Source organism: Paramacrobiotus metropolitanus, unplaced genomic scaffold (assembly GCF_019649055.1).
Source record: "Paramacrobiotus metropolitanus isolate TYO unplaced genomic scaffold, Prichtersi_v1.0 Parri_scaffold0000201, whole genome shotgun sequence".
Taxonomy (NCBI): domain Eukaryota; kingdom Metazoa; phylum Tardigrada; class Eutardigrada; order Parachela; family Macrobiotidae; genus Paramacrobiotus; species Paramacrobiotus metropolitanus.
Window position 1 is genome coordinate 5,028 of NW_026570421.1, and position 142,616 is coordinate 147,643.

Genomic DNA, 142,616 nt, shown 5'->3' on the forward strand with positions numbered 1-142,616 from the left:
GACCGAACTCGTTGAGCCGGCCGAGTTTGGCTCGTCTGGTTCAGAACCGCTCTGTTTGGCCCTGCGGAAACCGTATGTTCCCGGTGGGTCGCGTGTAGCGTAGTTCTTCCCCAGTTGCTTTTTGTATTCGTTGGGTTGGCGCCCGTCCATTGGACTGAGCAATCTCCGTTGGAGTTGCTCATGGCTGGTGTATGGCATCACCTTGGCCAAGGCGCTTTCAGTTTGGCCCATGGTATTTGGGACTTAGGAGATTTCTTTGGTCTTGGTCCGGACCGGAACGGGTTGGATCGCTGTCGCTGGTTGGTGCTGGTCAGGTACGCTAGAGCTCAGGTTTAGCGTTAGCTTCCTATGGCCCTATGTTACGTTACTGACCAGTGTGACGTCACGTACGAAATGGTCTTGCAAAAAGCTCTACGTCACGAGTAGCGTGCCGTGAGCAAAAAATGCAAAAAAGTATGAGTCACTACGACTGCTATAACACGGGGAAGTTTCCACGCGTTCTGATTGGTCAGAAATTTATGGAAAGTTACCACTCTGACGTCACGCGACTTTTTCGCGAAAATTCCGGCTGGACAAAATGGCGGTTGTTTTTCGCCGATAATTCGTTAAAATTCACAGAAAATTTTCTCGAGAGTTCTGTTCTATTTTTCTAGGACAGAATTTTACGAGGAATCCAAAAATGCCAATTTTAAGCAAATCGGATGAGCGGTTAAAAAGTTATGAGGGGTTTTAGTTAGGTTCTACGCAGAAACCTCGAATTTTCAAAAAGTTCTACGAAAACCTACGCGTCACAGCAGGTCTTACCGGCGGTTATTCGCTCCAGACAATGCTGCTCCGTCGTTCCCCTTCACCCTTTTTCAACCGTAAGGGCCGCAGCGCACCCGATAGGGCGTAATGGTGTAACAGGACCGTACCGAGCGCAGTTTTTGCGCCGGGAGCCAAAGCTGCGGGAGGCCTACTTTTAGGCGCTGACCCGTATCAACGCAACCCGGTAGGGCGCTTAATTGGACAACTGGGACGTACCGAACGCAGTTTTTGCGCCGGGAGCCAAAGCTGCGGGGGACCTACTTTTAGGCGCCGACCCGTATGTAATCCGTCGCGCTGCAGACTTCCAGTGAAGTCTGTATGATGCAGGAGATGATGGTCGCGGGTTTGCTGGCCTACTTATAGGCGATCAGCGTAGTTCGACCGATGCCTTCACTGGGGATCAGAGGCCTCGTCGGAAAGAAAACCGAACGATGCTGCTACCATGTCAGATCAGACACAGAAGCAGGAAGAAATGGGGCAAATACAGCCTTTATTGTGATAACAATAAAGCAACAACACAAAAACCAACAGAAAACCCAATGCGGGAAAAGCTGGAAAAAGTGCCTGCAGTGCGCTGGTGAGGAATCGTGATTAATGATTCCGCGTGCTGCGGGTATGCAACTGCTGATGCTGCAAAGCATGGAATCGCCCGTAGGCGCAGGGCTCCACCCCCAAGAGTGCAGAGAAATGCGCTGATTGGTCAGCGTAGACAAAGTGTACGCTGAGTAAGCAGCGTAATAGCGCGGCACGAATGGAGTAGCCATGTGCGGGCGGGCGACAGAGCAAAGCCACAAGAGGTGTCTACCGCCTCGAGTGAGCGGTCTCTGACAATTCTCCAGTTATACGCTATAATACTATTGGATCCTTACATTTTATTTATTTTTTTCTATTTCCAAATATAACGCGGATCGTATGTATAGTACGAGTACTTTTGCAAAAGTAAAAAAGAACAGTTTTTAACTTTGCTTCGCGCTGGCACACCACCGATGCCTTTGCGGCTTAATTTGACACAAAAACAACGCTTAACAATTGTAAGATGCCAAACATAAAAAGACTGTGGCTTAAAAAAAGGCTGACGGCGTCAGTGTACGGACGGACATTTACGACTGGTATTATTTGCACTTGCAGCCTCCGGAGAATGGACGACGGGATATTGCAGTTTTATATTCGCTTATTGTTAATTTACTACTACACGTTACATTACGTCATGCACTTTAGGTTTCAGTCTGCATCCGTTGATCGTTAAAAATCAACAAAAAATTATTGTGCACAACTGCAAACATTTTACAAATCTAACTCTGGTAGTCGGCCTGAGGTGGACAAGTTATATGAATCAGAAGTACAGCCGGTGATCTTCTTAGTTAGCGCGCAATTTTCGCCCCACAACAACACAGAATCAAAGAAAGCCCTGCGAAACTCCGTGAAGCTACATGAAGCAAACTGTAGAGGCATTACCGGTGGTTTGTCGATGGATGCCATTTACTCGTGCACCGCGATTTACCCTGAAAATCGTTGTCATGAATTCGGTACCGTTCTCCTCCTAACAGCAATCACAAAACATGCGAAATCGATAGCGGTTTACCCGGCTAGCAAAGTACCGGTAGGCCGAGTCGGTAGCAATACGATTATGCTACAAGCCCGTTTTCAAACCTGTAGACCGCTGTAAGCGGGATATTTGAAAAACGTGGGCTTGAGCCATTCAAGGTGCTTCGGCACGTCACGGCGTATTGGTCATTAACGCCACTGCGGTGTGAGGGGTGTGTGAGAGAGACAAGTATGAGATAGACTGAGTGCCTCTACGACAGTGTAGAGTAGATAAAATCTAGCCTTTAACTGTGCGCTTATTATTCACTGCGTCGCGCTTACAGCGGTCTACAGGTTTGAAAACGGGCTTGTATATCTGTTCATTCCTGTGTCTTCTGTCGTACATGTGTGAAATGCAACCGGCAAATGCCAAACTACAGCGATAGAAGTGCTTACAAAAATTTACTACTGCTTGGATCGATGGCAGTGGCAGTGTCTTGATAGAACAACGCCACTATATGCTATATAACGAGCTAACTGGAGAAACCCGTCGCTACTCTAGATTAGACCCTGCAGTTCTCGGTTCTAATCGGTGGATTTATCTGTTTGTACTGCAATAAAACTTCTGGTTTTTAGGTTTCTACAACTGTTGCCACCATGGCGAGGTTCTACAGGACCATTCAGTGCCTCCTCAGTCGAAATCTCGACTGGGCCTACCAGGAAACCCTGATCGAAGCGTGCGTTGTCATCTTCTTTGCATTCCACTCCGGCCTGATTTTGGGTTTCCGGGCCTTCCCAGAAAAGCAGATCCTCACGGGAATGTGACTATGCTCAAGCCACTTAATATTACATCTCAGCAATCTGTCATTGTGAGTAATTTTTGTGCGTATATTTGACTCGATCTACCTTGGGCTCTTTCATGATTTTACTAAGAGAAACACCAATAATTTTTTATTCTGTAATTAATAGTATGCCGAGTTTCTGATTTCTTAGGAATTTCTTGGCTTGCAAATTAAAAAGCATATTCGTTATTATTTTTTTAAAACAAGTACCCCGCTACACAAAGTATAAAGAGCACCAACTGTAGTTATGTGGTCCTTTTGGAACTTTCTGATAAAAACTGGATTGTCCGACACAATAATTGACTATGTATGTTCGCTTTTAAAAATTTTTATGCCAACGTTGTGATAGGTCGTCCGTCACACTTGGCTGAGCGTGCCCAACCCATACTGTCCCATTTCCTCACGGGGACGGAAAAGGGACAATATATTAAAGGTTGACCGGCCTAACTACATAGCCATTTAGAAAACTTTACTTTTCTTGGTTCTTCAGTACAAAGCAGACTAACAAGCAATGCACTGTACCGTGAATGTATGTACAAGCCCATCCAACAATTCTTTGACCGCTGTAAGCGGGAATTTAAAGAAACGTGGGCTTGAGCCATTTAATGTGCTTCGACACGTCACGCCACATGGGTCTGCGTATTCTGCGTAAATAAGCACCAAATCTGCATGTGTTGCAGTTACTGTATCTGTGATATACAATGTAATATGTTTAGCATTATTTATTGCCATCATAATTTATATTAATTTTATGCTTTTGTAACAGTATTATCTTTGCTTTGCAATACAATATCGCGGTGGTACTTAATATCCATATTACTTTCAAATTACTGATTGCAACATGCCCGGGCTAAAGATGATTGATTCCACGTTGGTCTAATAATGGTCTATTAATTGTGGTCTAATATATTGGTTGAATATTTATAAATATATCTGCCACTACACTACGATGCGTATTTGCATTACTATGCGCGATTTATATGCGCTGCGCTTACAGCGGTCAAAGAATTGTTGGATGGGCTTGTAATACAGCTTCAATGTCGCATGATACACAGTAGCTCAAATTTTTTTATATTTTACTCACTTTAAGTGGCACAACCGACAATTTGCTAGCAATACGGTTTATGCAAAAAAATCGACGTAACTTTCCTGCAGTTCTTCAGTTTCCCTCCCAGAGTTTCGCGTCACAGCTGGACATAGGGTCTATCAGTCATGTGGTGCATTTACCTTGTTATACAATGCCTGGTACATTTTTCTCAGGCGCTAAACGAATCTTCCCCGGATCGGATCAATTCATCCGGAACGCCACTGTTCAACATTTCTCAGGAGCCGTTCCACCCGATAAGCACGAACTCCATGCAACCGGCACCAGCAACCCCACTGAATCGCCGTTCCGCTGCCTACACCGTTGGGCTGGCCACCATCTTGTTTGTTTCGCTGGCCAGTTCGCTCGTGGTCAACCGACACTGGCGCTACTCCATCGGCCAGCAACATCTGCGATACTGCCGCACGATCACGAAATTCTTCGGTTACCGTGATAATGCGGAGAATGTACTGGATTTCCTCAACGCCTCGTATCATCCGCTACGAACGGCGCTGAACGCGGTATTACTGGGGACTATGTGGCTAATATCCGTGATAGCAAGCTTAGTCGTTGCGGTGGCGCCTCTCATCGTCGCCGATTTCCTTTTGCCGGTGATCATGAGTATTCACGGTCACGAAAGCGAGTTCCCGTATCGCCTCCGCTTCTTCTGCGGTCTGTGCATTCATTCGACAGGCAGGATTTTGGGATTGTGGTCGTCTAAGACTTGTTTCTCGTACATTGCTAACGACATCCAGTAAGCGCTACCCAGCAAAGGGCCAGTACTGCTGATTGCAGATATGGTTTATTGGTTTTCGAGTCAATCAATGTAGATAATTAATTCCAGTAATCACAAATGGTATATCGTATACTATTGTTGTAGTCAACTTTTGGGTTGGAAAATCTTGATTGCCGAACGTAAGAAGCGTAGTTCCCTTGAAGTACCGTCATCGTTCCAAAAGAAACCCCGCATTCGGCATTTGCATGGACATACTATTTCGAAGATTCGCCGGGTGGCAGCGTTTTTTCTCTGTATTTCTGTTTCATGAAGGCGTGGCCAATATGCGCCAAGTTCCTCATTGTCAGACATTGGAGTAGCGGAACGAATTTGGAGAGCTTTGCCCATTCCTTTACTCTTACCGAGAAACCAGATGCCAAATCTGTCGGGATACTTTCGAAAGTCCAACGGTAAGACTAATCAAGTTTCTCGAGAGGTTTGAAAATTATTACGAAGCCTAAATCTCAAGCCTAAACGAGCCAAGATATCTACACTGACTTTAGAAATTTGTGTGCGCAAAGAACCCTGAAAAGCAAAGGACATAAACAGTTCTTAAAAACCCCAAACTTATAACAAACGCTGAGAAATCACTGTGAAAACTTTTGTACTTTAAAGTATTACAGCAATCAATATCATCCCAAGCGGTGACATTTATCTTTCAGGAGTACAAACCAGGCACCGCCATGCTGTCGTACTGGCCGTGCCGAGCATCGGAGAACCTGGCCGCCCAGCATGTGAACAGTTCTGATTCCCGGCTCTACTCCCTGCTGATAGCTACATACTCCGTTGGATGGCCGTTGGCCTGGAGCGGGGTGTTATTGATCCTTGCTTGCTTACCTCTGGTGGCGGTGGCATTCCAGCCCCCCGATTGCGGTGCTATGCCACTGGAGATGGGCCTCGATCACCTTGCAAAATTCTGCACTCGAGCGCTTGCGGCCGCCGTTCAGTCAGATACGAATCGGGAAGAAAACGAAGCAGAGTACGCCCTGTGCTTCCGCTAGCTTCGCTAAACAACAATAATCTCGTTGTGGTATTCACTAGGGTGGAGTTTTGTAGGCCTAAATTTATCTGCTATACAATAAATGTCTTCGTGAGAATGTAATCGTTTAGTGGGTGCGCTGATAATTATAGTGACCGTGCGAACGCCAGACCGACAAAAGAGTCCTCGAACCGGGCGTTCAACACCTTTTGGGATGGCCTCTGCCCGGAAGCCATTGAATGGATGGGGTGTCAGTTTAAGTCCCTGGATAAGCACCGTGCCAGCATGCCAGAAGAAACCTACATTTCCAAGGTGCTCGAAATATTTACGGGAACCCGCGCTATCAGCTGCGAATTGGAGTTTTGCGTATGCGCATCGTGGGCGCACTTGGTTCTGGCGCCGCTGATGGCCTTTGCTCCCTACTTGTGGTGCTCCGTTCTGCCGACGCCGTTGGTGGAACTGTTCCTGCCGGAGCGTCTTCAACTGCCCGGCTTACTGCTGCTGCTAACCGGTATCATAGTGTGGGCGTACGGAATATTTATTCGGTCGGTGCGGACGCGTTGTGCATGCGGGGAACATGCGTCACTGGAAAACCACGACGCGGCTAATGAAGAGGACTGACCTTTGACGTGCACCATCGGGGAACCGCTACACCGCCGGCAGTGGTTCAGAAAGTAACTGCTCCCTCTTAAGGAGAAACCAAATTATCTCTTTTCCCATTTTTTATCTCAAGATAATGATTTTGGTCTTTATTTTATTTTTATCTGCCATGGCACTGCGTCGAGATTGGCAATTTTGTCATCCATTTTCTAAGCCAAATGCAAAGATGGCTAATTTAAGCGGTCAGGTACTTTCCATCCGGTAATTAATTTCATAAGTAATACCTAGTTTGGCTGGCTTCATATTCTAACCTTTAACCAAACCGATGACGTGCTGGTTTGGTCGTCGTATGTCTTGATGTCCTTACAGTGCTTTTAAAGTACTGTAGCCGCTAGATGAAGTGGCTCCACAGAGTTGGTGTACGGGAAAATAGCACCTGCAAATGTGTGTACTGGATGTATTCACAAATGCACAGGCAATATACACATTTGCAAGTGCGAATTTCCCGTACACCAACTCTGTGGAGCCACTTCATCTAGCGGCTACAGTAATATGCACAGATTTTACACATGATTGTGACTGTAATAAGACAATAAGCTGATTTTCTGACTGCATACCAGCTGATACAGTACAAATACAGTCAAAACACCGACATACCGGATAGTTATGTACGAGTATAAATGACGACCGACGCGCCGCTTACATTGCAATACCGCTTTCGATTTGCATCATCTCGCAAACACATGTTTCAGATGAAGATTGCCAACTCCCTGAAGCAGTGAAAAATAGTCGTTGCATTTCACATAAACAACAGACGAAATTTCAACAGCATAACTTCACAGTTCAGCCAGCCTACCGCTCTAACGCGTGCAAACAGTGCCGCATACAGCAGTAATTAAGTGCTCCGCGTGCTGACAACAGCAGCGTTTAGAGATTTTGTATGACAAAAACAATGTCAACCCAACCACCCGCTTCCATCATGACTAACCGGGATGGAGTTGATGATAGGAATGTCGACCACAGTGTGGTGCAGTCGTCTCTTCCATTTCCTGTCGCTATTAAAGACAGCGATAAACCGACTACTGCGGGAAGCAATGCGATTTTACGTCATCTTATTCAAAAGTATGGATGTGTAGTATTCGACGTATTGTCTGGCAAGACACGGGAATTGTTTGGTGCAAAGGTCACGGGAAAAGAGAACACAGACCAGTTTAATGCCGATCCTGTCCCAACAACATGTGCAGCCCATCGACAGTTCCCATACCGAAAATCCGGTCTTAAAAAAGCCGTTTGGATCCGCATTGGGCTTATGATATACGCGGGATTGATATTGGTGCAGCTGGTTTTGGGTGCCTGGACCCTTGCAATGGTCGACAAACACTGTAAGGCACATAAAACGGACGTTTCTAAACATTTTGCAGTCATAATATACGGTGTAGCTTCGCTTCGGTTTTAGAACGCTATCCTAAAGCGGTGCACTTCCCTACTAGTACTATTGAATACGTCTTTGACATTCCAGGCAGGCCAGACGAGAACGGCTTCATAACCGTCGGAAACGTCACTATTGTGATGCCTCTGAATGGTGCTCCCGCTGCACCATGGGTCGGAAATGTGAGCATGGACGCGGCGGTGTACTACTGGGAATATCCGGTGGAGTCCGATCCGCCGGATATTTTACTCGTAAAACTCTGTTTTGGAGTTTCTTGCACAGGTGCGATGACTTCATATTGCTGTGAAAAAAAACGCTAAGATCTCAAAACAATGAACACCTAGTCGATTTTGCTGTCTTACTGTGCTCTGCGCTAACGAAATACCAGATTCAACAAATTCTGGAATACTAGTTACATCCTCTAAAGCATTATAAACACTTATGAAAAGTAAGTAATTTGGTTCTAATTAATTTTAGTTCGCAACGGCGTAACCGTGTAGTAGTGGTTGCAAGATCATGACCACGCTGTATGTTTGACTGTTTTCGGATTTTCGCTTTATTGTTTTTATAACATTTTATAACTGATAATATGTCAACCGGTTGTTTGCTTTGACGACGAAATGTACCCCTGCTGCTTTTACAGAGAACTGCACGCGGTCGCAAGTGACGGTAACAGGCAGAGTATCTCACGCGAAAGTTTATGCCATAGTAGGTGTAGTATTTGGAATACTTCAACTGGTGGGCCTGGTAACGATGTCGTGTCTCATGTTATGCAATTCTCGGGATTGCATGTTGGTTTGCCTTTTTGGTTGTCTTTTTTGGATTGTGGGTTTTTGTGGCAGTGCGTATTTATTTTTCATAATAATTATTTACGTGCATCCCTTTGTGCGCTTTGTCAGCTAACTTTTAGTGTTACTCTACGTATACACTGGGGTCACTGGCTACTGAATAACATCTTCATCAACATCAGAATTTATTGTTTCTACAAACCGATGGCACGCTCGTTCAGGTATGCAAGAACAACAACACTGCCGGTTTGAATAGTCTTTTGTATCGTTATCTGTTTTGTACACTGAACGATACATCCATGCGGATATTCCCTGTAAAACCAATCAGTCACCTGCAACCACACAGATTTGATGACCTTCGCGCTGTTCCCTTTGCGACACAGTAAGTCTAATGTATACTGTAAATACAGCACCGCATGCTAAAGTGTATCAACATTCTTCTGTCTTCACTCAGAAAGTAAAATAATAGCATTTACAGACAGATTACAGTATTAATTTGGATTCCTTATAATTTGGATTCCTTATTATGGCGCGTAGTAGTGTTGTATTGTACTTACTTCGGTTTCTTACATTTCCCTAACCAACACCAATTTTACTCGTTGGTGCGGTACTAGGTCACATGTTACACTAAAATCGTTGCGTTATTAAGGATTGGGTAAATTAATGTCAAGTACGTACTGCATCACAAAAAACAGAACATTGTCGGTTCGCATCGTTTGTTGCTTCCATGTGACTGTATAATTGTACACTATGCACCGTACAGAGCATCGGCATGAAAATTTGTCATAAACAGATTCAAACGCCTGTAGCCATAATTACCAATATGGCTGCCATATTACCACATCGATTCGGATTACTGACCGATTTTTTCATCGCCACACAAAACGTTCCATATCACTGCAATTGTAGTGCGTACTGCCAAGTACCGCATGCTGCCATGTACCATTTTTACCAACATACTCCTGTGTTTGACTAGAATTCGCAATAAAGCACTCAGCAACATTCATGAACATTTTATGGAGACAAAATGGCGACACCTACTCCCACCACGAAACTGACTGTCAGCGGGCGCATAAGTGATACAGATAGCAATGTCGATACCAGTGCGGAACAGCCGTCTCATACGTTTCCTGTTGCCAAAAATTCCTGCGGCACACGGGTTGCAGGGGAGGGCATTAACTTGTACCAACTTGCCAAGGATTATGGCTGTACGCTTTTTAACGTGATGACTTGGAAGACATAGGAATTTTTCGGTATGAAATCAAGCAAAGTTGGTAGCAACAATCCGCAAAATCATGACACCATCCACACAGCTCCCACAGCCTATCAGCGTTCGGCAGGCGGAAAATCAGTTTCGGAAAAATTATCTGTTTAAGTACTTGCTTGTTGGTATATCCTGGGTTAATCTTTGCACAGCTGATACTGGGCGCTTGGACCATTGCCGCAATCGATCGAACTTGTAAGTAGTTACGTACGTCAAATGCTCATGATCATATAGCCGAATATTCCGTACTCGAAGTTTTTACCTCCGGTTAAAATGGCATTTGGAATATTATGGAGATTTAGTATTCGCAATTTCGCATACTTTGACGTTTCTCTATAATATCTGGACAAAAATGCTCTAGCATACTGTACCGGTAATATTCTGCCAAACGCAGCGGTAATTAATGGTAATTATTCAGGCGTACTGAGAGATAACAGAAGCAGTTCCAGAGATGCTTTGAATGTTCCAGGCAAACCTAATACCAACGGCTATATAACCTACCGGAATGCCACGATTCTTATGCCTCCCAATTATGATTATTATTTTGTACGGTGGGTGGGTGATGCAACAACTGATACAACAATATACTTTTGGGAACTTGCCTACACAACCAATCCGCAGGACATTTTACTCTTAAAACTGTGCTACAAACTGTACTGCTCAGAAACAGGTATTATCTGCATTTCGTACCACGATCAACTAATCAACCGATTTTGCAATGCAGAAGCTTTTAAAATTTTGCAGATTTCCATTCGTGCATGCGTTAGGAAGTGAAGATATCGAGCCGAGTATCTGCGGTGAGAAAAATGGCCGGTCTAGCTGTAGCATTTGCCGTTGTTCAGCTGGTGGGTCTTATACAGATAGCAACGTGCATAAGCGGTTGTTCGAATGTACGAGCATCCGGTAGCGAATCTTATCTGGCGTGTTTCACTGGGTTGTGTCTCTGGGTTGTTGGAGTCGCAGTAAGTCTAGTATCGTTTCTGTGGTTAATTATTGCCGTGCATGATTGCATCCGTATGCATCCTTTGTCATTGGAGGATAGTAGAGTTGTACTGCGGATAATAAAATCTCAGTGACGCTTTACATGCTTACCTTCCGCTGGCCTCTCTGTTTAAGAAATGGATGAGCGGGCGTTGCAGCCAATAAACTACTCGGTATTAATCGTAAGGAACTGAAAAGAGGTCTTTGTAATAATTCATTTAATTTCCGATCAAATGAAACAATTTTCAACTAACGACTGCTTAGCAATTCCTAACCGTTCCGTTCCAGACCGACCGCAGCCAGATTTACTTGGGAAGCGAAGAGCAATTGTCGGCGCTGCACTTGAGACTGTTGCTCGATGCCGGCAGGGTACTTTGAAGCCTTTAGCATCTTCTCGTATTGCTTCGCCGTATTATTCAAATTTCCTGGCTACCGAACAAAAAAACTGTCCAGGATCTAGAAAATGTTATGTGAAAATTGAGAAGGTTACATTTCGAATACTACACCGCTGTTGTTTCAAAAGGCTACACGATTGTGTGAATATGCAACCGGATGACTGCATGGTCACCCACCATAAAAGAAAAATTTCCCTCCCACCGCGGATAAGCAGAAGATCGATCAAGGCATAATTTTGTCGCGAGTTCAGAAAACGACAAACATGCATTCATTAAAGTGCAATTAATGGATTTCCTAATTTGTATCATCCAAGACCTTCACTATGTTATGACGTTAAAACTGCACGCAAGCAAAACTGGAATACTTATTTTGGAACGACGATTTTCAATAAAAGTGCTATTCACACACGCTGTAAGACTATAACCGATAACTAGCACTGCCTTTAACAAGTCTTTGAACGGTTTAATGGTTACGTATACGACTGCGCGTAAAGATATCTAGTATCTCGTAAAGCTATGCAATGTAAAGGTAAAATTTTGCAGCAGTACTTAACTGCAATAGGGCAGTTGTTAATCTTCTGGGTCTCCGGTACAGTTATAACGGTATGTGGAAGACTGCTGAGGAAGCTGCTGACCGGAAATGCAACGCCGTTGCGTGAATGCGAATGTGTTGGACACCTCAGATTGCTCCAGCCGCACAGAAAACCACTCCCTCTTGATTCCTTACAACTTGCCAGCAAAAACTATTAAAGACGAAACAGTACAAAATAGAACGAAACAGTATAAATGCGTGCGGGAGAACAAAATCAGCTATGCTCTTGCGTAAAAACTGAGGAAATACGCAGCACAGACACCTGGATGAGTGATACGGAAGCTGCCTAAACGGCGGTATTTGTACGAGTAATTTCATTGTATTTCAGTCTGATATACGGCAATATCTGGATTTACGTTTTGTTGTTTTATTGTCTGCAAATTAAACTGTTTTCTCACGCGCTCCGGGACGTCACCTCTTAATTTTGTCGATATAATACCACGTACAAGCTTTTTTTAGATTGTTGTATTACCCGTATTTTCATGCTCCATGTTGTGTTACTAACTGGACATGCGTATGCGTGATGACTTCTGATCCTCTCTAATAGTACAAAGTAGATACCCTATACAGTACTTTATTTATCCTCGTTTTGTATAGCAGCCCACATTTGTCTTAAATTCGTTCTTTTCTTTCTGCACTTGTCTTCTAATATTCGCTCTTTGTGCACCATTACTAATACTGAAAATTTATCTGTAAAACATTCCCAGTGTGACCTTTGATCGCTCTGATTCAGAAGTTCCGTAACATCATTACAGTACAAATGTGTTTGTACTTTGTAAAGTACATATACGTATATTAGTCTGTTCGTTCTTTTGAAAACCATGATATATTCGTGATCAAATATTATTTTATCTCGGGTCGAATAGCAAAAACGAGTCTGCACAAGGCACGGAGTCAAATACAGCGCTGCACAGTCTGTATTTCGAATCATACTAACTGCATCCCTGCACAGGTCAATTGGTCAACACTTGGCAAAGTTCAAGCTTTTATCAGATGTTCACCGTATTTTTACAATATTTTCATGACAACTGTGCTTCTAGAACTCGACGGCCGATTTCCTGAAAGCGTTCCCTGAGCCTCACTTTCTTCCCTTTCTGCGCTAGACCCAGCAACAACAAAACATCGGGTTCTTGCGGTGACAAGCGTAGGATTTGTAGAAAATCCTGCTCCGCCTCACGATACAGGGTCAGTCCAAGGCACGCCTGTAACACAGAGAAATGAGAAGCTTGGGTACCTAGTTCTCAAAAAATCTTCTAAGGGGAATTATTATTTGACCCTAACGAGAGCAGAAATTTTGTACATTAAAACAGCAAACTTGAGACGTACCGCGCCTCTTTTAAACAAGGCTGTGACATTATCCGGATCGATACCAAGTGCCTTGGTAGCCGACTGCTTAGCTGCGGCTAAGTCATACCGTTCCAGATGAACCGCAGCCAGATTCACGTGGGATGCAGCGAGCAACTGCCGGCGCTGCACTTCCGCTTGTTCTTCGATACCCGTGTAGTACTTCAGTAACTTCTGCATCTTCTCGTATTGCTCCACTGCATTATCCAAATTTCCTTGCTAACAAAAAAAGAAGATTGCACAAAATCTGCGCGAAAGCACCTCGAGTTTGCAATTGTTGTTAGGAAAAATGTGGAGCCGGTGTATATCTCTTTGATCACATACCATAAAACAGGCATTTCCTTTTTCTTTGGCTCGCAACGCTCTTTGCAGTGAGTTGTCGATATTTTCGCGACCCATTTTCTGAAAAATCAGCCGACGCAAGCTGTGCCGCTGTGATGGCGCTGCCGATAGCGATTTTTTTAAAGCTGGAGTACTTGTCGGGTGAAAAGATGCAGCGCTCTCCTCGAATCTCTTGGATGCATGTCTACGTCTTACCTCTCCTAAAACATCCTCCTTTTCGGCAAATTCGATTATGTGCCGGCTGTCAATGATTGTTGAGTGGATAACGATTTTCGATGCAACCGGCGAAGACGGCGGTAACGATGGCTTCTGACCCTTTTCGTCTGAAAAATGGGGCGTGGAAAAAGATCTAGGATTGACTGCTTCGTGAACGGCTTTATTCTCATTTATTGCAACAGAATTGTTATGGACTAACGGTGAAGGTACTTCGGCCATCGAATTCTCTACAACTGGAATCGAAGGCTCCTTTGATGCTACCGCCGTACTCCTCTGCTCAGGTAGCGAAAAAGGGCGTTGCTTAGCGTTCAGGTCAGTGCTGTCGGTACGCTGCAAACCGGAATTTACACACAAGTTGTCTTCTGTTAGCGCCTTTCTCATTCCAGACAATTCCTGCTTTCGACGCGTGCCGGTCGAGCTTTCACTGGACATTCGCTTAAATCGGCTCACCATCGGAACGTCACTGTCCGCATTCTCTGACAAAACATCCACGCCGATGGGCCACAGTATTAAATGACCCGACGTATTCTGGATCACCACCGGCCATGTTGCGTTCAGATCCTGATCGAACCGGCAACAATAACCAAATTTCCCGTGTGACCGTTGTGGATACGCAGTCAGGGTAACGACACTCTGAAACCCATGTGACTGCAGTAAGTCCTTAAAAGACGACTGTTCCAAATTCTCCAATCCGGTTTCTGCGATGAGCTGTGGAATATCAGTTCCTTGAAGAGTTTCATATAACCTGCGATCCAAATAAGCAATTTCCTCCTCGCGAATCCAGAAAACCGTCACCGTTCTCCCATTTGAACGTAATCGTGATTTTCCCTTTACGACCATCACGCCAAAGAGTTTTCCGCTACAGACCACTTCCGAGCTGGGGAAATCGTTTGATGCCATTGACCTCTGGAAAAACAGGTCCTCCGCGAAACTCTCCGAATGCGTCACGCTGGTGTGGTTTGGTGGACCGTCATCCGTAATGACCACCGCCCAGACGAACCACGGATACTGTTTCTTCAGCTTTGATGTTAATGTATGTGCGTAAAACTCGTTGCCAATGCCCGGTCCCCGTTCGATATCTTTCATAAAATCCATCACGTATTTCTGCAGCTCGGATTCCGTGTCGCCTGTGTCGGTTGGTTGTGGTTCGAAAATCTTCGCTCGTGACTGGATCTTTGCCAAAGCTAAAGCGTCGGCTATTTCCAAGATTTGGTCAGCTGCGATTCCTAATTTTCTCTGGTCAAAGGCAGGAGCATCTGATGGTTCTCCAAGAATGTCGCAAGCATACATACAGATAAAAACGTTCAGCGGTTGGAGGAGAATATAATCGCACCACTGCTCAAACAGAGGGTATTCGCAACTGTTAATTACGCGTGCGAGACAGTCCATGACATCTTCATAAGTCGCCATGAGGAGTGCCAAGGGATTAACTGAGCGGCACAGTTCGATGAATACGGATCGGTCCGATGCTTGCGATTTCGTTGCGTCTTCCAGTTCTTCGCATAACCAGAGAATATCGCCATTTAGTTTTTTGTATAATAAACGGGCAGTAAATTTATTGGTTAAGGCGGAATCCAGTTTGTTGATTTGCTCGTTAATGAGCAAAGGCAGTTTTAAAATTTCCACATCGGTTGTGTATACTAATATCGATCTGGACTGCTTTGAAAGCCCTGTGGATGCTTGATCCAATATATTGCACACTAACTTAAATTCTTCCATGATTTTGGGACTTCCTATAACCTAAAAACCATTAACAAACCGAGATGCATTGCTGCAGCTATTAAATTGTTTACATACTTAGAAATCAAAAAGCCATAGTGTTGTTCGTGAACCAGTCATTAATTTCGGCTCTTCCATTTAGCATCATGTTTATTGCGCTCAATACGACAATGCTGCACGTTCAGATGCACACCGGCCGTTTTGGCTGCCAGCATAATTACGCGTCTGTCATGCTCAAAATACTGTCCGATCGTTAAATGTACCATACATGAGAAGAACGAGTTTTCAGTTAAAAGAAACGTGAAAATTAATCGAAGCTGACGGTAGCGATCTCACAATTAGGCTGTTCATGAACATGTCGCGTTTCCGATCGACACGTTCATCTCACCGCATCGACCGCGGTAAAAATAAAATCCACAAATGCCGCGCAGCAATGTAATACAATAGATGCCGCAGCGTTGCAGTACAAAATTCGTACAAGCATTTTGACAGTAAGCGATGGTAATTTGTTCGCCGGTAATGAAAGTTTAAAGCGCTAATAAAATTCTGATATGTTGTAATGTGTCGTGAATTGCATTTACCGGCATTTACTTAGTGCTATGTTAATCCACATTGACAATATGTTAACGAGGCCGAACGACGCCCGCGGCGGTAGACATCTGCAGACTGCAGCATCGACTGCAAGACTAACGGTCGCGGTGGGCTTTTTTATGTGTTTTTGATGCACCGCATTCTGTATAATTATCACGCTCGCCAGTACCTAAACAGTACACATGAACCGTTATTGTTGTTAGACGATGTATCCAAAAGCATACAGATACTTACAGTACTGTATATGCAATTACGCATAGTGTGCAATGTGCACAACATCGGCTTGTGATTTTCTGAAAACTTTTTTTACTACAGAGTACGAACACATTAATTTTCCATGCCTACCGAGCAGATTCCAGTGAGTAATCTGCGAGCAATATTGTGCTTGGGTGTTCTGCAGACCGTCTCTGGAATGTTTGCCATCGCCTATGCTATTATTGGTAAAACTCAGTGCGAGTACTTAGTGAATTTACATTTCCACCAGCGTCAAACTCTGTAGAGTTACTTACTTTTTGTGTCTGTTTCTTATTTCCTGTTTGCTTACAGTTTAGTTCTTCCCCAAATATAAATAATCTACAATGTATTGAAAATATAATAAAATCGAAAACCTTATTTATTATTTTTTGTACTTAAATCTATCAATTGAATCATTGCATTTGGACTTTTCTATTACATTAATTTTGTTTGTATCTCGAGCATTTATCCCTGCAATGCGAGCGATTGCACCGATGTCAGCAGTACTAATAAATACTAGAAATTATCTTATCGCTGATTTAAATTAAATAATAAGATGGGAAAAAAATTACTTTGAAGATGCTGTGCAACGTTTGTGTTACGTTTTTCAACATATATCAGTCTAGGTGTCGCTGTGCAGCAGTTAGCCGTTGTACTACAATTGACAACCATTAAAACACTAGCTACCGTAGCTTGATCTGACAGTCTTTTTAAAATGCCGAATATACAGAGTATATGTGCAAAGTATGTATTTCCAATCCGACTCATTGATGCTCCGGCGGCCGGCTTAACGTTATTACAACATTAATTTAGTTTTTTTTAGAAAAATCTGAAGAAGTAAAAAGTATCTAATACCTATGTAGAATAAAATTTTAAAAGTTAATAGAAGCCGGTTAGCTGCAGCCTGCAGTTATGTAACCCTTCTTTCCATTACAGTATTGTCCTCGGTTTCACCCTCGGATGAAATTTCTAAACCGGTCCTGTACGGATCCCAGCTGACCATGGGCATTCTCTTCGTAATCGCCGGAACGTTCGGCGTGGTCACTGGACGCAAAGATATCGATGCCCCACCGCTACGCACACACGGTAACCAGCTGTCCGTCATCCTGCTGCTGAGCATCGTCGGATTGCTATCGTCCATCGCCCTGGTCATCGCTGCGCTCAGCGTTCCCGTGTTCGTTGACGGTATAACCTTCACCGTGTTTTCCATTGCGGCGCTGGTACATCTCGGACAGATTGTGGCCAGCAGTATTACACTACGAAATTTACGGCGAAAGAATGAAAATGCGGTGCCGGTTGCACAGCCGCTGCTAATGTCCAGGAACGGTCTGGTTGCAAGTGCACCGTTAATAAATAAATCGGAAGATCTGCAGCATTTTCAGCTAACGCTACCTAACACCTTACTATAATTTTTGTAATAATTGGCGTGTATTTGTTGTTAATTGTTGTGTTTGATGAGTATTGACATCATCTTATAATGTATCCATCAGCTATGAAGATACTATATTGTAATCGCGGCGTTGCATCGGTTTCTCAGAGCAATCGTGGCATTTCCATATTGTTTGATATTATTCCCTAATAGCATAGAATCATAATATCATAATGTGTGGTCACGCGTTGCACTGCACTGAACTGACACACGCTATCTTACATAACAAATGACTAAGAAATTATTTCCCGCATAATTATCATAGTCGTATCATTTCGCGAAACCTTTTAACTTGTGCTGTTGTTGTGCATCACGCACAATTAACTAGAAAGACAGTCGACGGATGCACAGTATTCATGAAGTGTGCAAACTTTATCATTTCCGCTTATTTTAATTTCTTCGATGACGGAAGGAACCCCCCTCTGCAAACTGAATATGGATTGGCACCTGACGGTGTACATCCGGTCAAACGATAGCTAATTCCCGCAGCATCACAAAAACACCGGTAGTTATGCCAATCTTGACGTGGAAGATTATGTAAGTATTGGCACATGTACCGGGTGTTTATGGCCACATCTACATAAACTACCACATTTTCCTGTTAAACATTGGGTAATCTAATCACACTGTGGATCCCGATGGCAGGCGGATGTGCTAATCGGCTGGGAAGCACTCGACCTATCCCGCACGCGCGCTGATTGCCGCAACACCTACAAGTGCCGGTTACATAAACATCCTATTAACCGTGGTATATGTATGCGCAGCACCGTCATAAACACTGTGCATTAGCGCCGCCTGAGTGGAGGTATCTTGTTCATTCATGAAAAAACGCCAGCGGATCCTGATTGCCATAACACGCACCTATCGTGATCAACGGAGTTTATATCAAATCCCGCCAAACCGAGATCAAAGAGGAAATCCTATTTTAGGCGCTAACCAGTTACATAAGACACTCATTTCAGGTTAATAGTGAGAGATCAACGCATCGCTGCAAAAACACTGCACTCCGCAACAACACAAAGGAGACCAACAGCGTGGCATCCATATTGCGATTACGGCGTCATCGTATACGTTTAAACTAAGGATTTCTGATGCTTCGCGAATTTTAATCTGTAGGAAATTATTAGTATCGAAAAATAATCCAGGATTATGTTAATGATTAATCCAGGCAATCCTGTAATTTTTGCCACTGATGCCTTTAATTCCACGCTTGCGTTTAATACCTGCGTGCCTTCGTCTGCAAACGCGAGCAATAACAGATATGATGCGGTTAATCATCATTGGAGCTTTCCGTCCATTGGCCAGCTGGTCTTTACTGTCCTCACGCTGCTGACCAACCTCTTTGTGTTGCATCTCTTCATCCGCTATCCGCATCTGCGCACGCCGTTCACCGTTTATTTGATCAATCTGCTCTTGGCGAATCTGGTGCATTGTCTGGCCAATCCACTGCGTATCGTGGACGTCTTGGCCATACCCTGGTAGAATGACAAAATCCGCAGTATTTGTTTTTGTTTTGGGATAATCTAAGGTGTCTGTAACCGTCGACCAAGACGTCCGGCAGACGTTTTGGTCGTCCGGAAGTTTTGGTCGGTTACAAGTGTCCCTTTTAAAAAACCCCTCAAGCTAGACATCTTATTTGCTAACATACAGTATATAAGAATTGTAAAATGCAAAGCTAAACATACTAATTGTTGAAATACTGTATATATGTACAACACATAAATGTAAACTGTAGATGCTCACGAACGTAAATGTAAACGGTAAAAACGCTTACAGAATGTAAATTGTAAATGTTTGTACATACATGTAAACTGTAAATGCTCACGTAATTGTAAACTATAAAAACGCTTACAGAATGTAAAACTGTAAATGCTCACGTAATTGTAAACTATAAAAACGCTTACAGAATGTAAAACTGTAAATGCTCAAAGATATTTTTATGTAAGGTACTGTGCACTCACGCACGCATACGTAATACGGAGTCCGATGCATTCGCGATTTAAATCAACCTTTTTTAATTCAGACTGGCAGTAGAAAAGTCACCAGTTTTCTATAAAAGAAAAGATTACGATTGTACACCTCATACCGTACTTTACAAATGTCCTTCAAGTTTCAACTGCTTCTAGTGCAGACAGTGCAGTTACCATAAAAAAAATTTATCAAATTTAGCAGCTAATGCAATTCAGATAAAGGCTCATGCGATAAAAGTATACTGGTAGAATTCGAGCAACTGCTCTGTTTTGATCAGTAAGTACCTGGTTAATGTTAGCATATTACTAATATATTCATTCGCTGGTTTTCGCGGTTGTTCAGCAGCTTATCATTATGATGACATTATCATTCAACTGGATGCAACCCATGCATGTATTGTACGCACGTACAATACGCCATATGCAACTGTATTGATTGATTATTACTATATGTACCGGTGCATGCACGGCATTCGTTTAGTTGTATAAAAAAGGTCAAGGTCACTTGGCACCATACATAGTAGCGCGCTTTATTGTAGGTACGCACAATCAGCATGGTGCTACGTGCAGATGTACAGCGACTGGGTCTCCACCGCTGTCACCCTACACGCCCACTTCCTTGTCACGGTCAACCGCATCTGGGCGCTGTTCGCGCCGGTCTCCTATAAGAACCACCACTCCAAGCGTTTTGCTAAACTGACCTGCTTATTCCAGTGGATCTACGCGCACCTTCTCCCGGGTCCGCTGCTCATCCTCGACGGGCTCTTTTACCACCGCACATTGGAAGCCAGTCTGGGCTGCGTCCCGCACATTATGGGGACCCAACTGGTCTACGCTCAGGTCTTGGAGGTGCTGGTGTACGTCCTCCCGGTCATCGTCATCGTGGTGTGCTATCCGTTCCTCTGTTGGAAACGCAATAAGTACCGGGTACGCCAGCTGCAGTTGGCGGTCAACCAGGTATCACAGACAATACCGAAGCATAAGACGTTAAATATTTCACTGTAAAGCGTAATGCTACGTAAGGGCTTCCAGCTCAAACAGCAGCAGAAGCCGTAACCGCATGCGGTCGGAATTAAGACGCGGAAACCGAAAGTCGTGCTCATTTTTTTGCTCCGAAAACCTGGAACGTTTGCTGAGTACCGCTTTTCCCTTGATTGCGACTAGTTTCTTTGCAGGTACCGATGAGTGATATGAAGAAGGTGCTGGAGAATACGTACAATTCGATGCTGACGGGGAATTCGCTAGTGGCGCCCTGTAAGGCCGAGCGCGACCACTCCTACGGGTTTGCCGTGCTGACCGCCATGACGGTTAGTATTGTGGTATGCTGGACTCCGTCCAAGGTCTACGGGATGATACAGACATTCGGGCATGTGGAACTGACGGGGTTGAGTCACGTGGGCGATGTTCTGTATGCGCTGCAGGCCATCCTGGATCCGCTGCTGTTTGCCTGCTCACTGCGGATGCTGCGTCGTGCCGCAGTGGACAGCTTACGCTGTAAATAAGATTCTGCTGGTGATTTCTGTATAGTGTAATGTTTCGGTGGTTGTATTCCGCTTTGGTAAAAAATGCGAGAAGAAATTAGTGCAAAATGCACTATAGGGTGTGAGTCGTGTGATCGAATGATGATGGGTCGAGTACAAAATACAACTGCACAAACTATGTACAGGACAGTACGAGTACGTACATACTTGCATGGTATTAATAAAATATTAATTTAATGGAAGGTTTGGTACAATCATACCATACAACAACTGCCTGAAGTGATCGGTACAAAGTTCGGCTAGTAAACAGTACAAAAAAACCACATATAATAGTGATAACTGATAAGTGATAAGTAAATAATTATACGCTTGCAGAATCTAGAGAACAGTAGGCAGAACATTGCGGAACCCTTTTCGCGGACATATGATCACGTGTACATTCTGCAACAAATTTTCAGAAAATAAAGCGCAAACTGGCTAACGTGAAACGAAACGTTCGTATATTATGGAAAATGAATGTTCATATATTCATGCGTACATTATAGAATTATTCTAATAATCTCATTATCGTGTTATTTACAAATTACACGAACGGTGCTCAATTTATAAGGTACAAATATTGAAGAATATCGTAGTTTGCTAATTGCTGGCTGGTTGCCTACCATCAATTGATTCAATGAGAATTCCACAACAATTTAATGAGAGCTGCATGTTTGAAGTAAATTTGCCGTTTGGATTGTCCGGACTGAAGTTGTACGCAGTTGTTTTAATTCAGATGCTGTAGTGCTTGCTTTGTTATTCTCAACTAATTCTCGGGATAAACCGTTATGTAGCTGTAGCATTCAGTTTTTATCGGCGATCCTGAGTGAAACAAAGGTTTTACACTGTTAATCTTGGATATTTTTGTTGTATTGCTGATTCGTTATTCATTGAAAAAATTAGAAATTTGTCCTGATAACTGCGTTAGCATTTTCGTGCCGTGTGAATGAGTCTCAGATGGTGCAGTATCAAATCTGCAGTTTCGTCTGCTGGAAGTCTGGGAAAAGAACTGTCTGGATCTCTTTCCGATAGAAAAGGTCGTCTGCCTAAAACCCAGCGCACTCTGTGGGAATTCAACGACGTCGATAATACCTTTCGTCATCGGGCCCATCGTGGACCGGTCCCGGTCCAGACCAGTGACCTTTGCCAAAGTTAAACGCGAACGAATGCGGAAGACCGCGCTCTCCAAGCGGTTTTCGTTGTGTTTGCTTAATTGTTTAGTTACAGAAAGTTTCCATTGAAATTTCGAAATGCAATCAATTTAAACTGTGAATGGGTGGTAAGTAATTACCTTGTAAATCATAGTCAATGAAAATGAATCAGAAGTCAGTTAGTCAATAGTACGAATCATCGTCATTCTCAAGTGGCAGTGCGGTAACATTCTGTCATCTTCAGCATTCAGCCAGTCAATAGAAGAATTGTGTAAGCATATCGTAGTGCGCTGGCTAAATTTATGAGCGTTGTCGATGAATTAGCAAAACTCTTCAAATTATTGTTTGGTGTTTCCGCTTTTTTTATTTATTACATGCGAATTTTTGTTCAGTTATTTCTTGTTTGCGGCTGAAACTGTAAATAAGCAGAGTACTTTAGTAATCGTTGCGCTAAAGTTGGCGCGTGCAGCTGCCCGACCATTTCGGCATGAGGCATGTCGTCATGGACGCATTATCGATACTGTTTCGCAATTAAATTTAATTTTGTGTGTAGTTCATTGAAATCGCTTCATGGGAATGTCTTTAAGAAGAGATCATATAACCGATTTCCACCTTTTTCGAGTATTCTCACTGGCACAATGCGTGCGCTGGTAACTGCACATCTGACCTAACACTGTGACATTTTCAACACATACAAATACATTGAAAGTCTGAAATCGGTTAGGCTACGTATTTAAAATGCAAAAGTTACTGATCAAATGCCGTTCTTTTCCGGAAGCAATAACAGTCCAAGCAGATTTTTGAAATTGTTCCTTCAAGCGCCGCGATGTGCTCTGCTAAAATGACTAAAGTTCTCTGGAGCGTTTTTTCCAAAAGCTCAACCATTCTTGAAAAAAACAAACTTTTTAACACCCAAAGTAACTTTTTTTTATTTTTTACAGAATACATAAAATATTTTTTACAAAAACGCTCCAGTTCTTCTCGAAAATGATTTTTCTTAAATCTGATCAAATGAAATTATGTCAGAAATTTTTGAGATCTTTGCAAATTGTTATTGAGTTTAGAAATAATTTTTGGAAAAATTTTCAGAACGTGGCGAAGAACCTTCTTTTGTTCTGCGATTTTGCTGGTTTTACCACTTTTACGCCTGCAGTGCCACCGCACCAGTTGTGACCACTGGTCGGCGCTGTGTAGAAGGCTAGAAGCGCGCGGTCACTAAAAGGTGCGATTACGGTCCCAGCTATTGATCGCGGCTTTTATTGCGCCAATTAGGCGAGGTCAAACACAACATTCCATTCGGACAATGAGAAATGCAAATGTACGAGTACACATCGTAGGGAAAGCTGTCATAAGCCCACTGTCATAAGCCTTACCCACTTTTGTCTTTCTTCGCTTACTGGGAACAGACGTTCTTTCGGCCGCTTCTATTCAAGCCGTCTTGCACTGCACTCCGTTCTTCTTCCTTCCGTCTTGCACTCCGAGATGCGCATTTTGTCGCATTCTTTCGTTTTGAGAATCTGTCCGGAGAGCAATTAAAAAACTTGGATTACTTTTTTTGTTGATGGCAAATGTTGGCTGACTTTCGTCCATTAATACATGTGATCTTATTACGACTGTAGAATTTCGAAAATCTTATTTTTGATCTTGCTGCCATAGTATAACTTCTCCTTAAACACTGCTCATAATGTTTTGACCATTTCAAATTAACGGTAGTGCACCCAAAATTTTGATGATCAATGCGACACACTGTACTGAATATGAGTACTTACAACTGTACAAGTACACGTACATATGCAGTCGGCAACGTCATAAAAAATGTGTTATACGAGTAAAACCTAAGAATATCAAATGAAAAATCTGACCAAATTTTGTGCGTGAGGATAAGCGTTGTCAATAATGAACCTCACCTGACCAAATCTGTACACTTGGACGCTCAAACAAAAACGATGAAGCTGATAGGCAGATACTGTATATATTGGGCACATATGTATAATTATATAATTATACACACTGTTTTAGAATTGAAGCCGATGGTGTGCCGTTTCAAGACAATCTGGACTGCGGCGGCTCTCAAATCGCTACAAATCAGCGATAGCTGCTAAACGTTTAATTCTATTCCGAGCCATATTCGCGAAATATAGATATTTTACGGACAATATTTGAATTTGCTGTCGCTTGCACTTTGACAAGAAACGCTTAATGAAGCTCTCGAAATATGTGCTGGTGATCGCATTTAATTCCTACTGATGAAATGTGTGGATTGCTGGGTTTTATTGCCTGTGCCCTTTGTTTTCGAGCGCGCTTTGGCGGTTACATCAAATGTTGTGGTGCTGGTGTGGTAATTGCTTGCAATGTGTTTTCGCAAGGCACTTTCACAAACCGACACTAATTAAGGCAGCCTTTTTCTTACCACTCAGATCAGATCAACAGCAGCCAGCTGCAATGCAAACATGATACATCTGAGAGCCGCCGCAGTCCAGATATTATGCATGCCAAAGGCTGGAGATGTGACGCTTATACGGCATATCTGTACAGTACATCATTGTTCCGGATAATTACAGTACATCTGTATATTGGACAGTGGACACTTAAACCGTACAGTAGTTAAGCTTAATTGCGCTGCGGGCTTGCCGGCTTGGGCAGCAGCAGCATCGCAACACCGAGCCAAAAGACTGGCATGCGAAAGCACCTGGGCAATGACATCTGAAAGCTTCCCGTTCTTGTAGTTGTAGAATAATACCTACTTTTTCCATAGTTTACATTTAATTATTCGAAATTTGACCTGTTTAATGAATATTCGAATTTAATTTCTGATACGTGCTGTGTGCACCGGAAACGGAAGTGGCGGCATTGTGAAGTAGCTGCAGCCGTGAGCGGCGGACCACATGACAGCCACCTTGCACTCAAAGTGAAAATATTTCAGCAGTGCGTCGCAGTTCTGAACTCAGACCAGACCGTATTTGTATTTGATAGACGGTTCTTGATTTCAGTTTTGCAGAACAAGCTCTGCAAACACCGATCGTATCCTCTGGTGCAAGTGCACTACTTGTAAAGGGATTGTTAATAATATTTCCCGTCTGCGGATAATTCAAAGAACCAGGTAAGAGTCCCCAAGATGGCGCGGACATCAGGAGAACGAAAACGCATGCGTTTCCTAAGGATTCAGGAACGCTTTAAGTTTTGTGTAGTGTGTATAAGTTTATTTTGTTGTTCGACATGGCGTTGCACTGTCTGATTAGGAATTTAGGGAAGCCATCACTTCGGAGAGGATTCCAGTGGGTCTTCGATCTGCGCAAAAGTACGTTGAAGACAGCATGGTATCATGACCAGGGAAGGACGAAGCTCTTCGTTGTTTGCTCCGGTGAGATTTGCTTTGGATTGTGCTGCGTTGAACGCTTAACTGCGAACCTGCTCGTGTCAGTTTTCATTTTAGCTGTGTATTTTACTTGATTTTCTTACTTATATACCACAGAATAATTTTTTTTCAGCAGAACTATGGATTCAAAAATTTAGGTTGTTTCGTTTTTACCAAGTTATGAATATGCGCAGTTTCATGATTATTGTGTGCGTACATATTTCAAACTGATATTTTGAATATTCAAGCTATAATTTGCTTGCTTTGTTTATTTAAAGCGAATAAGTTACTTTCAAATTCAGTAGAACTTTCACCTGCCAAATTTAACATGAAAAAACAGATTTTACCAAAAATAATTAAATAGGTAAATAAATAAATTGTAAATGCGCATAATTTTTCAAATATGTACATGTAATTTTATTTTTATTTTTTCGGATTTGTACTTGTCATCCGTGTGGGGGGTTTCTGGATTTTATACGATTTTTGTTCTTCTTGCGTTTTTTCTTGTAATTTGGTTTAAAATTTTTTTAAATGTTTCATAATTTTTTAGTGCTGTTTCGGGCACAGGTTGGTTTGGTACTTTACATGATTATTTTTCGAGACCCATCCTAATGGAAAACTGTACTGTGGCAACAGGAAAAACGGCAAATTGCCCTTACATCACTTGTAGTGGTGTGTTATGTCGGGTGTTTAAACTTTAAAGTTCGATTGCGCATCGTCACGTAATCGATGGCCTACTTTCGGGCAAGTTTGATTTTGCTGGTGAAAACCAGAAAACGGACGACGGAGGCCGTCGTGAAAGGGGATCCCTGTGACTCTGTATGTGTGCGTGTATTTGTGTAGCGTGTGGATGTTGCGTGTTTGCCGATCGATGGATAAATTCCACTTTGCTCCGACGTTTTTTTCGGCACTCGAGTTATTGAATTCTGTGGCTAAATGCCTGTCACAGGCATTAGTGGAAGATTATCTAAGCGCTCTTGTTTGTGTCCATGGTTTTAGAAACTGTCATATCCCGCCCGAAATCACCTGAAAAATTATGATAAATATTTTTAATTCGAAGAAAATATCAGCAATAACTATTCCAGACTAACAAATTTTATTCGTACTAAATTACAATTAAAATTCGTAGGCTATTGCTACACATATATTTTTTTGTATGAAACTTGGGTTTTTTTCGTTAATTTTTACGTATGAGTAATCTTATTTGGTGTCTGATTTTTTTGTCCTGGCTTTGGTTTTATTACAGTAGTTGTTTTTGTTGCTGCATAAATTTTTTTGTTATAATAGATTATTCCGCTTTTAGTCAGTTTTATTGTCAACATTAATTTAGTGCCGGCGCGTTTATTTGGTGTGATGCGAGTATTTTATTTAAATAAAGTCAAAATTTTTTTGGATTCCTTTGGCAACAGTTAATCACTCAGAACAAAAGCTGCTAAATGTCAATAATGAAATAAAATGAATTTTGGCTTGGTAAATTTTCAAAATTAAAGGGAATAATGTAGGAGCGGCGGAGCACTACAGTTTATACGAGCGTGAAGTACTGGTGATTTTTTTCGGATATTGGATAATGCATAATACTCGTTTCATGACTTTTGGATTTGTTAGTATTTTCTTTAAATAAAAATTCTCAGTAATGGGATACTTATCTTAATTATCTTACCTGGCGATTTGTTGTGTCGTTATTTTTGCGCGTGTTGGATACATTTTCCGCACTGAAGTGACTACACAAACATATAACCGTACAAATTCGGGAACTGTTTAAGTTTTTACATAAGACCATCTCATCGGTACGTAGCCGTAGCGCGCAAAGACGACGCGCGGTGCACTTTCGCTCATGTGATGCCCAATTATCAGTGATTGTTTTTGCCGCGCGGCGAAAGGTATTAACTGTAAGCGCGGTGCTGCATTGCGTAAGGGGGGCCGTGTTGCCCGGTGGGAGTGATCCTGCTGGCACCCGTGTCGCTGGCAACATGCACGCGCTCGTCTACCTGCTGTGACGATGAACGGTTGCACATGCGGCAGCGATACTCTTGTCGCTGTGGGCTTTTTTCTCCTAAAGGACGACAGTGTAGGTTACCGTGTAGAACGGGGAAATACTATACTGTATAGTGTATACCCATCCCCGGCAAATCCCTCTGCATCCCACTGGCTTTTTTTCTCAGCGTCTCTTACGCGGTTAGTCAGGCTTAACGGGATTGCTCGGAAATCGATCCCGGCTTTCCCGTTTTGGAGAAGAATGGACCAGTCGTTGCGTTCTTTTGTTTCAAGAGCTATTGTAACCGGCATCTGCATTACGATTTAACCGGCATCTGCATTACGATTTATGTTTTCATAAATGATAGTGAAATCGCTAATTTATTTAGCAAGTTCTCGTAGAAAAACGACTGGCATTTTTATAAACGATTTGTTTTTTCATAAATAACAATAAATTTGCTGATTTATTTGGCAGGTTCTCATAGTATCAAAAACCGGTATTTGTAGTATGCTTTGTTCGCTCTGTAAAATGTAAATGACAGTAAAATGATTTTTTCTTTTAATAATTATTTTTGTTATTTTCCTTAGGTGTTTTAGCTGCAGAGTTGTGGCGTCTTTTAACAGCTGCAATTTTTATGAGAGAAAAAACTATATGTTTTCGTAATCGTTATTATCGTTCGTTAATCGTGATTATCATCGAATAATAAGATTTAAATATTTTTATTGTGTGCTGCAGTGAAAACCTGCCACCTTATGCAGCCACTAGTCTACGATGAATCCTGATATCTGGAAAAATTTGCATACCCGTGATATGTACTTGTATTAATAGTTATTTATTACACATGCACATACTGAATACACATGGTATGTCACCATTAGTTCTATGAAATTTTGCATTAATGTGGCAAAAAATCGACGTTTTGTGCGATACGGTTGTACATTTAATTATGTAAAAAATGGTTGCAGATGTGTTTTGCTTATTTTTGATCTTCATTTTCTGGCGCTGTTGTTTTCCATCAAATCGGTGATAAATGCATCGCATGCCCGCACAGATGATTAGACGATAAACGCAGTGCGTAAAGTGCTGGAAATTGTGGGAAAATGATTACATCCCGTTCCTCGGTGGAAAAAAAATGTTGGTGATGATGGAGGGCGGAGAGGGACGGGGCACAGCACGGTCCCTGCGCCAGCGTCTAATCTGGCTTGATCCAGCCGGAACAGAGTACGTACAGCAGCCGACCGTGATTAGGCGCCGGTACACACGCTCCGCCGCTCCGGCTGCGCTTTGCGCCGTGCACTGCGTAAAACATAACTTTGATTCCAATTTGCATGTCAAGAAAAGGAAGATTTATCGACTCAGCTGATAGGCCACCGCTCATCCAAGCCGCGCGCACTGCCATGATCGGCGTAATTTTAAACTAGTTTAGAAAAAATCGTCGGCAGAATATTTGGCCTATTTTCTCTAATTAGGGTGGAGCGCGGATTTAAAAGACGGCGGGAATATTTTCAGAAAATATTTTCGTTAAATATTTTGTCCGGATTATTTTGCAGACTATTGCCGTGAACTAAAATTTTTTTGTTTTATTGGATGCTTTTCTATTAGTTTTTAGATTAAAAAATACTTTGTAAGTGCTCTGTATTTTGACTGATTTGAATTAAGTACCTAAAATATTGTAATGAAATGCTTTACCAGAAAATAAAAGCAGTAGATTTGCTCATGACTTGGTAAATAATTTTGCCGGAATTTACATAATACTGCTAGCCAGATTATTTCGAATTATGTAAATTGGAAATTATGTAACAGTAAAGTAACAATAAATCGGTATTAAAAGTTAATCAAATTAATATAGGAAATTATCAAAAAGAAATCAGAAATAATACAAACTGGAAATATTTTTTCTGACAATAATGTTTCATTTGAAATGAGATAAAAAGGTGAAAACTTAATAAAATAAAATACTGTTAAAAATACATCAAGTTAATGTGGGAACACGAAATTGTAAATTCATGAAAATAATTTTAAAAAAAATGTGGAAAAATTCCGTCTTATGGTGACCGGCTGTTTGCCAAGTTCGATCATCGGCAGATAAACTTCTTTTATTACCGCGACTTTAAAAACTTTACACAGCGGAAACGCGCCGTTCGATTGGCGCGCGGGCGCACACACGGTAGCAGTTGCCGGCGCTGATCGCCCGCCGTTTATTGGCTTTGCCGGTCACGTGGTATCGACGTTTTTCACATCATCAAACGGTTGGCGGACAAAATTTCGCATTACGCCTGTTCATCGCGTATATACACACATATACAGTCTGAGCAACACACAGAAACATTTCGCTGATAGGAAAACGTAATAGAAGTCGCTTGTTCTCGGTGTGTACATGTTATATACGAGAATGAAAATAGTAGAGTGACAAATTGCCATGGTTGCTGGATGAAGGAGTTGTGCAGTTTGCGTGTTAGACCCAGTTTTGCTGCTCCATGTGCGTTTATTATCCAGCTGCTCCCAGTTTCTGCTGATGCCGTAGTATGCGGGTGTGTGTACTCCCTTTTTGCATAAAATAATATATGTGCCTGTCAGCTGCAGGCTGCTTGCCCAGCGCAAATAACGCCGCAGCTATCTGCCTCATTATTCGCCTGTTGACATCCGACAAACAGATCTGTTTGTTTTTTTTTGCCCGTGATTTTTTGGCCAAAGGTGAGGGCGCGACAAGCGGCGACATTCAGCGCGCACTGGTTTGTCTGCGTTGTGGGCAGAATTATCAAGCGATGCGCTTTTTGTGATTTGGAAAAATGCGATTATAACGTCGTGTTCCAGAAGCATAGTCTTATCCTTCTGAAATTTTTTTTAAAACAGTTATTGCAAAATAAACTGGATTTTTAAAAATTTTTATTTTATTTTTGCCTTGGAACATTTTGCATTTTAAAGCCAATTTTCCGAATTTTTGACTTCGTTTTCTTTGATTTTTTTATGAACGTTCTGAATTATTTAGTAATTTTTTTAAATCGTTTTGGCAGTCAGAAGTTTTGCGTTATAACGGCAGTTAGTTTGTGTTGTTGAACGTAGTGCAGTGGCGAGTTTGTAAGCCGCTTTAAGCCTAATCAGTTCACGGACGTAAATAGCTAAAATTATTTTGCCATGTAGTCATTCTTTTTATTGATGTTGATCTACTGCTCGCATATTGTCGGGCATTGTTAAATTTATTGACATATTTTTCCGCTGGCTGAACAGTTACACTTACGTGTATGCTGTTTTTTTACCACTGGTTTACCTTTTTGGAAAGTGGCCTTTGTGGCTTAAATGGACTAATTACTCTGACACTGTCACACTCTGAATGGATACTTCGTCAGGTGCATTTGGCATCTTAATTGATACGGCTGATTTCCTAACGTGGCTGTCTGGAGGGAATTTGTACAAATGCTTATTCAGCCGGAAACGTAACTTAATGTCATGGAATATCTTTGAATAATTTTTACGAGAATTTATTTTTTAAAATTTTTGGTATTAAAGACATATCTTGTATTAAAGTATTGTATTGGTATTAAAGACATATCTCGATTTTATATCTTGTTACTTGAATAATTTTGATTATTCATTTCCTTAATTTTTTAAATAATTTTTGAGCTGGTGAATTGGTTGCGAAATTTTCATACGAAACAAAAAAGAAGTCGAGTCACGAAAAAATTTCCACTATGCGGAGTTGTAGTTATGAAGAAGCCGTGTGTGCGGAAATAGAATGGCATGCCTGAGAGCGGCGCGCTGGTAACGATTAATTAATTTTTTGCTGCCAACCCCTTGATTGTGGTGATTTTGGCAGCGGGAAAATGTGTGTACCGTTTATCTGATTAATCTGCCATGTGATTATTAATTCATCGGGCAAGAGGATATCAAATGCTGCCATCTCCTCCAATGGTGCTCCGGTTATTTACACGATTACATTATTTTTGTATTGCTGTTGGCTTTACTAATTTGATTTTCCCATTTTAATCTTGAATTTTTCCTTTTTTTTGGTTGATTTTGTTTTTCTACTGGGTGTGCAGTACGTTGTTCTATAATGTGGGATTATTTCTCATTTCATAAGATCCTTGCGACAGTCGAAATTCTTTATGATTTCAAGAGAGATCGTAGAACGGTGGCTACTATGTCTTGGACTAAATATTACGAGCTTGTATGTTTTCTTTGGCGTTCCTTCGCTGGAAGAAATTTGCAGAATAATTATGACGTTAGTAAAAAACCGCTGCGCTTTACCATCGAGCAGCTTTATATATTTTCTATGTGTAATTTTGCGTGCTGATTATTCAGTCTATGCCATTTTTTTTGAGCAATTTACTGGAATAATTGTAATTTGTAAGTAACTTTTGCAAAAAACTTTCAACATTTCCATCGAAAATTTTCTAATTTGGTTCTCGTTCCTCTATCCGTTTCCAGATCCAGAGCTTATCGACGGGCTTAAACTACTCCCTAATAATTGTTTTCAAACTGCGTGATTTCTCGCGAATATTTCTGTAGCTAGGTTTTGTTTCCCATTTTTCTTTTGGAAGAAATTCCAAGAAAAATGCTGCGACTGGCAAAAACCGTCGGGAAATTTTCTAATCTGATTTTTGTCGTCTGCCCTGCTTGTCCGCATCCGGCACCGGTCGCCGAGTGAAGGGCTGTTGAGGCGGTTCGGGGAAGAAAAAGGGGGAAGTGGCCGGTGTGTTTCACGTCTGGTTGAGCTTCGGCCAACGCGCAACACACGCGCACGATGAGAATCATCCGTCTACGAGAGCGCGCGCTGGCATTCCCTGGCACCGGAAAGGGAGAGAGTGCGGAGCGTTGGCTGGGCGAAAAAGGGGATTATTATTGATCGGAGTGTCCGTGTACCGAAGAGAGAGAGAGACACAGAGCCGGGTGTGTGGCACATGTGCGTCTTTGGTGGTCCTTAGGACTGTATCGTGTAATGCCAATTGGCAGCCTCACTACAAGTACAGTGTGGGGAGAAAATGTGTGTGTATGTGCACAGACGTGCGCGAGATGAGATGCTACTTCACAGCCGTGAGATTAGCTTCTGGCACGCAATCGACGGGCAACTAACTCTCCTACTGTAAGCTCTCGTCTCGTTTTGCGGAGCAGTTTTGGATTTTTCAGGAGCTCGGGTATTTTTTTCTCAGGACACGTGGTGGTTGGGAACGATTTTTGCGGATTGTTTGATGATGATTGTTATGATTATTATTAACCCCGACTGACTGCCGTGTAACTTTGTAAGTGGGTGCCTGGGCTTGTTTGTCCGCCTGTGTAAACAGCACGGGTCTCTCGACGGTGACGCGCGCGTCGCGGTTAGAAGCGTGTACGTGCACGGGAACCGGGACCGTATGGTGGTGTGTGGGGCGCGGGAGAGGCGGTTGGTGGATTTTTCCGCGCGGTGGTGGGTGGGTGTCCTGCAGGGTGGAACGTGTTTTTGATCAGGACATGTATTGCGTTTTAATAGACTTTTTTAAAAATTTATTCCATATTTAATTGCGTCTCGCTGCATGCCGGTAAAATATTTGTGATAGTTTTAAAATGATTGCTATTTATTTTTTTATTTTATTTGCAGAGTTTTTTCCCATACTTGTATCTGTATTTTGGGAATTTATAAAATTATAATACATATGTAATTCCGTCTCGAATAAGTTTTTGATTATTTGAATGTTGCTCTGATCCGGTTAATACTTCCTTGAATTTCTCAAATATGTCGATTAATTCTGTCGGATATTTCTTGCCAAAAACTTTGCCATGTATTCCGTGAATTTTAAAAACAAGGTTTAGTTCGAGCCGATTTCTTGATATTTCTTGATACTCTTACTGCAGTAAATACTTTTTCGACTATTTTAAAATTATTTCAGTTGAATCTTCAGAATGTTTCTGCAGAAGAGTTTGCCGTACATATATTCTGTGTATTTAAAAAATATTGCCTGGTGTGTTTTGAATATGATTAATCGTTTAATTTTGGTTGGTTTCGCTAAATTTTTATTTTTATATTCTTCTCAAATTTTCGGATCGTAAGTGGCATATTTATTTCGGTTGGAAAAAGATTCAAAAAAAGTAGAGTAACGAATAATAACCAAATAAAAAATTGAGAAAAAAATCTTGTAGCAGTCGGGTTTCTTGCCATATTAAGAATGGCGGATCATAAATTAAACCGTCATTTTCGTTACGTTTCCGCGTCGTAAAAACTTTTTGAATGGACGTCGGAACGAACGGTGAGCGGGCTGGCGCTGCGCCGCGGCGGCGCTCATTAGCGCTGTAGTACAGCGCGTAACGCGGGTGCGTATTTATGTGTGTATATATATGCGGCGAGCGATGTATATATGTGCTGGGGGTGATGGAATGAGAGCTATGGAATAAATTAATGACAAATGGCATCTTCTACGGTTATTTATGGTATTGTATCCGCACCGGTGACATGCTAGGCACCGCCGAGCAACGCTAACTGCTCCCCTACATTCCGGTCGGGGAGTTGGTGAAAAAACACGGCCAGCGACACACACACCGACGACAGAGCGAATGCGGTAGAGAACGAGAGAGAGAGACTGTAACAGAATAGTTTTGGGCCACGGCGACGGTTCCGGTGCGAGTAAATGATTTTTGCCGCTGATGTTTTACTGCCGCAGCGTTTTCATCAGTGTGTTCGCGCCCACCGATTTGTGTGGCCGTTTGGGCTTCCCTGCCGTTTGCGTTAATCATATTTATGCGCGGACGGTTTTTTTATGCAAGATTGTCCGGTTTGCAAGAGGTATTTTGCCCATAAATAATTTGGAATTTATTTTTACTAATAAATTTAGTATTATTTATTTTAAAAAAATTATTCTGATTTTTTAGTAGTATTTTTCGCAATAGAAGAATTCCGATTTTGTCGTTCTGATGAAAGATTGCATGGAAAAAGAGTAAACTGAAGAGTTGAGCATTTTCAAATGATTTTCTATTTTTTTGGCGTTTTTCGGGAGTTTTTGCAATAAAAAAATCTTAATTTTTTATTTTCCGGTTTTACAGATTCATTTGAAATTTTTGACTTTGTCGTTCTTGTGAAGATTGCCTGAAAAAAAAGTGTAGATAGAACAGTGAAGAATTTTTCGATGGTTTTGAGGATTTTTTTGTGTCTGTGAATACAGGAATTTTTATTTTCGAATATGTGCGGATTCACCGCAATTTTCTTCCCAACAGCGAGTACACAATTATCATGGAAATTTAATTGAAAAATCCATAGGATAAAAATAGCAGAATTACCGCTTGGGTGGAGTCGCTGTGTGTATAGAGGGAGGAAAAATCATGGATAAATCTGCCGGCTGCCAGCGTGATTTGGGCGCAGTCATGTGGAAGTGGGACTGTTGTGTGTGTATGTCGTGCAGGTAGTGGACGAGGTACTTGAGGCAAAGTGGTAACTTGAGCGCTCCTGACACACGAGCTGCTGACTGCGTCGCGCTGATTGTGTCCCGTCCACTCGTGGCTGGAGGAAATGTAATGGAACTAATAAGAAAGTGAAGCGTCTTGTGTGCCTCACTGCGCATCCCGCTGTATAGCCACAGTAGCGGGACTATTCCCCGGGATATACCATCCGGGAACGCCGGTTGGGTGGGGGCTGCGATGTGTGCGGCGTTTCTCTCCCGTTTCCGCCGAGTTTGACCGGTTTCTGTCTGCGTCGCAGAAAATTACTGTATTTTTTTATCTACGAGACTATGACCAAGAAATTTGTTTTTCTTGATTTTTTTTTATTTATTGAAAGTTTATTCTTCTGGTATCTGAAACTATGACTAAGAAAATTTAGTTTTCTTGATGAACACGGTATCTAAAATTTTTGTAGCTTTTTCTTCAAATTTTGTTTAATGACAAAAATTTGATAAAATTTTTTTGGTTTTTTGTAATGGACGATTCTTAACCAACGGTTGTTATGTTTCTGAGAAAATAGCCGTTGTTGTTCCAGAAAATTATGCTTTATAAATAACAGGTCCATGTTCCTGTTCTAATTTAAATGTGTATTATTAAAGGAATTTTTGTCACAATTTTGAGCATATACCGACAGTAAACGTGCTGGATGAATTTTGCAGACGGTATTTGCTGGCTAGTTTTCTGGAAATTTATCAACGATAAAATCGCTTAATGAACTTCGTAAAGCGTGCCTGCATAATTTTTCTTATCATTTATCGACAGTAGAGTTGCTGAATAAGTATTTACAAAGCGTAATATAATTCTACAATTGCGTTATGCGAGTTACGTAGTGTATGGGCCTAGTGCTGCGGTTCCGGTCTTGTTGACCCCACAAATTACAAAATTTATTTGTTGAATGTAAAACAAATTTTTTTGTTTTGCAGATTAGTTTCTGCTGGACGTGATGCCGTTGCGAGCGCTGCATTTAGCCGTGTCATTGGAGCGTATGTTGGACCGATAATGCAGGGAAATGGTGGAGTGATGAGCCCGTGGTTGTCTGGTTGTTGTTCGGTTGTGGATGGTGTATGTTAACGGAGGGATCTTGGTTGTTGATGGTGGATGCGGAGTGCGGTAGCGGGTGCCCCCGGACCCCCAGATGATTCCCTTCACCACCAGTGTGTGCTGGCCGCCGGCGCGAAAGGCCCCGCGGGAGGGACAGCCGCCGCCGCCGGCTCACTGGCGATCTCAAGACGTCCTTGCTCACGCCCCAACGCCCAACTCCGCTCAGGCCACAGCGGACAGCCAAGTACGCGACGTGTCGTGTTTGTGTAATTTTTCTTAACATTTCACCCGGCGACACTCGGTTGTCAGGTGATTTCCAGATTTTTTTCTTCTATACTTTTCATTGGATATTTTGGTCTTCCTGGTACCTATTTTGCATCGTGTGCTAGGTTTGATTTTTGGTGATTTAATTTCTGGTACATTTTGTTTCAGAAAAATTCATTTGGTACATTTGTTTCATTTGTTCATGGTCTCCAGGTTTTTTTGTTCTAAATTTTTCGTTGAGTAATTTAGTTTTCTGGTACATGTTTTGTACATAGTGCTGGGTTTGATTTTTCTGATTTAATTTCTGGTACATTTGTATCAAAAAATATTCTTCGTGGTCTCCAGGTTTTTTCGAAAATTTTCATGGGTTATTTTGCTTTTCCGGTATTTTTTACTGGGTGCTGTGATTGATTTTTCGGAATCAGTTTTCGGTACGTTCTATGGGATATAATTTTTCTGGGCCGGATGGATTTTTTTTTATAATAATGGATGAATTTTTTACGGCTGTAGGATTGTAGAACCTTGGGTTTTCATCCGGGAGTAGCATCAAATTTGGTTATAAATGATTGTTTTTCACGCAACTGCCGCGCTGATTTTGGATTATTTAGGTTGCTGTTTGTTACATTTTTACGCTTTCCATTAATTATTAATGAGCGCATGCGCGAGTCGTGCGTAATATGTGTTGGCCGGTTGCGTATTCAGTGTGTATTTGTATTACAGCGAAATAGTGATTTGTTGATTAATTTATGTTATGGGGCCCGGTGAAGTGTGCTGGCCGGGGTAGATTATTGCCGCTGGTTAGCCGACTTAATGGGAGCGCGCGGTGACGTCAAGCCGACGGATATTGGTTGTCATCCAGGTTGCCGGCGTTTACGGACGCGCGGCTTTTCATTTCCCCGCGATCCAACGGATCTCCATTTGTCTAATGCACCTTGCCGGCTAATCTCGGGCGTGAGCCGTATCATCCGCTCGCCACTCGCTGGCAGATGCGTAGGCGCGCGTAACAAAAGCAGCGTTTCCCCGTAATTTACCATGTACATGGCGGTCGGATTAAGTTCCTCGTAAGAAAAATAATAACGCAGAAAGCGGGCTGTATTTCTGCAGTGAATCCTCTTTTTTATTTTGAAATACATCCGTTATATTTTCGTTTGCCGACTATCTGGTTCCAGTACCGATTTCTTTAATTTGAAATTTTTTTAAATTTGTTTTCAGAAAATAATGGCATAGAAGGCTGAGAATATTTTCGGCTGTGAAAATTTTAAAAAAAATTCTCGTAGTTTTAATTTTTTTTATCCGCTGTTGTAATCTTATAAGAAATTCGTTCAATTTTTTTGCCGACAATCACCGTAGAACAGTACTGTATTGAATTCTTCGACTTAGGACGTGGTTTACGTTTTTACGAAGTATAAAAATTTTGGTCGCGAAAATGCGTAGTAATTATTATTTTAACATCAGCAGGTAGCCAATGAATTTGTCAATTTTGTTATAAAAAAATTTATATATAAAATACTGAAGCCTGGAAGGTGAAAAAATAATGTGAAAATTTAGAAGGATTACATGTGTTTTGATCTTGTCGAAACTGGGAAGTGGTGGCCTTCGGTTTTCTTCGCATTTTTACAATAAAATCCCGGTCTTGTTGTTAAGGAACCGAAGGTTACGGTAATACTATTTTTACTGTTTTACGAAAATGATTAAGTAACACGTATTTTCTACGAGGTAGCAGTTTATTGATGCGTTTTGCGAATGTAATCCTGATCCGTCCCTGGAGCGGCAGGCGATAAGAGAGACATTCCTCGGTATTCCGGATGATGGACAATATTAATAAATTTTTAACAAAATGGCACGTTACTCATACGAACAGCGGGAATAAAACCGAACTTTCTGTGAAATATACATAACCGTAAAATTATTACCAGAATTACTCCACGTGAACATTCCAAAATGGTAAAATCATCGGCGATAATCGACAGCGCCGCGTATAAAACTGCCGGAAAAATAGGCATGAAAATGCCGGCACATGCAGTGGCCGTAAATGCGAGGAGCCATAAAATAATTTGCGTTTTTTTACGAGCCGGGGTAGAGCCCTGGACGGCGTATATGTGGCGCGTGGGGTCTGGTTTTATGGAGTTCCGATGGTGGTGATGATAAAAAGCCGGGCGCGATCGATGGGGAGCTGCAGCGCGTGTCTATGCTGTATATAAGCGGGATATACACGGAAGACACGGGCGTCCCTGGCGCCATCAATTGGCACTCAACGGCCGGGGACGTGCCGGCTGCTGCTGCTCTTCCCCGCATTTCGCTCCACGCCGACATTTTCCCGCGTTCTGACAGGCGTCGCGCTAAGCGAGCCGCCGATGGATGCGGGCGATGTGTGCGCCGGTGCCATTTGACAAGTTTTTCCGTTGTGTTTTGCCTGAGAAACTTTTCAATGGTGAATGGCTGTAATGGCGTTTTTTATGGTATTTTTTGTCAATCTATAACAGCGAATAATTCGATTAAGTAAAGATTTTTTAATTTTTTTGTGAAAATATTAAACGTTACCGTTCTTGCTGGAAATTGTCCTTGGTGAGTAGGAGTAATTGTAGTGCAATGGCTAACTATAAAAGATATGGGCACCAAGTCTGATTGGGAATTGCCTAACGGTAACTGGTGTAAAAATGCTTTGCCAAAATATTTTTTGCAGATTTTTGACGTGAATTTCTGAATTTTATCTCATATTAAAATCTCATACCAGAATCTCATTTCAGAGGAATCAGTGGCGAGAGCCGTTCTTTAAATTTTTTTTAGTTAGACGGCTCGCGGAAAAAAACTGCAACATTACAGAACGAGACCGATGTATTTGGAAAAGAATTTATAGATTTCGCTGCTCACAGTGCGATGCACAACTGTACCTGGTTATTTCAAATTTGCCCAGTACTTACGACTTTCCGTTTTTTTGCAACATTTTTTCTGCCTGTTTTGCTGCAGTTTCCACAGTACTTTTCTGGTTGCTGCAGTCTATTGTTGTCAGGAGTTTTCAAAATTTAAAAGTGGGGTGTTCGCCAAAGCTGCAACAGCAGTAATATTTTTTTTTTGGGAATTCGGTATCGATTTGCAGATGCGTAGTTTATTGAAGAAATTAGGACGGGTGATGGGTATCCATCCTTGTTTAATAAATCAGTCCAGCGGCGATAGAAAAAAACTGTGCAAATAAATCTCGATCATGTTGATAGCTGTTGTGTGTGCTCAGCATTTTGCCGGGCATCGAACTTTATTAACCACGATGCCGGCCGTGGACGGAATGTCGGTCGAGTGTGTGGTATCGTCCAAAAAAATGTGCTGATTTAGCTGACGCGTTACGGAACAGTTGCGCTGCTTCCGCTACGTTGTGCAATCTGTCACGGTGGTGTTTTAATTGGGAATTTTGATTTATCTCGGGTCAAACATTTCGTCATCGTTTTTTTTCGCAGCACGATAAATCAGAAATATTTGCAGCGTGGAATAAATCGCCGTTTTCAATTCCTACACCGCAAAAGATTTTTTTTATTATGGTATTTCGCAATTTCGCCATCGAAATTTGTGCAACAGATTTTGAAAATTGCCCAACCTTTTTTTTTTAAATTGTTGCATGTCAGTTTTCGATTTGGATCAAAAATTATTGATATTATTTTTTCCTGTATGTTTTCTATTTTTCTGCATTTTTTTCATCTTAACCACCGTTGTGCTTATTTTGTTTGTGTTTGTGCAATTTTTGTGTAAAAGTGTATTTGGTAAAAAAATTTTTCAAGCGCATTAATATTTTTAAAATTTATTTTACTTTGTTGTTGTATTTTTCATCAGCAATTTTTTTAATGGTTTCTTCATTTTCATGAATTTGAAGTGAAAGTTGTTCAACTTGATACTGTGACTTAGTGTTCGCCAGCGAAATCGCGCTTCGAAGCCCTGTTTTTCCGGTAGAAAATACGGCGCGATCGTTGTCGTCTGGTTTATCGGTTTTTATGGTTTTTGTGGTGGTGTTAAAAATTGTAATACACCTTTTTTAGTGCGTTAACAGAGTGATAATGACCGGGTGCGCAGCGCACTCCCGGCAAAATAAAACGGAATAATGCCGGCTTTTATCGGTGATCAGGGGACGGTGAAAACGTGACGACTTCCCTGTGTGCTGGTAAAATGCATCACTTTACAACCTTTGTGAAAAAATAAAAAAGATGCATCTGCCGGCGTAGAAAAATTGATGTGCAATTGTGCATCGAGCGGCAAAGATGGATTTTTGGGAATAATAATCTGGGAAAATGCACTGGCGTTTATCTATGCTGTCTGTGCTGATGCAAAGGCAGTCGAAAAGACGCCACAGTGACTATCTTCGAGCGGAATGAACGGTTTTTGGTATAACTGGTCAAAAACACTAAATAGAATATTTTTTTAGTGTTTTTCGGCCTTTAGAAGCTAACTTGAACTTCAAGAGTCGAGCCGTAATATTTCGTCGTCTGTATTTCGTTCTTTTGTGAAATTTATTTGGTTTGTAGTAAAGAAATTGTTGTCGTGTGGCGCATGCTTCAACTGCTTCATCCAAGAAGACGTGTTTCTTATTACCGTGTACTCATACTGTATTAACTTAACTGATTTTCGAGCATAGGTACAATAATTTAAATTAAATATACACTATTTATACACTATTTATATAAATATACACTCGTAAATATGCAAGTTTTTTTAATTCCGCCCAATACAAAATATACACAACATTTCTTACATACACAATATTTTGTAAATATTCTATACAAAATATACAGTATTTTTTTTAAAATACGCAGTATTACTTGACAGTTGACAGTATTTTTTTGTATTGGCCAAGATCAGTAATTTTAGCTAAAATTCGTTGCAGTTGTAAACTTGTAGTGCTTAGCGTGATGAGAGCTATACCGTGACTGCTGGAATTTCATTTTTCTCTTGCTGGCTGGATTCCAAAATTTTGTGCAGTTTATCTGGTGCTAATAATCATTTTTATGAAATTTTTATCTACACTGTGGGGCGTGTTATGGTGGGAAACAATGGGAGCAGCCCAGGAATCCACGGATTCCCCTCGATCGAATGTTTATTGTCGCGATACCGCGTTCCAGTTTGTCTGTCACCGTTTCGGCCTTTCTGGGATGAGGCCGGTGGGCTCTCTCGCAGGTTGTGTATCTAATGTATTGGGTCGGGGGACTGTGGCAGTTGGCCTTGTTCACCGGTTGGCATATATGCCTGTTTTCCCAGCTGTCCTGACTATCCTAGTTTCTAATTTTTATAAGGTTTAGTGTGTTACTGTCATTGTGCAGACGGTGGAACTGCTCACAGAAAAATGTAAAAATCAGGACAAAATTTGCATTACGATTTATTTGAGGAATTCTGGTTTGCGGTGCTGGAAATAATTAATTATCCGATTTTTTCCGGTCCGATGGCGAGTAGGAAGGGTGTCTATCTGGACAGGGTGTGCTGGCGAAAATCGCTGATTATTTACGTTTTAAAAATTATAGTAATGTAATCGAGCAGTGTGAATTCTAAAAAAAAAACAAATTTAAATTACAGTACTAAATTTTTGCTCTGGCTGTAACAAACTAAGTAAATACAGCACAGTATCAGCGCTTTTTTTCTGCGTAAAATAAAGGTTTGAAGAAGATGCACTGCGCCGTCGCAGTTGGGACGTAGAACGGTGGCTGTGGCAGCGACTCGCTGACTAGTTAAGCGTCTGAAAAAAATATACCGCAGGATTTCTATGTGCGGTAAAAGTTTCACTTTCGCTGGTGTAATTGTGCATTAGAATAAAATTTTTCGCGACTTTTCTAGGGAACTCTGGGGACAATTTTTTTTGGGATTATAAACCGGCTTCGCTTGTGCTTAATAGGTTCATTACGAAATTACTTGAAATTTTTTCTAAAAAGAGTGCAAAAATGTTATTAGCAGCGCAAAATGTTTTCAGTTGCATCCTGACTCAGATTTCCTGTTATACATGGAGAATCCTTGTGACAACAGGCCAATTAAAAATAATACTGCCACCAGATCGATCAGTGTCCCTGATATTTTAAATAAACAGCGCGCGACACGAAACTCCCGGTGGACCATTTGCGGGGCACTTAAAAAATCAGCGTACCATGAAGACGCGCGCACAGCCGTGGTGTTAAAGCGCGGAGAAGGAAGAAGCCCATGGGCTGTACGCAATCAGCCCACAAGGGGGACAATTGGCCGGGACGCCGGGTTGAAGGGACGCTTTGTGTGTTGTGGCAATATCTAAGCAATATGCTGCAGTATAACAGCGGATGGGGTGTGAAATGGGGCTAATCTAGAGCAGGACGGAAATGGATTTGTTCGCGCTGGCACCGGGCACTGTATAGGCAGAAAAATGAGACGATGTGTGGCATATAAAGTAAAGGAGGTCAAAGAAACATGGGGCTGCAGGGAGAAATTGGGAGCATCCAAACACTGTGTGACATTTGGCTGTAGTTAGGGTAGTCAGTGGGTCTAACCGGCTTTTAAAGACCTGCTGGTGTGTGTGGTCGAGTTAGAGTGGTTTTTCTCGCGTTAGGAAGTTGTTGGTCGATTTCCGTGGGTTCTCGTTGCATCGGGATTTTTTTTCTTGGTTTATTGTAAATTACTGCATTTCGCTTGAGACTTCGGTGAGGTGTGCTTACTTGTGAGCGGTTATTTTTGTACATTTAACAATTGTGATCGCGTTTCATTTGGGAATTTTTTTTAAATTTATTTGAATTGCTCCTGGTTTTTTTAACAATGATGGTTGCTTCTTTCCGTCGAGAAATTCATTTGTACATGGACTTTATTGATGGAATTGTTTTGTTTTCTTTACAGACGATGTTCAGACCAAATTCGCTCATCAAAAGGAATTCACAAGGGATTCTGGAAATTCGCATACGAAGTAAGTTACGATTTGATTTACTGTAATCTAAATCCGTCTTCTTGACGCTCCAGCATAAGAATGTAACTTCCGAAAGCATTTAGTTTCTTCATATTTAAAATTTTCAATGATATTTTAAATTAAATTGTGAAGGATTTTTAATGAATATTGCGAAGATTCGAATGCTTCCTCGTGAGATGTATTACTTCCCGAAAGGAATTAACATCATGCATAATTACTGGAATATTAGACTAAATATCCCTTGTTCACAGCGAGTAAATATTCCGAACTCGTAAATATTTTTTCCGTGAAAGTGTAGTACAAGGGCTCTGAAACACTAACATCCAGAACATTGCAGAGCGGTTACCATAATCTTTATCGGGTCGTTTAAAATTGCTAAGATTTTTTTGTTTCCTTTTGCGGAAAATATTTCTGGAGCTCATTTTGTCCCCCTTTTGTATGGAGCTATGGATTTGCTGAAAGAAACTGGAATTATTTGTGTTTGAATAGTTATCATTGCCGCTGTATTTAAGATTTAATTAAGGGATTTGGCCCGGTACATAGCACCAAATTCGTGTACATACACGGGAATGTTCGCTTTCGCGCACTTCCAATCACTTTTTTGGGTTGCTTTTTGACAATGTGTAGACAAATGATTTGTATACATAGGAGTGAAATCCGTTTTCGCGCGCAACATCCGGTTGCCGAGTTATGAGGGTAACAAAATTCCAAAAAGTTTAAATGCATTCAGGTGTACCAAAAGTCTCATTATGGACCGATCCCTTTCAAATTTTGCACGTAAATGCACATAACCATGAAGATCGTTCTTACACGGATCCAGACTTCCACGATTTTTTTCGAATTTTAAAATGAATTTTAAAATTTTTGAAATTCATTTTAAAATTTGAAAAGCATGCTAGAACAGTGGATCGGTGTAAGAACGATCTTCATGGTTATGCATCTACAAAATTTGAAAGGATCGATCCATATGAACTTTTTACCTGAATGCATTTAAACTTTCGAATTTTAACTCCCGAACCGGATGTTGCGCGGAAAACGGATTTCATGCCTATACAAATCTTTTACAAAATATAAAGCAATGCAAAAACGTGTTTGGTAGTACGCGACAGCGAAAGTTCCCGTGTATGTACACGAATTTGGTGCTATGTACCGGACCAAATCCCTTAACCGGTTTTTTCTTAATAATTCCCGGTACAGATATATTTGCCGCGTGGGCGGCTGACGATATGCAGGCAGTTTCAGCTTTCAATTCACACAAATATTTTTTTCTATAATATTTCGGTTAAACGAATTTTATTCTCGTTAATTAATTCGTTTTTTGCAGTGCTCAATACTAGTGGATTAATAGAGTAGGCAAGCGCTTTCAGTTCCGGTATTTTTTTCTAGTGATTAGCAAAATATTATTATTAAAAATATAATAAGCGTTAATTGTGATTGTTGTTTACACGTGGACGATTTGCCAATCGAGAAATTCACTTATGGTTAAATTACTGAAAATGTCTATGGAAGATTGTACGCGTATTAGGTAAGACGCAACAATCCTGTCGCGTTGATTAGCGTGATAAATAATTAATTGTAATGGGTGAGACAACGTGACCGGCTGCGGTGATAAGCGTGGCCGATATTATGTTTTGTTGCGGCGGCGTTTATACAGCACGTGAGGGGAAATTGATAGGCCCGACAAACATCCCGTGCTGCTTATTATTGGGCTAATATACCGGCTTAGATGAGGTTGACTTAAAGGGGGTTTTTGTAAAGGGACGTGGGCTGAAATGGGAGGGGTGGATTAGGGGGACGGGGCATTTAGGATAAGCTCTTAATTGAGGAGATTGCGGCCCCGGCGATTATGGCGGTGTCGCCGTGAAGCAGTGGAGGAGTGATTGTTATTATTTTTGGGAAACTGGGTTCACGGAGGGAACAGCAAGCGGATTAGCGGTATTATGGCTGTAGGCGTTCTGCGCGGATTATTTGATAGTTTCGCGCGAATTGCCGCTTTCCGAATATCACTTTATGGAGAAATGTAAACGTAAATCAGGCGCGATTTTCTGATAATTTTTCGAGTTTTAAAATTCAATAAAAAGACGCTTTCGAAAATAAACCGGCTTAAGTAATCGTCGCTTAGACGAATTTCCGCAAGCTGCGTTGTTTTTTAATGCAAAAAGCCAAAAACGTACTAGGAAATCAGATATTTGCTTTATTTTGTAATTGTTTTTGCCAATATGAAATTATTTTAACATGTATGTGTTTATCTTATGTTACCGCCATATTCGAAAATTTGTTTCAACAGGTTTTAGTTTTGTTTGCAGTTTATTTGATCAGATATAAAAATTTTCTGTTGTAGGAAACTGTGACGCATATTTTTTAAATTATTAAAGGCGGGTGATTTTATTGCCTGTTGCGATTTGGGAAAATTTTTTATCGTTGGAATGGAACTTTAAAATGAGAAAAAAAATTATTTCGACATACCGGGAGTGTATAACATAAGTATGTATCTGTATTGTACAGGCATACAGAACGTTGTGTGGGTCTACTATAATTACGATGTTTTGATGAAATGTTATCGGATGTGTATGCGCGTATACAATTGTTGGCATCCGATCGGAATTACGTAAATTTGTGCTGGGCCGAGATGATGTATGGTGGGCCAGATGATAAAGTGTCTGCTCCGTGAAAAGACGCTCTTCATCACGATCAAAGAGGTTAATGAGCTGGCATATCCAACCGTCGTTGGGGAAAACTCTCTTTCGCAATCACGACTCCATTTTATCGGTGAATTACGTTCTTACTCATTTCCGTGATAAACCGGTTGGAATACGGTTAATTATACGAACATATCTTTCTTCATTCAAACCGTAACAGCTCCTGCTTTTTTTTACCACCGTAAAAACTAAAATATAAACATTAACATTAATAGGTTTTCAAAATATACCGATGTAAAATTGAAATGAAAATTGATTTTTTTTCTAATTTTTGTAATGGAAAAAAACAGGTTGAGTACTTGTTGCCTGTGCAATATGCCTGCTACTGCAGTGAGAGATTGTAGTACAAGGCCTACTGAGATACTAGTCGTCTGGAAAATCGACCATGCTTGAAGTTCTATACAATATTAATCGAAATTTGCAACTATTTTTCGCTGTTTTCTTTGTGACTTGAAATGGTATGATGTCGTATTATCATTATTTAAATTTTTTGGCAGTTTGTAGCTCAGTGTGAATTCTTGTTGTACTAAGAATTCCCTATTTCTGTCGTATTTTTATGGTGTTTGAAAAATTGCTAGTGTTCACTGTAATTTATAATTGAAGATTTGAAGTTCAAGCTTAATTCCTTTATTCGGAAAACTCGTGCATGAAGAGAGTCCATATAGATACTGCAGTAAAAATTGTGAATTGTACAAGAAATAAAGTGGACGCATGACGGAGCATCTGGGACGGCGCTGGCAGGTGTTTCCGGGGGATTTGCTGGATGATGCGCCGACCGGACCGGCGTCAGGTCCGCTCTGTTTCACGTGCCGCTTGTGTTCTCCTGTTCACTATTCTTCCGACCAGGGCTGACATGCAAATTGGCTGTCATTTTGCTCGAGAAAAAATGCCTGGATGCAAACACGGGGGATCATCTGGCCGGCGTAATGAGGCCTCTTCAGATGGGAGAGGAGATTTCCGTCGGTGCGCCTAAACAGATGGCCGGCGCTTACGTAGCGGTCCCGGTCATCCTATATGAAAATTAGCCGTCTTCGCAATTATACGTAAATACAGCATGTGACCATATCGTGATCATTATGTATACAGTAATTTTGCATTTTTATTTTATAAATGTTTTTATTTATTTTCCCTTTCCGAAATATTGAACTGAAAGAAAGTGACGGCTACTGTAGCAATGACGGAGAAGCAACGATTGATTTCAAATCGATCGATCACGTAAAAACGTTTATTTCCCTGCTTGTTATTTTCTTTGATGTTTTTTGTATTAAAATTTTTAAATATAATTTTGTTTAATTTTTTTTTAAATATAATTTTTAACATTTGCAAAACATTTACTGCAAGTGTTTTAAATAATGTATTGTATGCATGAACTTTTTTTTTTGGTTTGTATTGGTACATAATTTTACCCATACCTTTTTACTTGAATTTGTTAAAAATTAGCGCGAATGTTGTCAATTATTTGTAAACCTTTTTTTATTAGGAACTCTAGGTGCTTTGATACATAAATTTCATAACTAAAAACGTAAATACGTTTAATTTGAACACAATTCATTTATGGAAATTCTCTCCCGTTAATTTACAATAAATGTTTTATTACATTTTAAATTGTTCGTTAGGGGAAAATATTGATTTGGGGTTTTATATAAGCATTCTTCAAGATCAACTGGCATCCCTAGAAAATCGGGATCCCTTGTTGTTTGCCGAAATGGGGCCTTGATCGCCTTACGTCAGTGTCACACCAACCGGCAGACATTAGTGTAAATAATATGAAATTTGATCGCTGTTTACGCTGATGTGTGCCGCGTACAGATGATGTCAAATTCGGCCCGGTTATGAAACGGGTTTTTTTCCCTTGGCCGTCTAACATTTATTTTACGACTTATTTAAACATGAGGACAATATGCCACGGTGATTTAAGTGCCGGCCCCGGCCCGACCACCACCATGCGATCCGCGTTTCGTAAGCGACATTTGCGATCATTTGACAATGATGCAACCGACCGCGGTTGTTAAGGATCACTCCAAATTTTGGATTGCCGCGATTTTACGTAAAGCATTGATCCATACAAAAATATACAGAGTTCGGTTAAAATAAAAACAAATAAAAAATAAAATATGAAATCTCGGTTGTATACTTTTAAATAATTTCCGACAATGCAAAAATATTATTTTTAATGAATAAAAAAATTTAAAACTAAATTATAAAGAAATAAAACAAAATATAATATGAACAGATAAAATATAAACTTTCGGTTGAAAAATTATATTTTATTGAATTTTGTTTTTGTTTTAGTGTAAATTTTATTTTTAAATCAAAATTTAATCCAGTTTTATTCAAAATTATCTAGATTGTACAGACAAAAACGAAACTCCGTGAAATAAAAACAAACTTAAAAGACGAGTGAAAAATTCGCGTAAACTGAATTGATTTGTGGTTTGTTGGTATCGCACTATTTAACACAGATCGATTTTGCGAAACGCTAATTTTGACATTCATAAAAGAAGATGAATTAGTGCGTGCTTGTTGAATTATTTGACTTTTTGGCACAGTTTGGTAATCGGTCACTGGGCGTTGCCACTAGAGAATTCGCCACTAACACCAGTATGAATTGTGTGGAAACGTAGTGCAGTGGCGTTTAAATATACCCGCTGGAATCGAGAGAAAACACGCGCTTATTTATCGCATAGCGTTCGTTTCGTTGCCGATTGAAAGTTTTTTTTATCAGAATCGTTGGAATATTAGATTTTTTTCAAATTCGGAATTTTTAGCGATTGTTTATTCCATCTTTGAGTACTTGTGTGTGGAGGCGGAACCACTCCGCACCACAACCAATGACAACGCGAGCTGATTATGCAATGCTACCGCAGAGTCAATAGACGGTCGAATCAATACCGTTCCGCTGGTATTTCGCCTGCTAGCTTATAAAAACCGCTTTTTGGCCAACAGACTCGTCTGTACCACAGTTCATTCTACATACGAAAAATCTCGTGAGAACACACTCGCTGTTTCACCGGGTTGCGTTCAGCATTTGTCAGTCGGTCTGGCGAATGAATCAGCCGCTATGAATCTTCGCAGCAGTTTAAACTAACTATTTATTCGATTAATTTATTGTCGGTATTTTTGCGGGAATTTTTGATTAATTTCGGCGCGTGTTGAATGGGCGTGAGGATGGTTTACCTGGAAGTGTTTTCAGGGGATGTCGTGCCCTTCGGCTCACCGCGGGATGATGTCCCCCTGGCCCAGCTGGCCTCCGTGGCCGAGGAGAAGATCCTCCAGCCGCAGGCCAGTCTCATCGAGGAAGTCGAACATGCCGGTAAGTTTATCCATTTGTTTTCTCCGAATTATTCATTTATTGGCAATTTTTTCTTGGTTTTTAATTTTTATTTTAATGGATTTTTTCTAGTAAATATGCAGAGACAGGTTGCTACAAAATCGTTCCACTTCCGTTGAGCAAAATCTCATTTTGCAAATTAAAGTTACAGAATTTAACTAAATGACCGAGTTTAGCGTCGTGAAATGCATATAGTTGCAAGGACATCTTCGAGCATTTTTACATGTGTTTTTATCGATTATTGTAGTGCAGTGGTTATGCGGATTGTACGTTATGTATTCTCCCTGTAGTTTATCGATAACCGGTTCGTTTTGGGATGCATAATTGATTATTGAGATTTTTTAATTTTTTTAAGTTTCCTTATTACGCATTTGTATTGTCATATAAAATTAAAATGTTATATCTTTCGTTTATCGTTTTTCGTTTATTGTCCGCATATACTGTATATTTCTTATAGGTGGCATTTATATTTTTCATTATTTTAGAGTTTTTTATTTTTTTATGACACGTCTTAGTGCAGGGTCATTTTTATCCTATCCTATAATGTGACCAGGCGGTCGGATGATTTTTATAATAGTCTATAAAAGAAACTCTGTGCCAGTTCAGGAGAATGCCGCAATACGGGTGTGTATTGCGGCATGCAGTGTGACAAGCGAAAGCCGTCGCGTGACAAATGACCGCTACGCGAGATTATACAAAAAAGTTCCAAAAACTGGTTCTCCTTGAACCGTGTAATTGCGCTTATTCACCACCGTATTCGTGTGTGTACCGCTATAAATCGGCTTTTCCGCGCGCCAACAACCGCCGTTGGGGTCCTGGCGATTAATCCCCCCCGGTTGGCCGCTGAAATGTTGGCTGCGGGTTATTTTTTTATTTGTTGATGGTAGCTGGAAAAATGGCCAGTTAATTCGGGCCTATTTACAATTATCTGTCGTGGCGCTGAAAAATATACGTTTTTGGCCGGATGAAAGGAAAACGATGACGTGAAATTCCTACTGCGAAATTGTCGGCCATTTTCCGGGCCATTGATGAAGCGGCGCGCGCTAGTCGGTTGGATCAATTTGTCGGATTTTGATTAGGGCATATTTTTGGCGAATGAGGGCTGGATTGAGTTAGCCGGAAGTAAATGCACAGTAAACTGTAAAATAATTAAAATTGAAATTATTGAGTAGCGACTTAAATTTATTTTCTGAAATAATTTTTCGTAATTACAAAATGTAGTATTTTTAATTAAATAAGAAGCCACGACTAAATAAAATGCCACTACTAATATTTTTAATTCAATAAAATGCCAGGACTGTATACAAAAAAATTTCGAAATTAAATGACGTTTATTATTTAGCGAGATTGTGAGGAATAATTTAGCATATTACGTCAGGATCACGCATTGCCATCGTTCTACGCTTAACTACGAACATTGGAAACCGCAAATTAATATTTTTAAAAATCCTATTCTATGTATATTCTGGATTCTATTGTGTAGATGTAGGTTTCGGTTAGCACTTATCAGACAGAAAAATCCCCGATAATCACCTCGCGAGATGCGCTGATTAGGTCGAAAGCGATTCTTTGCAGTTTGAACCCATTTTGGGGCTGCAACGGCGATAAGATTTACCGGGCGAAGAATGTGCCGTGGTAAACGTTTCAACGATACACTTGACGGCGTGTAATAAAATACACGCACACACATCATACAGTTTATGCTGCAATAAAACGCCGATTAGTAATCATGTGCGGCGGCGATAACCTTGGCCGGTGACCTTCCACGCACGCGTTAATGGTGTCGCGTGATGGCCCGGCGGGTCGGCATACGGGGCGCGCTGATTAATAAGCAGGATCTGGATGGTTGCAATATCTAGGATTGAATAGCGGAGGGGATCGTGGTTGAGTGGATGTTTCATTTAGAAAGGGCACCGCGGTCGGGCTTTTCATCGCGGGATGGATATATATGCGTACATGCGAATGATCTTTTTGTTGTTCGATTAGCGAGCCATACAGCATGGGCACGTGCAGGTTTTAGGCAACAATTGTAGTGTAGAGGCAGCAGCAGTGATTATCTTAAAGGTGTGAACTCTGTCAAATTATCAAGATCATCAATAAAAAATTAACTGCTAATCTTTTTTACTTAATACTACAGAATAAATAAATTATTGTTTTAAGGTTTCAAGGGTTTTTTATTTCTTAAATTGACCATCACACGGGTTTGTAGAAAGGAATCAAAACTGTGGAAAAGTATGGAATATTCAATTAGTGTGCATCGTTAATTAAGCGTTACGGAGCAACGTTCGTAAGAATTATTTTCTAAAAATTTTGGCAGATTCGAAATACCGAAATTACGAGGATAAAAACAATTCAGAGTCAAGTGTATAATGGACTGTCAAGTGTCCTCGGGATTTTACGGTTGACTTGGCGCTTCGGGCGAATAAGCTTATTTACTCAGTTTTCAGTTAGTAAGTCGCTCGCAGTAAATTTTATTATAGGAATTCCTTAACGTTTTCTGATCTCTTTTCGTATTTACAGCCGTTTTATAACATCTTTCTTCCATAAACTTCAAGCTCGATTTTTTTATGGCGGTTTAACCTACAAGTGGCCTTTTAGCCGCGGATAGATTAGCAAATGTTAATTGGCTGTAGAAAAAGGTTTTGGTGTCGGTTTGCGTCTGCGTTATTTTTAATTGGCGCCGGCGCGCGCACAAACACTTTTTGCCGGCATTTGAAATATATGCGTTACAAATGTGGTGTGCCGAATGATTGAAAGAAGGTCATTCTTATTACGATATACAGATCGGCTTCCACAAAAAAAATATCAGTCGGCTGTCAGTCAAAATCGTAACTAGTTTTTGAATAAATAAAAAATTACGCACATTTTACAGATAAATATACGAGTAATTAAATACGCAAGAAAATTATTTCATTTATAATATACCTCTAATAAAATAAATAACTAATTTTGTAGTTATTTTATTCGTTTGATTTCTTTGTATGTTGGTTTGTATGTAGCTTTGAATATTCCGGCGAATCGGCTTTGAGGGAATATGGGAAATTTAGTAGTGACTTTTCGAGGGAAAAATGTCGAAAAAAAATGTAAGCTGATGCGTGCCGGCACACAATAAGCGGATGCTATCGACTGGCATCACTTCCCGGCAGCGTGGAGCGGGAAGAAAACGAGGTCCCCTTTTGTCCGAACATGTGCCGGTGACGCAGGACCGGTACGGCGAATTATGAGCCTTTTTAGTCGATATATACATATACACAGATATCCCAACTGCGCCGCGGGAAGTTTTTTAACCGGAAACATTATCCCAGCGCTGGCTTGGTGATCCCTCGCTGCGTTAAGAGGAAATTATTGATCTGTTTTTCACATCCCGCGTTTATTACCTCACCAACCGTATAGAGGCATCACAAGGTGTTTTCGTCGTTTGACGATATTAATATTCCCATGGTTAAGTGCAGAATTCCCTTCCAGCAAGATTTTTCCGGAAAAGCACTTTAAATAATCCTTGAATAAACGTCATTGAAAATACATTTCCTAATGAAGAAGCTCGTGATTTTTATCCAGTGTACCGCGCATTTTCGCCGTAATATTTGCCCATCCAGTTATTTATTTATACGCGTTGTATGGTAAATTTCTATCTGCCGCGGCGCACGAAATTCAAGAAAAACAGGAGATCGCGGTATTTCAATTGCCAGCTGCTTTCATTGACATTTTTAAAAATTTTGTACAATTCTTCTGCTATTTCTAAAAAATTATTTAAGTGATGTTTTTAATTATAAATGTGAAATTAAGGTTATTTCGTATTTATTTGTGTTTGCGAAAGTACAGTAGCAATTTAAAATATCTCCATACTTGCAAATTAAATGCGAAGAAAAATCATTTGCTGTGCAAAACATGACGCAGATAATTTATTTCAGGAGAAAGGGGGAAAATAAAATTATTGCTTATAGTTTCACATGCGTCACAATTCATTCTGATCTTTGTGAATGATTGAATGAGGTCTGCTGCCACGCGTAGGCGTCATTTGACAAAACAACATAATACATAAAATCCATAATAAATGAGGAGAAATAATTTGTTTTGAAAGCCGCGTTAAACGGTGTGTTTACGAGGGATTTATGGGCACTCCCTCACGTGTGACCACGAATTAAATGCCAGTAATTCATGCCGGCAGAACGCTGATTAATTAACGCCAATGAATATCAGTTCCGGCTCGAAAAATAGCATATTGCGTCGCCACGGGATGGGACGGTCATGAGTTGTATAAATTTCATATTTAATGAAGGGTAATTTGTTGAATAAATGCTACCCGCTGAAGGTCACCGTTGGTGTGGAGTTGATCCGCCCCCTGAACGGGAAATTCGTGGAAAATGAGTAGAATTAATTGGACGCGAACGTGAACGTGATTTCGGGGTGCAAATGTGAGCAGACGTATTATTATTATTATACAATTAATTGGAAAATCGCACGGGTGACGCAAAGCTTATCCGGTGGTTAATGGGCTGATAAAACGGGTTATCGGCTGATTTTGGGGAAATAATGCTGAGTTTGTGGTTGATTACGATGCTGTCATAAACAATAATTATTCCGTTGATTAATGATAATCGTTAGGAGAGGTCACACTCACGCGGAAGCCAGTTACGAATTTTCAGCAATTTTCTAAATTATTTCTGAGTCAGCTGATTTTATAGCGCTGCTTAATGCGCCAATAAAAAATTTGTTTTCCAGTTTTCCGTGGGTTGATTATTTTATTGGAGATGTGTTAATTTGATTTTATTTTTTGTGTAAGTAGATCCTTTTTTTTTCGGATCAAGGCTGTTTGTAAAAATTTCGCTAGCCGAAAAACATTTTAATTTCGTCACGTGGAAAAATTGAAAAGAGGTTTTTATAATTGAACATGGAAATACATTCATGCCGGAAAACTGTTACAAGAAAAATGATAACCAGATAATCTGACGGCACGTTTTTTGTATCAGAACCGACAAATATTTTTTTTGCCGGGAAATTATTACAGGAAAACTGGATAATTAGAAAAATTCCCGAGGCATGTTTTAATGAATATTCAAATGAGTTTTGCCGGGAAAATTGTTACAAGAAAAATAATAATCCAAAAAATTGGTGAGACATTGGTCTAACTGAACCGGCAACGAATTTTTCCGGGGAAAATTGTTACGTGAAAAATGTTAAATAAATCTCCGGGAATCCGGTAAATCCAGCACCCATCCTCCCTCCTTGGAAAAATCATTAGAAACGTTTTGAAAAGCCGGTACATGTTGACAATTACACACTGAACACAAAACCCGCACCGTGCTGAAAGTGGCCAAGAAAATACCCTCTCGCAAAGTAGACCCAATTATCCTGATCAATACCCGCCGTACACGAATTGTCAGAGCGTGAATAGAGTTTCGGCCGTGTGATTGGCAGGAGGAGCTTAAAGAACAGTCTGACATAAACACGAGCACGCGTTATAATGTATAGAGTAGCGGGAAAGACCGTATACACGTAATCAAGCAGCAGCCTTATCAGCGCGTATTTCCGGCTGCAACCGTCGTCTTAAGGAAGATGCTAGTAACGGTTAGTTCGTGGCTAAAATTGGCTGTGGGCGATGCTGATTAGCTGGTTTGTTCGCTGTACGACCAGAGCACATGGTACGGATGTTTACCAAGTTTTCCGCGGTGGTAGTTGCTGCTTGGCTCGTGATGGAATTGTGGTGGTTGGTGTGTATTAAAAAGCCCACAGATGAATAGATTAAGTAGTCACGATTTATACACCGCACTTTTACACACTGATGGTTATGCAATGATTAATTATACGGAGAATTTTCGGGGTTTGTTGTGGTCTGGGTTGGAGAAACGATTAGGACCGCACACACATGTGAGGACGAACTGTACCTGCTGATGTTGTGTTGACGGGAAATGGGATGATTAATAAATTCGCTGTACTGGAGTTGTTTATTTATTTGAACTGATTGTATCGTTTTTTTTTATTTGGCTTCCGTTGAACGATTCTGTGAAGTGCTGCACACGCACAGTCGCGCACTATGGAAGCAATGGATGACGGTAAATACTGAATAGTAATAGTGTTTTCGTAGTGTAGTGGCTTACAACGTTTACTAACATTGCGAAATTGAAGCGTTCGCTACACAATTATTTGGCATATATGAAGTTCAACTTCAACTTTTGAAGTTAAACACTGATTTTTTTGGAAGGACTCAGTATTAATAATTTTCTTATTTACGAGTACAGAAATTGTTCTGGTTGAGCTCATAGTTCTGAATTGCGCAAAGAATTGTTATGCGAAATAAGAGAAGTATTTTGCTCAGTATTTATTGGGCCTTTTAATTTATTTTGCATAAACGAAGACGTGGAAGTGTGCTAAAAAGCCAGTTGTTTTTTTCAGTCCTATAGTTTTTGTATTGGCTAAGTAGAGTGTAAACACACCAGCCCGTGTCTCAAGGCCGGCGTCGTTTTGATCGGGTGTATTTATGCACGAAACAATATACGCCTTTTCAATCTTTCAATCACGCTTTAATCGAGCCGGTCAAGGTGAACGAGCACAAGGTGTTTTACCGGAAACGGCGGGAATCTTTTGTTAATCGTCGTACTGTTATCAATTTAGGTTGGATCAACAATGCAAATATCGTAGAAATTGTGTCAGGAAGTGACGAAAGAAAATATCAGTGAAAATTCTGAGAATAAAATAATTTTGGTAAAAATTATTAATTATTTAGGAAATGTTCAGCTGTGTAATTGGCGAATCCTGCGTCTTTATTGATTAAACATTATAATTTTAACAAAATTTCTGGTATGGAGTCAGTGTTTATTATAAGTTTATTTTTTAGTATTTATTCGTGTATACTGAGGTATTTTTAATTTATTTTACATTAAAAAATGGGCATATACTGGTATTTAACGGGTGACTGGTTGATTGGTAGGTCGCGCTGTGATCTCAGGACGGTTCTTCAGTCTGCACAAGAACTACCAGCGGCGACGGTCGCGGTTCAAGTTCACCCGGCCGGAGAACGGCGTGCTGGTGGACGAGACGTACCAGGGTCCGGCCAGCTGTTTGTTGCAGCACGTGGCCTGCTGGAACTTCAACACCTTCACCCTGGACCACCTGACCAACGGGCGGGCGCTCTTCCACCTCGGCGTGCACCTCTTCGAGGAGTACGGCCTCGTCGAGCACTTCCGGCTGGACCATCTCAAACTCATGAAGTGCTTCGGTAGGCATCGTTCGACATTTCTTGATCAGGATAATTTACTCAGTTTACACTTTATACTGCCTAACTTGTTTGTAATGTGAACATTTTGCATGGCCACCCAGTGCTGGATATGTTATGGTAATCGTAGTGTAATGGCACACTCGTTTGGGCTAACTTTCATTCGGACGGTGGTGCAGACGCTTTCCGTACTTCCCTAAATGACAAAGTTTGCTTTTCATACGACATTGTTTTCGGCTGTGTTTTTGTTCCATAATGGATTCCCTTATGCCCTTTTCCACTGAAATTCTCTATTATTTTTAGAAGTATAAGATTTAATCAGATCAAACCCCTGCTGTTTCGTTTGTCTGCGTAGAAAACAGAAACAGACATTGGAAGAAAATCAAAGCAGGAAATCTCGTGAAAAACTTTACAAAGTTTAGATGGAAAAACATTTCATTTTTTAATTTCAGATTTTTAACTGCATTAGGAAATTTTGCGCTTACAAGACTGTTAGGGAAATAGAATTTTTTTCGTGTATTGTGTTTTACGAGTGTAAATTCTAATTACGATTGTCCAATAATACGGCTGACGGGAATAAATTAACTGGATTCATTCCATTTTACATGTAATATTATCCGTTTAAATGAAAATCTTATTTTATTTTCTTGTTTTTTATCGGAATGTATTTGTGTGAAGGTTTGCTGGAAGCCAGCTACCACAGCACCAACCCCTTCCACAACTCCATCCATGCCGCCGACGTGACGCAGGCGCTGCACTGCGTCGTGCAGCAGAGCGGCATCCACCGGCATCTGACCAAAATGGAGACGATGGGCGCGCTGTTGGCCGCGGCCGGCCACGACGTGGATCATCCCGGCGTCAACCAGCCCTTCCTCGTCGGGACGCGCAACTACCTGGCGCAGCTGTACAACAACAAATCGGTCCTGGAGAACCACCACTGGCGCACCTCCATCTGCCTGATCCGCCAGTCCGGGCTGGTGGACCACTTTGCCCCCGCCGAGCAGAAGGAGCTGGAGGATATCATGCGCACCATGATCCTGGCCACCGACATCACCCGCCAGCCCGATCTCATCGCCCGGTTCAAGCAGCTGAATGATTGCCGGCGGCCGGAGGAGGTGCTGACCGACCGGGATGAACGGCTGTTTGTCATGCAAATTGGTACGGAATTTTCTTTCATTTTTCTGCAGGCTTTCCGCCCGGATTTAGCTGGGTTGTTGCAGAATTTACAATTCAGCGAAAAAATGTTTTCGTTTGCTTTTTTAGTTTTCGCAATAAATTCAGAGAATTTCATTAATTTTTAATTTATTTAAATTCAAATTTTTCATTAATTTGGCGTTCCAATATTTGAAAGAGATTTTCTCTGTGGTAAAAAAAGACGGCTAGGTGATTTAATTAATTAGGAATATTTTTATTTGTTGAAATTAATTCTGAATGATTCTAAATACATCTTCTGTAAAAATGCAGCGATTCCGCAAAAAAAAATACGCTCCATTTAAAAAAGGAAGCAGTTTTGAATTCAAAAATGCAGTGCATTTATGAATAGATTTAATAGGCTGGGTGGATTACATTTCATTTTGTTTTTATCGCTCACTACGTGTACGCCACTGTACGGTCGCCGGTCGCGGTAGTGCTTACAGAGATATTGTAGTGTAGCGGCTTAAAATGACCTTTTCTGCCTTTAAAACATGGCAGTGAACCGTGTACGGTCCAGTGAGTCGAAGTTGAACGATCTGAAAAGCAATGTTTTTGAATAATTAAAAGTCAGTTGCAATTATTTCGGTAAATATGTCGCATTTTTTCCGGGGAGCACTTGTTGCTAGTTTATATAAAATAAGTGTTATTTAAAATAAATTGAATTTTTCAAAATAAGCTGGATGAATGTTTGAGCGATATCCAGTTTATTTTTGTTGGTTACTATTAACAAAGGCACACACTTGGAATAAATAGTAAAGGAAGGTAGTGCAAGGGATGATCTGTGGGTGGCTGAACCGACGAGCAGTGGTCGTCTTGAAAAAATCAAAAAAATGAAGCACCTAGCTAAGTGCAGGTGCGCTGAGTGCATCAGCCGTATCTGGTCGCAACCTTCAAGCAGGGCGACCGTGAGCGCCGTCTCAACCTGCCCGTGACGGCCATCTGCGACCGCAAAACCAACAACCTCCCCCGCATCCAGGTCGGCTTCATCGAGTACGTGGTGGCCCCCCTGTTTCGCGAGTGGGGCCGCTTCAATCCCGGCAGCGACCTGACCACCACCATGCTGCGCAATCTCGAGGTGAATCTCGTCAAATGGCAGCAACTGGCCAAGGAGTACGCCGAACGGCAGGCCGCCGAGGGCCCGGCCGGGCGGGAGGATGCCGGCGCGCAGGTGACGGTGGCCGCGGTAGCGCACAAGACGCCGGTGGTGCAGATTGTGGCCACGCCCCAGCCGGAAGATATCAAGGGCTGGACGTCGGAGCTGCCGGCCGCGACGTTGCCGTTGGTGCGGTCGACCAGTCGCAAGAGTATCGGGGCTGGTGGCGGGATGGCCAACAAGCGCCGGCATAGTCTGCCGCCCACGCTGCACGATAAACGTCCCAGGTAAATATTTATATAAAAATTTAAAATATTTTTTTTCGAAAAGTAAATTTACTGCGACTTTAATTTTATTTTTCTCTTGGTTGATTTTGCAAGCATGAACAGTTTTGCGAATAAACAGTAATTAATTCAGAAATGATTTAATTTTGAGAAATAAATTTAATATTCTGAAGAGAGAAATGAGTTTTAATTTTCTGTTACGAATTGGTTTTGAAAGTATGAACCGCTTACGCTGGACGATCAAATAAATTCCGGTAAATAAATCCAGCTGAACAAGAAGCTTTAGTTGGTAAATAAAATTCATTAAGGAAATAAATCACCCCGCTAGAAAAATAAATGAATTTTAATGCTTTCGTTTTGGCATTTTGATTTACTGTACATAATACAAACTACACAGCAGCAGCGTTGTTATATGTCAACAGATTGTAGTGCAGCGGCAAATGGATGAATGGGGATATCTGTTGCGTGTTTCATGATAAAAAAGCAAAAATGGTTTTTGAACAAGTAGTTTGTACAGCTTTTTTAATGTAAGTTTTTCTGCCCTACCTGATCATGAAAAATTCGAGGAAACTTCCTTTTAACCCTTAATGTACAATTTAAAAATCATGTACAATATAAATTCGGCTAATATTCATTTGAATGTTTTCCTTTTCCCCACAGAACCTCGCTGCACCGTGAGCAGTTCTCCAGTTCGTCGTCGTCGCGCGGCCGTCGGCACTCCATCTTTAGCGAGACGATCGTGCGCTTCTCCACCTCCGGCGACCCCTTCGTCGACCGCGTCAGCTTCTCCGTGGAACCCCCCTACCGCCCGCCCGACCTGCCCGGTCCCTCCTGGAGCACCGAGGACATTGCGCCGCGTATGTCCCGCATCACCTCGCTGACCTGCGACACCGAGGTCAGCCGGGTGTCCACGGCGGTGACGGCCGACACCGACTCGGAGGGCGACGAGATCGGGCCGGTGTTCGCGCGCGACGACGGCGGAGCACGAACCACGCAGCGGAAACTGCAGGCGCGGATCAGCCAGAGCTTCGATGAGGAGCCGTTCATCCCGCCGTCGGAGGCGGAGGAGGACGAGGAAGAGGAGGAAGAGGATAAGGAGAACTCCGGGGAGGGACCGCGGGAGGCGACGTTGTATTACGACTGGAATGCGCGCGGGCCCAAGTATTTCGAGCGGAAGATCAAGGAGGAAGAGGAGCAGGTCGAGGTAAGATTCAGCTTGTTTTATAAAATATACATGTATATTTTTTCCCGATTTTTTTTGTTTATTTTCGGGTCTTCTGGCATTAATTTTTTGCTTGTGATTAATTCTTAAAATTGTATGTGAATTAGTTCTTATTCTCGTATTTGCGCTACCAACAACGGAACAGATAATATGTAATGTAAGTGCATTTAAAAAGATGTTTTGAAAATTCTTAGTAAAACGTTCTCGTTATTATTTTTTTCCCGTTATGCGGTGTGAGCAACGGTCGAACGGTTACCGTAGCTATGGGGCACAAGCACCGTGCCACTGTGCTACCATATCGCTGTCTGTCATCTGCATACTGTGTCGCGTCAAATGGTCACAATCGGCGCATTCGTGAAACAATAATAAAAAATGTGATGGAATAATAATGAATACTCGTGCAAAAATAATCTAATTAAATCAGTGTGACAGTGCAGTATGGTCCATTATGTTTTTCCTCTGTGGATATATTTTCAGCACGTGTATACAGTTATTTTACACAAAGGGCATTCTGTGCTACAGTTGGCGCCGACGGATGACGACCTGCCGCTGCCGCCGTCCCGCCGGCATTCCAAGCCGCCCAGCCATCCCGGCATGAACCCCGTCAGCGCCGTGGCGGTGCTGGGCAAACGCGGCAGTGTGCCGCCCTTCCTGTGCAAGTACCCCGAACGGCTGCAGAACCGGCGCTGCTCCGAGCCCATTGCGCTGCCCTTCCCCTTCCTGCTGGGCGGCCGCGACGAGGAGGACGTGGACGTGGACACGGAGGAGCCGGCGCCCAAGGCCTTCCTCAACCGCCGCCGCTGCTCCGAGCCGGTGGATGTTCTCAGTACGTCGCAGCGGGTCTTCCTTGAAGGGTACGTCTACAGAAATACAACCCAAAAAATTACAAATATTTTCAGAAAAAATTAAAAGAAATTTTAAATTCGAAAATTTACAAATATAATTCAAAGAAATTCAAAATAAAATATGTCACAATGAAATTCCGGTAAAAAAAAATAAAAAGGAAATTAGAAAATTAAAAATAAAAAATAAAGAAATTCAATAATAAAATTCAAAGAAATTCAAAAATGAAACAGCAATGAACTTCCGGTAAAAATTATTGGTAACTTTAAATGCGGATATTTAAATAATCATAAAATTCTGCATTTGTCTCTGTAATTAATTCCTAGCAAATTAATTTTCGTCTTTCGTTTATAATTACTTGGAGTGTTTTCTAATTAAATTGGTTCGGGCATAAATAATAATGATAAGTATATGTGGCTTTTATTTCGAATAAAATCCCGTATTTTCAAAAAAACTGTATAATAGCTGTTCAACTGTTTGATTTATAATAAAAATATAATTATTTGAATTCTGTTGGTTGTTTTGTAGACTGCAGTCCCTGCAGCACTCAGTATCCTCGTCGTCGGTGAGCGGTCTGGAACGGCCGTCCAGCCGGGCCAGTGATAGCGAGCGGCGTCGGCGCAGCGGCAACTCCAGTCCGGGCGGGCCCCCCGGGGGCGGTGCGGCGGCCGGAGGGGGTAGGTACCCCGTGCGCATTTGACCGCGCACACTCAGCCACACACTTCTTCACTTCACACACACACACTTCTCTTTCGCTCTCTCTCTCCTTCCTCATTCTTTTCACTCGGTATGCATGCTGGATTTCCGAAGCATCCTGATTTTGTTGCCCGCTTTTTTATGCCTGAAATTTCCCGAATTATTTTACAATTTATTTTTGCTCGGTGTACTGGCAAAATAAATTAATTCGCCAAATTGCTGCAATTAATGTTTGTTTATTTTAAAATAAATTTAAAAAATGCTCAATTGTCGTTATTTGTTTACAGGATTGACGGCCGTGACGCCGTTTGTATTCTTGTGAAACGGGAATGGGAAAAACGTGTATAAAGCCGCAGCGAACGCCTTGGTCGGGGACGGGAGAATAATTATTTATAAATAATTGATGGGAAATTCATCCATGATTTTCTTGGACGGTTCGGTTGCTCCTTCTGAAACCCTGATAATACTCTTACCAAAAAATCAGCCACGACGACGACACGATGTACAAAAAGCGCGGGATGCATTTGTGTATTTTGTACAAAAGATGCACCGGCGACGGTGGGAAGAATGGATGGTCCTTGTACAAAAAAAGGGCGCGTTCGGCGCGCTCCTTGCATTCCCGGGATACGGTTGCTCCATGGCGTCTGGATGGTGTGTGCATTGCGCGTGTGTGTGTGTGTTCGTGTTTTCCTCAGTGTGTCTCTTTCTGTACAAAATCACAGTTGGCTGATTGGTGTTTACTACACAACAATTGTACCATTAATTCTGGGTTTTTTCTCTTCTTTTTTTTGTAATGATTTTTCCCTGGGGGAATATTTCTGGATGGTGTTCTTTCGGCGGGGATGTCTGGTTGTTGGGTTGTGAATAGTCCGCTGCGGCGACTGGTTGACGATTGGGTTTGAGTAAAGGTTGACAATATTGCTGGTTTTTGGGTATTGTTGAGGAATGTACGATAAATAATCGTACCAAGAAGCGATAGATTGAAACTGCACAATTGCTACAATAGTAACTAAATTTAACTTGTGTGTGTTCCATTAAACTGCAAGGTTAGTTTGAATTTACTTTGAGCGGGATTTTAATTGCATTCCTTTCATGGAATAAACTTGAAAAAAAGGTTAATTATTCTCCACGCTTTCCATTAAGCCAAAACTAAATTTAATTTCAATTGCATGCCGTCGTTTTAATCAAACTTAATTCAGATTTGACTTACACTTTACGCCTCCCATTAAATTAACGTGAATGTAGTTAATCTAAATCGTGCGCCTTCCATTAAATTAGATTTAATGTAAACTGCAGGCCTTCCATTAAGTTAAACTTAATTTTTAAATTTAATTAAAGTTGCCAGGGTTCTCGGTGAAAACACGGAAGAATTACGGGAAAGCTTCCGCACTCACTATGGAGCCGCGTGAAAAGAACAACAACCACACACGGCATTAAAAATAACCGTAATAATAATTATGATGGAAGGCGAATATCACCGTCCACATCGCTATTTGTGCAAAGGTCATTCATAAATGTACCGCAATACTAGATACAGCAGCAATCGGTAAACGTATTAGTAATCGCACACGCGCATTGTTTTAATTTTTATCATTCGATTTGCACCTAACAGTGCCACATGCTAATCCGTGTTAGGCTAAAACAGTAGTTTTACCAGGCGCAGTCATCCTGAAGTAAGTCGAGGTAGATTGTAGTATAACGGCAGCGAGCGCCACGAATGCTAAACTTAGTTGCCTGTTTCTTATGCAAAACTGAAATCCATACCTTTTTTATGCACATTTTGTTTTCGTTTTTTAATCAAGCAGAAAAAATAAAGTACGAGTATGTACGAGTACACAGCATGTACAAATAACTCTGCCGAATGTGCTGCACGTGCTAATTCGTCCAATACAAAACGCAAAAGATGGAGCTCTAACAGGGGATGAACGGCTAGTTCACCCCTGTGCGCGAACAGAAACGGAAACTGAACGCCAACACACTGCACACTTTATCTCTCTCACATACATCATATCAAAGGCCACCGCAGGACCTTGCTGCGGGGCAAAAAGGAAAAAGCATCCAGCTCAGACGACGAAATCTAGCAACTGAAGAATCTACCAGATTTAGAATCTGGTAGATGGAGAAAAACACGGCAAAAACAGCAAAACAACCTAGCAGCCGCCTGTGCGCGGGTGAACGGAGAGGCCACTCCTCCTCACAGAGCTAAGCTTTGCAAACCTTTTTAAAGGAGTCGAATCTGTTGTTTCTGCTTGCAGCAACAGTTGTTACGAATGGGTCTAAAGTTCTAAACAACTGGGAGATATCGGCGTTTATTCTTGATACTTATGGCCTGAAATGATTTCCGGACAGCAGCCGCGGCCAAAGTAGCCATAACAAATAAGTACTGAGAATTATTGCTTCGTTGGAGGTCTACTGTTATGCTTATAAAATTAAATACACAACAAACATTAACCCTCCACGTTACCGTGCGGTGTCTTTTCGAAATAATCAGTTGAATTTCCGCTGAACCTCCGCACCAGGTTTTGTGCGGTACTGTCTGCCTTCACTTCTGGTATACGGGTGTGCTGTCAGCATTTAAGGTTGGTGCTGATGCCGGTTGAGTTGCTAGTTTTCAGCTTTCGAGGTCATCCAGTTCTTACGTCCGCTTCAACATCGATAAGCGGGAAGAGCTGTATAATCCCGGACGGGCGGAGTTTAAATGGTGAGCGTTTCCCGTACCCCGACAGAATCTTCCGGTGGGCACCGCGACGTTTCGCCGAGGACAGCTATAGTCGCACATACCGTATTTCGACTCAAGTTAATTTCGACGCGCGACGCTTTGTCGCAGGACATTTAGTCGGCAGGACATCACGGCGCGAGGCTGTTTCGACGCGGCGAAATACAAGTGAATTTAAAAATCTTACCCACCAAAAGCTGGTGCGAAATGCAGACATCAATTAATAAAGAAGAACTTTCTATAAAGTATAAACCTATCAGGCCTGATCGTGCAAACCATGCAAACATTTCTTATTCTCACAGTGACTCGCGAATGATGATGTTTGTACGAGGGGTGTGAGTTTGTGACAATGTGCTCGTATCATATTCATGTGATGCGATAAGTACGACAATGTGAGTATGCGATTATACCTGGTGTATCAAACCACGATGCTTGAAGTGAAATTGTTCGAAATTCGCTCCCAGGAAACTTATGGTAAGGCGCTTCTTCTGCTAAACCGTTTTCGACTCTTTCGATGTTAATCATACCTTACAGATAAGCATTTTCTCATGTAAACTTTGTAATTTATGACCTTTCGTACCGCGCAATAACAAACTACCTAACCGTCGCGTTCTGCTGGCGTACTGATGAGATAGCTTAAAGTATCTGCTATCTAATTCCCACACAAACCGCAACGGGAATCTGTATTCTTCCATTAAGTACAGATCAGTAAACATGAATCCCTGCCCCGGAATACTGTTTTCTCCTAACGAAGCAACAAGTAAGTGGATTTCTGTGCTGTTAATTCAGCCGGCATACGCTGTATACTTACACCAAAGCTGATGCGCCACGTCGAAAAGAAGAGTTATCGGTTTGCAAAAACGGCATGTAACGTTCCGACACTGACACTGACTGACTGGCACCGTAATGCGTTTCTTGATGTAAAAATGCAGTGTGTTTAATTGCAGTTTGTTCTTTAATCCGTAACGGTATTCGGATCAGTCGTCGTAGCGTTCCGAAAACGTTTAAACGTTGGCAAGTTTGTGACAGTAACACTTAGGATTCGCTTGGGGATGAAAACAGTAAAGAGGTGGTCCAAACACGATGTCGAAGAAAGGCCAAAAGGTAAACTCTTGTGAGATACACCAAGCTCGATACCCATTTTTCTGTAAACACGTCGACCAGAGAAATAAAGAGACAACTGATTGTTGTAGATTCAATATGCATCAGGGCTAAGATAAATCACGCTGAACTTTTGGTCTATCAAACGACAACTCACATGATGCTCCGTTAGTGTGCCTTTGTCATCTGGTGGGAAAGTGAAAAATACGATATAGAAAGATTCTGACGAATGGACAAAATGCAGACAAAATCACAGTACTCGTGACCTTAGCTAGGATGATAAGCAGTTGCTGTAAGGCTTCCGCCGGTAAAATACATTCGGACGTATCTGTACAGATCTGTAGTACTAGTTGCATTGTGACAGCGCCACGCATCCAGAACAGCCGTTTGCATTGGCTGAATTCCTGATTACAACAGCAACCCCGAACGAGCGTGGAGTTTTTCTCCAACCAAAGAATGCTCGACTCTGTGCCACAAAAATTACTCCAACGGTCTGATAGAGAAGATAGCTAATCGTAAAGAAGTATAATTAAAGCAGCGGCGCTGCGTTGTTGACTTCAACGATATTGTGCTGGAAGGTCATGACGACGAAGCAACACAACGCTTCCCGAGCCGAAACCGAGCTGTTTTCCTTGTGCAAACCGCGACGCCGTCTGCCGCGCAAAGACCCATCCCTCTGGACCAGCGAAAATGCTCTTTGCCGCATCTGTGCCACATCTATGACTAAACTAGGTTACCTTGTATTTCGGGTTTTTTAACATTACAATTATTGTAGCGAAAGCAAGCTTACCGGCCGTGACTTCATAATGTTGTTTTCGACTGAGCTTCGCAGTAGATGTTCATAGCATATGCGTTTACGTGACAGTCTTGGTCACCGGACTTTTGGCACATCTGTTGGTACTGAAACTTTTAGGAATCTTATTCCATCGATAATTCTGCTACCGAACGTTACGCCTAGCGATTGTTACGTCCACCTATCAAGTTTTTTGGCTACAGAACGGTCATAAAGCAATGGAAAAATAATTAAAAGACTACGAAAGCGATCGTTTCCGCGCATGTATGTACACGAATTCCGTATACATGCCCTTTTCCCTTAACACTACGCGTATATATTATGTTATTGAATGTGTTTTTATTGGTCAAATCGAACTGAAATTAATGAGGGGAAAATGCGTAATTAGAGATTAGGAATCACTGAGCATCCTTGGGGGCGAACAACCACTCGCGCACCCCAATATTAGGAGGCCAGTTTCCAGGAGTAAACATTTTATCAGACTCATGAGCATAAGAACTGTGATGTCTCCAAGTACGGGCTAATACTTTAATAAGTATTACCGTTTTACGACTAGTACAAGATAACAACTAAATGAGAAGTACAACATCCAAAGACACAGCAACAGGAAATAACGCACAGTTGCTAAGTCATCGTTTGTATCGTGACTTTCACGATATGCCAATAATCTCGTGATATGCAAATATACCACAAGAACCAACACGTGCAAACAGGCTATTCTTACGGCCCTTTTTAGCAGAGTAAATCGACACAAATCTGACAGAGATTCCGTTCGATTCAATGGCGCTCTGGAGATCCTTGCTGTAGTCATCCAGTGTCTGATGTCGGGACGGATCCAAAGGGGGTATGCCATGTAGACAGTAGTCCTTCTTCACTTTCTCTTTGTCAGCTTTACTGGCGCGTTTAGCCCGCAATGTCGACATAACGATGTCCTCACTGCTTGCTGAACCGGAGTCCCGAGTACCGCGAACCACTTTTTTTCTTACGACGGTTGCCCAAGAGCTCCTCATGTCCGACAAATTGGGGGTGGGGCTATCAAAACATGTGGGAGTGACAACAGTATCAGGGGTTGACATAGGGGACTGGGGGGTGCCAAGTGGAGGGAAACTTTCTGGGTCTTTGGCAGGCGTCGAAGCGGTCGATCGAAACCCGAAGGGTTGAGATGCTAATCGACCACTTTCGACGTTGCTCGAGGTAGGCGCAGCGGAGGTTGCTTTCAGGGTTTTGACTTCATCTTGCAAGACCTGCAGAGACCGGGCGAACTCATCGTACCTTTTCTGGCTCTCTAGTAGTTCTCTGATCTGGGCATCCCTTGAAGATAGCTCAGCCTTCAGTCGCTGGTTTTCTTCCATGAAGGGAGTGACAAGTGCGGAGACTTCAGTTTTCAGGCATTTAGTCACACGGGATTCAGCTCAGAGGGATCAATGGCGTTCCTCTCAACATACTCCAGATCGTTAGCTATAGCCGGGATTAACTTTCGAATCAACGGGATGAGCTTTGCAAAAGACCACTGGTCCTTAGCCGTGCCATCAGGGAACAGTCTGGTGAGTTTTTCGACGTCGAAACCCTCGTAATCTCCAGGATCGTCAATGGCTGCCTTAGCCATGGTTATCCGATATGGATATACCATATCATCCCGAAAGACAGCTCGTTCTTGTTTCGCAAATATTATGCCACTCATGTACTAACCGACAAAATGCCACTCATGTACTAACCGAGGAAATCTGGAGGATAATTCATATCATTAATCCTGTTGTATGGGGACTGTTGTGTATGGCCCTATTTCGAGGCGTTCTCATGACCCTGGTGTTATTTAGTGTTGTATGTATTAAGCATTTGTATCTTCCAAGTGGCTCACCACACGCTGCAGCAATATTAATTATTAAGCAGGACTATACTGTAGGAATGTCGCATTGTGATTCTTGTATTGATTTTTCCCGTTTGAAATGCACGGAGCGGTACACGCTGCATCCAGCCTGTATTGCGCACTGCACTGTGATATGGAGGCAGCGCATCGATCGATTCCTCCGTACGTACCTAGATGGCTGTACAGAGAGAAGCGTAGATCAGCGTAGAATAGGTGAATATACCATGGATGAGTATAATTTGTATCTTTGTATGTCAGAATATTCGGAATGGATGCCATGGACAAAAACTGTGTCAACCGGAAGTATTTGAGCATGTTCGGTGATTTTCCATCGAGTGAACAGATGTGACATTATCTGCTGATAGTAAAAGGAGTCTATAATGCGAATGGCTGATGATACGATTATTGAGGCAGTTCTGGACGGTGATCATCCCGATGGTTCTCGGGCAGCTAAAGACGCCAGACAAAATGCCACTCATGTACTAACCGAGGAAATCTGGAGGATAATTCATATCATTAATCCTGTTGTATGGGGACTGTTGTGTATGGCCCTATTTCGAGGCGTTCTCATGACCCTGGTCGTGGTGTTGTCAGAAGAATTCAAATTTCGTGACTTGGTGGGTGTATTTCGGATTTCATATGAGTCGTTAAAATCCCTCAAATATAATTGATCTATGCTTAAACATTTCAATACAAAATAGCACGTCTACTAAATTCCACGTAACGGATTATTCACGTATTCAAATTTGCTGACAATATTTACCAAATATTTAAATTATCTGGTACATAGTAACGAAGTATGCTTCGTAATACTACAAAGTTACCCTGAAGGTGAATATACCTTGGGTGAGAATTTATAGTAACCGTAATCCGTTGTTGAGAAATGTCGAAGTATAGGTCTTTTTTGAGTATTCTACCGATCACAAATACATAATCAAGTCTTTGCATTAGGAACACTTCTGTCTCGTTTGTATTTACAGTACCCCTGATTGTCAGACGTGTGGTTGTTTGGACAACGGTGTTTCATTAGTGAAGTCTTGCAGCGACAGTGCTTCTAATTAGAAATTATATTGCTAAATACATTGAAGTACCACAGTGGCTCGACCGGGTCGAACTAACATATAACTGCATTTCCTAAGAAAATAAAAATTAACGTAGACGACCTCGAGCTCACTCTGCCTACCTTGAGAAATCAAGTTATAAACGTAAGAAAACGACCTGTAAGGCATCCAAGAAGAACCTAAGAAAACGGAGCATTTTAACGGGAATACACCACGGTTTCAATACGACCGAGTTTTCTCTTTCCAATTTAAGCCTGAACAATGTTAAGGCGTAATTTGGAAAGAGAAAACTCAGTCGTATAGAAAAATGTGGTGTAGGATTGTACCAACATGTCATGATCGTACTATTCGGCCTGTTACCTCCATATTGAAAAAAGCCATACTATCTTGGGGTGGACGACCATTTTACCGATTTGTTTTACTTGCCAGCACACAGTACAAGTTCTTTCGCAGCTAATACCGTCCAGTTCCCGGCTTCGATGAAATAAACTATTGTATTGTTGTTATGGTAATCGTAGCAATATGTGCTTTTTTTGGCAGCCCTATGCTCCTCGCCTAACGTCGCAAGTGGTCGCGGTCGTAGGATTTGGCGGACTCTGCTTTATCTTCGCAGACAGCCATCTTCTCGCCGTCATACGCACTCGGCGGTTGCACATACAGGTTCGCACATTCCGCCGGAGGCCGGACGCGCCCGTAGAAGATGAACAGATGATAAAGAGCGCAACAGAATGGTTGTGGACCAGCCATCAGTTGAACACCGTTATTAACATCGGTCGCCCTACGACGGGTGCTCACGCACTGCAAATAACGATCTTCACCATCATGCACCATACGTCGACGCGATACTATCTGCCACAGAGCCGCATTCTGTTCCCGGTGCTGATTTTTGAAAGCTTCGTGTATCTTGTGGGAAGTTATTGTCAATCCCACCTAATCGATCTGCAGTCGGCAATTCTCCACGCATGGTACCGCCATGATGTCGGTAATTATGAAGCTGACGATCTACCAAAACCGAAACGCCTACTGGATCTTCTAATAGCATCAGCCAGACAATACGGCGAAGTCACCCTATATTAGCCGTTATTGATGTACTGTACTACTCAAGCGAATGAATCGTGATTAAGCGGCTTACCATGTTCGGATCGTCTGTTTTGAGTAGCTTACCGTGAGCGTCGTATGCCTACGCAGATTTATCGGAAGCTGATAATTCTGTTTCTAAACCGGACCTTAGTTTTTGGTTCTTCCTGTTTTATACGTACCGGACGGTCTAATAAATTACAGACAGGTTCGATCTCGTCCCTCACTGACCTAATATTTCTCAGTATAGCATTAGCGTACTGGCACTACTGTGCTACAACAAAAAATAATAACAGGTACCTGTTTAAATGGCTTAATCTAAGGCGGCCTATTCGGCTGTGCATGGTCCGGACTCCACGGTGTATCCCTAGATTTTCTACTGTACAGTGTAACAGGGATGATCTGCCATGTTGGCAGTGTGTTTCGGATTCGGAAGCCGCTGTAAACTTATCGATTTTTCCACGAGTTACGAGTAATAGCACATCCTGCTTATAACCAGCGCAGTTCAGATTCTGTCCTGGCGAGTGTATGATGCAGCGGATAGCAGTCTGAAATAATGTACAGTACTGTTGATCTTTATGAGATTGCGATAAGTTTTTGCGGTCAGACTTTGCCAGACTTATTAATATTAATCACCAATGCATTGAATTACATTGTTCCCACAATTTCGTGTAAGCTGTTTATCTGACTATCACCCACACGCAGCTGATGCTGCGACTGGAGATACTTTGTATAGTCATCATGGCCAGCCTTGTCGAAACGAACCGTTCCTGTCAACATCCCCAGCGTGGGACAGCATCACTCGATGAAATATGGAAGATGGTCCTCAACATAAACTACCTGGCCATTGCCATGATATCGGTAGCTCTTTCCCGACTTGTTATAATAGCGGCATCCGGCGGGCATCGACCGTTTTCATCATAGAGCATATTGCTTTCCTTGATTCCCTACATGTAGGTGTAATAACAGTAGCAGACGAACTGCCATTTAGGTAGCCCGCATTTTCAGCAGCAAAATAGAACTTATAACACCAGCGTAAGAATCATACGAATGAACTTAAAATAAGTAGTAGTCGCCTAGATAACAAGAATCCCAGCGTGATCACACTTCCTACAAATTAGAGCTCGTTAAACATATGTGGCACTACGTAATAATTAACTAAAACACATTAATTTACGAAACTTTAGGCGCATTTAATTTTGCAGCCCCCACCGAGTGGCATCCCCGTCCAGATCGCTTGCGCATTCGCCCTGGTACTGCCTCCCGTGATGTACGTGTTAAGCCCCATTGCCGCCGCGGTGCACGCTCTGCGGTTATGTTGGCAGGTTAAAGATTTCCGTTTGAAGAACGCTGGTAGGACGGTCGACCGGAAGAAGCTTAAGCAAGCTTCGAAAGCGTGGCTGTGACGTGTGGGGGTAGGATCACACGCCGGGATGTACGTACGGATGCTGACTGTCCGCCTTCCACCTGCAACATACGGATAATCTAGTCAATCTATGCTGTGATTTGCTGTTCTCTTTTACTAGCGGTGTATGTGATGTCATAACGCAGAGTCTATATAAGCTCCTGTCACTTCTAATATCGGTATCGGTAGTCTGAGATTTACTTCTGAGACTGCTTTCTAATTACGATTTCCTAGTGTTGTGGACTACGAAGTGTATTGATAAAGAGGCAGCAATACTTGTTCCTACGGAAGTGCATAGTCGTTCCCGGATTATCGCTTAGTATACAGGTTTGCTCGTGACACAATCGTCCTAGCTCTTTGTTGATCCTCGTAGAAACTGCGACCGGAGATCGTAGTTGGATTCTTCGTTAGGGATTCCCGAGCTCCCGTGTTCCCGAATCGTCCGTCGTTCCACCGTAGATTATCTGTTACAGTTTGAGAGTACGAGTGCCTACCGACTGAGCATTACAGGCGTGGAAGAGTAAAGATTGTTCATGGAGCCCTAACCGGCGTGAACGCTTATACACGACATGGCGCCCACCGGTGTCTTTTAATTTTCCCGATGTAACAGAAAATTATTGGTGGAAAGTTGGTGGTAATTTACAGCAAAAGTGGTCCGTACAAGAAAGGCGTCGAACCGCAAAGGTGCGCCGAAGGAGGTCAGCGTTCCTGATCTGGCCTAGTTAATTTATTTTGGCGAGCTTCCTCGCAATCGTGAGCTTCCTCACTGGTGAGCTTCCTCGCCAATTAAATTTAAATTTAATTAAATCGGACCGTAGGAAAACAGTCGAAACCTTAAAGGTCGACTGTGTGAATTAAGTGGTGTTTTGGTGGGTAATTTCCGGGTTGTCTGCGCAAAGCAGTAACCGCGGTGAATAAACTGTGAACTGCTGTGTCAGTGTACCTGGCCAGCAGATAGATTAGATAGTAAGTACTGAGCCACTGTCAGTGGCCAGGTGAGATAACGATCTTTGGTAGCTGAGTAAAGGCAAGCCGCAAGCGGTAGCCAAAATCAGCAGCCAGGGATAGTTGTCAGTGGAAAAGGTAAACACCGGCAAACGGTGATTGACCTGTGAGTTAAAATCACTGCAGTACGCAAAGTGCAGCAGGGTGATTTTAATAAACTAATAACTACAGTTGAAACCGCAAAGGTCGACTGTAGTAATTAGTAAATTATAGTATCGTAGCACTGTTTCTCTAACAGTCTGATAAGGGCAAGCCGCAAGCGGTAGCCAAAATCAGCAGCTAGAGATAGTGGATTGCGAAAAGGTAAACACCGGCAAACGGTGATCGACCCGAAGTGTAAAATTACAGCAGCACGCAAAGTGCAGCCGAGTAATTTTAGCACTTAGTTTTTCAGTCGAACCGCAAAGGTCGGCTGTGGTTAAATCCCTCACTGAGCAGTTCAAACCTTAAAGGAGGACTGGGTAGTGGAAATAAATTGCACAATCGCAATTTCTGAAGTTTACGGTAAACAGTAGCACAATAGTTACTGTACGTACCGTAAGAATGTCCAATCCAGAAAATAAGAATAAGGCGTTAAGCCAGGTCCCGGAAGATAAAATTATACAAGGTCCATATGAAGGAGCGGCGACGCAAACCAGGTTTAAATTCAAACCCGACGAAATACCGTTAGGTTTGATGTACTTCGCACTCAATCTGGAACCACCCAAAGGTTCCAGAGCTTACTGTGGTAAGCCGTGGGTAGATTTCCAGGAGTTGGGGAAATCGGTGGACCCAAACAAAAGGGCTCCCTTTTACTACAATGGATGGTATGAGACTGAACGGTGTATTCCAGAAGCTTATCTGGATGTCACTGATGAACAGTTTAATGAAGCAGTTAAAAAAGCTTACAAGTGGTTACCTGAATATAAGAAAAATATGGAAGATCGTAGAAAAGCGGCCATTATTGCGCTTGAAGCAGCTGCAAAAGTTGGAATAAAACCAAAGGAGTCCGTTTCTGACGATCGACCCAAGAGAGCGGTGGCGGCAAAATCGAAAACTACCGAGAATACAGAACAAGTTACTCGTAGTGAACCTAATACAGAACCGCTTAAGCTCGTAGAGCCACTTTCAGAGGAAAGCCCCTTTAACAAGGAACAACCTCTCCCAGATTTTGATATGGATGAGGATAGCCGATCAGAGGATGATACGCCCATTCACATGGCGTTTGGTGAAAATGCGGATATAGCTCCGGAAGCATCTGCAAGAAAGAAAAGTATCATGGGGGGCGGGATGTCTTTTCACCCGACACAATTGAAATTACATGCGTTTGTTTCGGAAAAAGACTTCGAACAACCTGATGAGGAATTTCTGGCTAAGGCAAAGGAAGTTGATAGGCTTCTAGCCCTTACACAAACCGATCAAGATGTGGGATTAGTCGCCCGGAAGACGATGCCCGTGCTGCTCCAGGGTCTGCGGACATGGATAGCCACCACGAAATTAAAAGTGGACGAAATGGGAAATTCCATGTCGTTGGATGCCCGAGTCGATGAAGAGCGTAACCTGAAATTAAAATTCCAGAACGACTTTAATGAGATGCGCATTAAATTCGAAAATGAACAAACCGAAAATGATCGTTTGGTAAATGAACTACGCATCGCGGCCGATAATTTGTCTCAGTCACGAGATGTTGGCAGAAACGCACAAAATGCTCTTAATGCTATGAAAGATGAGCGTGACGGATTAAAGGACGCTAATCGGCATTTGGAAAAACAGTTGGAAGAAGCTCAGAGGGAGCTGTCGGCAGCGAAAGCTACCATTGACGGTTTTAAAGCACAAACGCTCCCTGATACGACGAAGCAGGTTATGGACCTAGACCAGAAATTATCGAAAGCACAGAGGGATTTAAGTGCGGAGAAAGACGCGCATAAATTGACCAGTAAAAATTTAGCGGACGCGCAAAATTCCTCTCAAAAGCTCGCTAAGGATTTAGATGATGAAAAGAAGCGCGCTAAAGACAGAGAGGACACCCTGCAGCGGGATCTAACAAAAGCTAATGTACAGCTTAATAAACTGTCCACGGTTGGCCCAATGCACATTCCTAAGGAAAAAGACGAAGCGGCACAAAAGGAAATCGAACGGCTGGAAGGATTATTGGATACGGAAAAGGGAAATAATCGCAAAGCCCAGAAGGAGCTGAGCGATATTAAGAATGCTAAAAGGTGCGCAAACTGCGAGAAAGCCATGCAGGCGAAGAAGGAAGCACAAGCTGCTGCCTTCGAGAAGGATCAAAATTGTAACCGACTATATGAAGAAAACAAACAGCTCCGAGATGAGTGGTACGAAAAGCAAGATCAGCTTACCAAACTGGAGGATGAATTTAAACAAGCGTGCAGCGAGCTTCTCCAGTTCAGAAATTCCGGTGTTGGTCTTGGAGGAGGTCAAAGACATTTCGAAAGGGAAGCGCCGGTAGCGACAGGAGATGTGCTGCGTCCCACTCCATTTTCCCTGTTTGATCCCCGGAATTTTTCAACATCTAATGAACAGCTTTCAGCCGCTGTAACTAATCCGGCTGGCATCCTTCAGAAGCCCAGGCAGGAATCACGGGTTGAATTCTCAGAAGCCCATGCTATGCCCCGTTCGTCTTCGGAAAGTCAGGTTCCCAAGGAAACTGTGCCGCCCAACCAAAAGAAAAATCGCCCCACAGATCTACGCCAAGAGATATTTAAAAGGGCGTCCGATGACGTTAGTCGTCATGCTCGTAGATCTGAAAACAGGGACGGTTCTGATATCGAAAATGATCTGCTGGACGATTTACCGCTTGATGACGAACACCGTCGTCCTAGTAGCACGGCCAGTAACGAATCCACGTCCAGAAGTCTACAATTAGAAGAATGGTTGATTAAGCAAACGCAAATATCGGATAGGGCAGCACTCACACAAGAATGTGTTGTTGAATTAATTACAAAGCTGGCGGAAAAAGGAAACGATAAAGCCGAAGGCAGTATGAAACTGCTTACCTTCGACGATTCCCATCCAGAAAAAATTCAGAAGTGGCTCATGAATGTGGAGCAATGTCGAACCACAAATAATTGGAATGATGAGGTTACTTGCCGTAGGGTAACCGGTGCTTTCACTGGAGCATCTTTTCAATGGTTTGAAAAATTCTGGAAAGACAATAAATGCAAATCATGGTCCGATTTCTTTAAACCGGCAATTATTGAGCATTTTAATGGCTCATTGTCCAAGGCGGACATACGCAGGAAAATGAACAATCGCAAACTGGATTTTTACGAGCCGGTTCGTGCTTACCTGGATAGTTTTCTCCCATGGTTTGAGGAGCTAAAAATTTCTGAGGAAGAACAGGTTGAAGCGCTCCTGGAGGGTGTGCAGGATCATCGGCCGGCATGGTTCCGCGAGATCTACAACGCATCACCGAAGAATTATTCAGAATTCGAAAAGAAATTGCAGGACTGTGAGAAACTGTGGAAACGAATGAATAAAGATAAGAAAGTGCCAGAACCGACACAAAAGAATATACCGGCAGAACCGAGAAGTGCTGGAAATAATAATAATAACTCAAATTACGAGAATCGAGGCAGCCGCGGTGGCTCGTCCCAAAGAGGAAATTATTACCCAACTCGGGGAGGTCGTGGAAACTATGGGAATAATCGCGGAGGATATTCCCGCTCATACACCGAAACGGTGATTCCCCAGCAACAAAATTCTGCGGCTCCAGTGCAGCCTATCCTGAGTGTGCCCCAGCCGCAGTTCGTCCCGGTTCCAGTGTATCAACAACCGCAATTTGTTGAGCAGCATCCGGTGCAATTTGCGCAGACATTCCAGCAGCCCATTCCGATGCAAGCTGCTATGCCTGTCCCTGTCCAGATGATGAATCCGATGATGCCAGTGATGCAACCTCAGTTCCAGCAACCGGTACAGAATTTCGATCCGCAGTACCAACAGGATGGACCTGCGAATAATAATAATTATAACGGTGGTGGTAATCGTGGGAACTACCGAAATAATAACAATAACTACCGCGGACGTGGTGGTATTAATAACGATAATAATCGTCAGCAGTATCAAAATCAGAATTATCGCCCGCAACAGCAGGCTGGTAATCAACCTCCGTTTGATGAGCGTAACATTTTAAAGGATAAATGGCGAACAAACCGCGGTGTTGAGATTTGCTTCCGCTGCCATGGGTTACATCCGGCAGCAGGTTGTACGAATCAATTTGTACTTCCTCGTCAGTATGAACCGTCCGCAGAATTATTGGCGAAATACAACAACCCTCAGCAGCAAATTAATATGATGGAGTTAGACTTACCAGCTGGTTTGTCTTCCCCGACGCCTCAGTGTAATAAAATGGAAGTCCAGGACTTTTCCCAGTATCCGCTGGCGGATCATGTATGTCTGCTGCCCACGCTTGATGCACAGGCTTGGTACTCGGTGATCGATATTAATTACCAGAAAGTAAAAACAATGCTGGATACGGGTTCTAGCATTTCTGTCATGTCTCTAAAAATGGCGAAGGATTTAAATTTAAATATCCATCGCTGTCCTGATCATATTAAAGGTAGAGTTGTTCATACAGCTTACCAGGGAAGACAGTTAATCGAGCCGCTTTCGGTTGTTGTCACAATCCATGAATTTGGCATGGCTTTTGAACACGCAATATTGGTGAGTTCTACCTTCGACAGGGATCATGTTGTTTTAGGTTTAGACTTTTTAGCTACAAAACCGTTTGTCCTCGACATGAATACGATGACTTGGCGTCTCTCGCGTAGACGGCCTAACGCTCCGGCATTCTTTCGTCGCGAAACTCACCTAATGTCGGATGTTATCCGCTCACACGATTTTGATCCCTTAATTCCTCCGGGAGTTAAGCCGTCCCCCTTGATTCCAGCGCTGATGTTGACTGAACGAATTGGTGTCGCTAAAGAAGCGAAATTTGTACCATATGAATCTGCACATTTAATTTTGTCAAAAGCTGATCCAGAAATTTGTATCCTACATTTACAAAAAGCCAAACAGGAGTGGCCTCGCCCAGCGCAGCTGCCACCAACGATAAAAGTGGCTGGCGTACCGACAAAATCGGAAAGTAAAGAAGTAACGCTCGTACAAGCGGCACGGTCGAAGGAAGGATCCGACCAACGCGATGAGGAGTTTGTGCGTAGCGTAGTTCAGGAGATGATTCGCCAATATCTCCCGAAAGCAGTCTCCGTAGCGGATGAACCGGTTAAGTCTGTAACTAAAAAAGAAATTAAAACGGAGAAAAACCCAGAACACAGTCAAGTTCGTGGGGGAGGCGGTGAGATGGTCATAAATAATATGCAGTCAAGTTCGCGGGGGAGAGAACAAGTGTCTCCCCAGCCGCCAATTAAACAAGAAAAAATCTGTCAGCCGTCGCTGGCATCCAGTTCGAGTACCTCGTCTTCGGCACCAGTTAGTACTGTGCCCAACTCTGGTTCACGTCAAGTTCGTGGGGGTGATGACCCCTTGCAACTTCCTATTCAGATTTCATCCTTGGACGCGGTCTTACAACAGCACCCGGCAGCAAAATATTTGTATATGGGCGTCCTAGAAAAATCATCCAGATCGGTGGAATGTCTCAGCATGGATAATAAGCTGTTAAATGTCATACCTGTTGAACGTGACCGTAGAGACGTTGATGAAGTCCACGATTATCCGTCCTTCATGGCACGGAATCCAGAGTTGAAAAGGTGGATGTCACCGATGGATAGACCGCAGGATAAAAGCTTGTTCCCTACAAAAAAAATGTTCCGTGATCCACAGTTCTGGAGAGAAACTCAACAGATGTGTGTGGACAGCCGCATGTGGTACAAAATGTACAAGAAACCGTCGCACGCTAATACTAATTATACTAAGCACGAAATTAACCGGATGACAATCTGCGAAGGAATTTTGTGCAGAGTGCCTGATCACTCTGGCGCATGTCCGAGGATTTATGTGCCACACCAATGGCGGCAGAAATTAATAGCTTGTTTCCACGATATCTTGGTGCATAAACAGGTATACGGCCGGTGCGAAAAGTTGTATCCATATCTAATTAAGGTCTTCTACTGGCCGGATTGCATTATTGAAATTGAACGTTACGAAAAGAACTGTGATACGTGTAGAAACTCCCTGAATGATCGGCGACATTTTGAATTAACCAAACGGAAGGAACAGTTACATGCTCAGAAAGCGATTGGAAAACGCAAAGTTACCTTTTCGCAGGATAACCCGGCACCGGCAGGTGAATTTGAAAACGGCAGCTTCGTTCCTGCTGATGACATGCGGCCCATTGATATTGGTCCTTGTCCGGTTTCCTATGAGGATAAACAGGCGGAGAAGCAAAGGGAAATTAATTCGCAATTAATCGGTAACTCACCGCAGCAAAGATGTCCTGAGTTTACTTCAGAAGAGGCCAAAGTGACATTTGATTTAGCCAAAAATGTTAATATTAATGAACAGTGGGAAATCTGGAACGAAATACAGAAACAGAAAGCATTAGGAGAGTCCCTGGCGGTTAACTCAGTGTCACCCACGATTGGAAATGTTGAACAGCCATCGGGAAGGTGTTCACCCCGACGCAAAAAGTCTAGTTATAGTCGTAGAATTAAACGTGAATACGCGGAAAGAGAGGCGGCAAGCCAGATGTCCGCTGAGACAGTTCAACCGGCCCCGGTACAGCAACCTGTGGCAAAAAACTTACCCAAACGATCGCAGGATGTTCGTGAGTCCACAGAAATTCCTGCTTGTGTGTACACAAAGGATGCCATCGAGCTGGCGTATAGGGACGCCCATCTGAAACAAGCCCAAGCGCAGACGGAAATTAATTCGTTAGAACAAGATATTTACCGTTTTGAACCAGAACTCGGCCCTATCGATTGCTTCAAAATGGAGCTCTTCCTGGCTTCACCGGTGATAATTCAGCCCCATTCGCAGGGAATCATTCGAGCAACAACAGCCATGTCGGACGAACAATTTATGGAATTCCAGGATGAGTATTTATATACTCAGCCATTTCTCTACGAAGGAAAAATACCTGAATCGAATAAAAATGCGGTATTATTGGATGGTGTTTTGACGCTTAACGAGTACGGTAACTGTCGGGTCTGAATAAAAATGAATCGAATAAAAATGCGGTATTATTGGATGGCGTTTTGACGCTTAACGAGTACGGTAACTGTCGGGTCTGTGTCGTCAACGTTTCCGACAAACCATTGGTTTTAAACGAAGAAACTAACCTTGGCGAAGTTGCGCTTGTGGATGCAGTATACCAGATGGACTCTCCAGAATTCCGGGAAAGCTATCACGGTGATTCTTGCGGAGTCTCACCCGAAGAAAAAGGTGTTCCGGCATTGGAAAAAATTAACGAATGTGTGGCGATGCAGTCAGAGCCGTCTGCTTCCGTTACCATTGATCCCGAAACAGAAGAAACCTTTGCTAAAATTAAAGTGGGAAATATCTGTCCCAGCAAGGAAGAGCTCAAACAGATTTTCTATCAGGCAAAGTCAGTACTACCAACGAAAGCTCGTCCAGTCCAGTTGGATGTTGTACCATTTATGAGCACTCCGTAGACACAGGAACGAGTTTGCCGGTTCGAACCCCTCCGTACCGCACATCGTTTGAAGATAGGAAGTGGCTCCAAGCAAAAACACAAGAAATGATCAAGGATGGTATCATTGAGCCGACTAATTCGGCGTGGGGAAGTCCTATTTGTATAGTAAAAAAGAAGGATAAATCCCGGCGACTAACTGTTGACTTCCGTAAACTAAATGAACGGTTAATGGGCAGTAGCTACCCTTTGCCCAGGGTGGATGATATTCTTAATGCTCTGGATAAAGCTACTGTATTTAGTAAGATCGATTTGAAAAGTGGCTTTTGGCAAATAAAGATTAAGCCGGAAGACCGTTGTAAAACAACGATGGTCGGTGAAGAGTTTACGTTCCAATATAAAGTCTTACCTTTTGGTCTAAAGGATGCGCCTTCCGCTTTTCAGCGTGCGATGGACTTGACGCTTGCCAACATGAAGTGGAGGAACGTTCTCGTATTCATAGACGACATCATTGTCTTCAGTAAAAACCTAGCAGATCATATGCGGGACTTACAGGAGCTCTTCCTGAGGCTCCAAGAGTGCGGTTGGACCATCAATCCTGAAAAGACAGAATTATTTGTTAATTCAATAACATTCTTGAGACATACTGTAGATCAGTTTGGTATCAGCACAGATCCCGAAAAGATCCAGGCGGTAAAGGAATTCGGCCCTATTAAAGATAAAAAAGACATTTTGCGCTTCTTGGGCATGGTAGGATATTATCGTCAATTTATTAAGAACTTTCAAGAAATTGCAGAACCGCTTCAAAAACTGATTCCGAAAAAATTACCTTTGAGTGGGGAGCTGATCAGTGTCGCGCAGTCGAACAGTTGAAGGAGGCATTGGTGACGGCGCCGGTCTTGGCCCGCTATGATCCAGAGGCTTTATCGCGAGTTGTTGTGGATGCCAGCACTATCGCTGTGGGTGCAGTGCTTATGCAGTGCCCTCGGGATCACCCGACGGACGTGGCAACGAACTGGAGGCCTATCGCATATTTAAGTCGTAGGTTAACAGAGACCCAGAAAAGGTTGTACTTCCCTACAGAACTTGAAGCTTACGCAGTCATTTGCGCCTTAAAGAAATGGAAACATTATTTGTCTGACTACCAGTTTGAAGTCCAGACCGATCATCAGGCTCTGGTTTTCCTTAATAATATGCGCGATGCCGCTGGCCGCCTGGGGCGCTGGGCACTATACATACAGCAGTTTAATACTAAACCGGTCCATATCCCGGGCAAAGAGAATGTAATAGCTGACGCTTTAAGCAGAAACCCTGGAGAACAACCGGAACCCGACTCTGACGATTCGGATATTGAGTTTGATTATCGGCAGACTTACCCTTTTGCCGGTGATGCAGCGATGATTGAATGCTGTTTTGCGGTTTTGGAAAGAGACTATGCGGATATCCGCTTCGAGATGATGTCGGCCGATGTGAAAGCCATTTCTGAAGAGGACATGAAAGCCTTCGATGCAGATAAAGTCCAGAAGTTGATTACGGACGATAAAGCCTCCTATTGGGCTGAAGAGCAGTCTCGTGATGCGCGCATTGTTCGCTGGAGGTTACTCCTAGAAAATAAAAGGGAAAAAATGTCGGAGCATGAGCACCTACATCTAAATAAGTTTGTAGTTAAACAAGGCGTCGTATACTACAAGTTCGAATTAAATCGGAAAATCTATTACTGTATGTATGTGCCCGTGCATTGGCGCCTTCAATTTCTACAGGATAATCACGACTCACCTTTGGCAGCGCATTTAGGAGTTTTGGCTACTTATAAACGAATGTACAAATACTTCTATTGGCCTCGCATGTTTGAGTCGGTCAGGAACTATTGTGCCTCCTGTGCGGCATGTCTTGCTCAGAATGTCCCCGCTACAGCTCCGGCTGGGGCTTTGCAGTCGAACCCGACAGTTCCTCCACGATTAGTGTGGGCAATCGATGTCGCCCCGGCTCTTCCAACGACGGAATCTGGAAACAAAAACATAATTATAGCTGTCGATTATGGGAGTAAATATATCGTGGCGGAAGCTGTAGAAAGAAATGATGCTGCTACATTGGCGTTATTCTTTTATAAAAGGATATTAACGGTCTTCGGGATGCCTATTCACATTACGTCAGATCGTGGCAGCAATTTCATGTCAGAAATGTTTCGGGAGCTTCTTGCTCTTGCGGGTGTTGCTCACGCACCCACGGCGTCAGGACACCAGCAGGGGAACGGTTTGGTCGAGAAGCGCGTCGGAGAAATTAAGAAGGCATTGGCGAAATACGTTAATGAGCAGCAAAGTGACTGGGACATTTTTCTCCCGGCACTTTGCGCTGCCTTTAACAGTAAAGTTGTGGAACGAACGGGCCGCACACCATTCTTCATGATGCACGGCACCGAGATGCGATTACCTGTGAACAACTTTTTGCCTTTTGAAGAAGACTTTGTCAGAAGAGTACTCGCAGGATAAATGGCATTTTTTTGCGTCGGAATAGCATCCCCCGCCCCTTTCCCGCGTCGCAATAGCATCCCCCGCCCCCCGCCCGTACAAATAGCATGGACTTCCGTGGGGCGGGCTCTCTCTCTCTGTACTGTGTCTGTGTCTGTGTGTGTGTGTGTGTGTGTGTGTGTGTGTGTGTGTGTTTGCCCGGTCAGCGCTGTGTCTCTCCTGTCTGGCCACAGGCTAACTGTGTGCACTTGCTGCAGCGTGCACCTGTTACGCTGGTTTGCATAACACACAAGCCAGCCGTTGGAATCGCCATTTTTCCACAGTTGTGCGTGGATGCCATCTGATTTTTGAATCCTTTCGATTCAATTTTCGAAATGTAAGTCTATATATATACATATATATCTATTAAATTATGCAATATTATAATATAATAATTTTGTTTAATGTATTTTCAGCTGCGTTGTGTGTTTTGGTGGACTTCTGAGTGTCGATTCCCGTATGTGACAGTGGCATTTGCCTGAACGGGTACGTACGATTTTTCTTCGTCTACTGTATATACTTAATAATATATTTCACTAAATATTACCTACTTAATTAAATCTAATTTTTATTGTGTTCAATATTTATAGAACTTTGTTTTGCTTCCGCCGCATTGCTATTCCGTGTCTGCTTCGTGCAAGTGTGTGTGGTGTGTGTGTGTGTGTGTGTGTGTTTGCTCAGTGCTTTACTGTATATTTATATGAAATATTGGATATGGATATATATAGTTGTATATACATCTGTATTTTTGCAGTATATCTGTATATTTATAACGGGATTAATTTTCACTAATAGTTAAACCGTGGTTTAAATTTGACAGAGTTGTCTTTTTCTTCCGTGTTGTCTGTACTGCACCGTGAGCGTATCCTCTGCGCGTATTCCTCTATTGCATTTCCGACCTCGTGAACCCGATCCGTTGTAACGGTAGGCGACTGAATCGTATAGTTTTGTTTTAAAGTTTTATTATTTATTGAAGCGGCAATTTTTATCAAGATATGAACAATATACAAACGGATTAAACAGTTCAAATTTAAGTGTTCAACGGCAAAAAACGAATATCTTTTCCTCTGTACATGCTGCAGTTATTTATGCATAATATGTCCCATTCCGATCCCATTCCGAATTCCCTCTGCAAGTTTTAAACACTCCATGTTGTTTTGACAACGGTTGCTGTTTTTTCTTGCGTCTGAAGAGGGAAAATTCGGTAACAGTGTCCCTGTAGGGGTACACTATCGCCGATTTTCCATGTAAGGGCACGTTCACGTATTACGTATGCTCTAGGGGGCCCCTGGATATTCCCTAGGGGGTTTCAGTATTGTACTACTGCCCCCTAGGGGCTCCTTGTATTCCTACACAACTAAGCATGCCGAGTCGAAGTGAAGTACTCGGGGGCCTCGAACCCGGCTCCCTGAGGTCGCCACCACGATATCTAACGTATATGGGCAGTTTTGAACGCCGAGTCGAAGTGAAGTACTCGGGGGCCTCGAACCCGGCTCCCTGAGGTCGCCACCACGATATCTATCGTATATGGGCAGTTTTGAACGCCGAGTCGAAGTGAAGTACTCGGGGGCCTCGAACCCGGCTCCCTGAGGTCGCCACCACGATATCTAACGTATATGGGCAGTTTTGAACGCCGAGTCGAAGTGAAGTACTCGGGGGCCTCGAACCCGGCTCCCTGAGGTCGCCACCACGATATCTAACGTATATGGGCAGTTTTGAACGCCGAGTCGAAGTGAAGTACTCGGGGGCCTCGAACCCGGCTCCCTGAGGTCGCCACCACGATACCTAACGTATATGGGCAGTTTTGAACGCCGAGTCGAAGTGAAGTACTCGGGGGCCTCGAACCCGGCCGTGGGTGGTCACGATTGCGTTTACACACAAATTCAAGGCAACGCAAGGGAACCTAGGGGTTTCAAGTGGGTGTCACCCCCACATTAAGTGGCAACATCCGTTAATCACTACATTTGATCTTATTGCTTGAAATTTGACGGTAACTTGTTTTTTAAAAGGGGTACCATTATGGTACGACCCAAGCAACCTCCGGTCCGTAACCGGAACTTGCAGCCCAACGTAGTGTTGAAGAAGAAGAAAAACATCGTCGTGCGGAAGTCGCTGACTCCTTCCTCACATGAAGATACATCGACTTGCCCAAAGTGTCGAAATCCTCTTTCAGGCGATCACATTACTCATCGGTGCCCCGAATTGTTAAACATCTTTGAACAATTCATCCAAAACAACCTTTCCGAATCTAATTTCAACCTTCGAGCTCTGCAGGACCTCTCATGCCCTAGTTTCGGATTATTGGCTTGCTTCGACCAATTAACCAAAGTGCTCTCTCGCCGTTCTGGTATCAAATGCTCCAACATGTATGACACGAACCGTTACAATGCACACCTTCCTGATCGTCCGTTCGGTGACCATTGGAATCTGGATATCCTGGCAACGTCCTGCGGATTTACTAGCGTCTTCAAAATGTTGGAGGCACTTACGCAGAAGTCTGATCTTATGATCTTCATGAAATCCAGTAACGCGGAAATGTTGAAAAGAAAATTTTTCCACTCGTCAGTCATGATATTTACGAACACAGGTGATTTAACTTTGATGTTTACTGCCGACAACTTGCTTATGGTTGCCTTGTTAACAGGAGAGCAAATGAACATCTCTATTTTCGATCCCAGTGGTTGTTATAAGTCGATTTCCGAACCGAATTGTCGTGGATTTATTAGGACCGTCTTGAAAGAATCCAAGGCTTTTCCTGCTTTGCACAAGATCTTCTCAAACCAGTGGATGCTAAAAATTCCGACGAAGTTTTACAATTTCCTACCGGACAGTGTGCAGCACGAGAAGCCAATTCTTGGGAAAGCATGCACCCACATATCCCGATATTTCGTCAATACCGTTCTTGCTCGGGTTATGGTCGGGGATGCTCTCCAGCCTACCTTACGTGATGTCGGTCTGAGCATTCAGTTGATGGGGCACAAGATCAATTTCGGCCGTCAAACTACGTCTCTTCAAGTCAAGGAGATTTGTGACCAGATTCGGGCAGCTATTGGCAACGAATATTTCAAGTTGGCATACGAAAAGCGACGGTTGGTAGACTCAATACTATTTTTCCATGCTAAAAATCATTTAGAAGTTTGAATATTTTTTTTTGATGCGTAGATCAACGGTCGTTCCATTACAAGTACGGAATTACCAAACGGTCAACATGGAGATGAATCATGAGATGAATAGTGACGATGGATTTAACTTCGATCTTTTTGTTAATCCTTATTCACCACTACCAGCGCAACCGCCGTCACCAATGCCAGGTCCATCTGGCAGTCGATTTTTCTGGTCGCAAGTCCATACTCCACCATCACTACCCGCAACCTCAGTCGACAATGGCCAGTCGCTATTAGCCGGACGCCAAAACGGAAGCGGTACTGAAGAAACATCTCAGGCTACGAACTCAAGCTTCCGCTGGTCACAAGTTCACACCCCGCCCCATTTTCCGGCACCTTTACAGACCGGTGGTAACAACACAGATGACGCCACTGCAGCTAATGAAGTAGCGGTGGATGAGGCACTCAGCCCACCTGTTCTAGACCAAGCCGGACCAACCACGAACAATCCTCAGTCAGGACCGTCAACTTCCACACGTGACTGGTCCGATTCGTTTACTCTTAAACAGATTTCCCACAACCGATCCAAAAAGTTTAACCATCATCAGTATTTCTACAGTTTAAAGATCAAGTCTCTACCTCGAGAATTCGATACCGTTACTTCGTTGCAAGCCCTACCAGAAATCTTTCAGGCCGTTTGGGAGCTGTGCTCAAAAGATTTCAATCCCACAGACGCGGTGTGCGTCACAATCTTCACGCAAACCATGGAAAACCCAATGCACCTTAAAATGCAGTTCTTCAGTAATTTCAATCCGCGGGATCTAACAGAGATGGTAATGAAAATCAATTCTGGTGGTCTTTTTTGCATTGACGACTCGCTGCGTTTGATCATTCAACGCACAGTTATTCCGGCCGGAGGCGCCTCAAAGCGCAAGCATATCCATTCGTCATCAGATCGGAAAAGATTTGCCCGATCTATCGTTCAGGTGAACGTAGGGGATAATCTATGTTTACCGGCTTGTCTTGTTTTGGGGGAATGCCATCACAATCCCACCAAAGACCGCACGTATTGGCGATCTCTAACCAACAAAACCAGCAAGAAATTACAGAAACTGGCCTGCCAGCTTGTACATGCAGCTGGATTGGATGTCGGTAAAAAGTTTTCCGTCCTGGACATCGAAAAATTTCAAAAGACAGTGTTAAAAGATTACCAGATCAAAGTTGTTGGAGCTGATCAGGGTAACATTGTCATCGCTAAATTTCCTGAAAATCAAGGGAAGCTGAAACCGATGTACCTCCTTCATGAAGAAGGACACTTTGACTTTATTACGACGCCCTCTGGATTTCATCAGCGTGGGTATTATTGTCACGGCTGTGACAAGGCATATGATCATAAAGAGGAGCACCGATGTTCCGGCTTTTGCCCAAAATGCTATAGACCCCGCGATAAATGCGCTGAACCGGAACCGAAAGATCGTGTATTTTGTGGAAGGTGTAAACGAGAATTTAACAACAACCAGTGTTTTGATATCCATGAGCAACGACGAAAAAATGGACGTACTTACTGCGAAGATCTGTTTATTTGTCCGAAATGTGGAGTTTTCGTCAGTTTACTTACCCGCACCATCAAGCTTCATGAATGTGGAGAGATGTTCTGTCATATTTGTCAGGCATGGGTGAACCAAGCAACTCACAAGTGCTATCTTAAACCCCTTGAGGCACGTGATCATGGATCGGCGGACAGGTTTATCTTTTTTGATTATGAAACATTTTTGGACGCCGAAGGTGTCCATAAACCATGTTACGTTGTGGCTCAATATTCGAGCGGTGAAGAGTTCCGTTTTCCTCCTGACGGTGTTCCAATGGCTGGATACGACGTACAAAAAGAATTCGGTGAATGGGTGTTTTCGGAGCGGCACCGTGGCGCAACGTTAGTGGCACACAACTTCCGTGGATATGACGGACATTTCTTGTTGTCATACTTGATTGAGAACAACCTGAAAGGAGTCGAGGTCATACGCCGTGGCAGTCAAATTCTTGACCTCCGGTATCCTGCCTTGGAAATAACGGCTCGCGATACCCTTAATTTCGTGATGACGAAACTGTCCAATTTTCCGAAGGCTGTTGGCTTGACTGATTGCGAATCCAAAGGCGACTTTCCACATCGCTTAAACAAGCCGGAAAACTGGGACAAAGTTCTTCCGTTTCCCGATGTCAGTGAATACATGGTGGACGGTCTGAAACGAGCGGATCGCAGACAGTTCGAACAGTGGCATGCAGAAGAAATGCAAAAGAAAGGTACGTTTCTTTATTCTTTTATGCTAAATATTGTCATTTTCCTAATCCTAGTAAAATTTTAAAGGGGTTTTCAATTTTCGTGCCGAGATGTCCGACTACTGTTCAAGAGATGTTACCGTACTACGAAAATGTGCTCTCCAGTTCCGTCAAAATTTCATCAGCATGACCAATGTCGATCCATTTTTGAACATCACTATAGCCTCTGCCTGCCAAACGTATTATAAGACCAAACTGCTAAAACCTAAGGAGATTGCAGTCATTTCCGCAAATGGTTACCAGCCAAATAGAAAAACAAGTGCCGAGGCGACCCAGTGGCTGGAATGGATCGGATTGGATCATCCGAATATTCAGCACGGGAGAAACGGTAAAGAACGCAAGTTTGACCGATACTTTGTAGACGGCTTCGATCCGGACACGAACACTATTTACGAGTACAACGGATGTGTTCACCACGGACACCCTGCGTGTACCAATGAAGATGACCGGGCGCCGTTTTCGCTCAAGAAAATGTCGGAAATGTACGAGCAGTGGATACGCAAGAAGCTTTATTTGGAAGGAATGGGTTACAATGTGGAAGAAAAGTGGTCTTGCGAATGGTTACAGGAAAGAAAAGATCCGGACATCCAGCAGTTTCTTTTGAATCAGAATCTACGTGACCCACTTCAACCACGCGAAGCCTTTAAAGGCGGTCGGACTAACGCCTCGTGCTTGTTCAAGGAAGTCGAAGAGGGAGAGCAAATCTTACATTACGACATTGTGTCGCTGTACCCTTTTATCAACAAAACGGCTGAATACCCCATCGGGCATCCTAAAATTATCGTTTCAAATTTCAAGCCGGTTACTGAATACTTTGGATTTGTGCGGTGCAAAGTCCTGCCACCAGCCAGAATTCGCTTTCCTGTTCTGCCAGTCACCATCAATAACAAGCTGGTGTTCACTTTGTGTCGTACATGCGCTGACGAGGGACTCAACAACTACTGCTCGCATACTGATGAACAACGGAGCTTTGAAGGCACCTTTTGTACTCCAGAGCTGCATATGGCTATCAGGCAAGGTTATCAGGTTAAAGAAGTGTACGAAGTTTGGCACTGGAGTGAAACCCGGGTAGGCCTGTTTAAAGAATATGTGGATATGTTCTACAAAGAAAAATTAGAAGCCAGCGGTTTTCCTCCCGGCTGGTCTACACAACAGCAGAAAGAGCGGTACGTTCAGGAAGTTGCCCTCCGTGATGGAATTTTTCTGGATATCAATCGCATTGAAGACAATCCTGCAAGACGAGCAGTTGCCAAGCTGATGCTGAATTCCTTTTGGGGAAAGTTTGGACAAAGAGACAATCTGCAACAAACTGTGTTCATCTTTTGCGTGAAACAATACCTTGATCTGATACGATCCAAGTCCGTCGAAATCCACTGTGTTCACGCCGCAACTCCGGAGTGCATGATGGTCACTTATTCACAGAAAGACGACTACAACGAAGGCAGCAACTGTGCCAATCTTGCGATCGCAGCCTTTACTACTAGTCACGCACGCATTCAGCTTTTCAAAACGATGGCCAAGCTCGGACCGCGCCTTCTGTATTTTGATACGGATTCCGTGATCTTCGTCCACAAAGAAGGACGCTGGCTGCCCGATATCGGGAGCGGACTTGGTCAATGGAGCAGTGAGCTAAAGCCTGATGAGCACATTGTCCGGTTTGTGTCTTGCGGCCCGAAAGTATACAGTTACGAGACCAATACTGGTCGAATCCAGCTGAAGGTTAAGGGCATGACACAGAACGGTTACACCGACGACATCCTAAACGATGATCTTCAGCGCACCGGAGAAAAGCTCGATTTCGCCAAATTAACCGAAATCTTGGAGGGAGCCACGCTGCCTGTACGTATTAATTAAAAACGAAAAACTTTACACCGTTATCAATCATAATTTACCATTATCAATTCGTTTTTGCAAAGGTTGTTTACCCGGAATACATCAAACGGAACTTCAAAGCACAGGAAATTTCCACCATCCATCTGAAGAAACATCTACGCATGGTGTATGATAAGCGCGTGTTGCTGGAGGATTTCACCACAGTGCCTTTCGGTTTCAAGAACCCGGTAAGCGTGTTCAGTCACGTCTGTGCCGCTGTGTCAGATCGATAGTCAGATGTCAATGAAGAATGCAATGATACAAAACACTCAGGACGGTGCGCAGACTTTTATGCTTATATTCAGTTTTCTGTTTACTGCTCACAGGACCCGCAGCCACCGTAATGGACTTGTATCTGGAAGATGCTACGACCGTGTGGTACGAGATTAAACGTGACTCGTACATGGGATTTCACAAGAAGACCAGTGCCGTATCATTCTGCAAGACCTTTTCGACTGAAGCTGACCAACGCTTTGTGTATACTGCCATGGAATTATCTTCGTCCGTTGTTTCGCAAATACTTCATCACATTTCTGATGGCACCATTCAGGATCTTTTGGACTCTTCAGTGTTAAAATGTAAGCCGATGGAACTTTTCTTGCATGGTGATGGGGTTAATGATAATCTTAAGATTACTTTTAAGACTGGAAAATTTTTCTGCATTTATTTTTCTCAAGCCAGGAATAAAGCTGTGTTGAAGTTTTCGCACGATAAATTTTCTACTATTTTTTCAACTATTCGTTTGATGTTTTGATGCATTTATTTTAAAAAAAAAAAAAAAAAGAGAAAAAAGCCCAAAAAAAAATTAACAAAAGAGGAAAAAAAAAAAAAAAAAAGCCTTGAAAAAAAACTGAAAAAAGGAAAAACAGAAAAAAAAGTAAAAAACGGTGTGGGAAAAAAATGATAAAAAAAATGGGGAAAAAACAAAAAAAGGGCAAAAAAACCCCATCTGTACCTTTGTTAGGGATGCCTGTTAAGGCAATCTGACACGGCTGCAGTTGAGGTGTCACTGCTCGAAAATCTATAATTTCAGTTACTGATTTACCAGTGGCAGAAGTTTACTAAGATTTACAAGTCAGACACAGGACGCAACTTTCGACAGAAGTGAACGAACTAACATATATGAAAATATATCAGGGACAGGGTGGTTGTACAAAGTAAGTTCGACTCTCTCTTTTTCTTCGGAATTTTTTTGTGTTCAATCGCAAAAATGGTGGATCCTAAAGATTTGGAACCTACGTATACGCATTATCGTCGTGACTATCAGGACGAGGTTGTCCTTTTCAATTCGAACATGGTGGACGTGAATAAGCGCATAGAGACGTTCTTTGGCTTTTTAAATCTGTTCCCTGGTCAGGATATATACCAGGTGGCTGAGGCAGGGTTCTATCACCGCGGCGCTGGCCGGCTGTATTGTTTTACTTGCGGATTGGGGGTTGAAGATCTCCTACCTTTTGAGGATATCAGTGTGCATCATGCAAGACATAACTACATGTGTGACCATCTAAATACTGTAGTTAGCAAAAAATTTATAAAAAACGTACTGGATGTGCAAGAGCAGCTAAGCGGATGGTTACTCAGTCGATGGAATCGGCGAGTTCTGAATTTCAATTGCGGTTGCGATGACTCCGAGGATCAAGTTGATGGGCCATATGCTCATTCCGATATGGAACTGGACAATCTGCCGGATGTCACTGAAGTGAAACCCGTTGATGGTGTGGATATCTGTCCCCCGTATCCTTAATCATACTTTTCTTATGGGTAGAGGTGAATATGGCAGAAGTATGTTGAAAGTTATCTAGCACGGCGTTTGTGACACATATTTTACACTTGCTTCATTTTTGTTCTGCTTGCAGTCAATAATATTTAACTTATCGTACACGATGGATTTTCCCGAACTGAAGTACCAGTTTCAGGACGGCAACGTCAAGTGCTATGAGATCACCAGCAAATCTTCATTATGGTTTGATACAATCGGTAACACTGTTCTTCTTGCCCGCAGTCCCGCTTCTGACGGACTTAATACTGCCCGGCAGAAAGGTATTATACTGGACTTACCTGCCATTAATAATCTACTCCTACTGCTGAACGAAGGTAAAATTCGATTGGGTTTGGACGCTGCGTGCATTGGACAATCCCCAAAGTACGCCCACATAAAAGATGCCAACGATACGGTTATCGATATTAAACTGGCTTACCACGCCTCCTTTGGACGTACGATCTCTATCTCGCTTGAGGGAGCCTTAATTATGCTGGGTTACCGGAATTTTCGAAGCGTGTGCAAACTGCTTAACCAACTTATTCCTAAACCGTAAATGAATTTGTTCGAACATCTTATTTCCTATTATTATTTATAAAATCACCTAAGAAAAAAATGTAAAAAATCATAAAAAAGAAAAAAAAGAGGGCGTTGCCCCAAAATCTGCATTACTCTTAGCTTGTCTGCGGCCAAGCTAAAAGTATTGTGGTTTCTGGGTAGCACTCTAAATCAGGAAAGTTCCAGATTTCTTTAGAAGGCGGACTTTGACTTCTGATTGGCTTACGGTGCACGGAAATTCCTGCTTCTGCTCTGTAGCAGATATGATCGATGAAATGCGTATAAAAAGGTTATGAAGGAACAGGTCTGAAATCAGTCTCACTTCATTTTTAGTTTTGCACGGTTCTTATTTCATTCTACTTGGAAAATGATTCACCATATCATAACTGTTGTTGTGTTTGACTGCAAGTTTGATCTGCAGAAAATTGCATCGTCCACTAAGTGTACATCAGTGAAGGATTTTAAGGCGCTCAATCTTACATCTTATGATGGGAGCTATTGCCAAGTTTTCAGTTCGGGCAAAGCGATCATCAATGGTGGTACTTCTGAAAAAGAAGTACGCACACTGTTGAAGCGATACCGTTTTCGCTTAACCCATCTTGGTTTTTCGGCCAAAGTTCTCAGCAAGCGCATTGCAAATATCATGGCGACGTACAACCATCAGCATCCTATTAATCTGTATAAATTTGCGAAAGCCAACAGCCTGTATTACGAGCCAGAACTGTTTGATGCGGCCCAAATGCGATACGACGATCTGGGAATCACGGTTAAAGTGTTCAGTTCGGGAAAGTGTACTATTTTAGGCGCCAAGAGTGTCAAAGCAGTAAATACTTGCATTGACCGCCTCCGATCCACTCTCCCGTCTAATCCGCCACCGTCTCCTGACTTTGATGTAAGTGCCGTGCGCAAAAAACGAAAATCTGCTACTTTGGACATTGACGAGTTTGTCCAGAACCTGGAGGCGGAGCTCATGCGTGAGTCACAGGTTGGTACCACCACCACCGCTATTCAAGGTACACAGACCACACCTCGCAAGCGCAAGCGGCTGCCGGCGACAGATATGATGAGCGAGTTCAAGATTAGTCCTAAATCTGTTAGTCGAAGTACGCAGACCACACCTCAGAAGCAAAATCGGACCAATCCAGTTAAGGTTGATTCGAGTCAGCCTGTTCAGGAGGAAAAGTCGTCCAACGAGTTGGAAGAATGGCTGAATGAAATTGACAAATGTGCAGAGGAGGAGCCAGTCCTTACTTTATCACAATGCGATAAACTGGTTGCACAATGGGAAAATAATTCCACCGGAATCGACCACCGTGACGAGTGCAAAACGGAAGACGATGAGCCAATTTTCACGTTAACACAGTGTGAGAAACTGGTTGCCCAGTGTCCTAATAGAACTGGCGGCTTGTTTACCTTTCCGGAAGAATTTGTTTAAAAATTTCGGTTAATTTGCACTAATCTTAATAAAAAAATGAGTTTTTCACATCGCAAACTTGACTTTTGCGACTTAACGTTTCCGTTGACTCTGCATGCATTGCTACACACTTTTCTGAGTTTTTCAAATACATGTTAGGCAGTTATTTGTATTCATTGTTCTGTTAAGAAAAACTCCATATATTCATTTCAAGAAAATGCGAAAAAAAAGAGAGCTGAATTGCTCCAAATCGGTAGAAGTTTTAACTTGCCTGCGGTCAAGTTGAATCTACTGCTGTTTTGGTAATTTGCTCATTAAGCTGGTACAGGCTGTTAGGTTGTGTATATGTTGTAAAAACTGTGTTACAACTTAACAAGAAATGGAGCGTGTAAATTTTGATTTTCGTTTCAAGACACCGTGTTCGGTGTACGTTTGTGGACCCACAATGTCTGGCAAATCCACTTTGATTATAAAGTTACTGAAAGAGCCGCACAAGTACTTTTATCCTTGCCCCAAGCGTATTGTATATGCATACGGGAGTTGGCAGAATTTGTTCAAAGATTTCCCATCTTCTGTTGAATTAATATCTGATTTCAATAAGCTGTTTGAAGAAGGATTTTTCAACCCTGTTGTTCCAACGCTACTCATTCTTGATGATTTAATGGAAGAATTAGCAAATAATGTAAAAGCCTCAACACTTTTCACGCGAGATGTGCATCATAAAAATGTGACTGCCGTTTTTATTTCACAAAATTTGTTTAAACAAGGAAAAAGCATGCGTGATATAGCAGTGAATTCTCAATATCTGATTTTGTTCAAAAGTGTGAGAGACATTCAACAAATTCGTGTCCTGAGTCGGCAACTTGGCGTGAAACATTTAGAGGACGCATACAAGAAGGCCATTAAGGAACAATACGGATATCTGATTATAAACTTACGACCTGAGACTCCGGATAATTTGCGACTCCAATCGCATATTTTTAATCACAGGCGTATTTATACACCATGAATCCATCAGAAATTTTTGATATAGTTCGCGCATTGCAAACAATGTCACCCATACAGCGCAGGAACTATTTTGCACGATGTACCAAGAAACAAATGAGTGCTATAGAGGAGGCATGTTTAAATTTGTTAAAAAATTCAGCCAGTCTTAGCAAAACAGAAGTCCAGCAAGCTAGAAAATATGCAGCAAGCATTAAGCGACTGGCAAACCGCGATATTCCGCAAAAACGGAAACAGAAAATTTTGCAGCAAAAAGGCGGATTTCTTGGTGCCTTACTACCAATATTAGGAACACTGTTATCTACATTCATTGCAAAATGAAAACGTATGTGCTCGTACCGGAGACAGAATATAATACGGTGATGAAGCCGTGTCCAACACCCTGGACGAAAGCGTATCAAATTCGAAGCGAGATCGAAAGACATTTGCAGCACCAAGACAACACCGAAACAAACCCTGGTGTACAAAAGCCTCCTCAATTGGATCTGGTAGCCTCGCAACCGACACCGGTATCAATCCAAACGGAAATTTCTAGTGCACCGTTGCGGTCAACCATTACTCACGATCATGCCGCACAAGTGGATACCGTACCCATGGTTCAGTATTTTCCCGAACCTAAACCTCTAACGGTAGACACTCAAGTACAATCCGATCCAATCGAACATACGGTTCAGTATATCGAAAAGGAAAAGCCTGTATATTACCCGGTGTCCGTGCCACAGTATATCAATGTACCGGGAAAACCAACTGTGCGGCATGTTTATAAACCGCATCCAAAAAATAAACGGATTTCCAAGCAGGCCCGTATTAAAAATACATCTAGTACAATGCGGCAACCAAATCTGTCTAAAATTACTAAAGGACCAGCATTACCTGTCCTGTCTTACAACACCCTAAACCCGCAGCCTGTGTATCAAAATGTTCCAACGCTCCCAGCAGGCAATCCGTACTGGGAATTACGCAGTCCTTCTCCTACGCTGGCTTTAGCTGACAATACTACTGTGCCGAATGTTGAATGGCCAGAAAGTGACGATGATTTAGATTCTTCATATGCGATGCCACCCGCAGCCTTAGTACAGCCTTTAACGTACGAGCAGCCGCAGCTACCCACTAGTTCAAACCGAAAAGCTATCACATATGCGCAGCCACAATTGCCAACGTCTCAGCAGTTGGAAGCTTTGACTTACGAGCAGCCAAGTATTGCAGCACCTGCGGCCAGAAAGGCACTTACTTATCAGCAGCATAGTTTGCCAGCACCGGCAATCACGCCAGCATTGACATATAGGGCACTAAATAAAACCCCCGTTCCAGCAATTTTATACAAGCCAGAGGAAATAGTGCCGCTGCGAAGCAAAAAAGCCAGGAGTGATAACCAGCCTCCAACAAAGAAACGTAAAACACAACACCAGACAGGCGGTGGTGGTTGGATATCTTTTGCATAATGGTTTCATTGGATGATTTGTATTTGGACCCCTCTAACCCAGGTAGCTTGGGCGGAGTTCAGCGTCTGTACGCGGAAGCTAGTAAACACGGATTCACAAAAGAGCAAGTTGAACGATACTTGCAGTCAAAAGACACCTACACCGAACACCGGCCGCACCGCTCAAAATTTAAAAGAAGAAAAATCATATGTGTCGGTGTAAACGATCAACATCAAATTGACCTTGCCGATATGCAGAAGTTTTACAAGGAAAACGATGGAGTAAAGTACTTGTTAACATGCATAGATTGTTTCTCACGATATGCATGGGCGATGCCTGTAAAATCGAAGAAACCAAGGGAGATCGTTCGAGCGTTGGAAAAAATCTATGGAGATTTACGTACACCGCCGCTAAGATGTCAGAGCGATAATGGAAAAGAATTCACAGCAACGGAAGTTAGAGATTTCTTTCGCGATTGTGGAGTTACTTTTTTCACCACTAAGAACGACGACATAAAGTGTGCGGTGGTGGAGCGCTTCAACAGAACGCTCAAGGACAGACTTTATGTCTATATGACAGAGAAACAGACCTACCGATACCTGGATGCACTGGATAATGTAGTATTAGCATATAATAACAGCGTGCATTCGGCTATAGGCTTTGCACCAAGTGAAGTGGACGTAGAAGAAGCTCGCGTAATTCGGGGAAAAATGCTTGAGGAAGATGAAAAGGATACAATTAAACCTCCTGTTTTTGCTGTTAACGACTATGTGCGGCTTGCCAAAAATAAACTTACGTTTGAGAAAGGCTATGAAACAAACTACACGGAAGAGCTTTTTAAAATAGTAAAAGTTGTCAAGAAAGGAAAGCAATGGTTGTATGCAGTTGAAGATTTATCAGGTGAAGCAGTGGACGGCTTGTTCTATCGTCAAGAGTTGTCGAAATTTATTATGACTGAACGACCAGGTCATAAAATATCACGGATATTAAGGACGAGAAAGCATAAAGGAAAGGAACAATATCTCGTGCGATGGTATGGTTACGGACCAGCTTATGATTCATGGGAAGATAAGGAGAATCTAAAATGAGTTTTTACATGTCACTACCCAGTTCTGCATCCAAGACGATATTCCCGGATAATCGTCCTGGCTGCTATACGACACAACTCGTCCGTTCAATTGACTTGGACGGATCGTGGGAGGTTGGACTTTCTGAACTAATTCTCCCGCCAATGGAAATGCGTTTTCAGTCAGATCTAAAGGTTGGGATAAGCAAACCATATATGCCGACTTTTGAAGTGCGTACGCTGCCAAGGAAATTATTCTATAGAGATGAATATGATTTAATCAGTAGCGTAAACGAAATGCTCACATACAATCCGCGTTTTGCTCGCAATTTGGACTTTCGCTACAGCAACCACGACTTGATTAACAGAGAGCCTAAAGATTTACCCCAAACAACGGAAGACGAAAAAAAGCAGTATGAAAAACTCCCTTTTGCAGCCATCAAAATTCAAGGAGATCATGGACAGCTTTTCGTGCGCGGTGACAGTCAAGTTATATTTGAAGGAGCGGAGTATACACGTGCCCTTGGATTACACGATAATTATCCTTATATGGGGATTGAAAAGGAACCCTTCGTGTTACGTCCACCAAAACATTGTCGCATTGTGAACATTTACTGTGATTTAGTGGAATATCAACTCGTAGGGGATGCAATGGTCCCTGTTCTGCGCACGTTGTGTACCGAAGCCAGTTCATACGATGGTACTGTTCTGCGCTTTGAGAATCCACATTATTTGCCTGTTCAAAAACAGACATTTAGCTCAGTGGAGATTGAAGTGACTGACGACAGAGGAGAAGAAATACGATTTCATAGCGGAGTAGCAGTGATTAAGTTACATTTCAGACCAAAAAAATATTAAGCATGGTACTGAAAGAGCACCATTTTAGCGAATCTCGCTACACAGATTTATTTGCCAAACAGCATGGCTTCGGTATGCCGAAATACCGAGGCGCCCCAGTTTTTGGTGGGAGCTTCTGGGGGCGGGTGATTGGATTTGCTAAAGGTCTATTTAGCAAAGCTGCACCATACATTTCGAGCCTTGTAACTAAAGCACAACCACATATGAAGACAGTTGCTTCTAAGGCAGTGGAGTCGGTCATCGATACAGCAGTAGAAAAAGTTAACAAAAAGCTAAAAGAGTCCGCCGGCGAAGAAATGGGCATTAAGGGAGGACGCAGGCGACGGAGAGTACGAAGACACAAAGCGCAGAAAACACGTCGACAAGCAAAACGCACGCCCAAACGAAAAGGAACAAGAAAACGAACCAAGCGACAGTTAGCCATCGACGCTATCGCTAATAGATTTTGACAAAAAAAAATGGCAATGATCGAAGCAAACTCGGAGCCTTCAATGCTTCTGGAAAGCCATCTATTCTACCTACCGGCAACACTGACAGAAAGATGGAATACGAAGGACTATGACATTGGACCAGCTCAAGCAACATTCGATTCAGCAAACGATATTGTTTTTACTATTGCTCCCTCTCTGAGTGAGTTGGTGAGCCTAGCGGATATTAGATTTAAGTGTGACTTGCACGTTACGAATAAGGATGGCGCAGATTTGAAAGACTCGGACTGTCTGGCACCAATTAACAACATTTTGCACAGCTTATTCCAATCTGTCACCGTTAGTATCGGTGGCAGGAATGTCACGGATACAAGCACGCTGTATCACTACCGTGCGTATCTAGAGTCGCTGCTAGGCTTTACGGATCAAGCTCAAAAATCGCAGCTATCTCTATCAGGATTTGCATTAGATAATAACTGGGAGAAGAAACCAGGTCATGTAACATCAGCGGATGCGGCGAAAGTGAACCGTTTCTGTAGCGATGGAGCTAACAAACGGCGCGATTGGCTACAGAATATGAAACCGTTACAATTGTCAGGCAAGCTGCACTGTGATCTGTTTCAACAAGAAAAATCACTCCTGCCTGGAGTTGAGCTCACAATTAAATTGGTGAGGAATAAAAATGAAGTGGTTTTTGTTGCTGACAGTGATAGCAACGCCCCAAAAACTGTCGCTATAAGAAATCCACGTTTGCAAGTAAGAAAATTTGAGCCATCTCCGGATTATTTTACCGCACTGAGCAAACAACTACTCAGCAACACAGCCAAATATCACATTGAGCGAGTGGTGATGCGTGAACATACACTTATTCTTGGACAGCAACAGGCTGTTTGGTCCAATATTGTAATGGGACAGTTGCCGAAAATTATGATTTTTGGCCTAGTGCCTAGCCGATCGTTTGCCGGCGAATATGCATCATCACCATTCAATTTCACGCACTGCAATTTAACGAACATTGTTGCCGAGATTGACGGTCAGCTATTTCCCACACAAGGCTACAATTTAAACTACGAGAAAGGCAGCTCTATACAAGGCTATGAAGGCCTGCTTGATACACTTGAACGTCTTAACGAAGGAGCGGGCGAATTACCAATAGACCGTGAACAGTACAACAAGGGGGGATTCTGCCTATACGGTTTCGATTTCACACGTGGACACACAGGACGAGGAGCAATGTCCTTATCGCGTCATGGAAATCTGAACATACATTTGAAATTTGCTAAGGGTTTGGAGGAAAATGTTGTCTGTGTTGCCATGCTAGTATTCGATAACGTTATAGAAATTAACAATAATCGTCAAGTCATTTTTGACTTTGCACCATGAACAACATACAGATTCAAGACGCACTGCAGAGAGATCCGAAGATCCGCGAGATTTTTATCGGAGTGTATTCTGCCAACAGAATCCCAGACAAGGAATTTCCCGGCGCTTACATTGTCAATACGGAGGTGGAGGGCGATCCCGGACAGCACTGGGTTGCATTCTACTGTGTCTCACCAGGCATACTTGAGGCTTTTGATTCGTACGGTGAAAACCCGTCCGTTTACTCGCAGCATATCAAGAACTGGATGGGGGACGACTTTATTATTTTATCTAACACGGAGCGACAAAGCGTAGACAGCACAGTATGCGGCCAATACTGTATGTTCTTTGTTACTCTACGCTGCTACGGATATACATACAAGGATGTCATGTCAGCGTTAACCAAGCATAAAGGAGTGAACGATGTGTTCGTATGCAAATTTATTAACAAGTTTTTCAGTATGCGAACACGAGTGAAAGACCGGAACTTTATAAATGGACTTCTCAAAAATTAACAGAAAGCAGGTCGCAGGTACCGTTTTCTGGGTGATTATGTTTGGCCTCCTACTCAGTTTCTATTCCCTGCAAATCTATCAATCCATTAGGGGAAACAGAAATATAACGGAAATCGATATCAAGGCTTCGAAGGACGTGACAGAAGCGTTTCTAAATACTCTGAGATTAACGTCAGATGAAGTCGGCGGAAACAATTCGACAAGCTACAATGGATAAAAAAGATTTCATATTCTACAGCATTGTCTCGACATTGTGTATTATTTTGTGGACGTTGGAAGTGTACGTTCAAATCAAAATGACATCACAGCTGCCTAGTGATCCGGTTATGATCCCTGAAGTCATGTTCAACAAAATTTTTCATAACGTAACTAGCCTACTGAGTGGACGACAAATATACAGAATAACCGGCTACGGACCTTTGACTGTTTAAATAAAAATGGCAGATGTAAAGCTACTCTCAATGAGCAGATCCATGAAGGTATGAGTATGTCAGAAGTCAATCAGGAAACAGCATTACGTATCATTACGGTGGACATTCAGTATTAAACAAACCAGTTTTCTCCCTCTCACTAGAACTAAGAATGTCTTCAATCAAGCCACAACCTAAAGACGCTATGTCCGTTAACACAGACGAGAAGGACGGTGTGAAGTATTATCATTTTACCGATACTCTGTGCATGGGGTGGCGTGCCGCTAACAAGTCTTTTATGCTTGTACGGGTATGCCCTGGCGGTTTGGTGAATAATGATCCCAATGAAGGTTTTGAACAGTCTGTTGAGAGTATGGATGAGTATGATGTGCGTGTGGCTCGCAAACTTATTAGGATGGAACTCTCCGGTGAGATGCCCCAGACACTTGTCAAATCGATTAATCGTTGGCAACCTATTGTTCGGGTAATCACTGATGCCAAGCGTAAAGATTTGTTTATCAAAGTGAACGGACGTGCGATAAATAAGCAAGCACAGATCTGTTTTATACGTCCAGCCAATGGAGGACCCGTGGAAATATCTGTATTAGAGTTCCGGATGCTTTGTGCAACTCTCATGACACTGATCGATCAGTAATGGTAAGCGGTATAGTCAGAAGTTGTACAGAAATAACATAGCCACTCTGAACGTCAGAAGTGTAGCGGTTACACACATGTATCGCTATCTAGGAAAAACTAAGAGTCTATAATCATATATCTCGCCTTCTGCAGCCGCCAATATGGAGCGCCTATCTTTACCGTTGTTATGCCTTTCCCATGGCGTGCTATGGTATCACTTAACGGACAACATTCGCGTGGGTGTCAGAATACAGGATGGGCATCTTATTATCGGATCATTAGCAGCTCGTGGATCCAGTTGGAGTCTTATGCAAACCATTGGCGAGTATGATAAAGCAGTTGTTATACGGATGGCAAGGTTGTATGTAGACGGTACAATTCTTCGGATGTGGGATCGGGCTTTTACTTCACGGAAAACTCAGTGCTATCGAATCAGGACCGCCACAGGGAGAACCGTTCGGATCCGTCTCAGACCACACTTATGGGACACAAACTGCTTCCGCATCACTAGTGCTGGTGCTGTGCCCTTGGATCTAACTTTTGTTCAGCTTAGCGGCCTATGTGCCAAATTAGCTGTTCTAACACTCTGAATATATTTTTCCCAATGAAATAAATAAAAAAAGCAAAAAAAAAATATCAAAAATGCAAAAAAGAGGGCGTTGCCCCAAATTAGTGACGGTCTTAGCTTGTCAGAATAATTGACAGACAAGCTGACATCGTTACTATTTTGGGAACCTTTTTTTGCATTAAGGAATTGCACAGACTAACTACAGTATTTAGTACACATCTAATTGGACATGGAGTCAAAGTTGGAAGAAATTTCATACCCCGGTTTGGAGGGGATAAGAACTTATCGCTTTGGAAATGGCAAGACTTTTGTTTTCTGGCACTATACTGCTGGTATAATGGTTTTAGCAAACAATGTATCTTCAGTGGATGAATATGGTTATGGAGAAGCGAAAAGAACGGGAATAACTTTAACAAAAAGACTGCTAGAATTTCTACAGTGGATGATTGAAATGGAGCGCTATGCTCCTGAGTTAGACCAGTCCGAGCATGTTTACACATTAAATACAGAACTCGAAATTATACTGCGCCCGATAACGTCTATGTACATCCCTTCTATAGAACTCAAACAAGAAGGTCGAATGCTCAAATTGTCAGCTTTCACGCTAATTCAGATCTTAGAAGTTATAAGTTAAGGTAGTGTTATACTGGTTAGTGTTGTTGTTGTTGTTGTTGCTGTTGTTGTTACATTGTATATGATTCTAATATTTCACTTTATTTTGTAGATGACCCCGCCACCGACAAAGAAAGTCAAGACAGCCGCTGAGACCGCTCAGCAGGAAGAAGCCGCCCTGGAGGTCCAGGTGGCCCATCTGCGCCAGGCCAATTTCGACTTGTCCAAAGAGCTGCACCTGGCCAAAAGCCTATACGACTCTCTGCTGAAGAGAGTTGATAATGAGCGGGAACAACGAACGGCCGCAGAGCGCCAAGCACAGAAGGAGCAAGCGGCAGGAGCGGCGAACGGGCGGCGCTGCGGCAGGAGGTAGAGGGTGCAGCCTCGACCTCGACTGACAGCAGCGAAGCCGTCAAGGTCTGGTTGGATCCGGAGGCCGTCAAGCGGGCTGAAATCCGCATTACTTTGGACGGAAACATCCAAAAATATTCGAAAGAGCTGATTAAGCTCATGGTCGGTATTTTGCCTATTTTACATTATTTTATTTTTAATAATTGAATATTTGGTGTAATTGTAATTGGGTTTTTAGGTTGACCAGCAGAAGTGCAAGGATGAAATCGTCAAGCTGACAACTGCAATCCTTGCCATTGAACAGGGGAAGCTTCCGCGGATTATTCCTGAGTGCTTGAAGCCGATAGCTAACGCCAATTATACTGCCTGCTACCCGGAAGAAGCCAATCAGCTCCGCGACACCAACATCAAGGCCATGATCTGGGAAGTGCGTTGGCGTGTCGCCAAAGCTGCCTCGGACGACACCCAGAAGAAGTTGGCTGGGTTGACCCGCCAAGGCACCGAACTGTTGGAGAGTGTTGCCGCGATTTACGGGGGGCGCATTGCAGAATTGTTGGTCACGGGTTGTATTAATCGCTACGCTGAGATGAAACACAACCCGTATGCGCATGCATATCTGAAGTACCTGACTGTTACCGCTACCACCACCACCACCACCACCACCACCAGTGAGTGAATGCAGTTGTTGTGCGTGTGGTTGTCAGGACGAAGGCGGCGGCGGCGGCGGCGGCGGCGGCGGCGGGTGCTGGTTGGTGATGGTGTGGTCCATGTAAGTGGTGGTGATGGTTGTTGGTGGTGGGCGGTGAAGGTAGTATGTTAGCGCGCATTTTTATTGTTAATCAGGTAACGGGTTTTTTTTTGCATGCCGTTGTTATGGTAGTGTATGTTCTAAAGGTAATTGCCGCTGTCTGTTATTTGTTAATTAATAAAATGATGTTTGGGTTACAGTAGTTGCTTTAAGTAAAAATTAAATTAATATAATAAAAATATATAGGTAAAACACACACACACACACACACACACACAGACACAGACACAGTACAGAGAGAGAGAGCCCGCCCCACGGAAGTCCATGCTATTTGTACGGGCGGGGGGCGGGGGATGCTATTGCGACGCGGGAAAGGGGCGGGGGATGCTATTCCGACGCAAAAAAAATGCCATTTATCCTGCGAGTACTCTTCTTTTGTCGTCCCCGCTCACGTTTTCGTACAGCAAATGCAGCGCGGCCTTGGTGAGGCTTTGGATTTGGTAAACGCCGAGGAGTTCCGGCATAAACTAAAAGATAAAATCCGTTATGATGCGAATGTCTCGCATGTTATTTATAAAGCCGGAGATCAGGTGCTGGTTTACGTCCTTCACCGAAAAGTGGGCAAAAATCCGTCGCTTATGCCCCGTTGGACTGCAGGATGGGAAATTGTTCGCCCGTCAGGACCGGTGCATTATGTTGTGAAGAGTAATCGGCGCGGGAATGTCAAAACTGACACAGTCCACGTTAGCCGTTTGAAACCCTACAACTTCCGCGATGTTGATACTATCCTACAAGATGAACAGTTACCTAAATTGCTTGACTGTGTCGAGAAGGAATGCCCCGATGAATTAGTTGAGGCGCCTGCTCCGCCACCGGTAATGCCGTCTGTCGATTCCGCATCGTCGCGCCTTGATGCTGAGTATGCGGAATATCTGGATAAACAATTGGAAGAGGTACCGCTTTTGAAGACCCGCTCTGGGCGTGTGGTGAAACCTGTGGAGAGACTTATCAACCAGAACAACGATAAAAAACGCAAGAGAGACCCGTCGCTTGATATTAAAAAGCGTATGGTTACGAATAATAGAAGCCCGGCTGTCCTGAATGTATCCCAGCCGGGAGGGGGCCAATCTGAATCAGTTGAGCCATTGGCCAGTAACACCCCGCCAATTACCTGTAATGCAATGGAAATCGCCCCGGCAAAGCCAGTGAAAACTTCCTCGGTTAAGGTAGAAGACACAATTTTTCCAGCCCCAGCTTGGGCGTGTCCAATTGAGCAGTTTTGGCCCCAAGGCGTAATCACTGACGATGTGCTGGACAAACAGGAATTTTGGAAGTATCGGCAAATGGAGTGTAGCGACACCATGTTGTGGGACGCAGTCCTGGATGGCGATTGCATCTTGGAAGAATCCCCTTATGCGGCTCGGCATCTCCCTTTAGTTCTGAAAGTAAATGGCACTATTTGTCATCACGGAGAAAAAGAAGATATCAGTAAAAGAATCCCCAGAATCCTAATTCCGTTTCAATGGCGTAAAATCTTAGTTGAGTCGGTGCATCGCCGGCTTTTACATAAATACAGTAGCGCTATGTCGTCATACGATTACCTGTACACGAAGCTCCGATTTTTCTGGCCGGAAATGCGGTATGACCTGCAGAAATATTGTAAAATCTGTACGCTTTGTAGTACTGATTAAAGAACGATGGAGCGGCCGTGTAAATTTGTACATTTATTTTTGTCTTTGAATTTTAAAAATGCAAATTTCATATCTTAATCTGTCAATTACCTGGAAAATTTCCCAAAACTTATGCGTACGTACAGCTTGCGTGTGCGCACTCGCCATTGGATAGTCTGCAGTGACGTAGCGTTCGTTGCTTCCATTTGGTCATTAGCTGCGTTGAAATTGTAGGAAGGTAGTCAAGCGAAATTTGAACCTGCAAAATTGGTGTTATCCATGTGTCGTTCTTAGTCTCGTGCGGGTTTGCTCCTTCTCTACTCTGACTCTTCGCCTAACAATTTCTGGCATACCGTTATAATGCATCGCCCGAAAGTGCCGTCACATCCTTCCTATCAGCACGAGGATACCACCAGTTCCTCGGAGGATTCGGTGCAGGTTTTGGCAGATGTTTTGACGGATGTTCAGCCGCCAATGTATCCTGATCCTCATGTCGGATGGCCAGAACCAACATTTGAATGGTCGACTCGCATGGTTGATTGTGGCATTCCACCGTCTCCATATGATTATGCTCGTGGAGGAAAGAGTTACGTTCCTCCGTCTGGTCTGATTCATTCTCCCCACAATCCAGACACTGATTACGTGGAGCTTCATCCTGAAACTCGCCTGCGTTTCCGTGGCAAGATCTATCATAATGGCTCTGAAATGACTCTGGATAAGTATAACCGCTTTGTACACACATTGGATCTGTCAAAGGATGCGCATTATGCCTTACTTCGTTTCCTACGGGTGGATTTCCGTCAAGGATGGCTCATTGGGCAGATTGTCTGCGAACTCCGTCGAAACTACGGAATTAATGTGGTGCGTAATCCTATTGAGTTTCTCACCGCGTTGGATTATGTTCCAGGGGAAACAGGAGATCGTGGTGCTGTAGTCACGCTGGTTGATGCGTATAATCAACATATTGAGGAAGAATTGTCCTATGTAGATGAGCACTTACGTTTGGAAGCGGAGCAACGCTTCTATGATCGTCTGAATGATCGTTTGAATGCAGCGGACCCGCGTTCCCCAGAACAACGATGGCAAGAATTACAACAAGCCCGTTGGCTGTTGGAAGAAGGACAGGAGAAGCGTGGCCCAGGCAGGTTGGATGCTTCGATTGCTAAACGACATCGTCCACGCCGTGATGATGACGATAACCCGGGCGCTGTAGCGTAAAAGACCGCTGTAAATCCCTATAATGTACAAGGTTGCTCTTCTACGTGGTACGATCTCTCAGTTGCCACATTCTTTCGGTTTTAAATACTGTTATTTTGCTGGCTGAAATGGTCTTCCTTAGTTTTAAAATTCTGGTACAGAGCTTTTCTTTTTAGTTTACAACTAGCCTTTTGGCACAGTTTTACGACGTTACACTGTTTTGTGCAGTCAGCTTACCGTTGCTTCTGTGGCAGCTACATCTGCTTGCTGATCAATAGAATTGATGAAGAATGACGGAAGGTTTAATCCTGAACCAAAATAAAGCTAACTTTTATAGAAATATTGTTTATATTGCTGAAAGCCGTAACGGATTTAGAATCAACCAGAAAACTCCTATTCTCACGTCCTAACATGTGCAGTAGTAGTGGTGGCAACCGCCCGTATGTCATTAAAACTTTAGGGCAGTGGCAGTTTGGGGCGGTACAGCTGTTTCCGGTTGTTGCAGTGCGTCAGCAGTTTTCCTGCTTTAACTCGTCAATATAATTCATTCTTCCTTATCTGATTTTTATTAGCTAATTTTCTTGTTCAATATGGAGATGGAATTTTATAAGAGTGAGCGTGGGCGCATGATCTGTGCAGAGCAGGATGAAAAGAAGCGCCGTAAGTTTGTGGAATTCTCTGATGTGGTGTCGTACTTCACGGTGAACCAGGAACACATTGTGAAGTTTGTTTACTTTTGGCGTTCTCTGGTCGCTCCCTATACCTCTATTAAGGAGCTGTGTAAGCTGTCTAATTCCGAAATCATGGCCTTGAACTTTTCAGAAGTTGAGCCATTGGATTTTGAGGCTCAGGTGGCTTTAGCCATTGCGGATATTCGCGCTTCAGAGATGTTGATGTATTACGTGAAGGTGGGCTTTGTGTTGTTCCCCGACACTCCGGTTCGCCGTGAAGCTGCTGAGCGAATCCGTGCGGAGTTCGGCTTGCCGTCTCTGCTTAATCCACCGGAATCCCCGCGTACGCGTCGCCGTCGGGAATTAGAAGAAGAAAATAAGCGTATCGAACACGATCTCTGCTGTGTGGAATGTGAGAATTATGGGCCAGGTACCTGCGGCCGTATGTTTCGGACTCCATATGAACCACCTGTCCCGAAGCTATGGGGATCTCGCGATGGGGAGGACTGGAAGGAGCCTGCCTCAGATCTTGATGATTGGTGGGAACAGAACAAGCTGGATTTTCCGGATCCATTGAAGGTTTTGCCAGAAGATGCGTTGTGGGTGGACGAAAAACTTGGTATTGAGCAGACACCCAAGCAGAAGCGTAAACACATTCCTGGTCAACGTCACCCCTTGCGCGGCATTCCTCATAGTTATTGGAAATAATGTATTGCACCATCGGCCATTCGGGTATTCTGTGAACGGCGACGTGCATAGACTTTGTACAGGTTTTCTAAATGTTGTCATTTTACGTGCTGATGATTCTCCTTGCACGGTAAATTTTGATGTTTAAATCTTGCTTTTAATAGGATGGTGTCCTCTTGTCAAGTTGTGATAAAGCCTGATTGTTAAGGGCTTTCCTTTGGTGCAAATGTAGTAACCCAATGGCAATAGCTTATAATTTGGCTGATGCCGTCTCGTAATTCTTCTGGCTTTTAATATCATCGCGTCACTAGCGGAAATCGAATTAAAAACCACCGAAAATCTGGGTTTAGTGGTAAAGCAGTAGAGAATTACTTTGTGTGCTCCCTACCGAAGGTGGCGATTCCGTTAGCGTTAACTTCGCAGCCAGCGAAGTCCGACAATTTGTCACTACCATAAACGGGCGGTTGCAGGTTCCGCTAGTATCCTGAATGTATCCCAGCTAGTTTTTCTCGTTATCATCTTTTATCCACTTTAATTCTACATTATCCTTACATAAAGTCACGGTGTATCTTGTTGAATACCTGCGCGTGATACCATTCTAACAAGATGACTCCCCCTGCTCGCGAGACGAAGGAAGCGGCCAAACAGGCGCTCGAAAACCGTGTTTCGGAGTGGACTGCGTCGGTCGCACAGAAGATGGCTCAACGCACTGAAGCCCAGCATCGCTTTCAACGGAAGAGGATTGCTGTCAAGGAGGCTGTTTCCAAGCTTCCGCTGAGGAATCCGTAGTGCTGGATCGCCTCAATGGAGTCTTTGAGCGGAATTCTGTCTCATGTTCCTCCATCTTATGATAATTAGTTGGATACTTCTGCCTTGGTTTGTCGCACGTACTAGTCTCGTTGTTCACTTGCAGTCTGGCTGCAAGTTCGCTTACGATCTCACATTTTTCGGGTCTCTTTTAGAATTTTATCTCCTGACTGGTCGTATGGTTTCTGTTAGTTTAGTCCTTTCCTGCGAGTTCTTGCTGTACTGTTTCCTGTGTGGATAACAATATGGCTATTGCGTTGTGTTCCTAAGTTCGTTCAAACATTTCGTTATTATGCGGAGTACGAATCTAATAAAGTTTATGTAGCTGCCGTTGCGTTGTTGTTGCCAAACTTGGAATGATGTAACCTGCAACCACACAATCTCTTGCTTACGTTAGTTTTTCCTCAGTGCTATTCACGAAGTCCCTTACTCGGGCAGGTGGTCGATACGCACGTTGCGCATTTCTCATTAACAACAGCAGCACGTCTTTGGCGCTGCTGTTGATTCTATTTTTGTGTAGAGCGACCCCGCTGGTATAGTACTGGCTCCCGTTATTGGCCTCGTGTTGGTCGGAGGTTCCAATCCACATAAAACGCGATTTTGTAAATACACTTTCCTTTTTGGTTATATTATTTTATGCTTTAATATTTTAGGACACGGGATTAAATAATGCGAATTATGGGTTACTCTATGTTGAGACAGATCGCTACAAAGTGGAAACTTTAACGGCGTTAACCGTACGACATTATTTGATAGTAATTTTGCCGATACCTCGTATGGTCGAGTGGTCTAGTACGAGAAAAATGTCAAACGCCTTTCTGCTAGATACTGGGTTCCAATCCCAAGAAATTTTAAAAGCATTTTCATAAACCTTCTTTTTTGGGTTTATGTTTTTCAAGCGGTTATGCCTTGCGTATTCTCTTCGGTGGTGCTAATTTTACTCTAAGCATCGGTGAGCGGCGCACAAATGTACAATCCTTTGCGTCTTGGTTATGTTGTTTTCGTTGAAACAAGTCGTAGTGTAGTGGTCGGGTAGCCAATTTCTGCAACCACCCGGTTAATTTAAGGCTTCGGGTTCAAAACCCCGATAACTAATGTACATTTTGTTAAACCTTCTTTTTCAGTTTTATATTTTTGTGCTGTAAAATATTAATGTTTTGGTGTTGTTGAGCTGAATTTTGCTATCACAATGAATGAGCAATAGCGTACGGCCCCGTTATTGCTATATACACGATATAGTGCATTTCCGGTGTCAGCCTTAAATTGCTGGTAGTGGAGGCTATCCTGTGGTGTAGTGGCTAGACCGATAATCCACACTAACCAGCTGTGTTAAGGTCTAGAGTTCAAGTCTCTAAAATTAAATTATGTATTTTGAGAATTTTCTTTTTGGGTTTCATATTTTTACATTAATGCTGACAAATGCGTTGTCTTGACGAGTACAATTTTACGATCACTTCCCATGGAGGAATTCGAAATTAACATCGTAGAACGCCGTAGTATAGTGCTTTGACCTGTTGAACTACGACAATGGTTAATTGGAAGGTGCTGGGTTCGAAACCCCTTAGAATTAAATCGTAATTTCGAAACACTTACTTTTTGGTTTTTATATTTTCATTAGTACCTCACTTAAGACATTCGCGCTGGCGATTCGAATTTTGCAATTACCTCAAGGGAGCGGTTTTATAAATCAAGTGCACATTATGCTGTTGCTGTATGTATATCAAGTGTAATGTTTCAGTTCTGTGCCTTCTGTCGAATGATTTCGTAGAGTAGTGGCCGAGCAAATAATTAAGGAAATTACTTACTGAAGTCTCGGGTTCATTTTGTAGTATAGTGGCTCACTTGCAGAGCCACAAGAAGGAGCTAGTCCACACCGTTTAATCGAAACTCTTTAGAAATTGTACTTACAAAATTTTGTTCTCGCAGTATTTTTGTACCTGAACGCTGAATTTAGCCACCAGATGAGCTATCACATATTATACACGACATGGCGCTTCCGGTGTCAAAGTCAACGGGGCTCTTACGTAAAGCACCTCGTAGCGTAGTGGCTCGGCCGGGAATTCTCGTTCTCCAACTGCTTCAAGGTCTAGAGTTCAAATCCCTAAAGTTAAAATTGCGAATTTTGAAAACCTTCTTTTTCGGGTTTATATTTTTATGGTAATGGGGAACAATGTGTTGACATTATCAAAGATCATTTTGCGATCGTTTTCATTGAGCAACTTACAAGTACCGTCGTAGAATGTCGTAGTGTAGTGCTCTGCACCGTTGAACTACTGCAACGGGGAAACTAAAAGGTTTCGGGTTCAAGTCCCATACAGTTAATTTGCACTTTCTGGAAGTTTACTTTTTCCTGTTTTATATCTCATACTTGCCTTGGAAAAAGTATTGACAATAGTTCCTGGAATTCCAGTACTGAATTAGAGGAGCAGCGCATAAATGCATATACTTCAGAAGTGACAGTGCGCATGCTCGTCTCCTCACTTGCAATCGAATGACTTCGTAGTACAGTGGCTGGGAATGATGGCCATTCATTACAATTACTACCTCTATGATAATCTCAGGGTTACATGTTGCATGTCAGAACACTTTTTCTCTCGTGTTCTTTTTGTCGGTATATTTCCGGAACGAAATTATGCCAGAGAGGGATACTGAACTCGGTGTCTCAACTGGAAAAGCAACGTATAAGTTGCTCAACGCTTTAATGTAGTCATATCATATATACACATGGCGCTTACGGTGTCTAAATAATTGTTTGGAAATGTGCGTAGTCACGCTAGCGTAGTGGCAAGAACAGGATGTAGCCGTGCAGCTAGTTCTCAGGTTCAACTCCACGTTAAGACTCATTTTGTATCTTATAAAATTTCTTTTTATCTCTTTTTGGTCTTTGCCGACGCTGATTTATGCGGATGTGTTGTATCTTTGGGAATTAAATTTGCCCCGATTACAAAGTACGGTTAATTTTCTTATTAATGTGCTATAACCTAGTAATGCACAAGGTCTACAACTGAAAATTCCTTTAATTGGTTTCGGCAACATTATTACGACCGGCAATTACATTCTCTTGATAAAAAATTCATGTTAAACTCAAAGGATGAGATCTGTATGACCAGGATAATCAGAAATTATATGAGCAAAATTGGTAAAATTAAATTCAGATCCAAAGTTAAGACACAGCTGGGATATACAAACAACCGGCCCAGCTACCAACAAATTATTTAACAGCCGCCGGAGATGCAAAATGCGGTGCTTTAATCGAGATCCAGGTTTTCTTTCGCATTGTTGATACTGGTTACACGCTGTTCCAAAGCTTCGCGCACATACTTGATGTGATCGATGCCGGTACACGCGTGCTTTTAGAATGTTCACCAGCGCTTTACAGTTCTTCATAATGTCCTGCTCACTTTCGACCATCCTCAACAGCTTATCGATGTCCTCGGCGTTCTCATCGCCTGGCTTTTCAGCTTTGGCCTTGCCTTTTTCAGCTTTTGTGGTGCCACGTTCCTTGTTCTCCTTGCTTTTTTCACGCTGACCGCCCTTTTTGGGTGCTACATATCGCGGACGAGCATTCATCTCCTTCAGTTGACTCAGTGTGATGATTGGCTCGCGCCTGATCCGAGCATCCTTGTTGGAGCGAACGAGCATGTTGGCTCCGATAGTGTTGTTTTGCGCTGGCTCGATGGCGTCCAAGCGCTCCATCACTCCGTCAATGATTAGTTCGACGTCTTCGCCCACATAGCCGAAGCTGGCGTCGGTTACATGTTGTTCCGATCCGGCTCCGCTCTTTTCGATCTTTAGACTGGCCATCTTCACGTCTGTAAATCAGTCTAGTTATACAAATGTGCGGAACAGTTTATTCTACATCTTGTACAATTCAACACAGCTGACCCATAGTACTATGATCTATGATCTCGAAATTACAGTATGTGCTCATCAGTTTGTTTCTAGTAACCACACAAAATACTTACTGATTGTTTGAGCCAAAGTGTCACAGAGGCAACATCCGCGAATGCTGCGCAGCCACAGATCAATGCAGCTATGGACGTACAGGTTCCCATACACCATCACGATTTGTTTCTTTTCCAGCAGCCGATGTACACCGCGGTTGAACCAGTACTCGTAGTTTTCGATCTGAAGGTCGTATGTTCCAGTAGCCCATTGCTGAATTTCTGGTCGGCTCATGGCATAGCGCGCGTGGTAGAGAATCGCACGAATCATACAGCGCAGTTTGCTGTAAGTATCCACGATTTTCACCTTGCGATTGTTATACACATCTTCCGCGACTTCCAAAACGAAGCGCCCGTCGCGTGCCATTTTCTTCAGTAAAATTCCAGCATTAATCGCATCTTCTAGGAAAACTTCAACGCGATCGGATGTAAAGTCCGTGTGCATATCCTGTATGAACTGCTTGATGTTCGCGATATCCACATAGAAACCGGTAATATCCGCTTCGAGAATGCAGGCGTGCGCGGCCGTGTGCATAGCCAGTTGACGACGGCTTTCAGCGGTTTCGTTCTCCGTCAAAGGCGCATCCATGGCCAACTGCACGGATTCTCGCGTGCGCTCCTTCCAATATCGAGCGTGTTCAATCGCATCCGTTTCTGCTGATGGTTCTCCGGGTAATGCAGCCATTACACTATAAGATTGGTTAAAATACGAAATGAAATAAATAAAAGAAGGATAGTAATAAACAGAAGAATAAAGTATTGTAGGGTTCTTCACTTTTCGGGATATGAAGTAATGAACAGCTGATATTTCCTATGCTTCCGATGCGGCATTCTGTCGCCTGTCAGTCGCCTCGCGCTGGTAACTTCGTCGGAAACTATGCAGTTTCCGGTTCCTGTTCCGAATATTTCCCAGCCGCCTCTTTTTGTTTTCCACATCTTGGGATACTGTATTCGTTGATTTTCAGGACTCCTTACCATAAAATTTTAGTTTTTCAGTTCTAAATAATTCAATTGTTACGTGAAAAGTCCGTTATTTATTTAGTATTGCGCTGGCCGCTTTTGTTAATACATTTTCGTTTGTACTCTGCATTATCGAGGATGGAAGAAATTGTGTCCCTTATTTTCTTCAACTTTTATTTCCCCATTTTATACGCTTTGAGTCAATGAGCTGGTCGTTGTACGTACTATGTAGTTGTGTAAGCGTCACTGCCGAATCTTCCGTCGTGCCTAGATTAGATCTGATCTCTTGATTAAGTTGAATTAAAAGGATATAGCGCGAAGCGCTGATTGGTCGTTTCTCTTACCTGTGGAATCTGCCGCATTTTAAATTTTCACTCCGGCAGACCGATATATAAACACTTGCGAAAAGCGTGCAGAAATCGGCATTGTGGATTTTTCGTTTCGGCCTTCTGGCGTGTTGGATTTTCAGTGTGTAGTCTGCGATTTTGACGCTTTTTCTCTTTACACTTTTAGCGTTAAAGGTCATTAGTTTTCTTTAGTTTGGGCATGCCGCCTATTGATCCCAACCGAGCCTTTGATAAGCTGGTAGACGCTATTTTTCACTCGTCTTCCAACCAACAGCAGTACAATGCCGGTTATAATCACCGAGGAAGGGGTGGAGGCCGTGGCACTTTCCGTGGCAACTTTCGTCCGTACGGCAGAGGAAATCATCGGAATTTTGGAGACAATAATCTCCGTCGCGGAAACGATCACTGGCGTCGTAATGGCCGACATCTGGGCGCACCGGAGATTATTGAAATACCTGATGGAGCTCCTAACCCAGCTGCACCAGTGGAAGCTCCCGCCGCAGACATGGAGGTTGATCTCCCGGGAAACCAAGCGCCGAATGCACCGAATCCGGTCCAAGGCGGCGGAGTTGTGGTTCCAGGTCAGCCCCATGCTGTCGACCCTGTTGTCAATTTACCTGGCCCGCCAGCCTTGAATGTTGCCATCCCTCCGGCTGTAATTCCGTCAGTGCAGGTACAGCAGAACACTGAATTTCCGGGTTTGCCACCGAATGTTGTACCGTTGCCCGAGGTGCCGATTATCCGTGATGCCCGTGACCGTTCTCCAGCTGATCGTCCACGTGCGCCGTCTGTGCCTTCCGGCCCTGTTGGTTCAGCTGAGCACAATTTCGTGCCTGGTTATTTGGCTCAGCAGCAGCAGCGTGAATTGGATGCAGATCGCCGACGCCAGATGGCTGCGGATGTTTCCCGCCGCTTAGATGCTGCTGCAGCTGCGTCTGGATCTGGCATGACTGGTCTGTTCTCATTGGCTCCTAGCGCTGGCAAGTAACCTTGAATAACCTTTCGATGATCTGTTGTTGTTTCCTTTTGATCTCACCGGTATTACTGGTTATTGTGCTGTTTGGTATATCACCTTAATGCATTGGAGCTGTATTACTTTCCGTTGTTGTTGCTCTTTTTATTGGTTTCTACTTCAGTGTTGGTTGACCCATATTATGCACTTATGATCTTTATGTCACTATGCTTAGCTTGTTTGTTATTGTTGATTGACCTTGTTGCTGTGGTCACTGGTTTTCGAGAATTCGTAAGAATACCAGCCGGTTGATTTCACGGTTCCGTTTGTTTAAACCATAGTACAACAACATCGAATCGAGTGTAATTTTATTTTTCAGTTTTAATCATACCATTAGTAAAGCTTTATGCCGTGTACTGTATATATAACCACACCATCTAAAAACGGCACATGCAGTACAAGTAATTCATAGTTCGCCTTCCTGGATCCTTGGACCTCCGCCCTGCCAAACCCGTGGACTTCCGGATGCCATTTCGCCAAGGATTCCACACACTAACTCATTCGGAATCGTGGCGTACAGTCACATCGGGCATCGGATGGACACGTGGATTGTGCGGTGGATCGGGATCAGGATGGATGGATGTGCACAATCGCACTGGGATGTTGCGGGATGGATTGTTTATATTGGCACGGCCAAGCATCGTTCGTGGGGGTGACGTGTGGGGGTAGGATCACACGCCGGGATGTACGTACGGATGCTGACTGTCCGCCTTCCACCTGCAACATACGGATAATCTAGTCAATCTATGCTGTGATTTGCTGTTCTCTTTTACTAGCGGTGTATGTGATGTCATAACGCAGAGTCTATATAAGCTCCTGTCACTTCTAATATCGGTATCGGTAGTCTGAGATTTACTTCTGAGACTGCTTTCTAATTACAATTTCCTAGTGTTGTGGACTACGAAGTGTATTGATAAAGAGGCAGCAATACTTGTTCCTACGGAAGTGCATAGTCGTTCCCGGATTATCGCTTAGTATACAGGTTTGCTCGTGACACAATCGTCCTAGCTCTTTGTTGATCCTCGTAGAAACTGCGACCGGAGATCGTAGTTGGATTCTTCGTTAGGGATTCCCGAGCTCCCGTGTTCCCGAATCGTCCGTCGTTCCACCGTAGATTATCTGTTACAGTTTGAGAGTACGAGTGCCTACCGACTGAGCATTACAGGCGTGGAAGAGTAAAGATTGTTCATGGAGCCCTAACCGGCGTGAACGCTTATACACGACAGCTGGACACGTGTGAAAAGAAGAGTAGCTGCACCGTATCTAATGCAATGCCGCTAATGCATGTGTATACCTTTTCGTGCGTCGTAATGGCATATAACATCTCTGGAAAATTATTCGCGGCCCAGAGTCGCATCTGCTTCCTAGGTCTCATCATGGAATGTGTTATGTTTATGTTGAGTCGTTATTGTCAATGGGCAACGCAGTACCTGCTGTCGACCTTACCGAAGCCGCAACGTGATACGTCGAAGAAGGTTGACAAACCAAATCCACTGCTGCCATTTTCTGACAGTGTAGAACCGCTGCTTTTAACCTGTGGTAGCTAACGGGATCGCTGAATTTACCTACGATTTACTGCTAAGGTGTTGGCACTCAAGCATACATAATACTAAAATATAACAGACGCTGCTATAATAAATGATTCACCACGTATCGTCCTAACCACTATTGCGTAAACGCAGTGCAACTGCCGATGCGGGTTTTGAATTGCCCGTGTTTAAACCGGTCATCTCACTGCTCACATACATATGGGACAAATCTTGAAAATTGTTTTGAATTTCAAAAAATTTGCCGGGAACGGGGCACCTAATTCTGGCGCAGAAATACATGCAAAGTAACATGTAATTTGCAGCAAGATCTCAAGAACATCGGATTATAAAACGAATTTCGGTACAGCAAATAGCAACTAAAATTTTTTTTGACTCGCAGCTGTTACAGAGTCAGCCCTAAGTCGGCTGTCCGTGGGGATCTCAGCGAAGAGGGCGGTTCCGTGAGGCATTCGCAAAAATGGCGATGGAGCGGAATCGAACCGCTGGCTACCGAGTGAGATCCACGTAGCACAGCCACTGTGCTATCGCCGCTGTTGGCGAAGATCAAGATATTTGTGCTTGAACTTGAGTCAACCAGGTAGGCGGCGGTATGGGCGGCTGTCGTGGGCACAGAGTAGTCTACTCTAATACAGCATGTAAAAGATTCGCGAAGTACATTCACAAAAAAATGTGCATCTTTTCGGAAAGGAGTACGTTTTTAAACATAATTACTGACACTTAACTGCCAAATGTTAGGCGTTTTGGGGGTTTAAAGAAGGGTCTATCGACACAAAGTGAAATTAATAACATGCTTTGTACAGGCTACTCCGGGCGATCGATCGCCGTGCTGTGTAGGTAAACGCCTATTTCCAGTGGACACTGGCGCACGAGCCGCACACACAACCATCACTGAAGTACTGTGTTATTGATTTTGCGTCTGCGGTTACAGGGATACATATAGAATGATTCAACAGGCCAGCCAGCGTATAATCAGTTATTAGACTGCTTCTATTAGGACTCCTGTGCAGACTGACACCAGCTAGTTAGTGAAATATGTTTTGCGGTGTTTCGGGATTCTGTTGACGTGTCCATGAAAACTCTAGCAGAAATAGCCTTATGCGCCTACTGTACCTCACTGCCCCGAATAATCTCTGCCACAATGAATAGGCAGGAGACGATCACGAAGCGGTTGTACTATCATCTGGATCACCGGGAAGCGAATACTCGAAATAGACCCCGCGCGCATCTTATGGTGACCGAAGATACATGGCGGCGAGTGCTGGCGATTAACTGCCTTGTCACCGGAATTCTCTGCCTGACACTGCTAAGATTCATTGTCATGACGGCTATCACTCTCCTGGCAAAGGAGTTTGAATTCCCTGACAAAGTAAGGAAATCACAGATGAACAGCATAATAAACTTTTTTCTTCCTTCCCAACTTGTACAGTATATATTAATTCAAACTTTTGCAGTCGGAATGGAAACGTCGATTATTACAAACGTCTTTTGTTCTGTTCTTTATACTTCCTCCCGGCTACTACCTGCCAGGCTCTGTTTACGCCGTAGTACAAGCTATCCGTTTGGCGGTTCGGGTGAAGGCATTCCGCTTTGGTAATGCTTCTTGTTCGAATGGGGATGCCTTCACACCGGCTTGCGTAACATGGTTAAAAATGTGCCACAAGCTGCACAGTATCGTCAAAGTCAACAATGCCGCGCCGCTGTTCCAGATATACTGTCATATTACCACCACTGCACTTTTTCATACCGTGGGAGTGTACTTTGCAACACAAAGCCGAATATTCTTTCCCATCCTGATTGGGGAAAGCTTCGTTTTTGTTTTGGGTTGCTATTGTAATCGGCAAACACAGCGACTGCAAGCTGCTATCCTGGATGAGTGGCGGCGTCAGAATACGGATCACAACACGTCCGAAGGTGTTCTACCGGTGGAGGTCTTACGGCAGCTGCTTTCCATGCCTAGACATGTTCAACGGGCACCGTATCTGTAAATGCGTCTGCAATTTGCCGATCGTATGGTGCTAAAGTGGTATCGGTCTCGAGTTGTGGTATGCAATATGACTGATGATTCGGAATGATCTACCAGCTGGTACCTAAATACGGATCTACGCAGGGATTTAATAATAAATTTAACAGACAGTCTGCACTAACAACACGCGACCCAGTGCACATAAATCGTGGAACTGAACAGAGAGGCCGTAATTCGCGGAATATGCGTTAAGGTGGAACCTTTAAGTTTTTTTATTTATGTGCATTTAGTACTGGCCTACGATGCTGGAAGTTGCCGGTTATGTGAACCGAAAGTTTAGCGCTTTTTTAGTTCTGATATCTATTTCAGCGATCGTCCATCTGCTTATTTTGTAAGAAACGTTTTCAGTGATGCACGTAAAGAATACGTTCGATCTTAAACATGATCAATCCTTTTCATAACATTCTTTAACGCAGTTTTGGCCCAGTTTTTTTTCTGCTTTAATTCTAAACCGGGGTCTTGTGTTTCGTTCAAAGCTTTCCATTAATCGTTAAAGCGAGTGGTGAATAGAACCCACTCTGGTGCCGTTGGCATCGTTTTTTTTAACTCGATTCGGGTCGTGGATTTTGCACATCCGATTTTGAATAAAAAGTAATGGGATATGAAATATTACGAAAACATAGAAATTTTCACCTATTACACAACAGGAAGCCACCAATTATTACAGTAGAAAAACGAGACGCAATAAAAAGGACAATTCAGAGCTGAGAGCGAAATTGATTGCAGGGTGCATCATCCCAAGGCTAATTCGCACAGCCGATACTGCATCAGTTTACGAATACACAATGACGTCATCGTATAGTCTGGCCGCTTGTATAAGGAGCTGCCGTATGTGTTGTGGCGTTGGTAGATCGTCCCGGTTCGACTCATTACTGCCGACATGATGGCGATACCATGCATGCAGAATAGCTGCATTCAGTGCGGGTAGGCGGCGTTGGCAATAACTGCCTAGGAGATACACGATACTTTCCAGAATCAGAACGGGGAAAGGATGCGGTTCTGTGCTGCGAACCATACCCCCGGCAACTGGTGTAGAAGGGCAAAGGATGCTAGCCAAAAGGCGTGAAGTAGCGGCGTGAGGCGGCCGAAGGTAAGGACGTCGTTCAACTAAGGACATTTCGGCGGCGTGAAGGCGTGAAGTAGCGGCGTGAGGCGGCCGAAGGTAAGGACATTTCGGCATGAGGGCATTTCGGCATGAGGACATTTCGGCATGTGGACATTTCGGCATACGGACATTTCTGCATAATACTGTTGTTTTCTAACCTTTTCTGTTTAAATTCGCTTTATTCAGCCTGCGTACTAGCGTCACTAAAATGATTGCTATAAACATATGAAAAAGCCATCCCAGTTTTTCATGTCTCCTTTGTATTGTTAGATCTGCGTATTCTTAGATCTTCTTAGGTTTTCTAGGCTTTCTTAGGCTTTCTTATGTTTCTTAGGTTTCTTAGGTTTCTTAGGTTTCTTAGGTTTCTTAGGTTTCTTAGGTTTCTTAGGTTTCTTAGGTTTCTTAGGTTTCTTAGGTTTCTTAAGTTTCTTAGGTTTCTTAGGTTTCTTAGGTTTCTTAGGCTTTCATAGGTTTAATTAGGTTTTTTAGGTTTTCTTTGGTTTCTTAGGATCTTTAGGTTTAAATATACTTTTAATTCTCCTTGGTTTTTCTGAAGTTCCTTAGTTTTTTCAAATCCTTGCATTTTTACATACGATTTTTTAAGTCTTCTACTGCATCTTATGTCTTCCTGCATTCCATTATTTTTATAAGGCTTTTTGTTTTTGCATGTTTGGCATGTTTTGGTTTGCTAGGTTTTAGGATTTTTACTTTCTCAATTTTTTGAAATTCTATGCGTTTTCGCTTCACTTTCTTAGACTGAGTGCAATTCGTTGGCATATTATAGGTTTCTTACCATGGTCATCATTTTATTAACAGAAGCCAGTTATCATGCATGAGTTTTACAACAAAAACAGTATTACAGTAACAAAATTTCTTCCAATTTATCCGCTATGCTCTTTCCATCATTAGGTATTAGCAGTATATACTAGACTTTATGCCGAAATGTCCTTATGCCGAAATGTCCCTATGACGAAATGTCCTTATGCCGAAATGTCTTATGCCGAAGTGTCCAATGCCGAAATGTCCCTATTCCGAAATGTCGGTACGCCCCTATTTGAGCTACGTCACTACCAAAATATTAATTTTTAAATCTTAATTTTTAAATTATTCGTCTTTCATGGTCGAATTTCAGTCCCTGGACTGCTAAGTAGTAACTAGCAAGTCACTTACAAATATTATAATATTGGGTGTAAAAAAGGACACACAGATAATTGCAATAAGTAAAACCAATAATCAGTATAGTACTTAATCAGACTAGAACCAGTAATCAGCATTCTTCAGTTTTCGCAAACTAAAAAGCCACAAATGTCTCTTTTGAAACATGTGTTTATCAAACAATTTCTGCTCGACTGTATATGCTACATCTACGAGTGGGAAGACAGCAAAGCTCCAGAAACTTTGGCAATAGACGTAGCCACACCCGCGTCCGATCACTTCGGCCGCGTTACATTTCGGCCGTACATGATCACTTCGGCCAACGTTCATTTCGGCCCAAACTCACTTCGGCCGGCGTTCACTTCGGCCACCGCTCATTTCGGCAGCAGTACATTTCGGCCAATTCAATTTTCGTAGATTTTTGTAGATTTTTGTTAGGTTTTCTTAGGTTTCTTAGGTTTCTTAGGTTTCTTAGGTTTCTTAGGTTTCTTAGGTTTCTTAGGTTTCTTAGGTTTCTTAGGTTTCTTAGGTTTCTTAGGTTCCTTAGGTTTCTTAGGTTTCTTAGGTTTCTTAGGTACTCTAGTCTTCTTAGATTTCTCAGGTTTCTTAGGTTTTTTGGGTTCTTAGGTCCTAGTTTTTTAGGCTGCTTCTAGGGTCCATAGGTTTCTTAGGTTTTTTTGGTTTCTCTTGTTTCATAGGTTTGCTTGGTTTTTTTGGATTCTTTAAGCTTTTCCAGGCATTCTTGTATTTTATGGTTTCTTTGTATTTTTGGTTTTATGGGTTTCCTAGCTTTCTTAGCCTTCGCCCTTGTGACGGTAGGGTTCATGTGGTCGTCCTTGGTTTTTTTTATTGGTTCATATTTTTCGCTGTCTTGTGCTTATTTCTTTAGTTTTTCCCTGTTTTGCGATAATTCGCTAACCTCTAAGACGAATGATCAGTTCAAGTTGTGTTTCTTTTCGTTCAGTTTTTTTGACTTTTCCGCGATTGGATGTCCATTCATCATTTGGTACCAATTTTTTTTGTATAACGTTCGCTTGTTCGAATCAGACCAAAATGAGCATCGGCCAAAATGTAGTGTGGCCGAAGTGATCCGCGGCCGAAGTGAATGACGGCCGAAGTGAGCGACGGCCGAATTGAATGGCGGCCGGAAAACTTTGGCCGAAATGAACGCGGCCGAAATGAAAACGGCCGAAGTGATCGGTAGCCCCTACACCGATACACATGATCTTTTAGTGGTAATACACCTCGTTCACGCCAAGTTGGCGGTGCGTCATTTTAATTTTCTGCCGAATCGTATGGCACTGGTTTTGCCAATCTTTTTAAAGTTTTTAGTGCAGTTTTCTTTTGTGCATTTATTGAGAAAAAACTTAATCGATTTGTGGTAGCGGTGCCGCGAGAAACACCTTTCTAAGCCAAGGCACCGATGGAACAAGTCTTGGCAGTGCTGAAACACAATTTAATTCAGCCAGAAATTCAGGAAAGACTTTAGGCGCTTGAAATTAAGGTGAGTTTGGGGACCCCCACGAAAGTGCTTCGTAAATAAGAACTAAAAGTCAACGGCTAGACCAGACCTGCAAAACGCCTAGGGGAGCGAAATCGTTTTTTCGCCAAAACAAAGCGCTAGTGGAAAAAAGGGATGGTGTCAACTGAAAACTGTTTCAATGGAGGGTCGCGCGCCTATGGTGAGGACTGTAGTGAAAAAATTATCGCCCAACACCTTGTGAATTTTATTTTGTGGTGCGTGGTCAAGGAGGACTTCCCACGGCTGTATGGTGACCTCGCGAAGGAGGTCGTCCTACAGTTTGGCCACGCCCACCGTTGTACCGGTGCCCTGACCCAGGAGTGACATCAAGTTAATGGTGTTCAGTGCACCCCAAAGGGCCAATGTATGGCCAAGTCAACAGTCTTAGCGTTCGTGGGCTGCGTCATAAACGGAAAATTAAAACGAATTTTATGTCGGAGGGAGGAAACCGGAATAGCTGGACTGCAGCGCATTTTTGAAGTGGTCTCCTCTAGTGTTAAAATTTCTGTAATTTTAAACAAGCGCAAATCCTTGGAACCTCAGCTGCAAATGGTGTTGGATAGATTCATTGAAAACATAAAAGTTAAATAAAGGTAAATTTATAGACTAGTGGTTCGTGGGAATTTTTTAAACAGACACCGCCAACTTGGCGTGAACGAGGTGTATAATGCGATACTGGCTTCCCCTTATAATTATCATTCATTCATTCATTATTATTATTTAATATTACTATTATGAATTATTATTATTATCATTTAATTATTTAAAATTATCATTTTTTTAAATACTGTTAACTTCGTTAAAATGTAATTAAGAATAATTTATAATAATTGTTTAATACAAAATTGAATATACTGTAATTACATATGATTAACATTATTAATCATTTTATTAAAGGTTATTAATTATAACCTTTAATAATTAACGAAAGTGCTGTGCGGCAGGAAAATTCTTGGCGCATAGTTAATTTGCTATGCCCCAGGAAATTTCTTGCAAAATTAAATTTTGAATTTTTTAAGTTGGTAATATCACTTTATGAAGTCTGATTATACAACCATACGTCTGATTGCGATTACAGTCCATTTCTTTATCACTACTTACTTAAAAAAATCGCTTTTTAATACAGTCGCCAACGGTGCTGGTAGGAAGTATATATCAGCTAATGTTTAGATCAAATACGCTGTAAATTCAGCTGTTAATGCTTCACACCGTTAATACATCACATCGTTATTTACGTCAAGACTTTCAAATTACATCAACTTCTCTGGCGGAAACATACACCGAATTTTTTGCGTCTCGGTCTTTGCGGGATTATTGATGCCTTGTTTTTTCAACATTTTCGCCTCAGTAATTTCGTTTGGCAAGTCTCGAAATTTGGACTCTTTGCCATAATGCGCGCTTTCGATGTTTGCGCTTTTTGAGAGGACATGGTCGACCGGCAGGCCCGCGCTGGGGTTTTTTGGTAGGTGGGGGGCGGCGTTTTGGCTAAAATCCGCCGGGGTGGCGGCCAGAAACTGGTGGGGGCGGAGGGGTGCGGAAGGGGAGGGGCGCCATACTTTAAATCCGCCCCCCGGCGGTCAAAAAACGAAAAATCGCCGCCCCCACGGCGGCCAAAAATCGAAAAGGGGGGGGGGGCGGCCGCCCCCACCTCCCCCCCTCCAACGCGGGCCTGGGTCGACGCAAAACGCTGCTGCATATACCCCACAATTAATGGAACCAGTCCCTTGTTGCGGGACTGAAGGATACTCAAATGTGAATTTCATTTCGTTCACTGCACAGTTTTCAGGTTTACAGCTTGCGTAGAAGCGACCTTTATGACGGTGTGAAGTGATTCCCTGTTAGAGGTTGTTCGCTAACTCTCGGTATGTTGGAGAAAGTAAAATATGCCTGTGTAGGAGTTTACCAGCTTCGCCACGCGTGTAAAAGGACAGCCCAGCTTAAGAGGTTTTTTGGGCGGGACTTCGGCACTTCTTTTGGGTGACGCGTTCGAGCTTTTGCGGGATGAACGCAGTCGTACTGGATGAGGTAGCATTTGAACGTTTTCCTGAACTTATCTATTGCTTTCAAAGCATCGACGCGACACTCTTTTACAAACATTTGATGCATTTGCTTCATATGCACGCCTTCACGTGATTGTAATTTTCAAGCTCGTTCTAAGACTGTAACTACGTATATTGCTGCGCTGGGCTCTTGAACACCATACGTCTATCTCCCATTGCAGTGAAACATGAGTAGCACAAACATAACTAAGAACTAAGAAGTAAGAACAAATCTTTGGTGTTGAAGTTAGAATATCGTATAAGAATTTTAAACGATTTTCAGAGCAGCTGAAATACCACTGTTCTGCTAATACTTTATAATATTGAAAATGAAATTTACAATTTACAATGAAATTTCCTGGCGCATAGAAGTGACCAATAATTAATAACCTTTTATAAAATGACTCATAAAATTATTAATAGAATAATTTTTCACGCTATAGTAACTAGAAGACGAGTCACGAGAGCTCTCATGACGTAAGGTCACCACACATTTCCAGTCAAGACTAATTTTCTATAGAACACGGAAAGCCATGATTTTCGTTTTAGCATGGACAGGTAAAAGCTACACCGACGTCATTAATCGGTGTAGACCTATCCAGTCAGAAATAAGAGAACATAAGTAACAAGTATATACTACGGTAGTACCTATCCATTACTACACTAAAGCCGTACATTATGTCTGTACTCGTACAAGGAATGTTAATACTAGTACGTACTTGAAGATTTACTGATTAAAAAATTTAATGAGTAAACTCATGGTAAATTGTAAAATGGTTAAAAGCATCATTAATAAACTTTAATCAAACAAACGGCAACGACTTAACATTGCAACTACATTACATAACATACTAACTACTTAACAATCATAGCAACTAGCACTCATGTACTTACTTTTAAACGAGTACGGTATGTTCACTTTAATAATAATTATTAAAGTGAACATACTGTACTCGTGAACATACTGTACTCGGTCTCGTGCACAAGACCGTAGTATTATTACGGCCTTGTGCATCTCTGGTGAGTCTGGTCCCAGTACATTAACGCAAAATCGTTACAAGTACTTTAAATACAGTATTAATACTCGTACATCCTTAGAAACATCATCATAATGGATGTTGACCCTATAAATTAATGCATCGATGATAGCAAGCTTTTGTGTGACCACTGGACTAAAGAAACTAAAGATTTAGAAAAGGTCAGCCATTCGACATTCACCGCTGCTCTAAGAGGTTTTGCTTCAAACTTCAAAGTACTGCAGACAGGCTGAAGTAAAAACCAGTACTTACAGTGTGTAAGTACTGGTTTTTAAAAGCGGCTGACAGTTGCTTAAAGGAAATCGCCCGGTACATTGTCAAAAATGGGAATGTTATGTGTTATGCATCTTTCCACTACGGGTCGCGAGGCTCAGGGCGTGGCTTGCAATACAGCGAGATTTAAATTAAAGCAGACCAGAATAAAAATGCGGTTTGACTCAAAAACCATCCTTCCAATTTAAAATCTGTCAAGAAATTCCACTGATGCTACCGTCCAAAACAGTTCACGCTGGGCAATTTTCCATTCAAATGATCAAAGCCCTTGCTAAATTCGCCTGACTCTGTTCTGGTTCACTGAAGTCTACGTGACCTTTGCAAAATTACTGGAGACACTGCCAAAATGGAGAGCCGTGCCCAATGCGAGCTCGCACAGGAATCTCGGAAAGTCGGATTGTGTTTATTACAAACTTTAATAAATGCTCGTTCGCTAAACACTGAGCAACAACTTCAGCTTTTATACAAAAAACCGCGCGATATCCCCTTTTCATCACATCGTATCACCCGCGAAAAATTTATTTGACCACTGCTTTGTCGTCGATTTTTTCCTTATATTTTTATACCAGATCTATCGTATCGCATGTTTGAAGATATTAAGTGAAACACAAAAATCCTCTACTTCAGTATATGTGTCAACCTAAGAAACCTAAGAAACCTAAGAAACCTAATTTTGGCCACCCATCATTTTGAGTGGCCAAAATGTATGGTGGCCAAAATGAATGGGCACGGCCTAGATATAAATAATGCGCAAAGACATCGAATTTGTGTTGAACAATGGGCTTCTTATGGGAGTTTCGTACGTTTCATAGTAAACGGAGTTTACTATATAACGACTACGCAAGTTGCCGGTTTCAGTACAATATATCCATCGTCATGACAACCGTGCGCAGTGCACAACCTGCGATGAGGCGAGAAACTTTGCATTGCTTCAAATCGCATCTGACGTAATACGATTATCCGACAGTTCTTAGCAGGAACTTCGTACTAAGTTGTGTACTGACTACTGCGCCCTTAACTTGTCTATGTATTAAATCTCCAAATTGATAATAATACTTACCAAGGCAAATTCAGACAAATTTCATTTATTTCAAAATGAAAAGCTTACTACCGTTGTATGCTTCATATTTGATCTGCAAAGGTCAAAAGAGCGTGCCCGGTGCCCAAACATACAATCAATGAATACAGACAAATTTCAGATAAAAATGAGTAAAATTTCGCCCGGCTACAGAATGTCATAAACCGAAACAAAAATGTGTTTGGGAGTACGCAAAAGTGAGGGTTTACGTGCATGTACACTAGTTTGGTACCATGTACCGGGTCACTTCCCGTGTTTTTCGAGTGGCTGCAGAAAACCGCCGCTTGCTTAATGGTTTGTTTCTCGTGCACCACCTATCGTACCGTAAGCGATTTAGCCTTCGTTAGATAATTTTACTGACTACTAAAAAGATTGGCTGTGCTCGTTAACTATGCTGTTAAAGAAATTATACAAAAATTTATTAAAATGGATTTGCCGAATGCCGATAAATCCGGATCAACTTATATCTTCTTCTTAATTTATGATCTGCTTGTTCGAGCTATTGGAATAATTTTAGGATGCTTATGCAAATCATGCACCTAATTTTTGAACAATTTAGGTGCAGCTGATCTCCAGGGTAGTATTTTACAGTAAAATTCGCTCTGTGTTAAACTGCGTTAATGCCGAACGTGAAGCACCTGCGCATAGGTGAATGCGCATCACTGATCACTGTTGTTTTAAAATAATCGTAACACGAGTAATTCCAGTTGAAATACTACTTTTTAATTATTTAACTTTAGAAACTGAAGAAAGTTTGTTTCGAAGAAACCCCCGGCCCCAAAGGGGCCATTCACATTCCAGGAAAGACAAAAAAAAACACATCTTATACAATAAATTACTTAACTAGAATTTTCCCACTATTTCGTTTTACTGCTGAAATTCCATTTCCAAGCAACAATTCCAATTAAAAGTATTGCAGTTTCAATGAAAACCGTTGCCCCGAGACACTTCGAGTAAAAATTTAATTGAGCCGAAAACCAAACGGCAATTCTAAATCATAGCGGATAGGTAAGGTTGCACTTAAGTTCAACCAATTAGTACAACATTGCTGGACACGACTACCGGCATATCCCAATTAATTCGTTGGTGATGACGTACGAATTTGTTTCGCAGTTCGGCGGCAAGGTTGGCTTCTGGCCCGGCTGACGTCTCGGTTTGTACTGGAACCACTGCCCAATGCTATCGCGGAAACCTTGTGTTGCTTGCTCCCCATAACCTGCCAGTACAAGCGCAGCCGTATCCACAATCAAAGTGGGCAGGTAAATCCGGCTCTGAGACGCCATCAAGGGCCCAGCAAATAAGTAGACTAGGAATGAGACCGTCATCAGGTACATGTGAGCCAGTGAAGCGTGTTTGTGTAAGCTGAGAATGTCGAACAAGCCGTCACATTGTCGCTCCCATGATACAGCCGCCAAGGTGAAACTTTGTGCGCCTGCGTTGCGCTAGAAACTGTTTACCAGCCACAACAATCGCAGGGCGGATATTTCGCCCGCGATGGGGACGAGGGAAAACAGAATGGGAACCGTCAGCAGACATATTTGTATGCTGGTTCGCATGGATTGACGATCTTCTTTCTGGAAATGCATTCGCGCTAGTTACACAACTTAAATAAATCACCATCCTAATAATGAACTTGATATTTTTTGTAGATATTTTATAAAAAATCACATGTACGAGTACATATTATACAACAGTCAGCGTACAGCGGACCGCGAGACTGGAAGACCAGCTGAACGGAAAAGTAAATCAATACAATACGTACAGTGAAACCTCCCGATCTTGAACGTTCGCCCTCGCCTCGGTACGTAATGTTTTGTTCAGGGTTAGAGGTTTTCACGGTTCCGAAGTTACCGCCTCCTGTGGATTATGTCGGTACGAAAAAACTGTTCAGATTCATGGGTGTTTAAACTCGAAGGTTTCGCTGTATAGTCATTCCAGAATCGAAACTTCGTAAATATTATGATAACTATTAAAAGCATGAACCAATCATTCAAAAGATGAGCAGTAATTATTTAAAATTTAGTTATTATTATCTTTATTAGCACAGCCGGCGTATATGTATGTGTTACCGCTCTTACAAAAAACCCATTTTTTGGCGCGTCGGTGCAGTTCGAAAGGCGTGTCTACGCAAGCGCCGCACAACCGTGACAACGACTGGTAACCGGTACTTACTTAGTAAAATACTTCGTACCAAGATTTGTATGTGACGGCCTCTAGTTGTGTGTTGTATACGGAATGGCTCGCAAGTGCTTCGATAACACTACGTATCGCATGTGACGCAAAGCATCTTATCAACCTTACTTGGCTTGTGTAACTGGTAAAAACGCGGTACGGCAGAACTGCCGCCGTACGACGATTAACAAATTTTTATTAAGATTGATATCAAAGTTGCTTACTTGGTTAGATAAATCCTCGTCTGCCATGAAGACAGTAGCGCTCGCCACTAGAAGCTTTCGGAGTAAAGCGAGAACCAAAAAACCCATCGCTTGACCATTGATGACAAGCACTGTCTTCCTAACCACCTCCATTAGCGCTGAAAATTCTAGTTTAGTTATCCGCTGATCCGGCTGACCAAGCACATTCTGTAAGCGCTGGATACAGGATCGGATATAGTGATAGTTGTCTGCTGATTCATGTTAATGATTGTCAGTGTGTCAGTGCATAGCAACCGATATGTTGTATTAATGACTTTACGTTACATGATGATTATGCTGTCGTATTACATATTAGTAAGTACCAGAGAGAACGAAGTAAAGACGTGACATAACTTGGCGTGAAGGCCATTTTTGTGGTATTCAACGAATGTCTCTGGACGATATTGGTATTGATTATACCACGAACGTGTTGACCACGTCCGGGCCGCCTACTATGGCAAAAGCAAAGGAATCCCCGACGCTGCTCAAGTTCGAGCCTGGCTCCATGGTGTGGAAAGCATGGCGTTCCCGTTATAACAATTATGTTAAGATACAGGAACTCACCACGGAGGACGATCAAAAGCGGCTGCTGTTGGACTCACTAGGAGTGGAAGCACATGAGATGTTGTTTGCCATGTGTCTTCCTCAAGATCCCGCAGAGCTAAAGCTGGATGAAGTCATTGCCCATCTCGAGCATGCATACGTAAAGAAGACACTGCAGTCAACAGAATGGGCGAAGCAGGAAGTTGGTGAAACCCTTTTGGATTTCGCCAATAAGCTGCGGAGGAAGGCGGTGTTGTGTTCGTTTCCGGCGGACGCGTTGGAGGGGAACATGCGCGCGGCCTTCCTAAACGGAGTCCAAAATGAAGCGACGCAGCGCCATTTGCGAACCAAGGAAATCGATGTTCTGGCGAAAGCACTGGATATCGCAGAGCAGTATGAGCTGGCGCAGCTGAAGCGGACAGCTACTACTACTGAAGTGGCGAGGATCGACGGCGGCCAGAAGGGACGTTCGGGGCCACATCCGAAGGGACGTAACGGTGGTACTCGACCTGGGCGTGGTGACGGCAACAGTGGCAAGATGGCTGGCAGCAGCGGCGCATGCTACGCGTGTGGCGGGAAAGGGCATGTGAAGGCCGATTGCTGGGCGAAGGAAGCGACGTGCAGAAAGCGCGGCAAGAAAGGTCATGTCGCAAAGGCGTGCAAGCCTCCGCCAAGGGGCGACAGGCGGCGGCGGCCGTCGGACGTGGACAGTGCAGGAAGACTTTGACGTCCTGGCTATCGGTGATGAAGTGGGTGGATCGATTCGGGTACCGATCACCTTGAATGATGCTCGTGTATCCATGCTGCTGGATACAGGATCCGGTGTGACGATCATCACGGCGAGCACGTGGAGACAGATCGGCTCGCCGAAGCTGACGCCTTACGCCACACCACTACGAAGTTTCACGGGCCATCCGATCCAGGTAATCGGAAGTGCAACGATGCCTGTGGTATATGGACGGACAAGGAAGTCACTGCCCGTCCTCGTAGTGGCCCGTGGAGGCGACGTGCTGGGGCGTGACTGGATCAAAGCGCTAGATCTCAGTCACCTAAGTCTGAAAGAGCTGCAAGTGTCTACGGTGTCAAAGGTCACCGCCCGCGCATCTGTCCAGAGCATTTTGGATCGCCACAGCAGCGTATTTCGCGATGAACTTGGGCACTGCAAGGAATTTAAGGCTCACCTCTACCTAAAGGAAGGTGCGAAGCCGGTCTTTTGTAAGCCACGAACGGTCCCGTTCGCCTATCGGGACGCAGTGGAAAAAGATCTGGACCGCTTGGTGGAAAGAGGGATACTCACGCCTGTGGAGCATGCGGAATGGGCTGCACCTATCGTTGGAACACAGAAGCGAGCAGGAGACATCCGCACGTGTGCTGACCTGAGCACAGGATTGAATGACTCGCTCGACGTGCAAACCTATCCGCTGCCTACTCCCGACGAGTTGTTTGCTAAGTTGAACGGGGGTGACAAGTTCAGCAGCCTGGATCTGGCGGAAGCGTATGCGCAAATAGAGCTGGACGAAGAAAGTAAGAAGCTGGTTGTCATCAACACGCATAAAGGCCTGTTCAGATACAACCGTCTGACGTTTGGAGTCGCAAGCGGACCGAGCATTTTCCAGCAGATTATTGAGCGCATACTGCAAGGCTGCGAGGGCGTGGCGGTGTACATTGACGACATTATCGTCACGGGCAAGACGGACGAAGAACACCAGCGGAACTTGGAAGCGGTGTTAGAACGGCTGGAGAAGTACGGACTGCGAGTGAAACTGTCGAAGTGCAGATTCATGCAGGAATCGGTCGAATATCTGGGTTTTGTGGTGGACCGCCGCGGGCGACACATTTCCCAGGATCGCGTGAAAGCACTGGTGGATATGAAAATGCCCACCAACGTCAGTGAGTTACGTGCATACCTGGGCATGGTAAATCATTACGCCAAGTTCGTACCGAACCTATCCGCAAAGTGCAGTCCGTTTCACCGCCTATTAAAGTCCGGTGCACCATGGGAATGGACGACGGAGTGTGCAAAGCAGTTTCAGGCACTCAAGGAAGAAATTGTCCACGCAACGTTCCTGGTGCATTTCAATCCCGCAATGCCGTTGGTGTTGGCAGCGGATGCGTCGCAGTATGGCGTGGGCGCGGTTCTGTGTCACCGTTTTCCCGACGGAACGGAAAGGCCGATTGCGCACGCGTCCAAGAGCCTGTCAGCGGCGGAAAAGAATTACGGACAAATTGAAAAAGAGGCACTCGCGCTCGTCAACGGCTGTAAGAAATTCCATCAGTACGTGGCCGGCAGGGAGTTTACGCTGTTAACGGATCACAAGCCGTTATTGAGCGTCTTCGGCAAGCGGAAAGATGTCCCAGTGGTCACGGCCAATCGTCTCCAGCGGTGGGCGTTGTTGCTCATGGGATACAGCTTTTCCATAGAGTACCGCCGCACCGAGGAGTTTGGTCAAGCAGATGGTCTCAGCCGACTGCCGCTCCACTCCACACAGTTGGAGAAATACCCAAACCTGGGGATGGACAACGTAGTGAGCGCGCTGCATGTGGAAAGTGCGGAAAATATACCCGTGCCCGTGGAAGACATCGCAAGGGAAACGGCTGCCGATGCGGAGCTCCAGGAAGTTCGCCAGTGCATCAGTCGCGGCTGGCCGGAGTCCGTAAGCGATCGAATGCGGCCGTACAAGAAGGTGCAGCGCGAGCTCAGTGTGCTGAATGGCTGTGTGTGCTGGGGGTCGCGCACGGTTATTCCTGAGAAGTATCGTCCCAGGATACTGAAGCACCTGCACGCAGCACACATGGGCGCCGGAAAAATGAAAGGTGAGGCGCGAGGCTACTGTTGGTGGCCATCGATGGACAGGGAGATTGAGCAGGTCGCCAAGGACTGCCGAATATGCACCGAGCGCGCGGGTGAGACAGCGAAAGTTCCGCTAGCGCAGTGGCCGGTGCCTGATGCTCCCTGGAAGCGTGTCCACATGGACTTTGCCGGTCCATATCGAGGCACGATGTTGCTCGTGGTGGTGGACGCAATGTCCAAATGGCCGGAAGTGGTGCAAATGAAGCACGCAACAACGGAAGGAGTGATGGAGGCGCTGCTCACGATGTTCAGCTGATACGGTGTGTGCAATGAAGTAGTGTCGGACAACGGCACACCATTCACATCGCTACAGTTTGTGGATTTCTGCGCCAAGTATGGCATCAAGCACACCAGGACGCCTCCAGGTCACCCGCAGTCGAACGGGCAGGCCGAGCGGTACGTGCAAACCGTTAAAGACGGAGTTGCAAAGTTGATGGCCGACGGTCATGCTTTGCCGGATGCGTTACGCCAGTTCCTGTGGCGTTATCGCAGCGCGCCGCATGCAACGACCGGGCAGTCGCCGGCCGAACTGTTTATCGGACGGAAGCTCCGATCGACGTTGGACCTTTTGGTTCCCGTCATGGCAACCACGACAGAGCGCAACCGCGAGCGATACCAGAAGAATTTCGATAAGCGGACGAAACCGAAAGAGTTCCACAGTGGTCAGCTGGTGCTGGTGCGCGACTACCGGTTGAACCGCACAGTCGATTGGATAAGCGGGAAGTTGGTCAAACGTTACGGCACAAAGGTGTGGGATGTTAAAGTCGGCGATCTGATTTGGCGTCGACATGTAAATCAGATGCGACCGCGAAGTTGGCTGGAAATGCATGAAATGGTGGAAGCAGATGTTCCACCATCACTCAACGCGGAAGCACCACCGCCTACGAATGACCTTCCGGAAATGACCAGTACAGCGGTGCCATCATCTACTGCGAACGAGGCAGAGACTGCTAAGCCGGAACCTGACGAGCCGAAAAGTCAACCCGATTCAGCGAAGTTTTCCCAACCGCAGAAGCCCGCTGAAACCAAGCCTGCTACAGTGAATAAGCCGCAGGCTACGAAGCCCAAGAAGACCAAACCGGAACCGGTGGAACCACGTCGTACAGCAAGGGCGAACGCTGGAATAGCTCCTAAGCTGTTAATACATGAGCAATAAGTTCTTTCAGTTTTTGTTTGTGTTTGTGAAGTGGGTTCCCCACTTGGGGAAGGTGTCAGTGTGTCAGTGCATAGCAACCGATATGTTGTATTAATGACTTTACGTTACATGATGATTATGCTGTCGTATTACAAATTAGTAAGTACCAGAGAGAACGAAGTAAAGACGTGACATAACTTCAATGATGTAAGTCCGTTCAATTCACTGAAAATTTTACACTTGCCTCCGTGGCAAAACCAAAAAAAAAATCAAGGGAAATGAAAAAAGCTAGTACGATCACAACATCGAGGACTTTCGATCGAAATCTGCACGTTATTGATTCAGGATTCACCGCAATGCACCGTGTAAAACAGCAGAGTCGTCATCAAGTTGAACAGTGGAATACCCAAGTGACAAGTCGTACTCTTATTTCAGTTTATACTTTATACCGAAAAGACTAAAATTATTGTGCCAGCCTGCCAGCCGCCAGGAGTGCTTCTACGCATGTATACTTCGTACCAAATTACTTAAAAGGAAGATTATTCATGAGACGCTTTTCTCGTTAGTCAGACCCGTCAGCCTATTCCATGTTTGAACGACCAGACACAAATAAGAAGAATTATTATTTAATAACAATGATCAGTAACTGCTGTTATGAGCCCCTCTCTCAGCGGTTCCAAGCTTTCCGCTCTCTTTTCTACCGGGCAGTTTTTGCGCATCTGTGTACATAAACTGAACAGATAGCAGGTCACAGGCTATGTAACAAGGATTGTCGGGGTATTTGTGTGTTTGTCTGCCTCTGCAGAGTGCAGATCACCCTCTACCCCCTTCTTCCTCTCAAATCGATACTTGAGAAAGCAGACGTCTTGTCTAAACTTTGGCAGGTGCTGTTTCGCTTTCTGAAAAGACAAAACCCTTGCATAAAGAAAATGCGAAGCGGATAATTGGAGGGAGTTTATAGCGGTTGCTACAACTTTGTGGCTACGTGCTATCCCCTCCCCCAATGCACGAATGCTAGTCTGTTCGCATAAACTCATCGCCAGCTTGCTACACTTCTAGATGATAGCAAGAAAGTAGCCAGTTGACCCAGTTCACAGCGGCTTGCTACGACTAGACGGCACCCGCCCGGTGGGACCGTAGAAGGCAACCGCCCACAGTAATGGCAGGTAGCAACAGCAGCGCCCGCCCACCGCTACGGCAGCGGACAACCTCTTATGGTGGCGGGTTACTTGACTATGGCAAGCCGATATTAGGTATATGGCAAGCCGACATTATATACATTATGGCAAGCCGATATTAGGTATATGGCAAGCCGACATTATATACATTATGGCAAGCCGATATTAGGCGTATGTACTCGTAATATTGCTCTTTTCCGAAAATTATTTTAATCCGCTTTTAACTTTTTAACTTATTGTACATATGAAACATTTTTTATTTATTTGATTTGTTTCAAGATTTCATCTTCAAAATCTAAATTGAAATCTTTGCAAATTTTAATTTTGAAATTTGAAGTTTAGTTGTAAGTTGAAATTTTAAAAAAATTTAAGTTCTGTTAGAGGCACGACAGCCTGCGTGATAGATACGCCACTTTGCGTATGCGTATCACTGCACACATGCTGATTCGCCCTCTCTTGTACGTACGTGAGTGGCTGCACTGCACTCTCCGCCTAGCGGATACACCGCGGGCGCACTCACTGAGCATACTTGCTCTCTCGCTCCTCTCTCTCGCTGTATGACTCAGCGCTTATACGCTCGCGTTGGATACGAGTCCAGTCTGCGCACTCACATTCCTTGTGTCTGGACAGCGTGACGCCGTTGCCGCCAGCACATTCTATTCTCGACAATTCATTACGCGTAGAACTCGCTCGCAGCAACTTGACTGCTGATTTTCGGCCAGACATTGGCTTTGTTGTGTTTTTTCTCCCGCAATCACGCGGTATTTGCTCCACTTTATTTGTACAATAAAGGCACCTGTGAGCCCCTGCGCTTGCCTGTCACATGGTAAGCAGATCGTCTGGTTTTTCGGTTTATCGGATCCTTTGAGGAGACGGTAAAGGCATAACTTGCGGAGAACTCGAAGAACCCACGGTTGAAAACAGATTGACTGCGAACGCAGCCTCTGCTTCAACCTGGTCTTTGCTGTCTTGCGACTGTGGTAGCAACAGGTTGATCGCAAAAGCGATCCCTGCCACCTTCGCTTGCCCTATCTTCCGTCTCTCCCACACAAGGAGAGCAACTTGGCTGACTGCCCCAGACGGACGAGCGGGAACTTCCCCACCGCAACTGACGGGACAGGCCCAGAAGAGAGCCTGCAGCGCGTAAGGATCCTCTCAACAATCGGGGACCTTCTCCTTGAACGGAGACCCGCAACTTTAACGGCGGAATTCGACCTCCCAACAGCGGATCACCGACCTCCACGGACACCAGTAACAAACCGGTAAAGTCCTGGTTACAGGTCGACACAGGTCGAATCTAGGTAGAATTCCTAGTTTCTAACGGCTAAAAGTAATTTCTAACGAAGAAATTTTACTTTTCTACGGTAAAAAGTTAATTTTTGTCGGAGAAACCGACCTACAAAGTTACTTTTACCGACCTAACGGACCACTCTGTGTAACTGACCAGAGGTCGGTCATCGTCTTACTTTTTTGATCTGACGGATTTTCCACCGTCAGAAAAATTTCTAAAAAACCTAGAAATTATTTCTAACGGTTAGAAATTAAAATTTCGACCAGAAAACATCTCTGATCGACCTAAAATTAATTTTGTTTTTCCGCGAAAATAAGCGCGAAAATCAACGAACTTCCTTGTGACGTCAGAACGCTCGATTTTCAGTACTTTGAGGCTAGCCAATCAGCGTGCAGGGGAAACTTCCCATAAGCTTAACATAGGCGTGAATCATCATTTTTTAAATTTTGCACGCGGCTCGCATTCTGTGACGTAGGCAGTGAAGTGCAAGACCACTTAACCCTGTGACGTCATACTGGTCAGCACAGTAGTATAGGACGTACTCTACTGTAGTACCTTATCATACTGTACTGTACCATAGTACTGTACTGTAACGTTGTGTACTGAGTCACACACAGACACATCAACAACAACAACATCAAGTCGGACCATCCTGACCCTCGGAAGTTCCGGAACCAAAAGACGTTCCTGATTCAATTGAACATCCCCACATAAGGGATAGTTCAATTTATTGTGCAACAGCACAAGTCTCTCGTCGGTTCCACTTGAACCAACCTGACCCGACAACAATGTCGAACCCGAAAGAGAACGAATACGCCCGAAAGTTCAACACGGACTATTCGCGGCGCTTGACCTCAAATGCACCGTACTCACTTCGGCACTCCGGTCAGGATAAGAGTCAGCCGTCATCAACGGACTCAACGAAATCGGTCGAGGCACGGGAGAAGCGTAACGAGCGGATCCTCCTCGCCGATTCCAACCCGACATCTGATGACAGCTTCGAGGACGCCCACGATAAGACGTTCCTCGAGCCCAAAGCTGACTTAGCAGCCCCGTCCCACCCGACCGGGGGGGAATCGGAGAAGCTGCAGGCTGAGACCACATTGTCTCATGCCGAGGCGGAACACCCACATGGTGTACCGACCTCCTTGGACTCAACAGAAGGACCTCAACTGAGCTCACAGAAAGCTCAGGAGTCGGTAACGACCATGAAAGTCACCGACTCTGGACGCAAATCACCCAACCAGACGGATAATGCGAAGAAGTCGACCTCGCCTAACTCGGGTAAAGCGACTTCACCGACCTTGAAGGTCGGGAGGCAACCGATAACAGAAATCGGTCAAGTCCAACCGACAACAGAAGTCGGTAGGGCTCCACCAACCTCAAAGGTTGGCCAACAGACACCGGCCTCGGAGGTTGGTTATCCTCAACCGGACAGGAAGGAAGGTCAATCGTCACCAACCAAGGACGTTGGCCACAGGAGGAAGGAAATTGGGGAAATCCAACCGACCACAGAAGTCGGTAGGATCTCACCGACCAACAAGGTCGGACCACTTCCACCGACCAAGGTCGGGCAACAGCAACCGACCTTGAAGGTCGGTCAACATCAACAGACGATGGAGGTCGGACAACAATCTCCGACCAAGGAAATCGGTAAAGTCCAACCGACAACAGAAGTCGGAAGGATCACACCGACCAAGAAGGACGGAAGTCCATCGACCAACCAGGTCGGACCTCGTCCGATAACACAAGTCGGAACCGAGGTCGGACAACTCCAACCGACCTGGAAGGTCGGACAACAGCAAGTCGGTCAAGCCCAACCGACCTCCCTGGTACAGAATCCAGTGGATAGCAGGTCGGACAAGGAAGCCCAGCGGTCCAAACTAATGGTCAAAATGGGAGAAACTGAGGCGCCGCCACGAAGCGGACCTTACCCAGCTGGATCACCGATCAACATACCAATGCCTAACGAGAAGGCTATCTCACCGCTGAGTCGACCTTCGCCAACAGAAAGCAGGTCGACCCGAGCAACAGAAGCTCAACCGAAGGTGAAATCGGACAAGTCGCCAACAAGTCGACCTGTCGACTTACTGAAGAAGCAGTCGCCACCAATGTTCGAGCTTGGCGACTCGGGTAGTGAAACGCCACCACCCATGGACGACGTTTTTGACACAACAGTAATGTCACGTCCCAGTAGCAAGGATGGATTCTTCCGAACGCCGGTGGCACCCCACTTGGGTAACCATAGGTACCAAGCAAGCATGCTTGAGTACACGGCACGGAAGTGGATTGCATCCACACCTCCAGAAAAGATCGAAGACGTCAATCGACTCAGGAAACGATGCCAGGATTTGATAACTCAAATCGTCCTGGCCGACCAAATCGTTAACTCCACGGAAAGTCAGATGTCACGATCGGAGGATACCCATAAGCTTGAACGAAGGCGATGGGAAAAAGAACTCGCTGAAGCCAACAATGGCATAGCCGCTCAACAGCGCCGGATAGAACATCTGGAAAGCCACCTCAAGAGGTCCGACAACCCATGTCGGTACGACTTCGAGGAGGTTGGACGACTTAGAAGTACACTTGCGACGTCGGTGGAATCGGTCTTTGAACTTAAAAGACGGCTCGCCACCGTGGAAAAAGACCTGGCTGACACACAAACAGCCTTGGTTGAATCGGAACTGGCAGCAGGAACATTCCACCAACAGTTCAATCAAGCCAACGAAGAGGCTGAAGTGTACCGAAACGAAGTCGACAGATACATTGTCGAACTCAAGCAGGCCGACGACGAGGTCGACCGGCAAAGACACCGTATCGAACAACTCGAGACGGAGATGGAAATTCTCTTGGCCAGGGCAGGACGACAGTTAATGGCTCACTATAGCCAACAACCTGCCTCACCTGACCGAAGTAGAGCCATTACCGACCTGGAACAAGCAAACGCCCAACTGGTCGACCAGGTTTACGGACTTAACGATGTGCTGAAGGAGGAACAGAGACTCCGAGCACAGCTGGAACACAGCTTGGCGGAAGCCCAGAAAGTGTATGAAGCGCAACAGAACCGCATCACACACTTGGAAATCCGCGAAAACGACCTGTACAACTATGGTCTGGATGCGGATAAATATATCGATGACTTAAATCGATATATCGATGAGATGACCAAATACACCGACGACTTGGATACGGAGGTACGGTGCCTCCAGGAGGAAACGAAACACCTGGAACAATCCAGGACGGACCCTCCATCCTACAGGACTTCGATGGCAACGGACTTCCACTTTGAACCGTCGCAAACTGTTCGAGATATCCTGTGGGACATCCAACCTAAGGAGCAGAAGAAGGAACCGAACTTCTTCGTGGGTGTGGTGACAAACAACCCGCTCACCGGAACTCCACCGCAGCAACAGCCGCTGCCCCACCGTCCAGAACCGGAACGGAATACATCGACTGCGGCACCACATGTGCCAACGTCAAACGTGCCGACAACGACGACGGCCACGCTAGGTACTTACACGAGTACCACGTATGCGACGCACACATCGACGCATGCGCCAGCGCCCACTACGTCCCACCCGAATGGACTAGCGCCTAACCAATGGGGCGCAGGACGGCGACTGGCGGAGCGAACAGGCTCACACCCCAACATGGATGACTTCGGACGCTTAACGATAAGCGACTCCGATTATCAGCGGACACGAGCTAGGTCATACAATAATGACCTTCCTCAAGCAGGACGCGGCGGACAACCGGACCCGGAACGTCCTCCCGCCACTCATCCGGAAGATCCTCAGTACGCGCCTCGGTTCCGACCCATAGAAGGTCGAGTACCACCGAGAAGGCCGTTTAGAGGCCAGTTTGGAAGAGTGAACGACCTTCCAGCTGGATTCTACCAGCAGCCACAACGGCCCCCACGAGCATCAGCTCCCCAGCCGGAACCATACCCGGCCGGACATCCAGACCAACAAGGTCGGGGATACCAAGACCAACAAGGTCGGGGATATCCACAACAACAGAATTATGGATACCCGGATCAACAGAATCAGCATTACCCAGACCAACAGGGTCGGGGATACGCGGAACAAGGTTGGGAAGCAAACCCTCCCCCACCGCCTGCCATGGACGCCCAACAAGCGGCTAACCGGGCATTCCAGGAAACGATGATCCGCGTGTGTGCCCGCGGACGTAAGCAGAAATTGCCGGAATACGACGGCGACCATAACAAACTCGAGGGATGGTTGAAACAAATCCGTCGATTCTACGCGGAAGCACAAGAATGGCATGAATCGGATCACACGTTCATGACAGACCTAATCTCACGACTCGAAGGCCAGGCCGCACAATGGCATAGGGACACCGCCGGCAGTGAACCAGCCGGAGGATGGCCAGTCAACCTTTGGTTGGCTAAGTTCGAAGAACGGTTCGGCGACAAAAACAAGGAAATTAACGCCGTAACCGCCATGGCCAAACGAAAGTACCGCTTTGGACAAGAGACGCCGGAACAGTACTATGACGCCATGATGAACATCAAGTCCCGATGTGACACCATCACGGACCAGATGGCACTTTTCCATCTGAAGGATAACATTCACGAACCCAAGTTACGAGAAGCCTTGGAGATTCGTATGCCGGCAACCCCGGTAGAACTGCGTGACTACATACGCCAGTTCGTAAACGGAAAGGAGATGTACGACGTGGTGAAGGGATCACGGGATACCGACTATGCCCGGGTCCGAGCAACAACGCCTACACCAGCTCCTTTACCGCAGGCGCCAGTACAAACAGTGTACCAGCCATACATGATGCCGGGATACCAAAGTCCACCGGCAACGTACGTGCAACCGACCGTACCAATGACGCCACCTGCGCAAATGGCGCCGGTCCAGCAACCGACCTGGGCCGGAGTGGCGGCTGTCAACGTGGCAGCACCCCAACCAGTAGCCGGAGCCCCAACAAATAACTACGGAGGCCCAAGTCCTGGCTCTGGAGGTAACCAGAATAACGGAAATTCTGGCTATAACCAAAACCCAAACCAGGGATACCCCGCTTACGGTCAGAATCCCACACAAGGATTCGGCGGCGGAGGTTATGGTCGCGGAAAAGGACGTGGCGGCGGAAATCGCGGTCGCGGTAACCGCGGCGGAGGCGGAAACCAACAGGGTAACCGACCTCCCCAAGCACAACAAGGTGCTCGGCAATATATGACTTATGTGGATAAGATGGAACAACTGTTCCTCCAATGGACGCTGGCTGACAGCTTCACTTGCCACTTTTGCAAGTTCGGGAACCACCCCCAGGCACGCTGCGCGTTCATCGGCACTCGGGTACAGGACAACCCGAATCGCCGTTGGTACGAGGATTGGCATACGCGATACCTGACGGGAGGACCGTTGGGTTCGGCCAACCCGAACTCGGCACAGATCGTGCCACCCCCGCGCCAACGCCAACAAGGAGGAGGCTCGGGCGGCGCTGGTAACGGAAACCAGCAGGCCGGCTCAGGAAATGGGTCGACCGGAAATCGCAGGAACAGCGGTGGAGGTCAACAAGGATCTCCGGAACAGCGGCAAATGCTACCGCCACATCAGCCCTTTGGCTCGCCGTCACCCAACAATGGGCCGGCTCGGGGAAACTCCTCGGGAAACGCTTAAGGTCGATGAGCCCCGGTGACTCATTCGACCTGCGACATCCCACCGAACCACCGGACAAGGATAACCCTACTAACCAATTGTACTTTAACCGGACAGAATCACCTGAACCCACAACAGAAGGGGTAGACATCCAACAGATGGATGCATTGGTCAGACAACTTGGTCTGAACCATAACAGTACGGAAGAAGAGTTCGTGAACGCATTGTCGGCTTCAACAGAAGAAGCCACAACGGCCAGAACAATGGCAGAACGACTTGGAATTTCTGTCAACAATGGCAAAATCGAGGCCCGGACCGGAAC

General features: G+C 43.5%; 11 protein-coding genes and 1 long non-coding RNA gene across 15 annotated transcripts; 10 read left to right on the plus strand and 2 right to left on the minus strand.

Moving 5' to 3' along the window:
* The first annotated feature begins 2,792 nt into the window (after positions 1 to 2,792).
* On the plus strand, positions 2,793 to 7,029 carry LOC129600881 (uncharacterized). 2 transcript variants are annotated; one of them, XR_008692159.1, is made up of 5 exons: positions 2,793 to 3,200; positions 4,434 to 5,011; positions 5,138 to 5,442; positions 5,695 to 6,011; positions 6,164 to 7,029. XR_008692159.1 is itself a non-coding variant. In XM_055499514.1 (5 exons), exons 4-5 carry the CDS (start codon positions 5,716 to 5,718, stop codon positions 6,630 to 6,632), a joined length of 765 nt encoding a protein of 254 aa, XP_055355489.1. In that variant the 5' UTR covers positions 2,795 to 3,200; positions 4,434 to 5,011; positions 5,138 to 5,442; positions 5,695 to 5,715; the 3' UTR covers positions 6,633 to 7,029. The 2 variants fall into 2 exon arrangements, 1 of the variants encoding a protein (XP_055355489.1); XM_055499514.1 differs by having other exon boundaries at positions 2,795 to 3,200.
* Positions 7,030 to 7,425: 396 nt separating this feature from the next.
* Positions 7,426 to 9,004, plus strand: LOC129600882 (uncharacterized). The gene is made up of 3 exons (XM_055499516.1): positions 7,426 to 7,993; positions 8,131 to 8,322; positions 8,684 to 9,004. Exons 1-3 carry the CDS (start codon positions 7,552 to 7,554, stop codon positions 8,941 to 8,943), a joined length of 894 nt encoding a protein of 297 aa, XP_055355491.1. The 5' UTR covers positions 7,426 to 7,551; the 3' UTR covers positions 8,944 to 9,004.
* Positions 9,005 to 9,744: 740 nt separating this feature from the next.
* Positions 9,745 to 11,099, plus strand: LOC129600885 (uncharacterized). The gene is made up of 3 exons (XR_008692160.1): positions 9,745 to 10,287; positions 10,562 to 10,762; positions 10,837 to 11,099. It is a non-coding gene; the product is annotated as an uncharacterized LOC129600885 (long non-coding RNA).
* Positions 11,100 to 12,911: 1,812 nt separating this feature from the next.
* Positions 12,912 to 15,827, minus strand: LOC129600880 (uncharacterized). Its single transcript, XM_055499513.1, has 3 exons — positions 13,729 to 15,827; positions 13,387 to 13,623; positions 12,912 to 13,262 (listed from the first exon to the last, which is right to left on the minus strand). Exons 1-3 carry the CDS (start codon positions 15,679 to 15,681, stop codon positions 13,080 to 13,082), a joined length of 2,373 nt encoding a protein of 790 aa, XP_055355488.1. The 5' UTR covers positions 15,682 to 15,827; the 3' UTR covers positions 12,912 to 13,079.
* A 736-nt stretch (positions 15,828 to 16,563) lies between these two features.
* On the plus strand, positions 16,564 to 17,926 carry LOC129600886 (uncharacterized). The gene is made up of 2 exons (XM_055499521.1): positions 16,564 to 16,712; positions 17,443 to 17,926. The coding sequence occupies exons 1-2, from the start codon at positions 16,610 to 16,612 to the stop codon at positions 17,913 to 17,915; spliced, it is 576 nt and encodes a 191-aa protein (XP_055355496.1). The 5' UTR covers positions 16,564 to 16,609; the 3' UTR covers positions 17,916 to 17,926.
* An 889-nt stretch (positions 17,927 to 18,815) lies between these two features.
* Positions 18,816 to 21,407, plus strand: LOC129600875 (mu-type opioid receptor-like). Its single transcript, XM_055499508.1, has 3 exons — positions 18,816 to 19,413; positions 20,445 to 20,862; positions 21,081 to 21,407. The coding sequence occupies exons 1-3, from the start codon at positions 19,085 to 19,087 to the stop codon at positions 21,405 to 21,407; spliced, it is 1,074 nt and encodes a 357-aa protein (XP_055355483.1). The 5' UTR covers positions 18,816 to 19,084.
* Positions 21,408 to 25,537: 4,130 nt separating this feature from the next.
* Positions 25,538 to 63,001, plus strand: LOC129600879 (uncharacterized). The gene is given in 13 exon segments (XM_055499512.1): positions 25,538 to 25,676; positions 25,816 to 25,937; positions 36,231 to 36,592; positions 43,435 to 43,501; positions 49,394 to 49,513; positions 56,460 to 56,747; positions 57,423 to 57,902; positions 58,782 to 58,823; positions 58,826 to 59,318; positions 59,976 to 60,519; positions 61,060 to 61,391; positions 61,909 to 62,057; positions 62,364 to 63,001. Coding segments are annotated over 11 exon segments (2,700 nt in total). The 5' UTR covers positions 25,538 to 25,676; positions 25,816 to 25,937; positions 36,231 to 36,442; the 3' UTR covers positions 62,399 to 63,001.
* Positions 63,002 to 67,211: 4,210 nt separating this feature from the next.
* Positions 67,212 to 68,388, minus strand: LOC129600884 (uncharacterized). The gene is made up of 2 exons (XM_055499520.1): positions 67,959 to 68,388; positions 67,212 to 67,718 (listed from the first exon to the last, which is right to left on the minus strand). Exons 1-2 carry the CDS (start codon positions 68,036 to 68,038, stop codon positions 67,337 to 67,339), a joined length of 462 nt encoding a protein of 153 aa, XP_055355495.1. The 5' UTR covers positions 68,039 to 68,388; the 3' UTR covers positions 67,212 to 67,336.
* Positions 67,436 to 70,870, plus strand: LOC129600883 (uncharacterized). Of its 3 annotated transcripts, none has more exons than XM_055499517.1 (3): positions 67,436 to 67,530; positions 68,812 to 69,170; positions 70,155 to 70,870. In XM_055499517.1, the coding sequence occupies exons 2-3, from the start codon at positions 68,934 to 68,936 to the stop codon at positions 70,689 to 70,691; spliced, it is 774 nt and encodes a 257-aa protein (XP_055355492.1). In that variant the 5' UTR covers positions 67,436 to 67,530; positions 68,812 to 68,933; the 3' UTR covers positions 70,692 to 70,870. The 3 variants fall into 3 exon arrangements, with proteins under 3 accessions (XP_055355492.1, XP_055355493.1, XP_055355494.1); XM_055499518.1 differs by lacking the exon at positions 67,436 to 67,530 and adding an exon at positions 68,636 to 68,715; XM_055499519.1 differs by lacking the exon at positions 67,436 to 67,530 and having other exon boundaries at positions 68,802 to 69,170.
* Positions 70,871 to 130,054: 59,184 nt separating this feature from the next.
* On the plus strand, positions 130,055 to 133,316 carry LOC129600876 (uncharacterized protein K02A2.6-like). The gene is made up of 2 exons (XM_055499509.1): positions 130,055 to 130,850; positions 130,894 to 133,316. Exons 1-2 carry the CDS (start codon positions 130,055 to 130,057, stop codon positions 133,314 to 133,316), a joined length of 3,219 nt encoding a protein of 1,072 aa, XP_055355484.1.
* A 177-nt stretch (positions 133,317 to 133,493) lies between these two features.
* LOC129600877 (uncharacterized protein K02A2.6-like) lies at positions 133,494 to 134,216 on the plus strand. Its single transcript, XM_055499510.1, has one exon. It carries the CDS (start codon positions 133,494 to 133,496, stop codon positions 134,214 to 134,216), a length of 723 nt encoding a protein of 240 aa, XP_055355485.1.
* A 3,236-nt stretch (positions 134,217 to 137,452) lies between these two features.
* Positions 137,453 to 142,315, plus strand: LOC129600878 (uncharacterized). Its single transcript, XM_055499511.1, has 3 exons — positions 137,453 to 137,948; positions 138,972 to 140,174; positions 140,724 to 142,315. Exons 1-3 carry the CDS (start codon positions 137,453 to 137,455, stop codon positions 142,313 to 142,315), a joined length of 3,291 nt encoding a protein of 1,096 aa, XP_055355486.1.
* The last annotated feature ends 301 nt before the right edge of the window (positions 142,316 to 142,616 follow it).

What these genes read in the sequence shown, in the direction of transcription:
- LOC129600877 (XM_055499510.1), top strand. Translation starts at nt 133,494, where the DNA reads ATGGCCGACGGTCATGCTTTGCCGGATGCGTTACGCCAGTTCCTGTGG.
- LOC129600882 (XM_055499516.1), top strand. Translation starts at nt 7,552, where the DNA reads ATGACAAAAACAATGTCAACCCAACCACCCGCTTCCATCATGACTAAC. An exon ending in TGCAATGGTCGACAAACACT is followed by an intron (nt 7,994 to 8,130) that starts GTAAGGCACATA and finishes TTGACATTCCAG; the next exon opens with GCAGGCCAGACGAGAACGGC. An exon ending in TTTTGGAGTTTCTTGCACAG is followed by an intron (nt 8,323 to 8,683) that starts GTGCGATGACTT and finishes CTGCTTTTACAG; the next exon opens with AGAACTGCACGCGGTCGCAA.
- LOC129600886 (XM_055499521.1), top strand. Translation starts at nt 16,610, where the DNA reads ATGCCTACCGAGCAGATTCCAGTGAGTAATCTGCGAGCAATATTGTGC. An exon ending in CATCGCCTATGCTATTATTG is followed by an intron (nt 16,713 to 17,442) that starts GTAAAACTCAGT and finishes TTTCCATTACAG; the next exon opens with TATTGTCCTCGGTTTCACCC.
- LOC129600876 (XM_055499509.1), top strand. Translation starts at nt 130,055, where the DNA reads ATGTCTCTGGACGATATTGGTATTGATTATACCACGAACGTGTTGACC. An exon ending in CAGAAAGCGCGGCAAGAAAG is followed by an intron (nt 130,851 to 130,893) that starts GTCATGTCGCAA and finishes AAGGGGCGACAG; the next exon opens with GCGGCGGCGGCCGTCGGACG.
- LOC129600884 (XM_055499520.1), bottom strand. Translation starts at nt 68,038, where the DNA reads ATGGAAGAAAACCAGCGACTGAAGGCTGAGCTATCTTCAAGGGATGCC. An exon ending in CTACTAGAGAGCCAGAAAAG is followed by an intron (nt 67,719 to 67,958) that starts GTACGATGAGTT and finishes ATGTTTTGATAG; the next exon opens with CCCCACCCCCAATTTGTCGG.
- LOC129600880 (XM_055499513.1), bottom strand. Translation starts at nt 15,681, where the DNA reads ATGGAAGAATTTAAGTTAGTGTGCAATATATTGGATCAAGCATCCACA. An exon ending in AAGGAAATGCCTGTTTTATG is followed by an intron (nt 13,624 to 13,728) that starts GTATGTGATCAA and finishes TTTTTTTGTTAG; the next exon opens with CAAGGAAATTTGGATAATGC. An exon ending in CCTTGTTTAAAAGAGGCGCG is followed by an intron (nt 13,263 to 13,386) that starts GTACGTCTCAAG and finishes TCTGTGTTACAG; the next exon opens with GCGTGCCTTGGACTGACCCT.
- LOC129600881 (XM_055499514.1), top strand. Translation starts at nt 5,716, where the DNA reads ATGCTGTCGTACTGGCCGTGCCGAGCATCGGAGAACCTGGCCGCCCAG. An exon ending in CGGGAAGAAAACGAAGCAGA is followed by an intron (nt 6,012 to 6,163) that starts GTACGCCCTGTG and finishes TGATAATTATAG; the next exon opens with TGACCGTGCGAACGCCAGAC.
- LOC129600878 (XM_055499511.1), top strand. Translation starts at nt 137,453, where the DNA reads ATGTCGAACCCGAAAGAGAACGAATACGCCCGAAAGTTCAACACGGAC. An exon ending in GTCGACCTCGCCTAACTCGG is followed by an intron (nt 137,949 to 138,971) that starts GTAAAGCGACTT and finishes CCACACCTCCAG; the next exon opens with AAAAGATCGAAGACGTCAAT. An exon ending in AACGACGACGGCCACGCTAG is followed by an intron (nt 140,175 to 140,723) that starts GTACTTACACGA and finishes AGCATTACCCAG; the next exon opens with ACCAACAGGGTCGGGGATAC.
- LOC129600875 (XM_055499508.1), top strand. Translation starts at nt 19,085, where the DNA reads ATGTTAATGATTAATCCAGGCAATCCTGTAATTTTTGCCACTGATGCC. An exon ending in GACGTCTTGGCCATACCCTG is followed by an intron (nt 19,414 to 20,444) that starts GTAGAATGACAA and finishes GCTTTATTGTAG; the next exon opens with GTACGCACAATCAGCATGGT. An exon ending in TGCAGTTGGCGGTCAACCAG is followed by an intron (nt 20,863 to 21,080) that starts GTATCACAGACA and finishes GTTTCTTTGCAG; the next exon opens with GTACCGATGAGTGATATGAA.
- LOC129600883 (XM_055499517.1), top strand. Translation starts at nt 68,934, where the DNA reads ATGCGAATGGCTGATGATACGATTATTGAGGCAGTTCTGGACGGTGAT. An exon ending in AATTCAAATTTCGTGACTTG is followed by an intron (nt 69,171 to 70,154) that starts GTGGGTGTATTT and finishes TTTTTTTGGCAG; the next exon opens with CCCTATGCTCCTCGCCTAAC.